The sequence below is a fragment of the Panthera onca genome, chromosome E2, assembly GCF_046562875.1.
Source record: "Panthera onca isolate mPanOnc1 chromosome E2, mPanOnc1 haplotype 2, whole genome shotgun sequence".
Classification (NCBI taxonomy): domain Eukaryota; kingdom Metazoa; phylum Chordata; class Mammalia; order Carnivora; family Felidae; genus Panthera; species Panthera onca.
Genome location: NC_138353.1, coordinates 1,451,533 through 1,565,386, shown reverse-complemented (window position 1 = coordinate 1,565,386; position 113,854 = coordinate 1,451,533). Strand labels below are relative to the sequence as shown.

The 113,854-nt window shown below is 46.6% G+C and overlaps 4 protein-coding genes and 1 long non-coding RNA gene across 7 annotated transcripts; all 5 read left to right on the top strand.

Moving 5' to 3' along the window:
- The first annotated feature begins 7,470 nt into the window (after positions 1-7,470).
- LOC132691116 (uncharacterized) lies at positions 7,471-25,244 on the top strand. Its single transcript, XM_081791437.1, has 6 exons — positions 7,471-7,849; positions 7,998-8,114; positions 9,085-9,492; positions 10,333-10,459; positions 17,456-17,551; positions 23,279-25,244. Exons 3-6 carry the CDS (start codon positions 9,304-9,306, stop codon positions 25,123-25,125), a joined length of 2,259 nt encoding a protein of 752 aa, XP_081647563.1. The 5' UTR covers positions 7,471-7,849; positions 7,998-8,114; positions 9,085-9,303; the 3' UTR covers positions 25,126-25,244.
- Positions 25,245-41,315: 16,071 nt separating this feature from the next.
- LOC132677410 (uncharacterized) lies at positions 41,316-46,030 on the top strand. Its single transcript, XR_013552442.2, has 4 exons — positions 41,316-41,778; positions 42,521-42,647; positions 43,681-43,802; positions 44,466-46,030. It is a non-coding gene; the product is annotated as an uncharacterized LOC132677410 (long non-coding RNA).
- Positions 46,031-59,887: 13,857 nt separating this feature from the next.
- On the top strand, positions 59,888-67,611 carry ZNF304 (zinc finger protein 304). The gene is made up of 3 exons (XM_078438650.2): positions 59,888-60,326; positions 61,980-62,106; positions 64,160-67,611. The coding sequence occupies exons 1-3, from the start codon at positions 60,294-60,296 to the stop codon at positions 65,977-65,979; spliced, it is 1,980 nt and encodes a 659-aa protein (XP_078294776.2). The 5' UTR covers positions 59,888-60,293; the 3' UTR covers positions 65,980-67,611.
- Positions 67,612-78,518: 10,907 nt separating this feature from the next.
- On the top strand, positions 78,519-85,560 carry LOC132691123 (uncharacterized). 2 transcript variants are annotated; one of them, XM_060652488.3, is made up of 4 exons: positions 78,519-78,784; positions 80,505-80,753; positions 82,593-82,719; positions 83,866-85,560. In XM_060652488.3, exons 2-4 carry the CDS (start codon positions 80,721-80,723, stop codon positions 85,311-85,313), a joined length of 1,608 nt encoding a protein of 535 aa, XP_060508471.3. In that variant the 5' UTR covers positions 78,519-78,784; positions 80,505-80,720; the 3' UTR covers positions 85,314-85,560. The 2 variants fall into 2 exon arrangements, with proteins under 2 accessions (XP_060508471.3, XP_060508472.3); XM_060652489.3 differs by lacking the exons at positions 78,519-78,784; positions 80,505-80,753 and adding an exon at positions 83,141-83,270 and having other exon boundaries at positions 82,574-82,719.
- Positions 85,561-102,362: 16,802 nt separating this feature from the next.
- LOC132676276 (uncharacterized) lies at positions 102,363-112,313 on the top strand. Of its 2 annotated transcripts, XM_078438659.2 has the most exons (5): positions 102,363-102,471; positions 103,489-103,624; positions 104,415-104,456; positions 107,243-107,369; positions 109,176-112,313. In XM_078438659.2, exons 3-5 carry the CDS (start codon positions 104,421-104,423, stop codon positions 110,699-110,701), a joined length of 1,689 nt encoding a protein of 562 aa, XP_078294785.1. In that variant the 5' UTR covers positions 102,363-102,471; positions 103,489-103,624; positions 104,415-104,420; the 3' UTR covers positions 110,702-112,313. The 2 variants fall into 2 exon arrangements, with proteins under 2 accessions (XP_078294785.1, XP_078294786.1); XM_078438660.2 differs by lacking the exon at positions 103,489-103,624 and having other exon boundaries at positions 102,364-102,471.
- Positions 112,314-113,854: the final 1,541 nt, after the last annotated feature.

The following is a 113,854-nucleotide window of genomic DNA, read 5'->3' as shown; positions in this document are numbered from 1 at the left end:
GTTCAGGTGTCCCGTCCCAGCACAGTCACACAAGGCTTAATTCTTTCGGCAAAGGTGTGACAGTATGTTCAGGCATCGCCAATGAGGGAAGCTCACCGAAGCTTTAATGTCGGGGTTTCTTACTGAGGCACGCCGCGCCTTCGCGACTGACCGTGGGTACTCCGGGGGTCCGCAGAAGGCAGAGATACAGTGTGTCCCAGAGCCTCAGGCCTACAAAAGCCACCACTCCCTGTGAGTCACACCGTCCGCATCAATCATCTGGTCAAACAGATGCAGCGAGCGGGGCCTGCAGATTCAGGCGTAACATCACTTCCCAGGCCAGATGTTAAGCACTTAGATTGTCTTCCCAGAGCTGGTCTGGGGCCGGTCCTTTGGGATGTGTAGCACTTGAGCAGCCAAAGCCTGTTCAGTTGGCGCATTTCTGCTCAGTCCGCCCTGCTGGCCCCTGGCCTAGGCTCTGTGACAGCAAAACGGTGCTATCAGCCTGAGCATCTCTATGTAGTGAAGTATTTCTGTAACAGGAAAACGGTAGTGTCATCAGAAATGTGCTAATAACCATTTGAAGGAGGCAGTGTAGGGTATGGATGGATTAAATAACAATCCATACTGTGAAACCATTATGTTCATGTTCATATTGAAAAAAAAAATTTTTAATTTACATCCAAATTAGCATATAGTGCAACAGTTATTTCAGGAGTAGATTCCTTAATGCTCCTTACCTATTTAGCCCATTCCCCCTCCCACAACCCCTCCAGTAACCCTCTGTTTGTTCTCCATATTTAAGAGTCTTTTATGTTTTGTTCCCCTCCCTGTTTTTATATTATTTTTTCTTCCCTTGTGTTCATCTGTTCTGTGTCTTAAAGTCCTCATATGAGTGAAGTCATATATTTGTCTTTTTCTGACTAATTTCGCTTAGCATAATACCCTTCAGTTCCATCCATGTAGTAGCAAATGGCAAGATTTCATTCCTTTGATTGCCGAGTAATACTCCATTGTATATATATACCACATCTTCTTTATCCATTCATCCATCGATGGACATTTGGGCTCTTTCCATACTTTGGCTATTGTTGATAGTGCTGCTATAAACATTGGGGTGCATGTGTCTCTTTGAAACAGCATACATGTGTCCTTTGAGTAAATACCTAGTAGTGCAATTGCTGGGTCATAGGGTGGTTCCATTTTTAATTTTTTGAGGAACTCCATACCGTTTTCCATAGTGGCTGCACCAGTTTGCATTCCCACCAGCAGTACAAAAGAGATCTGCTCTGTCCACATCTTTGCCAACATCTGTTGTTTCCTGGATTGTTAATGTTAGCCATTCTGACAGGCGTGAGGTGGTATCTCGTTGTGGTTTTGATTTGTATTTCCCCGATGAGTGATGTTGAGCATTTTTTCTTGTGTCAGTTGGCCATCTGGATGTCTTCGTTGGAGAAGTGTCTATTCATGTCTTTTGCCCATTTCTTCCCTGGATTTTTTGTTTTTTGGGTGTTTGATACATTCCTTATAGATTTTGGATACTAACCCTTTATCTGATATGTCATTTGCAAATATCTTTTCCCATTCTGTTGGTTGCCTTTTAGTTTTGTTGATTGTTTCCTTCGCTGTGCAGAAGCTTTTTATTTTGATGAGATCCCAATAGTTCATTTTTGCTTTTGTTTCCCTTGCCTCCGGAGATGTGTTGAGTAAGAAGTTGCTGTGGCCAGTACCAAAGAGGTTTTTGCCTGTTTTCTCCTCGAGGATTTTGATGGCTTCCTTTAGGTCTTTCATCCATTTTGAGTTTATTTTTTCTGTATGGTGTAAGAAAGTGGTTCAGTTTCATTCTTCTGCATGTTGCTGTCCAGTTTTCCCAGCACCACTTGCTGAAGAGACTGTCTTTATCCCATTGGATATTCTTTCCTGCTTTGTCAAAGATGAGTTGCCCATATGTTTGTGAGTCCATTTTTGGATTCTCTATTCAGTTCCATTAATCTGAGTGTCTGTTTTTGTGCCAGTACCATACTATCTTGATGATTACAGCTTTGTAATACATCTTGAAGTCCAGGATTGTGATGACTCCTGCTTTGGTTTTCTTTCTCAAGATTGCTTTGGCTATTCGGGGTCTTTTCTGGTTCCATACAAATTTTAGGATTGTTTGTTCTAGCTCTGTGAAGAATGCTGGTGTTATTTTGATAGGTATTGCATTGAATATGTAGATTGTTTTGGGTAGTTTTGTCATGTCCATATTTTTGTACTAATTTGGTTACTTTTCCTTTCTGATCAAGTGTGTGTGATAAACAACCCCCGCTGTCACTACCTTACATCGTCATCCTTACCCACGGGGAATGCAGTGAGAACTTTCCAACAGATCTTCCCCCTCTCCTCCCCTTTCCATAGCCTAACTCCCATGCAGCACCCAGAGTAATCTTTTTGCAACATGAATCAGATGACATCAATACTTTACTTAAAACCCTGCCATAACTACCCATTTCACAGCGGGGATTTGCTTGTCTATTCTTGATGCTCTAAATTTGGGGCCTTGCTCATGGCAGGCAGGCGGCCTCCTCCCAGGATAACCAGTCCTCAGAGGTAGCAAACTACCGGTGTGGACTTGCCTTTCATATGCAAATTAGACAATACAAAGACACTAAGGGGAACCACCTCCTCCTTCTGGCTCTTTCACTTCAGGAAACAGTATTCTGTGCGGATCATCCCAGATCCTGGGACCAGACAAATCAGGACAGCCCTCCTGCTCTAAAGCCTGCTAATAGTATTCAAACTAGCCAATCCTAAGCTGTCTCCCCTGCCCTGCCTTGCCTTTCCTTTGTGCAAAATACAAAAGCTTGGAACCACATTTTGTCCTCCACTTCTGCCTCCTGACCCATCCTGGTCTCCAGGAGACCCTGAGTCATGTGCCCTGCATCCTGAGCCTATGGATCTGTAGGAATAAACTTCCTTCATGATAATCATTTTCAGGTCTGTGTATGCTACTGCACGAGATCAACCAGTCCCTGGGTACATTCTAGAGCACGCAGGAAGTGTATTCCAACCTCCTGTGTGGTCCAAGGCACCGCAGTGTCTCCATTTCTCTCTCTGGCTCCTCTCCTCTCACTCGAACCCCTGCAGGTGCAGCTCTGGCCACATTCTTGCCCCTCTTCAGGCTCCCAGGGCTCTCCCCCTTCAGTTTCCTTGTCGTAGGTGTTCTCTGTGTGACACCCTGTTTCTTCAGATAAGGACTCCTTCCGTCCTCAGAGTCTGTGCTTAGACAATAAATGTCTCATTAGACTTGTCCCAACCATGTTACTTAGTGCTGCAAAACTGCTTTCATTCTAATCTCCCACGATTTCTCATCCGCTCTACACTTTCCTGTTTCCACAGCACTCCCCCCGTCCAACCTATATTGTTTAGGTTTTTCATTGTTCTTGTTTTTAAACTATTGGTTGTTACAATGAAAGATCCTCTAGAACAGGAATGCATTATTTTTTGGTATATATGTGTCCCCATTGTGTAGGGCAGTGCCTGTCCAAAAAATGGGCACTCAATAAATATTGATCAAATATATGTCTATATATATATATATATATATATATATATATATATATATATATTTCCAAATCGTTATGAGGGACAAGAGAGAGAGAAGAGTGATGTTGGGGTGGAGAACTAATTTAAAATTGAGAGATATGGAGAAACCTCTGTGAGGAGGTAATGGTTGACATGAACTGAGTCTCATCACCCTGGACCATCTGTCTACAATCCAGGTGTGAGTGACTCAACACTATATCCTTCACAGCATTTTGCAAAGTGCCTTCTCTCAGCTTCTCTTGGAAGTATCTGTAGAGCAAATGTTGAGTGGATTTTACCATTAGGCTACCAAATGCTCCTGGTCCCTTGGCACCATTGTTAGGACTATTGGTTGTTGATCTACTCGTTCCCTTTCTATGCTCCCAGGAACTAGCCTGTGACTCACAGGGAACTGTAGTCCCTGGGTAAGAGTCACTGTTTGAGAGTAAGATATGTTTGTGCTCCTGGGGCACCTAGCTGGCTCAGTCAGTTAAGCGTCCAACTTCAGCTCAGGTCATGATCTCGCAGTTTGTGAGTTCAAGCCCCACATTGGGCTCCGCCGACAGCTCAGAGCCTGGAGCCTGCTTTGGATTCTGTGTCCCTCTCTCTCTCTGTCCCTCTCTCAAAAATAAATAAACATTGGGGAAAAAAAGATACGTTTGTGCTCCTGGTTTCAAGAGAACAGGAGAGATTCTACAAGGAATGGAAGGAAGAGCCGACTGGAGTGGACACCTGTTAGAGGACTATTCCCCCTAAAATGACAGGGGACGAACACGAAGCAGATTACAGAATTCCAGGGTCATGGCACATAACACATTCCTGGCCAGGAAAAAGCTGGGAGTTGGTGAGTTTTTTCACTGACAGAGAGCTACAGAGACCATTCACGGGGTTCAAGGACAGAGTTCCAGAACTGCTTTCAGCAAAGTTCTGGGGGAAATTGCTCTACAGCCTGAACCAAAAGTATTCAAGCTTCTTGGGTTCCTATGTTGTTGGATATTTGTTCTTCCCCAGGCTGGCTACTCCCAAATTTCTCTTCCCAGGTTCTCTGCTTCCCCAGAGCAAAATGACTGAGTGAGCACTCTTGAACTGGGAGTGGGGACAATGTCCCACTTCTGTCTGACACCCCCATTTGAGGTGGGGTGAGTGGGAAGTAGCCTCAAGTCTTTTCAGCTGCCGTCTCAGAGTGTGGAAATCCTTCCATTCGGCTGGCACAAAAATGAGAGTGGACCAGTATTCTCAGAAGCATGGTGCCCAAGGCGGAACCTCCAGCCCAGAAGCGGCGTCCTGCTAAAAGAGACCTCTGGGGACCATACTGGCCAGGAACTTCACCTTAACAACAAGTAGCTGGGGGCAGGATGAGAGATGCTGACCTCCTGGCCCTCCTGGAAGATAACTCTCCGAGTGGGAGCTGGGAGTGAGGGATCCCTGCGCTCTCATCTGCACCACCGTAGTGGATTTTCTATCTCCCTGAACTGGGAAGGTTGAAGGAGATTAAATGTCTCAGTTCAAAAACCGCAGACTCGCACTCTTTTTACAGAATTACAGATCATCTTGAACAAATGTTCTTCATTCGTTGTATAACCTTGTTGTTGTACATCCATTTCCAGAGATATTAAATCTTGTATGTTTTGGTTTTTGTTCGCTTAAATTTTTTCCACCAGTTTCACTAGGGAATGAGTCCACATAACTACTCCTGTTGTCAAGCTAGAAGTCCCTCCTTGCTCTTTTTTATTTTTAAATTTTTAAATTTTTATTTTTAAATAATTTTAGATTTAGGGGCGCCTGGGTGGCGCAGTCGGTTGAGCGTCCGACTTCAGCCAGGTCACGATCTCGCGGTCCGTGAGTTCGAGCCCCGCGTCGGGCCCTGGGCTGATGGCTCGGAGCCTGGAGCCTGTTTCCGATTCTGTGTCTCCCTCTCTCACTGCCCCTCCCCCGTTCATGCTCTGTCTCTCTCTGTCCCAAAAATAAATAAAAAACGTTGAAAAAAAAATTAAAAAAAAAAAATAATAATTTTAGATTTACTGTAAAGTGGCAAGTATGTATTTCCCATTCTATGTAACTTCCACCCCAGCTTCACCTCATGTATTATGCAGATATATGGTACATTTGTCAAAGCTAAGAAATTGACATTGATAGAACATTGTTTACAAATTATTTGGATTTTACCATTTTTTTCCCTCCACTAATGTCCTTGTGTTGCAAGATCCCATTCCAGGACACCAGGTTGCACTTAATCAAGTTACTTTGTTACACTTGTTTTTCATGATCCCAACACTTTTGATGAGTTTTCATTGGACATTTTATACAATGTTCCTCAATTCGCACTTATCTGATTTTTTTATGAGTAAAGTGGTGAGTCTGGGGGAAGGACATCACAGTAGTGAACAGTTTTGTTGCATCATACTATGTGGTACATGGTGTCAGCAGGACATCACTAATGCTGCTAACCTTGCTCACTCGGTAAGGGTGGTGTGTACCCATTTCCTTTGCTGTCAACTTACCCTTTTCTTCTTTTCATCCTTAGTCACTAAGTCCAGCCAATTCAAGGGAATGAAACTCCACCATCTGAAATAAGGCTATCTATATGTTACTCGGAATTCTGTAGGAAGGTTTCTCTTATCTCCCTGTACCCATTTATGTAAGAGCACTACTAATTCTTGTTTCTTCAAAAAACAAATAAACATAAGTACTTACAAGAAATATGTGTGTTGGGGTGCCGGGGTAGCTCAGTCGGTTAAGTCTCTGGCTGGATTTCGGCTCAGGTCACGATCTCTTGGTTCGTGAGATCAAGCCCCGCACTGGGCTAACAGCACAGAGGGTGCTTGGGATTCTCTCTCTCTCTTTCTGCCCCTCCCTTGCTTGCTCTGTCTCTCTCTCAAAAGTAAACAAACATTTAAAAAGAAAGAAATCTGTGTGTTGTGATTCGCTTTTTTACACATGGGGGAAAAATAATGTGGAGGTCTACTCCTTGGTGATGTGTTTAGTAATTGTGACAGAACAGCAGGGTCAAATACACACCCTGTTTCCATTTTTATAACTGTGTATATTCATTGGAAGCTGCGTTTTATTTTCTCACCTTGTCACAAGAAAACACACACACACACACAAATAAGTAACCAACGATGACTTTTAAGTTTTTTGTAATATATTCTCGAAGGATTGTTAGGATTCCTAACATGACTGTTGGTTTCTTGTCTGCACCTATTTAATGCTGGGTTGGTTCTGGGTTCGCCCCTGCCCATTCCTTTCTCTATTCTCAGGCTTTTCTTGAGACTGGAGATAACCCTGTTCGCTAACAACTCCCGAATTTGCAGATCCATGCACGACCCCTGGGCCAGCGATGAGACACAGGTCAAAGTGCCGGTGCTCGACCCCTGCGTCCACCTCCGGCCTCGCTCACCAGCTGGCGTCAAGGCCCCACAGCACGTGCAGCTGGTGCTAGACAGAGCCCGCGAGGGGCCAGGGGATGCGCATGCGCCGCCTGGGAGGGAGGGCTTCTGGCGTCTGCGTCCTGGCGCTCGCTACTCTTAAGGCTTGTGTGCCCGGCTCCCTCCAGGAGGATCGCGAGGAGGTGAGGAGCACGCGGAAGTCCCGAGCTGAGCCGAAGACCTCGGTCCCCGACGTGTCACGTGCCCCGACCCCGGGCGGACGTCCCGGCCCCCGGAGCCTCGATTTCCCCGGGCACGTGAAGGACCGCTTCGCGCCCGTCCCTCGGCCCCACTGTGAAGATGCAGGTCTGAGGCGGTACTCGGCCTCGCGCACTCTTCCACTGGAGGAGACAGGCTCGGGAAGCTCCCCACCGCCGCTGCTTTCAGGGACAAAACCACAATTCCCAGAAGGCTGTACACCGCGTGTCCGCGCGCGCTGGGCCAATGACAGCTCAGGACAGGGGCGTTTCCTGCGGCCCGCCCCGGCGGGGGCGGGACTTCCTGCTCCGTGGAGGCGAACGTCATCCGCCGGTGCCGGGTGGGTAGTACCGGTCTGTGCGGCTTCGAGCAGTGGTGGGCAGGGCGCCTTTATGAGGCGCGAGCGGAGAAGGCGGTGTGGAGCGTGGGTCTTACCTCCGCGTCCTTGTACGAGCCTGATACCCGCCCCTCATTCTCTATAACGGGGTGTCACGTGAGCGCCTGCTGTCCCTGCAGCCCTGGGCCTCGAGCGCGCTTCACAGCGGGGAAACTGAGGCTGGGAGTGAGACCGTCAGCCGAGCTCGCCCCGCTCTGGGGCCCCTCGGCCGCCACCCCCTCCCCGGGCCCCGCTCTGTGCACAGGGTCCCACGATGGCGGCGGCGTGGATGGCCCCTGCGCGGGTGAGTGGACGACGCTGTGGGTATTGCAGCCTGTCTGCTGCGGAGAGGGCTCCTGGGCAGCCGGAGGCTAGGAAGCCGTTCGCTTGCCTTTTCTCCCTGTCGTTTGTGTACAGCGCGCGTCGCTAGCTTGTCGTTTTATTGTCCGTAGTCCTGCGGCAGTGCCGGAGTTCCGACAAGTGTTTGGTCAGTGCCGGGAAGGTGAAAGTGATGCTTCCTTCCGCGGGCGTCCGTCACTCACAGATCCAGCCCGCCCCGGGACCTGCAGGTGCCCACCCGGCCCTCCCGCCGACCTCCTCGACTTTGCCTTCTTACCCGGGGGCGCGGTTCTCCGGACACAGCAGCCTGACCATGCTGAGTTCATCCCCCAGCCCTTGTCCTTGCCCTGCCCTGTGCCCGCGATTCTGCCCCTTTGACTCTGGCGGGAGGGAGGGGGGGTCTTCCTCTCACATCCTTCTGGCCTCTGCTCAGATGTCACGCATTTGGACAGAACTCTCCCAGCAGTTCAGGCCGAAGTGGCCCCTTCCCTGCTTGACCATCATCTGGCATTTTTGTGTAGGAAACCTGGCAAAATTAAATAAGGGTTCCTGGTTGAATATGTCTGGGATGTTGTGGGAGCAAAGAGAAAACAGTGGCAGAGGAACCATAATCGCTGGCGTTGGTTAATTTTTGCTGTGGGTTGAAGGGCAGACCTAACATTTCACCTCTTTTAATCCTCACCTCCTCTGAGTTAAGTTCTGTTAGTATTGCTGTTTTGAGTGAAAACAACTTGAGGCTTAGAGAGTTCAGTTATTTGCCCAAATTCACTGCAGCTCTTTTTTCTTTTTAATGTTTTGCTTATGTTTGAGAGAGAGAGAGAGAGTGCGAGCCAGGGAGGGGCAGAGAGGGGGACAGAGGATCCGAAGTGGGCTCCGTGCTGACAGCAGCAAGCCAGATGTGGGGCTCAAACTCACAAACCTTGAGATCATGACCTGAGTTGAAGTCAGACACTCAACCGGCAGACACCCAGGCGCCCCTCCCTGCTGCTCTTAAGTAGCAGAAACAATCAGTGTGTCAGCCACCACAGCCTGTATTTGTACCCCCTTCTGTACAAAACGCATATAGGGATACCTGGCAGTGACACGGAAACATTGCAAGCCAAGCAGGCTTCCTTGGAGTAGGCAGTTTGGGCAGAAGGTGGGAATATGGCATTTCAGCAGGTGGAAGCGTGTGGACAAAAAAAGGTATATTTGTTTCAGGAGTCCCCAGAAGACCTGTGTGATTTCCGTGGCCCCCCGTCCCCATCTGTCGAGACCTACCTGGGAGGGCCAGCCTCTGTGATCATTTGCTGACTGTTCCGTCGTACACTCTGCCAGGACAGACAGATGTAAATCGGAGGCTGTTCTCATGGCCGCAGCCTGCTTGCATCGTCCTCAGCAGCTTCCGTTCTCTGGGCCTGAAGTAGTCTTTCCTCAGGGATGGGTGCCGCGAGGACCCAGGCAGGCGGGTTTGAGTTCCGGCAGAGTCGCCAAAGGAAAGGAAAGAAGACTCCAGTAGGAAAAAGAAACAATGGCTCATTGTGGATTCTCCTTGGCAGTCTGAGGAGCAGAAGGCGTTGGCACCTGATCCGGGCCCTGCCCCTTCCCAAGCAGGTGCCACCACCTCAGGTGACTGTCCTGTAAGGTGGCTGATGATGAGCTCGCTCCTCTGCCCTTGTCCACAGAAATTATGTTCAATGTTTGCCGAAATGACTGTGACTGGGGATTTATGTGAAATGCTTCACATCTGCATTAACTCCTTTGCTAATGGAGGAGTGTCAAGATTGTGCAGTTAGACCATAGACCAGAGGGACCTCAGTTCAAATCCTGCCTCTGCTCATACCACATGTAAACTTAGGGCCCTGACTGGCATGAGGGTGATAATGATACGACCTCAGGCTGTGGTCAGTCGTCCAGTGCTGCTTTTACGAATATCTTTTTTTCATTAATTTTCAAAACTGCTACCACCGAGTGATAATTACTGTATTGACCCAGGAATTGAGGCTCCCAAGTTCACATGCCAGGCAAGTGTTGATTTTAAGAGGATTCACACCTCAGGAGTATGACTTTTGTTCCCTTTAAGGAGACAGGCAGAGCGTCTGCGCGAGGCAGGCACACTGTGGAGACCAGTGAGTCTCGGGGATTATTCTGTAACTATCATTGCTGCTGTTTTCAGTGCTCTCTCCCATTCATCTGGCGTCTCGGAGCCCTTGCCATGCTGTGTCTCGCAGTCCACACAGGAAGGTCCTGACCTTGCGTCATTCTCCCTGGGCTCCCACGTGGGAGGCTCCTGGCTCCCGCGCTGCTGTAATCAAGGCAAAGCAGCATCTCGGAGTCCTTGAGGCCAGCACAGAGCTCAACCCTCAGCGGCCGTTTGGTCTCTCTGCTCCCTTGCCACCAAGAGAGATGGGCTCTGGTTCCCGTCAGTAGCCCTAGGACAAACACAGCTGCCTCTATTTGACTTTTCAGATGCTGCTGACCTTCGATGATGTGGCCGTGACTTTTACCCAGGAGGAGTGGGGGCAGCTGGACCCGGCCCAGAGGACCCTGTACCAGGAGGTGATGCTGGAAACCTGCAGGCTCCTGGTCTCTCTGGGTGAGGCCTCCCTCCTCCTGCCGTGTGGGAGACCCATCACCTCCTTCCCTCCACTCTCTGGCTCCAGGCCTGGCTGGTCGAGAAGGCCTCTGTAGCCTGCCTCCCTCCTCCCCACAGCTTCGGTGATTTTCTAGACTCCCCTCTTCCTGCCTGCTCTTCTGTGTGGGAGGGAGGGTGAGGCGAGAACATAGTTGGCTTTTGGTCACAGCCAAAGAAGGGTGTGTTGGGAGGAAATGGGGGTGTCTCACGGAACCCACAGGAAGGAATGCCCGCTGTGCCCCTTGAGGGACTGATCCAGCAACTTCGAGAAGCACGATTATGCCCTGGCTTCCGGGGCTTTCGTCCTGACCTCTCCGTGGGTCTGCCTGTGTCTCTGTTTTTTCACAGTGTTTTTTTCTGCCACAGCTGTTTGGCAGCAGGAAGCGGTCACCCAGTCCTTGCGGTGTGAGGCCCCATGTTCCGTGTCTCTACTCTTCTTGTATGCGGATACTGTTCCTCTTCATTCGTTTAATTCTCCCGACATGCCATCTTCGGCAAGTGAGGAAAATAGGGCCACTGCAACGAGTCCCTCTAAAGCTTAATCTGTTCAATTTAAAAGACCCCTCTTCGTTGCGAAAGGTTCTTTCTTTTGTGAAATGTTGAGGAGGATAGATGCCGTTTATGTCTGTGCAAGCGTCCCTATTTGACCACACGACTGAGTGGGAGTCCCAATTTTTTGTTTTTAGTGGTTCCTGAAGCACTGTCTAGCGTCATCAAGTCTGTCTCTCTCTCTGGCCCGTGTTTCCTGAGGATTGAGGCCTCCTGCTCACATCCCCCTGTCACTGTTTCAGCCTCCTTGGGCTGAGGTTGCTGGCCCCACACGGCTGCTTCCTTCTTCGTATAGTGCTTAGGAGACCAGGGTCTGGTGCCAGACCCTTACTGTTCAGTCCCCGCTCTGTGGCTTATGAGCTCTGTGTTTCTGGACCGGGTACTGAACCGCTCTGTGCCTCGTGATCTCAGCTAAAATGAAGTAATATAGCACCTCTGTTTCACAGGGCTGTCGTGAAGGTCAAATGGCTCAGAACAGTGTCTGGTGATATCTTGCGATGTGCGGCTTTAGCGATTGTGACCCTCGCTGCCACCAGTACTGTTCTCATGTCATCATCGTTCTCATTGTCTGGTCTTCACCCTCATACTTGCACTCAGCATCTTCTGGAACAGTGTTGTATAGCTTTGTAGTCAAAGAGGCCAGATGCCAGACACGACTACACAGACCCTGATCCATCTTGGCTCAGCCTTTTACCAGTTCCACGGTTTCAGCAAATCTGCCTGATCTCGGTTTCTTCGTCTATAAATGGTGCCAGTCACAGTGTTTACTTCGTGTGGAGGCTGTAAGGAAATCCTAAATTAGAATTTTTTATGTTCGCTGGAAGAACAACAGAATCCTTTGCTTAGGACCTAAAAAAGACTTCGCTCAATGAAGACACTTTTGAGTGAAAAGCCTCAATATTTTATTTTATCTTTTTGTGAAGTTTATTCATTTATTTTGAGAAAGAGAGAGAACACAGGAGGGGCAGAGAGGGAGGGAGAGAGAGAGAATCCTAAGCAGGTTCCACCCCGTCAGCATGGAGCCCGACGTGGAGCTCAAACTCATGAATGGTGAGATCATGACCTGAGCCGAAATCAAGAGTCAGACATCCAACTGACTGAGCCACCCAGGGACCCAAGGCTCAATATTTTAAATGTCATTTATTTTCTAAGTTAGTACATAAATTTAATTCTATGTTTTAAGAACATACTGCATTTAAATTGCTTGGCACAGTCCCTTGGGATATGGTTACATCCTATAAATATTAGTGTTTTGTTTTGTTTTTAAGTTTATTTATTTTTTTTTTTTTTTTAATTTTTTTTTTCAACGTTTTTTATTTATTTTTGGGAGAGAGACAGAGCATGAACGGGGGAGGGGCAGAGAGAGAGAGGGAGACACAGAATCGGAAGCAGGCTCCAGGCTCCGAGCCATCAGCCCAGAGCCTGACGCGGGGCTCGAACTCACGGACCGTGAGATCGTGACCTGGCTGAAGTCGGACGCTTAACCGACTGCGCCACCCAGGCGCCCCTTAAGTTTATTTTTGAGAGAGTTGGGGAGGGGCAGAGAGAGGGAGGGAGAGAGAATCCCAAGCAGGCTTCACACTGTCAGCATGGAGCACGATTTGGGGCTCAAACTTGAAAACCGTGAGATCATGACCTGAGCCAAAATCCAGAGTCAGACACTTAACTGACTGAGCCACCCAGGTGCCCCTAGTTTTTTTTTTTTTTTTTTTTTTTTTTTGAAGACTTTTTAGGGGTGCCTGGGTGGCTCAGTCAGTTAAGCGTCCGACTTCAGCCAGGTCACGATCTCGCGGTCCGTGAGTTCGAGCCCCGCGTCGGGCTCTGGGCTGACGGCTCGGAGCCTGGAGCCTGCTTCCGATTCTGTGTCTCCCTCTCTCTCTGCCCCTCCCCCGTTTATGCTCTGTCTCTCTCTGTCTCAAAAATAAATAAACGTTAAAAAAAAAAGACTTTTTAAAGAGCAATTTCAGGTTCATAGCAAAATTGAGAGATTCCCCATAAACCCCCTTCCTCCACACCTGCACAGCCTCCCACATTATCAACATTTCTCCCAGAGTGGTGCTTTTGTTACAGTCAGTGAACCTACACTGACCTCATAGTCCCCGAAAGTCCATAGTTTACATTAGGGGTCACTCCTTGTGTTGTGCATTCTGTGGGTTTGGACAAATGTGTAATGACACGTTTCCATCATTATAGTATCATGCAGAGTATTTTCACTGTGCTCAAAATCCTCTTTGCTCTGCCTATTCGTCCCTTCTCCTGCTCCGCTTCATTAACCCCTGATCTTTTTACTATCCCCATTTGTGTTTTCCAGAATGTCTTGTAGTTGGAATCATACAGTATGTAGCCTTTTCAGATTGACTTCTTTCATTTAGTAATGTGCATTTAAGGTTTCTCAGTGTCTTTCTATGGCTTGATAGCTCATTTATTTTTAGTGCTGCATACTCCATTTTCTAGATGTACCACAGTGTATCCATTTACCTGCTGGAGAAAGTCTCAGTTGCTTCCAAATTTTGGCAATTAACTATTAAGCTGTTGTAAATATCCATGTATAAGCTTTTATGTGGACTTTTGGGTAAATAAGGATCTTATGGTAAAGTTATGTGTACCTTTTTTTTTTGTCTTATTACATTTTCTTGTCACATTACCTAATACTTCCAGTATTTTTGTAGATGTTTATCAAGTTGAGGAAATTTACCTCCATTCCGCTTTTGCTTAGAGTTCTTTTTTTTTCTTATGTATTTTTTTAAATTTATTTTTTCATTTCGAGAGAAAGAGAGAGAGAGCACGAGTGGGGGAGAGAGACAGAGAATCCCAAGCAGCCTCTGTGTTGTCAGCACAGAGCCAGATGCAGGGCTCGATCCCACTAACTGAGATCATGATCTGAACCAAAGTCAGGAGTCAGACATTTAACCAGCTGAGTCACACAGGCTCCCCAGAGGTTTTTTGTTTTTTTTTTAACTCTGAAACATGAATGGATGTTGGATTTTATCAAATGCTTTTCTGCATTATCAATATGATAGTTTGATTTTTCTTCTTTAGCCTGTTGCTGTGATGGATTATGTTAATTAATTTTTAAATTTTGAGTCAGGTTTGTATATCTGGGATAAATCCCACTTGGTTGTGATATATCATCTCTTTATACACTGTTGGGTTTGATTTGTTAATATTTTGTGGAGGATTTTTTTTTTTTCATCTATGTTCATGAGACATATTGTGTATACTTTTCTGTGATGTCTTTATTTGATACTAGGTAATGCTGGCCTTACATACTGAATTAGGAAATATTCCCTCTGCTTCTGTCTCTGGGAGAGATTGTAGGGAATTGGTATAATTTCTTCTTTCAGGTTTTGGTAGAAGTCACCAGTGAACCCAACTGGGCCTCGTGCTTTGTTTTTTGGAAGGTTATTAACTTTTGATTCAATTTCCTTAATAGATATACACCTACTCGGATTGTCTGTTTCTTCTTGTGTGAGTTTTAGCACATTGTGTCAAGTGATTAGTGCATTCATCTCAGTTATTGAATTTGTGAGCATAGAGTGGTTGATGGTATTCTTTTAAAGTCCTTTAAAAAATTTTTTTTTCATGTTTGTTTATTTTTGAGAGACAGAGACAGAGCATAAGCAGGGGAGGGACAGGGAGAGAGGGAGACACAGAATCTGAAGCAGGCTCCAGGCTCCAAGCTGTTAGCAGAGCCCAACGTGGGGCTCGAACTCACAAAGCACAAGATCATGATCTGAACTAAAGTCAGATGCTTAACTAACTGAGCCACCCAGGCACCCCTTTTAATATCCTATTAATGTCCATAGGATCTGTAATTTGTGTTCTCTCTCTTTTTTTTTTTTTTTTCTTCAGTTAGCCTGGCTAGAGGCTTATCCATTTTAATGATCTTTTTAAAGAACCAGATTTTTGTTTTGTTGATTTTTCTCTGTTTTCTGTTTTCTTTTTTTCAAAAAAATTTTTTTTAACGTTTATTTATTTTTGAGACAGAGAGAGACAGAGCATGAACGGGGGAGGGGCAGAGAGAGAGGGAGACAAAGAATCTGAAACAGGCTTCAGGCTCTGAGCCATCAGCACAGAGCCCGACACGGGGCTGGAACTCACGGACCGTGAGATCGTGACCTGAGCTGAAGTCTGACGCTTAACTGACTGAGCCACCCAGGCGCCCCTCTGTTTTCTGTTTTCAGTTTCATTAATTTCCGCTCTAATTCTTATTTCTTTTGTAGTGTTTACTTAGCACTTTATTTGTTCTTCTAGTCTCCTAAGGTGGAAATTTATATAATTAACTTTAGATCTTTCTTTAAAAAAAATATTTTTATGTTATAAATTTACTGCTAAGCACTGCATTGCTGCGTTCCACAATTTTGCTAAGTTGTATTTTTTATTTTTTTATGTTTATTTGGTTTGAAGTTTTTTGTTGTTTTTTTTCTTCAGTAATCTCTACACTCAACATGGGGCTCAAATTCATGACCCCAAGATCAAGAGTCACATGCTCTTCCAACTGAGCCACAGAGGCATCCTCTATTTTGGTTTTCATTTAGTTCAAAATATTTTTTACTTTCTTGAGATTGCTTCTTAGACCCACATGTTATTTAAAAATGTGCTGTTTAATCTTTACCTATTTGGGGATTTTCCGGTTATCTTTCTATTATTAATTTCTAGTTAATTACTTTGTGGTCTGAGAGCAGACATTATATGATTTCTGTTCTTTTTAAGTTTTGGTTAAGGTGTGTTTTATGGCCCACAATATAATCTGTTATGGTGAATGTCCCGTGTGAGAGAAGAATGTGTATTCTGTTTTGGGATGCAGTAGTCTACAGATGTCAGTTATATCCAGGTAATTGATGGGATTGTTCAGTTCAACTATGGCATTATTAATTGTCTGCCTGTTGGATCTGTCCATTACTTTTTTTTTTTTTTTAAGTTTATGTATTATTTACTTTGGGAGAGAGACAGCGGGGCAGAGAGAGAGGGAGAGAGAGAGAATCTCAAGCAGGCTTCACACTGGCAACGCAGAGCCTGACACGGGGCTCAAAATCATGAAACTGCGAGATCATGACCTGAGCAGAAACCAAGAGTCGGATGCTCAACCAACTAAGTCACCCAGGCGCCCCGGATCTGTCCATTTCTGGTAGAGGAGTAGTGTAGTCTCCAACTTTGATAGGGGATTCATCTATTTCTCCTTGTCATTCTGTCAGTTTTTGCCTCATATAGTTTGATGGCAGACACATACAGATTAAGGAATTTTATGTCTTCTTTTTATTTTTAAAAAAAATTTTTTTTTTCAACGTTTATTTTATTTTTGGGACAGAGAGAGACAGAGCATGAACGGGGGAGGGACAGAGAGAGAGGGAGACACAGAATCGGAAACAGGCTCCAGGCTCCGAGCCATCAGCCCAGAGCCCGACGCGGGGCTCGAACTCACGGACTGTGAGATCGTGACCTGGCTGAAGTCGGACGCTTAACCGACTGCGCCACCCAGGTGCCCCGAGTCTTCTTAGCAAACTAACCCGTTTATCATTACATAATGCTTTCTTCATCCCTGGTAATTTTCCTTGCTTTGAGGTCTTCCCTGTCTGAAATTAATACAGGTCTGCCTGCTTTCTTTTGACTAGTGTTAGCGTATTCTGATAACGTATTAGTATATTTTCCTCCATCCATTTACTTTCAACATGTATCTTTTTATTTACAGTGGGTTTTTTATAGACGATCTGTAGTTGGGTCTTATTTTTTTATCCATTCTGACCATCTCTGTCTTATAATTGGAGCATTTAGAAAAAAAAACAGACGTTCCAAGTGATATTGATACAGAGGGGTTAATATTTACGATATTTGTCACTGTATTCTATTTGTTGTCCTTGTTCCTGTATTTGCATTCTAGTCTTTCTGCCTGGAATAACCTGTCTCTCTGCTCAGAGTACCCAGCCACTCCGCCTACCTGACTGTCTATGATCAGAGATGCCACTGGGGAAATGAACCTACTAGGTGGGGTGCCATCATCCTGGGAAGTGTTTAAAATCTCTTGATGCCAAGGCCTCACCCCAGATATTTTGTGTAAATTAGGCAGTGGTAGCAGCGAAGCTCACCAGGTATTGGCTGACGCACAGGGAGGTCGAGGCCCCTGACTGGATTAATTAGAAAGCACCTTCAGGAGATAGGTCTAAACAGCATTGCGATTCTACAGGATGGGGATCAAAGGGAATTGGTGCATTCTTTGGAGCCGATGCTAATGTCTACAGTCTTTGGGGCCCAATGACAGTGTTTTATGCAGCTCGTTTCCAGGTCACATCATTTTATTTGCATGGATGGGAGCAGCTTCACTCTGAGGCCTTCTCCAAATTCTGATGTCCCAGTCTAGATTTATTTCTTCTCACCAGAATCTCCACGTCCTCTTTCTTTCTCCGTAAACAGGCTGTCCTCTACCCAAACCAGAGCAGATCTACCCACTGGAGCGGAGCCCAGAGTTATGGACACTGCAGAGAGGCCTCTCCTCTAGCAACTTCCCAGGTGGGTGCCAACAGCTGGCCAGGTGGGGGTCCTGGCAGCTTGTAGACGGCAGAGTAGACTGTCCCTGGAGTTTGTGGAAGTTTTACTGTTGTGGCCTCTCTCAAGGCTTACGATGCACGGAGCCTTGTAACCTGAGGTCTTTCCACCCGTTCCCGGCACCCTATCACAATGTCCAGCACTCCTGGGGAGGTGTGGGGCCTATTAGGTAAGAAGTTCGGGCTCTTGGCTCTGGTTGCTTGGGCTTAAAAACTAGCTGTGACATGCCACAACCCTGTGGCCGCAAGAAAGGTGCGTCATCTCACAGTGCCTTCATGTCAGTTCAGCCACTGTAACCCAGCTGCTCTAACAGGTGTATTCCAGAATCTTGGGGGCTCAGCATATGAAAAGTACTTTTCTCACCGAAGGACTGTGTGGGTCCACCTGCAGCTGTGTGCCACACAGTTACTCAGGGACCCAGCTACCTCCTGTCATCAACATGAGACTTTCAGGTTGACCTGCCACCTTCCGGCTAGCAGAAGGGAAATCAGAGAAGAAAGGGAGGTGTCATACCCACTATTTCTCCTCACATTCGATCTGGCTGCACTTTGGTGCCTGGCTCTGGGAAATGAGGCTGAACTGTGTGTCCGTGGAGAGGAGCCAATGGTTTGGTGAGTGTAGTCTGCTCCTGAAAACTGCTAGCAATAATAGCTTCTATATCACTGGATTGTTTGAGGACGTACCAGATTGCATGTGACGCTGGTTCACACTGGCCCTGACCTACAGGGCACGAATGGCTCAGCAAAGGTAAGCTGTTAGTGCTACTTACGTCACAGTATGAGTCCTCGTGAATAATGATAGTAGTTCAAGTTGCCTTCTGAAGTGCAAGGAGACTAGCTGTCCTCTGCGTCTCACCCTTTCCCACCTTCTCCACCATTCTCCAAGGGTCCGTTAGACACTCAGAAGCACTCCCGGGCTCCATATCTTAGCACCCCTCCTGTTCGCTTAAGCTTCAAGGTAACACTTCACCAACACCTCACCTTCTCTTCCCCAAATGTGGGCCGGTGAGGCCCTCGGGACATCAGGTGTGCTGACTGGTGCCACCGCAGAGCCAGGCTCTCCCCTCTCGTGGTCCCTTGGTCTATTCAGCCCTTCAGAGTCTGTTCCACACCTTTGCCCTTGTCCCCGGTCTCACGTCTGCGAATGTGCAAAAGACACTTCAGCTCACCATGCCTGAGAGGGAGCTCGTGATTTTTCCCTCTCCTCCCACCTCCCGTGCAGGTCACAAGGCTGGGTGCCACTTTAAGTCACTCCTCAACCCTTCCGTCTCCACCAGCCCCCACATCCAGACATCCTGTCCATTTCACGCACGTGTCTCCACTGCCTCCCCTGCTACCCCTGACCTGTCCCCACACACCTAAGTCCAGCCGGTCTCCCTGCGTCTGCTGCATGCCTCTGATCTGTGCTGCCTCCCACACTGGCCCCCCCAGCCGCTTGGACCTTGTTCTAGACCTTCGCCGGCCCCCCCACCCACCAGTGATGTCTCAGCACATTTTCATGGTGAAAGTCGTCTGTGTTCTTCTGTTGCTTGATCTCCAACCCTTATACATGGATAGAAATCTCTGTGTGAACCTCCCCATCCTGCCCCCTCGTGGAGCTCGACCTTAGTTCCTGCACTAAGTCCAGATCACACCTTTTTAGGGCACTTGCTTCTTCACGTATTTTCTGCCTCTTCAACTTTATCTAATCTCTGCTCAACATAAAAATATGCTCGGTTGCCTCACGCTTAGGGAAAGTAAATTACAAAGGCTTATGCCTCTCCCGTGTCTGCACACTGACATCAACTCCACTTTCCCTGTATAACCAATCTTGGAAAAGTTGTCTCATTCTTTTTTTTTTTTAATGTTCATTCATTTTTTTGAGAGAGAGAGAGAGAAACAGAGCACGAGCGGGGGAACGGGCAGAGAGAGAGGGAGACACAGAGTCTGAAGCAGACTCCAGGCTTTGAGCTGTCAGCACAGAGCCTGACATGGGGCTCGAACCCATGAACAGTGAGATCGTGACCTGAGCCAAAGTCGGATGCTTAACCAACTGAGCCACCCAGGTGCCCCAAAGTTGTCTCATTCTTCCGAGAGATGTCTACATTTTTGTTCCATACCTCCCATTAATGATTATTTTCTTGAACTTTTTGAATGAGATATAACTCATATGCTGTGTTGCTTAAAAGCCTTAAGAGGTCAGCTTGACGAATCTTTGTATACGTATAAACCCACATCACCACCGTTACGCTAATATATACCACAGTGCCCCTGATCTGTGGTTTCGCTTTCTGCGGTTTCAGTTACCCGTGGGCAACCACGGTCCAAAAGCAGGTGATGGTCCTTCTGATATATCAGCAGAAGGTCAATAGTAGCCTAATGCTGTGTCACACGCCTGCGTCATTCACCTCCCTTCGTCTCCTCATGTGGGCGTTTTATCATCTCACAGCACCACAAGAAGGGTGAGTGGCGTACAATAAGATATTTTCGGATAGAGACCACATTTCTGTAACTTTTATTCCAGCGTTTGTTAAAATTGTTCTATTTTATTATTAGTTTTTTTTGTTAATCTCTTATGTGCCAAATGTATAAATTAAACTTTAGGTATGTATGTACAGGGACAAAACATAGTATATACAGGATTGATACTACCCATCATTTCAGGGACCCACGGCGGGTCTTGGTACAAATCCCCCGCAGATAAGGGGGGCCACTGTAGAATATCTCCAGCACCTTTGCAGGGTCTCATGCCCTCGACAGCCCCTTCCGTGAGGTAGCCCCTGTTTAGACCATCAGCATAGATTTATTTTGAGTGTTGAACCCACTGTGTGCTGTCGGTATATCTGTCTCTTGATCATCATTATGTCTGTGAGATTCTTTTCATGTGGTTGCATATAGTTGGAGTTTTTCACAGTCGATACAGCGTGATGTCTCATTGTGTGAAAAACTGCCGTTTATTTATCCCTTCCCCTCTTGACAGGCATTGCTGTTGTTTTCAACTTCCTGCTGCCGAGGATATTCTTGTCATGTGTTTCGGTGCCGAGAGGCACTGATTTCTGTGAGGAACGGACTCTGGTATGTTTCTGGGTCAGTTTGGCTCAATTGGAAACTGCCAGGCAGTTCGGCAGAATGGTGTCCCCTTTCACGTTCCCGCCATTCGCGTATGAAAGTGCCGACATTGTCCTCTTCGCTCTTTGAGGCCCCGTGGGGGGTTCCTCTGAACCACAGCACGGGAAAATGTTCCTTAGGAAAATATTCCTTACACGGTCACTGCTTTGCTCCCAGTTTCCAAATACGGCAGCGACCATCAGGATAATGGGTAACGGCCCGCAGTTTACTGAACGCCCCACAGGGGCCGGCATTGTGCCTGGCGTTTTATAGGTCTTGTCTCAATTCAGCTTTCAGGGCGGCCTTTGAGGCAGAAGCTGAGCCTGTCAGTGCTTTAGACGAGATTGAGATGGGAGCAGCTAAGTAACTTGTGCCATATCTGCTCACTTGGTGCAGGCAGGACGTGAGCCAGGATGTGGGCCAGGCGTTCCGGTTCCAGAGCAGACACTTAAACTCCGTACCGTGTGAGCACGTCGTATGGCACGCTTTTCTTTTTTAAAAAAAATTTTTTTTTTTTTTAATGTTTATTTTTGAGAGAGAGAGAGACAGAGCATGAATGGGGGAGGGTCAGAGAGAGGGAGACACAGAATCTGAAATGGGCTCCAGGCTCTGAGCTGTCAGCACAGAGCCCGACGCGGGGCTCGAACTCACAGACCGCGAGATCATGACCTGAGCCGAAGTCAGACGCTTAACCGACTGAGCCACCCAGGCGCCCCAATGGCACGCTTTTCTGATTGTGTCGTGGGCATCCGGCCTTCTTGGGGTCTCTGCCCCTGATCTCCCGGGACCTATCTTGTCTCCTTACTCTGGTGGCCTCTTTAATGTTGGCTCATCACACCTCTCATGGACCGTGCTCCCCCCCACCCCCAAGTGGGGAAGGGACAGAGAGAGAGGGGGACAGAGATCTAAAGCAGGCTCTGTGCTGATAGCAGAGGGCCCAGTGCAGGGCTCGAACTCACAAACAAGACATGACCTGGGCCCAAGTCAGACACTTAACTGACTGAGCCACCCGGGTGACCCATGGACCGTTCTTTTTATTCTTCAATACCCTCCAGGGTTAATATGTATGTACATTCTTACACTGTCAGTTTACATACGTCCTAATTAGGTCCCAGATGTATGTTAGGGGACTAACTCATGATAAACAATTAGAGCTAACGGGGGTTACATTTTGCTCAGTGTCTGGCACCAGACTGAACATGGTCCACATAGCAAACGTGGCAAATGCAGGATTTCACTCCATCGTCATGGAGTCCTACAGTCCAGGCTCTTTTTTTAGCTTTATTCTTGAGAAGACAAAATGAGGGCTGAAGGAATTTGAGTGCCTTGGGAGGTACCACGGAGCTAATACTGAGTTCCTGTGGGGCTTGGGCCTAGGGTTTCTGTGGTCCAAGACCATGATCTTTTTTTTTTTTTTTTTAATGTTTGTTTATTTTTGAGAGAGAGACAGAGCATGAGCAGTGGGGGGGGGGGGGGGGGGCAGAGAGAGAGGGAGACACAGAATCCTAAGTAGGCTCCAGGCTCTGAGCTGTCAGCACACAGCCCAATGCAGGGCTGGAACCCACGAACTGAGATCATGACCTGAGCCGAACAAAGTCAGATGCCCAACTGACTGAGCCACCCAGGCGCCCCCACAAGACCATGATCTTAACCGTAATACTGCTGTGATCTCTAACTTTTGTTAAAGTGGACCTCAGGTACAAATTGCAATTAATCCTAAACCTTGGCTTATGACACACTGTCCTCACTGATTCATGAATGACCTTGATTAATTGATGTATTACCCAAGGTATTTGCTCATTCATTTCTTTTTGAAAATAACGTACTTAACATCACTGAACTGAAGAACGAGAACATTGCTCACACCTGCTGTCTAGGCGGTCTGCACTGCTGTAACGAGAATGCCACAGACTGGCAGCTCTAACAACAAACGTTTGTTATCCACGGTTCTGGAGGCCGGAAGTCTAAGATCCGGGTGCTGGCAGATCTGATGTGTGGTGAGGGCCCTCTTCCTGGTTTGCAGATGGCGGTCTCTCTGTCCTCACACGGCAGACGCTCTTGTGTCTCCCCTTGCAAGGACACAAATCCCGTGTCGGGGGCTGTACTCTCACAGGCCCCTCTCTGGCGTGCTGCACTCCTTGAGTCTCAGAACACTCTGCCTTTGTTCATTCTGTTAACTGAGGCCGAAATGGTGTTCCCACTCTCTCTGTCCAGCAGCTTCTAGCTCTCCCTGTGCGGGAAGCTTCCCTGACCTCTTCCTGGCTGCTGCATGGGCTGCCTCAGGTGCTCCTATCCTGGCCTCTTATAGCACCTGCAGACGTTCTTGCTTGGAGCAAACCCAGCACACACGCGACATTCCTGTCTGCCCGTCCCTAGTCTCCAGACACTCTGTCCCCCATCGGTTCTCTCCCTCTGGATTTCCTCTCAAAGGTTTCAAGAGTTCAGAATCCAAAAAGAAAGAAATTGTAAACGGGGTTTCCGAGATTGGAAAACATGGGAGGTGCTGAGCCACTGTTTCCATTTTCTTATTCCCACTGAAATGGCAATTTTGCTTTTCTGTGTTCCCATCTCTAATAGGCCCTTCTGTGTATTGTATTCCCTTCAGGTGACAATATAAAACCTGAGACCACCGAGCCTTCCCCTTCTCACCTTGCCTTGTCTGAGGAAACCTCACCACGGGAGCAAATGACTTCACGAGCCCCAGGGTACTCCCAGCTTGGGCAAGGCAAGAGTCAGGATAGGCCATCAGAAATGCTGGAAGGCCAGTTGGAACCAGGAACAGACCCACTGATGGAAAAGCTCCCTGGAAACATGAAGCCCGAACATGATGGTTTAGGGACAGATGATCGTCTACACTCAAGGATCGTACAGGAGCTGATCCCTGCGGGACATGGCCTCCATGAACGTGACTCACGGGGACCACTGAAAGATCCCTTGATTCGTGAAGGGAGACGTCCCTATAAGTGTGCGGAATGCGGGAAAGCGTTTACCAAGAACTGCTTTCTTGTTCGACACGAGCAGGTTCACACTGGAGTGAAGCCCTATGAATGCACCGAGTGCGGGAAAACTTTTAGCAAGAGCACACACCTCCTCCAGCACCACATGATCCACACGGGGGAGAGGCCCTACGAGTGCATGGAGTGCGGGAAGGCCTTCAACCGCAGGTCGCACCTCACGAGGCACCAGCGGATTCACACTGGGGAGAAGCCTTATAAGTGCAGCGAGTGTGGAAAGGCCTTCACCCACCGCTCCAATTTAGTCTTGCATAACAGGAGCCACACTGGAGAGAAACCCTTTGTGTGCAAAGAATGTGGAAAAGCCTTCCGAGATAAGACAGGTTTCCTTCGACACTACATCATCCACACAGGAGAGAAGCCCTTCGAGTGCCTGGAGTGCGGGAAGGCCTTCAACCGCCGCTCACACCTCACGTGGCACCAGCAGATTCACAGTGGAGTGAGACCCTTTGAATGCAACGAATGTGGGAAAGCCTTTTGCGACAGCACAGACCTCATTCAGCACTATGTCATCCACACGGGGGAGAAGCCCTACAAGTGCCTGGAGTGTGGGAAGGCCTTCTACCGCCGGTCACACCTCAAGCAGCACCAGCGGAGTCACACCGGCGAGAAGCCCTACGTGTGCGGTGAGTGCGGAAAGGCCTTCACCCACTGCTCCACTTTCATCTTGCACAAAAGGGCCCACACCGGAGAAAAACCCTACGAGTGCAAAGAATGTGGGAAAGCCTTTAGCAATCGGTCAGACCTCATCCGACACTTCAGCATCCACACTGAGGAGAAGCCCTACGAGTGCATGGAGTGCGGGAAGGCCTTCAACCGCCGCTCATACCTCACGAGGCACCAGCGGATTCACAGTGGAGAGAAGCCCTATGAGTGCGTGCAGTGTGGCAAAGCCTTTTGCCAGAGGGCAAACCTCATTCGACACGCCATCATCCACACCGGGGAGAAGCCCTATGAGTGCAGTGAGTGTGGAAAGGCCTTCACCTACTGCTACACTTTCATCTTGCACAAAAGGGCCCACATTGGAGAAAAACCTTTTGAGTGCAAAGAATGTGGGAAAGCCTTTAGCACTAGGAAGGACCTCATCCGACACATCAGCATCCACGCCGGGGAGAAGCCCTTCGAGTGCTCTGAGTGCGGGAAGGCCTTCAACCGCCGCTCGGGGCTCACGAGGCACCAGCGGATTCACAGTGGAGAGAAGCCCTATGAATGTGTCGAGTGTGGGAAATCCTTCTGCTGGAGCACAAGCCTCATCCGACACTCCGTCATCCACACCGGGGAGAAGCCCTATGAATGCAGCGAGTGTGGAAAGGCCTTCAGTCGCAGCTCCTCCCTCACTCAGCATCAGAGGATTCATACTGGGAGACACCCCGTCAGGGGCAGCGCAGCAGAAGTGGGGAGACCCTTCGCGAGCGGGCAGTCCTCGGTCACCCTCTAAGCGCTCCACAGGGGAAAGACTTTTGAATGTAGCCACTGAGGAAACCTCTTACTCAGAATCCGATCGTTCATACCAAAGAGAAACCCTTCTGTTGGAGGATATCGGTTGTCATCTGAGGAGTCATACTGGAAGTTCACCCAGCCTAGAGCCTTATTCTACATCTGAGAACTCCTCCAAGAGCATGATCCAGTCATTCTCGTGCACTTAGCATGACCATTGGCCCCATCTTCTCAGTTTACGCTGCAAAATTACCTCAGGGATATTTAAACAAAGGAGGAGGAGATACAAGAGAAACACAAGCACAGTTTCTTTCATATTTCTGTGACAAGCCTATGGCAGTTTCTTGTTCCTTATCTTATTTGGGGGGGGGGGCGGTGTTTCAGAGATCAGAGAGCCTTGTCCCCTTTGCCTTGTATATACCTTCACTGCTGTCCATTGTCAGGACAGTTGGGACAGTTGAGGGTGTGTGGAAAACCTTTATTTTTTTTATGTTTATGTTTATGATTTTTCACACTCACAGATGGCTTTATTCAGCCGTCGCCCATAGGACAAGGTGCCTCCCAGACCCCACAGTCCCTTGAAAACCTTTATTGAAGGCCTTTGTCCTACAGCATCATCCCTACCTTTGAGTAGCATAAGTCTTAACAAGAAATATGAAAACTTGAGTTATGAAAGACTCACATTTCAGGAGATAAAAATGTACATATGAATGGGCCCACTGTAGCACATTCTTAAGACTTTGATTTTTTAAAAAGCAAAAAATTTTTTTCAGGTGTACTTAACCATCCGTTTATACGTGCTCTTGATCTACTTGTCTGTTGTTTTTTTGTATTTTTCTGTACGACAAGGATGGCAGTGTAGCTGCGTTACCTTCTCAGATGAATCCTCTGATTGTGGTTCCTGAGCTTCTCCAATCCTATTTAGAGAGGCTTCTCCCGAGTCCACCTCACTTGTTTTCTATGGGTCGAATTAGAGCCAAAACAAAAGAAAACACATAGCTAAATTAAGCTAAAAAAATAAAGAGCAACTCCGAAAAGCAGAGAGAAAGAATCCCATTTTTAATCCTACGAAAGGTGGGTGAGGATTCACTGTTGAGGAAATTGACTAGAATATTAGCAGATGAAATGGGCATGTGCACATGCAGGGGTGTGTGAGTTTCACTGTTGTTTCCATGGCCTTGGTTTCCAGTGTAGTAAGTAACAGTACCTTTTTTTTTTTTTTTTTAAATTTTTTTTTTTTTTTTTTTTTTTTTTTAACATTTATTTTTGAGACAGAGAGAGACAGAGCATGAACCGGGGAGGGGCAGAGAGAGAGGGAGACACAGAATCGGAAGCAGGCTCCAGGCTCTGAGCCATCAGCCCAGAGCCCGATGCGGGGCTCGAACTCACGGACCGCGAGATCGTGACCTGAGCTGAAGTCGGACGCTTAACCGACTGAGCCACCCAGGCGCCCCAACAGTACCTTTATCAGCGTCTTTTGGAATTCCTTCTTTGTTTTTTTGTGGGTTTTTTTGTTTTGTTTTGTTTTGCTTTGCTTTGCTTTGACCTACCTGTGATAGTATTACCTCACATTAAGAAATATGCTGTACAGAAAGATGTAAAAATAATCACGCATTCACTTTGAACCCTCCTCAGGGCCTCCTAAATCACCACAGGTGTACTTTTGTATTGCCGTCATAGACCAAGCCATTTTTGTTACATTGATTCATGGCATTATTGTGAAGGCACCTCTTAATCCTTTTCGGGTCATGTCTAAGAAGTCTTAAGGAAGCTCTCTGTCCTGAATACTTTCTCCTGTGTTTTCTCCTAAAAGTTTTGTCGTTTTTGCATATAAATCTCTGATCCATGTCAAGTTCATTTTTGTATTACCATGTGAGGTTTAGGTTGAGTTTCTTTCTTGTATTTTTGATTAAGGATGTTCAGTTGACTGGCACCGTTGGTTGAAAACTACACTACAGTACTATGCCTCCACTGAATTATGTTTATTCCTTGATCAAAAACCTGTTGGGCATATTTATGTTGGTCTATTTCTGAGTCTCTGTGTTATCCCACTGATTTGTACATCTAAACCTCTGCCAGTACCAAACTATCTTGATTACTGCAGCTTTTAGTAAATCTTAAAATTGGGTGAAGTGATTTCTCCTTTATTCTTTTTTAAAATTGATTTAGCTTTCCATATCAAATGTTTTCCCTTGGCTTTCTGTAAACACTTTATCATGTGCTTGTCTGTATGTAGGAAACATCTTGCTGGGAATTTGATAGACACTACATTAGTCTATGGATCGTTTCTGTGAGATTTGGCATCTTTATTATTTTGACTCTCACACCATGAACATGGTATGTCTCTTCATTTATTTAGATCTTTTTTGGTTTATTTCACTAGCGTTTTGTAATTTTCCACTTGTAAATCCTGAACATATTTTGTTAGATTTTTACTTTGGCACTTTTTTTGGAGTCACTGTATGTTATATGGAGGTTTTAATTCCAGTTTGTACATGAACATTACTGTTACAGAGAAATATGATTAATTTTGATATGTTGACCTTGCCTCCTGCGACCTTGCTGAATACTTATTCTAGCAGAATTTTGTGTAGATTCCTCAGGATTTTCTTCATAAACAATAATGTTATCAGCAAATTGCAAATATCTTTTGTTTTCTTCCCAATCTGTATCCCTTTCATTTCCTTTTCTGTCTTTATTGTACTAGCTAGAACTTGCAGTACAATGTCAAATAAAAGGGTGAAAGAGGACATACTTGCCTAGTTTGTAATGTTAAGAAGAAAGCATTCAGTGTTGATTATTAAATATGATGGCTGTGGGTTTTTTGTTGTTTTACTTTTTAAAAAATTTTAATTCCAGTGCAGTTAACAAACACCATTATATTGGGGCGCCTGGGTGGCTCAGTCAGTTGAGCGTCCAACTTCGCCTCAGGTCATGATCTCATGGCTTGTAAGTTCAAGCCCCATGTTGGGCTCTGTGTTGACACCTCAGAGCCTGGAGCCTGCTTCGGATTCTGCTTCAGATCCCTCTCTCTGCCCCTAACCCACTCACATTCTGTCTCTGTCTCTCTCGAAAATAAATAAACATTAAAAAAAAATTAAAAAAAAAAACAAACAGCATTATATTAGTTTCAGGTGTACAATATAGTGACTCAGCATTTCCGTATATTACTCATTCCTGGAGATAAGTGTACTCTTAATCCCCTTCACCTAATACATCCTTCCCAACCACCTTCCCTCTGTTAACTATCTGTTTGTTGTCAATAATTAAGAGTCTATTTTTTGGTTTGTCTCTTTTATATATATGTATATGCATATGTATATGTATACATATATATATATATAGGTGTTCTCTGTCTAGTTTGGAAAGACACCCTCTTAATTTACTAAGAGCTTTCATTGAAAGTGTATTGAATTTTGCCAAATGTTTTTTCTCCTTTGGCTGATGTGACCATGTAATTTTTCTTCTGTAGCCTGTTGATATGACAGATTGCTTTGACTGGTTTTGAATGTTGAACTGGCCTTGCCTCCTTGCTTCCTTGCAGTAAACTGCACCAGGTCATGGAATATAAATATAGTGTAGCAGCATTCTGTTTGCTAATCTTCTATTGGGGAATTTTGTGTCTAAAATCATAAGCATATTGGTGTATAATTTTTTTGTACTACTATCGGTGTCTGCAGATTACGTGCCTCCCAAAATGAACTAGGAAGTGTTCCTCCTCTTCTTTTCTTTTTCTTTTCTTTCTTTTCTTTCCTGGATGAGATTTCATAAAATTGGTGTTATTTCTTACTTAAATATCTGGTAGAATTGTCCAGTGAAATCATTTGGGCCTGGAGATTTCTCTTTGGGATACTTTTTTTTTTTAAAGAATTTTTTTTTAATGTTTATTTATTTTTGAGAGAGAGAGAGAGAGACAGAGACAGAGCACGAGCAGGGGAGGGGCAAAGAGAGAGGGAGACACAGAATCCGAAGCAGGGCTCCAGGCTCCGAGCTGTCAGCACAGAGCCCGACACGGGGCTCGAACCCACAAGCTGTGAGAGTATGACCCGAGTCGATGTGGGATGCTCAACCGACTGAGCCACCCAGGTGCCCCATCTTTGGGATACTTTTAATAACACATTCATTCAACTTAATTGGTAGAGGACTATTGAGAGTTGTTATTTTATATCAGGTGGGTTTTGATAGAACTCTGGAGGAGTTGTTCCACTTCATCTAAGTCTTCTAACTAAATTGTGGAATTGTTTGAAGTATTCCTTTATTAATATTTTCATGATAGGAAGACCTATGATTATATCTCCTGTTTTATTCCTGATATTAGAAATGGATATTTGTTCTTTCTACTTCTTAGATTTTATCAATTTTATTGACTATTTCAAAAAACTAGCTTTTTATATCACTGATTTTTTTCTATTTCTATTCTCAGTTTCTTCTCTGGTGTTTATTATTCTACTTTTTCTGGTTTTATTTAGCTCTATGTAGTTTTTTGAGATGGTAGGGTTTGTTTTTTCTTTTTTAATGTAAGAAGCCTTTGGTTCTGTGAATTTCCCGCATCACTGTTGGAGTTCCAGCCCAGAAATTTTCATATGTTTTGAATTCACTTTCATTCAGTTTAAATAATTCTTGATTCTATTGGAGACTTCCTCTGTGACCCATGGATTATTTAGAAGGGTGCTCGTTAATACCCAAGTGTTTGGAATATTTTATTATTTTTCTGTTATTTCTAGTTTCATATGTGGTCTGAGTGATTTCAGAACATTTACATCTGTTGACGTGTACTTTATGACCCACAAACAGATGAGCCATAAACAACATTCTTGTTAAATGTTCCATGGGTGCTTGAAAAAGATAGATCTATATCTATAGATAGCTATAGATATAGATACAGATATAGATATATTCTGCTGTTGTTGGGTGGAGTGTTCTATAAATGTGAGATTCTGCTGGTTATTGGTGTTACTCAGATTTTCCATATCCTTGCTGATTTTGTGCCTAGTGTTTCTATCAGTCACTGAACAAGGAGCATTGAAATCCTCAACTATAATTGTGGAATTGTCTCTTTCTTTCTGTTCTGTTACCTTTTGCTTTGTGTGTTGGAATGTTTTCTTGTTTGGTGCATATACATTTATGATGGCTCTATCTTTTTTGGTATGTTGACCCTTGTATCATTATGTAACTAATATCCCTCTTTGTCCCTGTTAATTTTCATGGCTGTGAAGTATACTTTATCTGGTATTAACATAGCCACTGCTGGACTTTTATTACTATTTATATGGTTTATATTTGTGCATCTCTTTTATTTTAACGTACCTATATTGTTACATTTGAGGTAAATTTTTTGTGGGTAGCATACGAGGGATCCTGCATTTTTTCCCCTACCACTTTGACAGTGTGTCTTTTAATTGGCATGTTAGACCATTTATACTTGAAGTCGTTACTGACATGTTGGGACTAAATGTCATTTTTCTTCTTCGATTTTTAATTTTTCCCGTTTCTTGTTCCTGTTTTGCTGTTTTGGTTTTTGTGGGGGTGGGCAAAGTGTTCCTTGCCTTCTTCTAGGTCCCTGGACATATTTTAGAATTCAACTTTGATTCACATATAGTGGTTTAGGGGTATATTTCTTTTTTCCTTTTTATTTTTAAGTTGTTGCTCTAGGTATTAAAATGTACATGTGCAATTTATCACAGTCTCCTCTCAACAACATTTACCAGTTAAGTGCAATGTAGAAACCTTAGTTCTATTAGGTCCCTTTACGCTCACTATTCTTTTAGTTGTCTTGGGTGTTTACTCTTCCCGTGTTGAGGACCATATTGAATGATGTTACAATTTTTGTTTCAGTTGTCAAACATTTTTATTTTTTTAATATTTTAATTTTAGTTTTTCAGTTAATTCATTTATTATTTCTGTGAGAGAGAGAACGCATACGCGCACACAAGTGGAGGCGGGGGGGAGAGAGACAGACAGACAGAATCTGAAGCAGGCTCCAGGCTCTGAGCTGTCAGCACAAAGCCTCACACGGGGCTTGAACTCCAAAACCACGAGATCATGACCTGAACCCAAGTCCAGTGCTCAACTGACAGCCACCCAGGGGCACCTGTCAAACATTTTTAAAAGCTCATGAGAAGGGCTTTTAAACAGTTTACCTGTTTCTTACCCTTTCGTTAAAGTTTCATTTCCTTTCTGTTTGGAGAATTTCCTGTAGCCATTCTTTCAGGGTAGGTCTCCTGGTGACACACGTTCTTTGTTTTCTTTCATCTGAGAATGGCTTTATTTCCTCATCCTTGACGGAAATTTTGATGTCATGTAGGGTTCATGGTTGGCAATTCTTAGTACTTGAAAAATGTTACTTCACTACCTTCAGACCTCCTGTGGTTTCAGGTGAGAAATCTGCCATTCTGTTCCCCTACAGATAATATGTCATTTCCCTCTAGCTGCTTTTAAAATGTTGTTCTGTCTTTAGTTTTGAGAAATTTAATTATTTTGTGCCCTGGTGTAGAAATTTTTTGTTCATCCTGTTTGGGGCTTCTTTAGGTTTTTGAAATTGCCTTTTGCCGATTTGGGGGGATTTTCAACCTTTATTTATTCCAGTATTATGTTTAGCTCCACCCTCTTTCTGCTTCCTTTCTGGGACGTCAGCAATATGAATGTTACTTTTTTTCATTATCCCCACAGGTCCCTGAGGCTCTGTTGTTTTTAAATTTGTTTTATCCAGTCGTTTTATGTCTGTTGGGCTTGAGTAATTTGTCGACCCGTCTTTGGGGAGGGGGCAGGGAATGAAGTGCCAGCCACTCTCATTGCTTCAGGATGCAGTTGGAAGATTAGCTCCTCCCCTGGGTTTGCATGACACTATCCTGGATGTGGAAGCAGAACCCCACCTCGGATCACCTCCTTGGGCTTTGGTACTAGGTGAGGGTGCACATTTAGCTCTCCCCCCTGCACAAAGGGAAGGAGCCTATGGGCTTTTTTATCAGGTTCCCCAAATTGGGGGGGGGGCGGGGGTGCAGAAGGGGACAGTGGGGATCAAAAGTGGGCAACAACCAAACATCAAAAGTGGAACTAGACTCTTGCCCCTTTGGTTGGCTAGTTGATTAGGAAAAACCCAGGCCTTGGTTACAGATGGATCTCCTTCCTCTTTGGGGGCGAGTGGGAGGTCGGCTGCAAAGGAACTGGTGATACATCACATCTCACTTAGAGTGGCCCCGAAGGCTACTGGTGTGGAGAAGTCCTCTCTGTGGCCAGATCTCGGACCAGGACAATTGGGTATCACTTTTGCATTAGGACAGGTGGCCTGAAGTAAGGCAATGTGTGTACTTTTGTGGCAGATGGCTTGTCTGGTTGTTGAGCAGCACTGAAGAATCAAGAGTAGCAGACAAGTGATACGTTTGTACGGAACAGGAGCACGCAGTTACTAGAGGGGGTGCAGTGAAGGGATACGTGTGTTCCCCATCAGCGCCTGCAGGCACCCATTGCAGAGTAGTCGAGGTTAGCCAGGCTCAGCCCTCAGCCTTCCCAGTCTTTGCACCTTGGGGTGGCGGAAATGGAGCTTTTAGGTGAGCCCTGCAGCATGGCGTCCGCCTCCCCACAACTGAAATAGCCACTTCACTAACTGAACCTCTGACGTGCCAGTTACAAAGACCGACGCTAAGATCATGATACGATACGTTCTCTAGGAGACCAAACTGCCACTTGGTGGCAGATTGCTTACATCAGGTCTGTTTCTTACTGTGGGGAAGTGATTCGTCCTTCCTGGGATTGATAGTTATTTCTGGGTATGGTATTAACTTCTCTGCCAAAAGGGCCTCTGCAGATACCGTTATAAAGGTGTATTGATTACTTGCTCTGCCAACGCCAGCTGGCCATCACACTGAAGATGCGATCCCAGTGTAGACACAGATGGACTGAGGTCTTGCAAGGGAGTTTCTGTAGCCAACACTGTTGGTTCCTCCGTTCCCTGTATAACCCACTTTCCCACAAGTCTTACCAGAGGGTCCCCAGCAGGAAGGAGCCACACTTGCCCGTGACGTCGGCCCCCTCACTAATGGAAATCGTAGGGCCTTCCCCCTTGTCCGGCTCCCTGCCTGCCCTCACTCCTGTGCATTCCAAGCTCATGTCTCAGGTATACCCCCAGGCCCCAGTAATCCTCTCCCGGTTTTCTGCCATAAAACATCTAAAGGAACAAGTTCTGTTTCCACATTTGCTGTCCCCCCCCCCCCCCGGTTTTCGTTTTCCCACTCTCACGTGTAGATACTACTCCACACTCCCCCAAAAGCCCCCTGCTTGCCCCATTCTGTGGCAGCAGCCATGCCAGACCCTAGACCCAGGGTCACTGTAAGCCCCACGTTTTGAGCTGCTTCCGGTTGTGGGGGAATTCTGGAAAAGCCTGGATCCCCATGTCCCCCACCCCACAAACCTCTGCCTACTCCTCACTTCCAAGTGTGTTCATGTTTTTCAGCATCATTTTAGCCTTCTCTCGGGGTTCCGATTTTTATACTTACTGCTTGAACATACTTGCTTTCTCCACCAAATACCTGCCCTTATCATCATCTTTTCTGACCCATTTTCTTCAAGCAGCTCTTCTCTACACGGGTGAAATCCTAGATGTTCGTAAAGTAAGCTAAAATATCTGAAGAATTCAGCTATTCAGATGAACACTATTTTCTGGCTTTGTTATCACCATTTCCGGACCTCCACTCCACTGCTTCTCACTGATGAAAGGAACCTCAGGTGAAATTTTGTGTTATTCTTCCTACATCACGGCAACCCCAGTGTGCATTTCCCCATGGGTTCTGTGCTACCTGCCCCACACCATGGCTCTCTGCAGCTTTCCCCTTGTGATGTTAATATGTTCAGCCTATAAAATGATATGCCAGGGGCGCCTGGGTGGCTCAGTCGGTTAAGCGTCCGACTTCAGCTCAGGTCACGATCTCGCGGTCCGTGAGTTCGAGCCCCGCGTCGGGCTCTGGGCTGATGGCTCGGAGCCTGGAGCCTGCTTCCGATTCTGTGTCTCCCTCTCTCTCTGCCCCTCCCCCGTTCATGCTCTGTCTCTCTCTGTCTCAAAAATAAACATTAAAATAAAATAAAATAAAATAAAATGATATGCCATTTTCTTTTTTTCTTTTTTTTTTGCCATTCTCTTTTCTAAGTCTTTCTCCCAAAATTTTCACCTACCATAGAACAAAATTTTTACTGCTTTCTTGCATACTTTCTTTACATTCCTTCCTTGTTCTTTTGGACAAGTCTAGGGAAGTATCTGAACTGAATCACGTTATCTTAAACTTTAAATATCCCTTATTAATTTAAAAAATGTATTGAAGTATAATTTGCATTTAATCATCTCACTTTTAAGAATATATCTTGGGGCGCCTGGATGGCTCAGTTGGTTAAGCATCCGTCTCTTGGTTTTGGCTCAGGTCATGATCTCACAGTTTGTGAGTTGGAGCCCCACACCAGGCTCTGTGCTGACAGCTCAGAGCCTGGAGCCTGCTTCGGATTCTGTGTCTTCCTCTTTATCTCTCTGCCCCTCCTCCACTTGCTCTCTGTGTGTCTCTCTCAAAAAATCAATAAACATTAAAAATTTTTTTAAAGAATATATCTTGATTAATTTTGAAAAATATATATAGTTTTGTGATCATCATCACCATCAAGATGTGAAATACTTGCATTACTCCCAAGTGTTCCTTCATGTAGTCCAATCTCTCTCCAAAACCCCAGCCTTAGGAGCCACTGATCTGGTTTTTTTTAGAATACCAAATGAATGGAATCACTTAATATGTGGTCTTTTTTTTTTTTTTTCAGGTATTTTAAGATTCAGCCATGTTGTTTCTATTTCTTTTACATAAAACCGAGTAGTCTCTTCTTTTCTGTATGTGCTATAATTTCTTCATCCATTTCCAGTTTATGGAAAACATTTCCATGTTTTGGACTATTGTGAACAAAACTTCCCTGAATATTTCAATAGATGTTTGGAAGGAGACATTTTCACTTGCATAACTGGAGGAGTGCAGTGTCCTGTAGCACATGTACAGCTGCCTGTGTAGGGAACTGCCAGTCGTTCTGAAATGGCCGTCCCAGTTGGCGTTCTCGCCAACAGTGTATGGGAATGCTAGCTGTTCTGCATCCTCAGCAGCACTTGGTATTGTTGGTCTTTTTAATTTTAGCAATTCTAGCAGGTGCTTCATTACTGTAGTATAGTTTTAGGTGGCATTGCCAGAATGACTCATGATACTGAGCACCTGTTCAATGGTCATTCATAGATCTTTGGTTGCTTGATCAAATCCTTTCTTTGCCCATTAGAAAATTTTTTCCAGGGGCGCCTGGGTGGCTCAGTCGGTTAATCATCCGACTTTGGCTCAGGTCATGGTCTCACGGTTCATGGGTTCAAGCCCCACATCAGGCTCTGTGCTGACAGCTCGGAGTGTGAAGCCTGCTTCTGATTCTATGTCTCCCTCTCTCTCTGTCCCTCCCCTGCTCAGGCACTCTCTCTCTCTCTCTCTCTCTCTCTCTCTCTCTCAAAAATAAATAAATGTAAAAAAAAAAATTTTTTTTTTAAATAAAATTTTTTCCAGGGCACCTGGATGGCTCAGTCAGTTACATGTCCGACTTCGGCTCAGGTCACGATCTCACGGTTCATGGGTTCAAGCCCCACGTTGGGCTCTGTGCTGACAGCTCAGAGCCTGGAGGCTGCTTCAGATTTTGTGTCTCTCTCTCTGTCTCTGCCCCTCCCCTACTTGTGCTCTGTCGCTCTCTGTCTCTCAAAAGTAAGTAAACATTAAAATTTTTTTTTAACTTTTTTCTAACATGGTTTGTCAGAATTTAATATTCTGGATGCTACTCTTTTATCAGATGTGTGTTTTGCAACTAGTTTCTCTCAATTGTTGGCTTATCTCTTTGTTTTAGTGGTGTCTTTTGATGAACAGATGTTTTTAACCTTAATGTAATCAATAATTCATTGTTTTTTGTTTGTTTGATGTGTCCTTTTTGTTTTAAACTCTCTAATTTTAGGAGCTTGTCCAATGCAAGGTTGCAAAACTTTGAGTTATGTTTTCTTCTAGACATTTTATGGTTTTCATAATTACGTTATGGTCTAGGCCCATTTTGAGTTAATACTTATATATGGTCTGAGGTAAAGATTTTACAATACTTTTAAACATTTTATAACCAAGCTAATCACTTTGGGGCATACCCATTAGGAACAAGTGCTTTTTACACCAAAATGCCTATACACAAAAGTTTGTAACAATTTCATAATCACGAACTGGAAATAATTCGGATGACAGTTATCTCTAAGGAGCTTAATTTCTTCCATTCATTCATTGGAGGGAAGCACAGAGATTAAGACTGCTGCATCCACGCAACAATGCTCGGAGGGGAGATGTACATTGGACACAAGGTAGTAATCCTGCAGAATTCTGTAGATGGGTTCATGACCAGGAAAACCTAATCCGTGGTGATAACATACTAGCGGTCATGTTTGTGCAGTCTTAGGTGAGGCCAATACGTGCTGAGAAGTTACGGGACATGCTCTCTCTGCACACCAGGGGCTGCACATGAAACACAAATAAGGAGACTTCAAACTACACTTCTAAGGTTTGCCCATTTAATCTCATTGAATTACACATGTATGAAAAAGAGGAAAAAATATCAATGCAATAAATTAATACTAATGCATCCCCTCCCCCCAGTGAAAAATGGAACATGGCAATCTTAGCATGCCAGGTATGAACCCACGAGATTGCAAATCCTGTCCTTCATTTCAGAGAACACCATCCGGAATTTTGCTTTACTCATTCTCTTTTCTTTGTAGTTTGACAACTTAAATGTGTATTGCAAATGGTGTTTATTTTTGTCTGATTTTGAAATGTATATGAATGGAATAATGCTTTACAGATGCTTTTTTGTATTACCTGGATATATTATTATTTTATTTTTAAAGATTTGGGGGATGAATGTATATCTGTCTCATCATCCTTTAATTATACACATTAAATGGTGTTCCTTTTAATGGAATTCATTAATTGCACCTCACGAGAACATGTAGGAATGTCATCATTTTTGGTATACTGTAAAGTAAAGCTTCAAGTTGAATATTCTATAATAATTTTATATTTTTTAATATTTATTTTTGAGAGAGTGCAAGTGGGGGAGGGGCAGAGAGACAGTGAGAATCCCAAACAGGTTCTTGTGCTGTCAGTGCAGAGCCCAATGTGGGGCTTGATCTCATAAACCTGAGCCAAAACCAAGAGTTGGATGGTTAACTGACTGGGCCATCCAGGTGCCCTCTGTTCTCTAATAATTTTAAAACAAAAGTATGCTTTGAATAATAGACATTGAGCATTTTAAAGAACCATAGAGACCCCTTCCATGTGATAAGAAAACTTAAGTGCAGAGAAGTCCACTGACTAACGCAAACCCATACTCAAGGGTAGACCCCATCTATTTCTCCTAACTTGTCTGAATACTGTTCATCAGACTACTTACAAAAGTTCTGTCAAGATGGCACTGGGGATGTCCTTGTTTTCAAAAAATATAGTTCTATTTGTATTATCTTTCCACTCTAGGCATGGGTTATTTAGTATTTTGGAACTTAATTTTCCAAGCACGTTTAAATTTTTTCAGATATTTTCTACCCTGATTGCATTCTTTATTTCATTCCATGCAAGTTGAAGAGATTTTTTTTTTAAATTATGCTATATAGTCAGTTGGTTTTTCTCTTAATTTGCAATAGAGAGTGTGTGCACAAGTGGGGAAGGGGCAGAGGGAGAATCTCCCAGTGTAGGGCCCCACGTGGGGCTCGATCTCACAACTGTGAGATCATGACCTGAGCCTAAATCAAGAGTTGGATGCTTAACCAACTGAGCTACCCAGGGGCCCCTGTATCGTCAGTTTTATACACCCTTACTTTGTGCTAAAAAGCAAACATCCTGTCGTCTGTGTCTGCAGTTCTTTATGTATCCATCAGGCCAGATTTGTCCACCTTGGTGTGTGAATCTAAGGCAACCTTACAATGTTACGCCTGCCTTTTAAAAATCAGTTACTGAGATAACATAGGAGAATATCCAAGATTTAACTCTATTCTTACAGTACGATTGTTGTTTCAAACTATGTAGTTTGAAATGATGTTAAGAATTGTATACATGGGCGCCTGGGTGGCTCAGTCAGTTAAGCGTCCAACTTCAGCTCAGGTCATGATCTCATGGTTCATGAGTTTGAGCCCCACATCAGGCTCTATGTTGACAGTGCAGAGCCTGCTTGGGATTCTCTCTCTCTCCCTCACTGTCTGCGCCTCCCCTCCTCACTTGCGCTCTCAAAAATAAACTTAATAAGAAAAATTTTAAATAATTTAAGATATGTCTCCCAGTTGATGTTTTTTTCTTTGTATCTATTTTTCAGATACAAACACATTTTTTGTGTGTTTTTAACTTAATAATTGTAAGGTATATATTTCCAAACTTTTATTTCACCTATCTCTATAATATCTTATCTTACAAGTATGGCTTATAAACTGAATGTTGCCAGATATTTTTCAACCCACCAAAAATTACTAATTCAAACATTTATTCCATACTCATTTCATGTGATAGCTGGTATGTTTGGGTTCAAATTCATCTTCCTATTTTGTGCTTATCTTTGCTTCAGTTCTGTTACTTATACTTTCTTTTAAAAATTTGTACAATTTGCATTCCAAACTTTCCTTTAAAATTTTTTTTAATGTTTATTTATTTTTGAAGGAGAGAGAGTAAATGGGGGAAGGGCAGAGAGAGAGGGAGATACAGAATCCAAAGCAGGCTCCAGGCTCTGAGCTGTCAGCATAGAGCCTGACGCAGGGCTCGAACTCACAGACTGTGAGATCATGACCTGAGCCGAAGGTGGACACTCAACCGACTGAGCCACCCAGGTGCCCCTAAACTTTGCTTTCAGTTGGGAATGTATCTGGTCCTACTTTATTCGTCTTTAAGCTAAAAATTATAAAACATGTCTGTAACAACAGAATATAGCATTAATACATTTCCCCTTCTCTTGCACAATATAAAGGATATTATTGAGGATTGCATTGTCATTCTATCATTTTACTCAAAAAGGAGATGTTTATACATCTGTGTGTGTACAGATGTGTATACATCTGATGTGTATACAGTTAGTGAGTAATTGTATTAATTCACAGATCATCTTTCTCCTGGATCTTCATTCCTTTTGTCAGTGCACACCTTTCACCTGACATCACTTTCCTTTGATCAAACTTTAATGTTTCTTTTTTTTTTTAAGAGTTTATTTTGAGACAGAACAAGAAAGCAGGGAGAGGGCAGAGAGAGAAGGGGGCTCTGAAGCAGATTTCGCACTGTCAGAGCCAGATGCAGGGCTCGAACTCAAGAACTGTGAGATCATTCTTGGTTGGGATTCTCTTTCTCCTTACCTCCGTTCCTCTCTCTCTCTGCCCCTCCCCACTTTGTGTGCCATCTCTCTCTCTCTCTCTCTCTCTCAAAATAATAAACTTTAACGGAAAAAAAAAACAAAAAACCTGTGAGATCATGACCTGAGCCAAAACCATGAGTTGGATGCTTAACTGATTGAGCCACTCAGGTGCCCCCTTTGATCAAATTTTAAATGTAAACTTCAAGATTCATTTTGTGTGGGTTAGTTTTCTGTTAAATTTTTCATTTTAGGCCTCATACAGTCTTATTTCAGGCTCTTTCTTGAAAAACACTATTGGGAGTATAAAAATCTATGTGGATGATTGTTTTTGGCACCTTCACTGTGTCTTTCCATGTGTTCCTGACCCACCATACACTGGATGTGAGTGGAAGTAATTTACTTTGTGTTGATAGTTTCCTGGTGTTAAGGAATAGTGTTTGAAACTGATGCAAAGAACAACACACAGCAGAGAGTGTATCAGTGAGATGGTTTCAGTATTTAGATGGGGTTTGAGTTGTTGGAATAATAAAAGAGTGACAGTACAGAATGCATAGGAGCAATATAAAAATATGTATCTGGTGACCAAACTGATGGATTGTGACAGAAGGCGGCTGGATGCTTACTAATCCCATTTTCTCTGCCTGGACACCTGGGATGTATCTCAGCTTTCCTTACACTTATGTGGGGACCATGTGAATGAGCTGTGACCAACGGAATATACACAGAAGCGACTGTGAAATCGTCCTCACATTTGTGCACAATTCTGGGGATATCCTCAGGGGTCTTATATTTCACACCTCCCCAGGATTTAGTGCTCCTTTGGGAACTGCAAGTTCAGGTGATGGGCTGCTGGTGAGGATGTTTTGATAAGGACCTGAAGCCTCTGAGCTTCATAATCATATCTGTACCTGGGCCTACCTGCCCTGAGTGTCGGAAGGGCACAACGGGGGAGAGACAGAGGTCCCGGGTACTGTGAACTAGATGAAAGTCACGCCACAAACGTGAGACCATGTCAACTCCGCCCTCCACTTAGGCCTGACAGCAGTGGGTCATGATGTTCCCTAGATCTGAATCATGAGACCTGTAATAATGCGCGTCTTGGGTAACGTGCCTCCCCGTAGTTTACGAAACCCTCCTGCCGCGTTCTTTACAAAAAAACGAAATAAGCCAAATAGTTCAAATCTGTGCTTTTATGTAAAATTTGTCATCAAGACCTGTGAGGCTGCTTTGCGAATCAAGAAGTCCTTGTATTTTCTGTTTCCATGAGCAATGCCAAGGATCCTACGAAGAGGCGACCCCGACCGCGCCTCCCTCTGCAGCGTGTTAATGGTAACGACAATGACAATACTAGGTACTTACTGAGCACTAACCGCGTGACAGGCACTTCAAGTTCCGAGAGACTTAGTGCCCAGTCTCGTCACGGTAGAGCTGTGGTTCTCAAACCTGGGCACCGCGGCAGGATCCTTAAGCCAGCGCTGATCCCCGTTCGCAGTTTCTGACACATCGGGTCGCGGCGGGCCACAGAGAGGTCCCCTGGTCCCGCGACGCCAGTTCCTGGGGACGAGGCTTCGCCCCTCGCCCACAGGAATTGGGGCGCTTTTCTTTACTGGGAAACCTGGGGCTCTATTCCCGGCGCGTTCCCGCAGGCCCTTGTCGTTGCCGTGGGGACAGGAAGTGGCGCGCGCGCGGAAACTACGTTACCCAGAAATGGGTGCTGCGCGCTTCCGCCCTGGGGAAGGGGCCGCAGACGCCCGGGAGGGGCGTTTCCTGCGGGGTCGGGGCGGGACTTCCGGTCGCGCCGCAGGAGCGCATCCCTCAGTGAGCGGCGGCTGGTCGGCCCACGACCACGTGGACTGGGGCGCACGCCGAGCCACTCGGGGCCGCGCCGGGCGGTAGAGTGACGTTGCGGGGACCGCCCCCGCGCCCTGTGCGAGTCGTGACGCCCAGGCGTCGGCTCCATCTCCCCTAGACTGTGCCCGGCTGTGGGACGGGCGCCGCAGGGACTGCGCCTTCTCCGGCCCCCCGCCCCCGCGCTCCGTCGCCGAGGTCCCCGAAGGCGGCGGCCCGAGCCTTGCGAGCACTTACACCGTCGTCTAGCGAGGCTCGGAGCGCGACAAGCAGCTGCAGGCGACCCCGCCCAGGCTAAGCCTTCGGGACCCGCACTGGTCACCCGCCTCTCAGGGTCCCGCTTGGCCCACCCGGTCCCCCGGTGGTGGCAGGGGCGGCAGCACGGATGAATCCGGCGCAGGTGAGTGAAGGGTCACCCTCACGGTCACCGCTCCTCCTTGTGGCCGATGGTGGCGGTGAGGCTCTGCCTTACCTCCCCCGGTTCTCGGTCGTGGAGTCCCTGGAGGAGGGCCCTCTGGCCCAGGATCCTGATCTAGGGCGCGTGTGTTCGGGTTACGGACGGCCCGGGGAACAACACTGGAAGGGCGACCCAGTCACGGGAGCAGGCGCAAGGGAACGGGGAACTTGGACGTGGGGTTGAGCTGGGAGTGAACAGAGCCTCCGTTGTGTCTTTTGGGAGCAGAGAGCAGTGGAATGGCAGGCCGGGAGGCTGCGCCTCTCTGCTGCAAGTTTGGAGCTGAGGAGAGGGGGGCTGACGCAGACGTCACTCGACGGTGGAGACTGGAAGTGAGAGAAGAAATGGAACTGAGAGCCCTGAGGCCCTAGTAGTGGGGGCTTCTGGGAGAAGGCTGAGCCCAAGTTTGGTTGTCTGGGAGGCATGGTCTGGAGGACACCAGGAGAACTGGCCAGCACCAGTGTTTGGCGTCCAGAGCTTACCCAGTACCCACCTGTCCACCTGCCTGGCTCTCTGCTCTGCACACAGTGCTCAGAGGGACGTGAGAAGAGAGCAGGCACTAGTGGCGCCAAGACCTGGTGTCGCCTCTGAGTCGGGAGCTGGGAGGAGAGGGACCGGGGTGGTCGTGTGAGTGGATTGACTGGGGAGTCCTCTTGCCTGTGGCTCAACTGTCCCCCCATCACGACAGGGCTGTGTGACCTTTGAGGATGTGTTCGTGTACTTCTCCCGGGAGGAGTGGGAGCTCCTTGAGGAGGCTCAGAGACTCCTGTACCGTGATGTGATGCTGGAGAACTTTGCACTTGTGTCCTCACTGGGTAAGGCCCTGCTGTGGTTATCTGTTGCTATGTGGCAAATTATCCCAGAGGTTAGTGGGATGACAACAAACGTGTATTATCTCACAGTTTCTGTGAGTCAGAAATCAGGCATATCTCACGTGGGTATCTTTAGCTCAAGGTCTTTCATAACCTTGTTGTCAGACTCTCCAGGGCTGCTGTCTCATCTGAAGGCTCAACTGGAGATGAACCTCCTGTCAAGGTCACGCACACGAGCAGGAGGCTGTTGGACTAAGTAGTCATTTTCTTGTGGGCTTTTGTCCCGAACCCTCCCTCAGTCTCTTGCTATGATGTCTTCTCCATAAGTAGATCACCACACAGCAGCTGATTCCCATGAGCAAGAGACAGCATCCAATATAGAGGCTGGTATCTTTATAACTTATTCTCAGAAGTGACATCCTATCATTTTTGCCATAATCTGTTCATTAAAAAGGAATTTTTAGGTTCAGCCCATGCTCGGCTGGAAAGACTTAACAGGGACATGGATACCTGGGGGTAGGTATGATTCCCAATTTCCTGGGCTGAGTTTTGCTCTTTCCTTTTTCCCCAGAGGGCAGCTTTCTGTCTGACAGTACCATCATGGCATGATCCCTTTCCTTAGCTCCCTGGACTAGGTGGTATGGGTACCAGAGCTGGGCAATGAACACTGTTTCCTCTTCTCTTAGAGCAGCCCCAGCCTCTTCTGTCCCAAAGCTTTGAAATGAAGGATTTGGGGGTGAGGAGTCTTGTATTCTGCCCAACAAATATGGCCTGGCCACACCTTGGCCGGGTGATTACCCAAATCCCTGATCTCTCAGAGTCTGCCCAGAGTCTCCCTGCTTCCTCTAATTGACATATCCTGGGGCCTGACTCTTCAAGAATCGCAGGCACCGTGCGGTCACTCCTTGTGAAGAACAGTGAGCTGTTCCTGCAAGACTGTGTCGAAGATTGTTTTTTAAATACTTAATTTTCTTCCTTCTGGAGAGGGTCACTGTGGGTACTGCTAGCCACTCAACCAGCTCTTCTTTCCCCGTAGGACTTGCAGTTTCCAGGACCCATGTTGTTTCCCAAATGCAGCCGGAGGGGAACGCAGGGTGCCTGAGAAGGTAGATGCAGTGGCAGCTACAGCAGAGAAGACCTGAAGGAGGCCCGGCCCCGGTGAGTGGAAGCCACGGGAATGGTCGCATCAGGGCTGGCTTCGCCTCCTACCAGCAACCTGTGCTGTATCTCCTAGCGTTCTGATGCCACAACCAGCGGCTGACCTCATCCCACGTTTTCTTCCCCGTTTGTGACACTTTGCCCACTTACCACTTTTACTCTGTCCTCAGTCACCTGTTGGTCCCCCGCCCTTCCCATCTCCACACCTTTTCCCCTCGTGGTGCTCCATGCAGTGCTTTGCGGCATTGGCTCTTTTTAACAGGTCGTGAGTTGTGCTCATATCCTTCAATTTTCCTTGAAAACAAAGTATTCCATTCCAACCAGAATTTTCTGGCCCAGGACAGACCCTTTTGCACAGCACTCACCGTCACAAGGAACAAGGCCTTGCCGGACGACCACTGGCAGGGGAGTGGTTTGGAGCCCCTGCCTCTCCTTATCCTATACTCCATCCATCCTTGTCCCCTCTCCCTGTGTGGTCTCCTTCATTCTCTGACCTTTAGAGACCCGCGGCACACAGCTGCCCTTCCTCATCCTGATTCTGGCTCCCCTGTCGTGCCAGCGGCCCCATGGACTACTTCCTGGTTGCATCAGACACACATTTGTTATGGGGTGCCACAGGCCACCAATTAAACCTGCACTTCACCGGCATTTATCTTCCGTCAGGCTGTCGGCATGCAGTGAAGGATGAGGCTACACCTTCTGATGCTCCCCATCAGTGGGTGTCACAGATGAGAACTCCCCAGGCAGGTCCTTCCCCCCGAAAGGCTCACCCCTGTGACACATGTGGCCCATTCTTGACAGACATCTTTGCACCTGGCTGAGCCACAGGGAACACCATCTGGGCAACATGGCAACACCAGCGCAAGAGTCCCTGTAGGAGAGACTTCTGGGTAGTATAAATCTTGACCAGATGCAGAAGCAGTGGAGTGGAGAAAATTTTTTTAGAAAGTAAGGAGCCTGGCCTGATTTGTGAAGGTCAGCAGATGCCATGGGGCGAAGAAGGCCCTTACCTGCAGGGAGGGTGGGAGGAACTCTGTGGTCAGCTGTGGACTTGTCCAGCACCGGGCCCTTCACGGTGGGGAGAAACCACACTGGGCCCTGAGCGTGGGGGGCCTTTTGTGTATCCGATTTCCTTTAGGCAAGAAAGCACAACCTGAGACCATAAAGCCTTCCGCTTGTGGGAGGCAGCCTCACTCCAGGCTTGGTTGACTCAGAGCTTCTCATGGGGCTCATGGTTGGGGTGAACCGGGAACAATGAGGGCCAGCGGAGGGCTACTTGAGCCACACGGAGAGGCTCCCGGGGAAGGTGAGCTCCAAGCACAGCTAATCTGCCTTCGAGGCTTTCACGGGAGCAAGTCTCAGTGGGGCGCCTTCCGTGAACCACTCACACAGTCCACGTAAAGCATCGGTGGTCTATGGGAAGAATCTACGAGAGGAAGGTTCAACAGATGGTGGCGTGTTTGGCAACAGCAGTTGTGCTGAAGGGAAGCCCGGAACTGCACTGAACGTGAGAAAGCCTTTCTCGAGAAGGCGGGCCTCAGTGAGCACGTGAGGGTTTACCTCAAGTGAAGCCATGGGAGAGTTTCCCAGTGCAGTAGGGCTTTCGGCTGCGGGCCAGACCTCCCGTGGCACAGGCAGATTCACGCTGGGAGAAGCCTTATGAATGCCAGGAACGGAGGAGAATCGGGGACAGCTCTGCTTTGTCCAGAATAGTTTGGCCCACCCAAGAGAAAGTGTCTTCAAGTACAAAGTGAGCGGGTAAGCCTCTTGTGACCGCTGTTCTCTTGCTGATCGCGTGTTTTCCCAGGAGAGAAGCCCTGAATGCAGTGCTGTGGAAAGGCCTCCAGTCACCGCTTTTATTTTTGGCATGATAGAGTCCACACTGCAGGAGAACCCTTGGAGTGTGAAGAAGATCAGAGAGCCTTCTGTGATCTCTTTTCCCGAAGTCAGCACAAGGAGTTACAGTGGGGAAAACCTTGTGAACACAGTGAATGTGGATACACGCTCAGCCTTCATTCATCGCTCCCCCCGCCCCCTAAGTATTCGTATTGGGGAGAAACCCTGTGAGCGTCAGACATGTGGGAAAGCCTTTTGCAAATGGACTTCCCTCAGTCAGCACCAGAGAACTCATACTGAGGAGAAGCCTTTTGAATGTAAGTCCCGAGGAAACTCTTTGCCAGAGGAAACCTCCTGCCAAGCATCTGAAAAATTATACCAAAGAGAAACCCCGTAAGTGTCATCGTTGTGAGAAGATCTTCTGAAGCGGTTCATCACTTACTGTTGTATGATCTACCCGGCTAGGACCATACTCTATGAATAAGAACTTACAAAGGAGAGAAAACCAGCAGTTGCTGTGTAATTACAAAGCCTTCAGCCCTAGCTTGGTTTCAGTATGCCCTGAAGAGTGATTCCAGAGTATTTTAAAAAAGAGAGCAAAGGCATAAGGGAAGAGGAAGAAAAGAGGTAGATGTGACAGAAAAAGGAGTACGTGTGGTTTCTTTCAGGTTTCCCTGCCAGACCCATGACAATTTGTTAGCAGTTTTAGGGGGGGCAGGTGGGAGCAGTATGGGCGAGGTGAAGGGGCCTCCCCCCGCCACCTGACTTAATACACTCCCGGCCATTCCGTGTCAGGAGAGCTGGACACTTGGTGCAGCTCTGCAAATACTTACTGAAATCCTTTTTTGTTAAAAAAAAAAAACCCTACTTAATCATTAAGTGTCATAAGTCTTTGTGATAAATGTGAAGTCTTGATTTATGAAGCACTTAACAACTTAAAAGAAATTAGAATACTAAAAATATTGTTACCTAAAATTATCTCATATCTAAGGAGCAAAGAACAAATATATGAATGGGTACATTTTGCTGCACCATTTAAGACCATTTAAGGTTATTTTTTCATTTATTCTGTATTGAGATATAATTGACAGATCACATAATTGGCATATAACATGTAAGTTTAAGGTGTTCAACATTGATCTTGTTGAATTTATATTGCGACGTGATTGTCATTGTAGCATTAACCTCTGTATCCTGGCGGTATCCTGTATCCTGTGTTCCTAGTGGTGGGAGCAGTTCACATCTAGTCTCTTGCCAAGTTTAATGTTTGTAATACAGTTTTGTTCCTTGTAACCCCTGTACCGTGTGTTAAATCTCCAGGAGTTACTTAGTAGCTGCAATTATGTGCCCTTAAACAACATCTCCCTGTCCCCTGCCAAGCCTTTGGTAACCCATCATTCCACTCTCTTATTTGAGTTCAGAGTTTTTTGTTTTTCTTTTAAGAATCTTCGTATAAAAAATACAGTATTTGTCTTCCTGTGTTTGACTTATCTCACCTAGCGTAATGTCCCCAAGGCCCATCTGTATTGTCAGAAATGGCAGCATTTCCTTTTTTCTAATGGCTGAATAACATTCCACTGTGAATATATACCACATCTTCATCCTTTGATGGACACTTAGGCTGTCACTACATCTTGTCTCTCGTGTACAATGTTAATAAACATGGGAGTACAGATATCTCTGAGATCTTGTTTTCATTTCCCTTGGTTATGTATATACCCAGAAGTGGGACTGTTGGACCCTCTGGTGGTTCTATTTTTAAATTTTTGAAGAAGCTTCATACTGTTCTCCAAAGTGACCAGACCAGTTTACAGTCCCACCAACAGTGCACAAATGTTCCCTTCTCTCCACATCTTTGCTGACATTTAATCTCTTGTCCTCATGATACTAGCCATTCTGACAGGTGTGAGGTGATACCACATTCTGGTTTTGATTTGCGTTTCCCTGATGATTAGTGATAATGGGCACCTTTTCCTGTACCTGTTAGCCATTTGGATGTCTTTGCAAAAATGTCTGTGTGGTTCCTCTGCCCATGGTTTAATCAGATTTTTTTTTTTTGTTACTGAGTTGTAGGAGTTCTTTTTTTTAATGTGTTTATTTTTGAGAGAGAGACAGATACAGAGCACAAGCAGGAGAGGGCCAGAGAGAGTCACACAAAGAATCTGAAGCAGACTCCAGGCTCTGAGCTATCAGTACAGAGCCCGACATGAGGCTCAAACCCACTGTGAGATCATGACCTGAGCCTAAGTCAGACGCTTAACCAACTGAGCCATCCAGGTGCCCCAAGTGATATGAATTCTTTATAAAATTTTGGATATTAACCCCTTGTCTGTACATGGTTTGCAAATATTCTCTCCCATTCCATAGGTTGTCTTTCTTTTATTTTTTTAGTTACTTCTTTTGCAATGTAGAAGCTTTTACACTTGATGTAGTCCCACTTGTTGCTTTTTTCTTTTCTTTGTGCTTTTGGTGTCATAGCCAAAAAAATCACTGCCAGAACCACTGTTTTGGAGCTTCCTTTTTCTTCTCAGAATCTTGTAGCATCAGGTCTTATGTTTAGGTCTTTGATCCATTTCAAGTTAATTTTTGTGAGTGGGGTAAGGAGTCCACTTTCATTTTTCTGCATGGAGTTATCCAGTTTTCCAATACCATTTGTTGGAAAGACTCTCTTTTCCCTATTGGATGTTCTTGGCTCTCATCAAATATTAGTTGACCACATCTGTGGGATTTTGAATCTCTTCTGTTCCATTGGGGTGGGTCTGTTTTTAATGCCAATTCCATACTGTTTTGGTTACTATAGCTTTGTAGTATAGTTTGAAATCAGGAAATGTGATGCTACCTGCTCTTTCTCATGATTGCCTTGGTTATTAGGAACTTTTGTGGTTCCATACAAATTTTAAGGTTGTTTCTTCTGTTCCTGGGAAAAGTGCCATTGGAATTTTGATAGGGATTGACTTGAATCTATAGATAGCTTTTGGGTAACATGGACATTTTAGCAGTATTCTTCCAGTCTCTGAACACTGTGTCTTTCCATTGGGTCTTACTTCTTCCAATAGAATCTCATAGTTTTCATTGATGGATCATAGTTTCATTCATGGATCTTTCATTTCCATGGTTAAACTTACTCCTAGGTATTGTTTTTGATGCCATTTAGAATGAGACAGCTTTTTATTTCCCCAGATGTTTCACTGTTATCGTATAAAAAATGCAACTGATGTGTATATGTTGATCACATCCTGCAACTTTACACTGATTAGATCCAACAGTTTTTAGTTGAGTCTCTGGGATTTTCAGTGTATAAGAATCTATCATCTGGGGGCGTGAGTCGGTTAAGTGTTGGTCTTGATCCCATCATATATATATATGTGTGTGTGTGTGTGTGTGTATATATATATATATATGTATATATATATATATATATATATATATATATATATATATGTATATGATGACAGTTTTTTTTCTTTTCATTTGGATACCTGTTAATTTCTTTGTGTTGCCTAATTGCTCTAACTAGGACGTTCAGTACTATGTTAAGAGTGGTGAGAGAAGATTCAGTTTAAAGAAAAAAAACCCTTTTCTTCATGTCATTTTATTTTTTTAATTTTTTTTAGTGATTTATTTTTGACAGAGAGAGAGAGAGAGAGAGAGAGAGAGAGAGAGAATCAGTGGGGGAGGGGCAGAGAGAGAGGGAGACACAGAATCCGAAGCAGGTTCCAGGCACCGAGCTGTCAGCACAGAGCCCAATGTGGGGCTCGACCTCACAGACTGCAAGATCATGACCTGAGCCGAAGTCATACGCTCAATCGACTGAGCCACCCAGGCGCCCCTTCTTCATGTCATTTTAGACATCTATTCTGCTCACTTTCCCTTGATCCTGATCTGTTTTACTTTATTTTCTCTGAGGCACGATGGGGATCATACAGCTGTGCAGTCTTCCCAGGTGAGTCTTAATCGTTTCCTCTGACTGGGTTTTTCACTTTTTTAAATCTCTTTGAGGGCCTTCTCCAGGTCCACCTCAGCAGTTTTCTAAGGGTTGACTTAGGTCTAAAACAAACAGTAAAGCCACACATTCAAGTTAAGCTCATGACAAACTGAAAAAACAAACATGGTTAAGGAATCTTACTGTTTAATGCTAGGAGAATGTGCCCAGCGTTGTTATAAAGAAAAGTGGGTGGAATTTACCAAAGGGATGAAGATGTATTCATGCAGGCACGTGTAATTTCACATCCTGCCCGTGGACTGACTTCCACTGTGCTCTCATCAGGTGGGGCACTTTGGACAATCTCCTTCCTTCGGGATTGTCCTTGAGGACAAATGTTGAACTATAGGAGATGATCATTGCTACCTCATAAAAAATTGTGCAGTTTTTAATACAAATACAACCGTATTCTCCCTTTGAGCCCTCCTCAAAACCTCTGCAATGACCACAGGTCTAAGTTTGCATCTCCACTGAGGGCTGAAACCATTATGCCATGCTTTACCGCGTTTCATCAGTCGTGCACTTTGCAATGAGTCAGCAGTCACAATGCTTACAATTTTTTTAAATGCTTATTTTTGAGAAGGAGAGACCATGAGCGGGAAAAGAGAAGAGAGAAAGGGGGATAGAGGATCCAAAGCAGGCTCGGCTGACAGCAGTGAGCCTGATGTGGGGCTCGAGCTCATGGACTGTGACATCATGACCCAAGCTGAAGCTAGATCCCCAACTGACTGAGCCACTGAGGTGCCTCAATAGTTATAATTTTTTTTTTTTTAATGTTTATTTTTGAGAGAGAGAGAGTGAGTGGGGAAGGGAAGAGAGAGAAAGAGACACAGAATCTGAACCAGGCTCTGAGCTGTCAGCACAGAGCCCAACACAGGGCTGGAACTCACAAAGCATGAGATCATGACCTGAGCTGAAGTCAGATGCTTAACCGACTGAGTCACCCAGGTTCTCTAGTTATAATTTTGTAATGACAGCATGTATAGTTTTCTATGACTTGGGAAAGAGAGTTGCCTCCCAAGGGCCCCTTCCTCCTCTGGCCTCTCTTAGGGGAGCTTATCTGCACAGTGGCTGTGGCTATGTCTATAGCTGAGCCCCTGGGTCTGTAAGGGTCGACGAAATACTCTACAGAGAATTTGTTTCCCCCCCTGGGAGCTCTGGTACCATGCAGTACGTTCAGACACTGGGCCCACGTTCGTCCCAAAGCTGTTGTGACTTGCTGTCTCAGTGATGAAGGACTGAGGTTTATCCCCTCATCTCCCATTCCTTCCCATCTGGCCTTCACTTCCACGCTCCATCAGCCCAGCTGCTACCTTGCTACCATGTGGACAAGAATGACGGGACCGCATGCTTCAGTCGTGGCACGTCCTGTGGAGTTAGGACACGTGGGTGACTGAGACATGGGCCCTTCCCTTGAGCTCAGGTGAAAAGTATATTAAACAGGTGGAGTAAAGTAACTCTGGCTGTGACACCAAAGTGTCTGGGAGCCCCGGAAGCATGAGAGAGGGATTGAAACGTGGGGGTGAGAGGACAGGTGTGGAGGGGCAGGGTGGCACACAGGCTCAGAGCTTAGAGTTGTGATGGTTGGGATTCCAGCCTGTCTGCACCGTGACCATCGCCAGCCACATGACCTTGGTCCCGTTCCTTGTCCCTGGAGTTCCTGGTCTTTGTGCATAAAATGCGAAGGTGGACATCGAACTAAAGTGCGCAGAGCCGAGCAGGCCCTGGAACGATGCAGGACCCTCAGGCGGGGTTGGAGTTGGAGGGCGTCTACAGAGGTGACAGCGTGTGTCAAGGCGCAAGACTGAGAGGTGTGGTCTAGAGGAGGGCTGCTGTGGCTGCGGTGGGAAGGGTGGTGGTCAGTGAGGTGGAGTGGGCGGGGCGACATGAGGCACTGGCTTTGTGCCCACTCATTTTGAACTGTCCATCAGACATCTAAGCGGGGACATCGGTATCTCACTGGATGTGCGCACCTGGAGCTCAGGGGAGCATTTGGTCTACGGATACGTGGTGCCGGTGCCTGCCCGCACCGGAAGTGCCCACAGTGAGGCCTACTGGTGCGCTGCCACATGGGCTGTTGCGTGCTGGGAAATGTGCGACGCTCAGGAAGTGGGTTGGGGGGATGTCTTCTGCGCTCTGGGCGTGTGCTCAGTGATTTGTAGGAGGTTTAAGAAAGTGGGAGTTTGATCTGAATTGGATGTTATCAGGAAACGGGGTCGGTCCTATGATTGGATATCCTGAAATTTAAAAAAAATTTTAAAATATTTATTTAAATATTTTTGAGAGAGAGAGACAGAGAGTGCAAGCAGGGGAGGGGCAAAGACAGAGGGAGACACAGAATCCGAAGCAGGCTCCAGTCTTGGAGCTGTCAGCACAGACCCCCAGGCAGGGCTCGAACCCATGAACTGCGAGATCATGACCTAAGCAAACGGAGGACGCTTAACCAACTGAGCCATCCAGGCACCGCCCCACTACAATTTTTTTAATGCTTATTTATTTTGAGAGAATGTGAGCAAGTGAGGAGCAGAGAGAGAGGGAGAGAAAGTCCCAAGTAGGCTCCAAGCTGTCAGCACAGAGCCGGGCGCGGGGCTGGAACTCATGAACCATGAGATCATGACCTGAGCCAAAATCAAGAGTTTGGATGCTTAACTGAGTGAGCCAGCCAGGCGCCCCTGAAATATTTTATCTTCAAGGCGGGGGACGGGAGTGGCACTACAGCAGCTGGTGGACAGTGTAGCTGTCACTCAGGTCACACAGGAGAGGGTGGGCACCTGGTCATTTCCATTGTTTGCACAGGGTTCTTGTTTTTGTCCATGCTCTGGCATGGTGACGGCGTGGTTTTTGACCTTACTTCAGTCTGTCATGGTCACTGAGGTCAGTGTTCGGTGAACTTGCTCATGTCCAACAGGAGAATCCCAGAGTTTAGAGCGGAATGCCAGACCATAGCCTGGCCCCCAGGCCTATCCCTTTCCAATCATGACCCCTCCCGCGGCCAATTTCAACCTGTAATACAGATAGAAATTAGCCCCACACAGAGAGATCTAGGCAGAGGGAACATTACACACAAAGCTGTGAGCGTGTGAGGATCCTGGGCACTGGAGAGAGTGGAAGTTCAGGGTGGGAGATCTGAGGCCAGGGCCTGGGGACTGGCCCCCCTGAGGGGCTGGTCAGAGACGCCTCGCACAGGAGGGAAGTTCTGAATGGGAACAGGCTGAGGGCACAGGTATCCCGGTGGGGACATTGTTCTCAAGAGCCCAGCTGCTGGTGGGGCCTTAGTGGCGCTCAGAGGGCCCCTTAGACGTGACTGGGCTAGAGCGGAGCACGGGACCTGGGGCCGGTGTGGGCGGATGGTCAGGGGCACCCAGAGGCAGATGCAGGCAGGGCGCTCACACCACGGAACCTACACAGTTTGAGCAGACTCCACAGCATCATCACACACACTACCCAAAAGTGTATTGACAGATGTGCACACCCAGGGACACACACGCAGGACACAACATCCTGTGCAGGTGCACACACAGATACCCACCAGGACACAGACACAGGCGTATACCCAAAGGTAGACTTATTTATACAGCCACATTGATAGACACACGTGTCCAAATGGTCACTCATGTACAGATGTAGCCATCCAGACGGGCACGCACACACGATCTCACTCACTCACACAGACACACAGTCGCGCAGACCTTCCCTAATGATAATCAGATCCACATCCATAGGGACGTGGTCATAAATGTGTAACATCTGCTTCTGCGAGAAAAGGGCATTTGGACTACGTAAGTTCATTACAGACTTTACTGATATAAAGGATGTGCGATTTACAGATGATAATAATATATACAGTGGTCTCTATTGTAAGCCTCACATAGCCAATGGATTCTCAAAGAATGCTTCTGTTAATTTTTGCTTTAACTCCTTGATGTGTCAAGATCTGTACAAAGCTTCAACATATTTATGTATTGTAACCAAGCAAATCCAATTCTGCGTGTATACCCAATAGAAATGAGGGCATTTTTCCTCCAAAATATACACAGTTGACCATTGAACGCCACAGATTTGAACTACATGGGTCCATTTATACACGGGGTTGTTGTTTGTATGAAACAGTACCGTACTATGAATGTATTTTCTCTTCTTTATGATTTTCTTAATATCATTTTCATTTCTCTAGCCATATAAAATATGTGCTAACCAACTGTTTATGTTCTCAGTAAGGCTTCCTGTCCGTAGCAGACTATTATTTTAGTTAAGTTTTTGGAGAGTCCAAAGTTATATGCGGATTTTCAACGGACCAAGTGTCAGCACACCCAGCCCCCGTGTCGTTCAAGGGTCAGCTGTAGGATTATAGGCTTATAAGCAACTTGATTGATCATAAGCAAGAACCCAAAACAACCCACAGAGCTATCAATGGGGACATGCCTAAATAAATTATACGGTCACAGAATGGAAGAAAACACAGCAATGAAAACTACTGCTTCATGCCACGTGGATGAATCTCTTAGAAAAAGAAGTGGGTGACACTGATACAAGTCAGAGACAAATCAGTATGGGCTGTAACCTCAGCTAGAAAGGTTAAAAAAACAACAACAGTGAATCTAATATATTGTGAAAAAGGACAGTAATGGTCACGTTTGTGCAGGGCTCTGTTCTAGGACATGTACGGGTGAGGTTTAGTGGATGTTGACAGGCAAATACTCATGAAGCCATGCTCTTAACATTTGTCCACTTCATCTTATTGAAATTACACATATAGAAAAAAAGAGAAATAAAATAAGTACCAGTGCACACCCCACAGAATAAAAAAGCACAGCAAAATTAGAATTCCTATATGAACCTCACAGATTGCAAATCCCATTTTACACCTCAGAGGAATCCTTTATCCAGAAATTTTGCTTTACTAATTCTCTTTCTTTTTAATTCATGGTTTGACACCTTACAAATGTCACTAATCACAGATACATTTTATGCTTGTTGTGAAATCCATATGAATGAAATCATTAGTGTGCTTTTCTCTACTGTGGATTTTTTTTTCTTTTAGTATTTGCAAGATGAATGTATCACTTGTGAATCATCCGAATGTATCACTTGTTAATTATCCTTTATTTATAATATATGTATTTTATTTTATTTTATTTTTTTTTAAATTTTTTTTTTTTTTTTAATTTATTTTTGGGACAGAGAGAGACATAGCATGAACGGGGGAGGGGCAGAGAGAGAGGGAGACACAGAATCGGAAACAGGCTCCAGGCTCCGAGCCATCAGCCCAGAGCCTGACGCGGGGCTCGAACTCACGGAGCGCGAGATCGTGACCTGGCTGAAGTCGGACGCTTAACCGACTGCGCCACCCAGGCGCCCCTATAATATATGTATTTTAAACTATTCATGTACCTATAGAATTTTATTAAACACATCGCTCAAGAATATGTGGGGATGTCATTTAGTCAAAATATTTACACTTTTTATTATCTTTATGTTACATGGTTATTTAGTATTTTATAACTTAATTTCCAAACATGCCTTTTAATATTTTCCATTTACCTCTGTTGTTGATTGATGTCTTGATTGTTTCCTTGTCTTATTTCACTCCATACAAATCAAAGATACTTTTCATGGTTGTCTATACTGTAAACATTCAGTTTGTACTAAATATAAACATCCTTTACTTGTATGTAAATGTATGTGTCAGGCCAGATTTGTCACTCTTGATGTGTGGATCCATGAGAACCTTAACAATTTTATATTTGCTGTTTCTACTAATTTCTGAGATGGCTGATATAAAAATGCCTGATACATTTGTGGACTGGTATCTTTATCCTTGTTATTCTCAAACTGGCTTTATGTAATTTAAGTCAGTATCATAAGTTACATACATATTCTGTTATATCTTCTTGGTGATGCTTTCTCACTTAAAATTATTTCTTTCTGATATAAATACATGTTAAGCATGTGTTTGTGTCTTATTTTGTAATAATTATAACAGGTATATTTTTCAAAACCTGTTTCATATATTTATATTTTAGATGTGTCCCTTGTATCCATGTTATTGTTGAATATTTTTAATATATCAAAAATTACTGGCTGATGATCTGAGCATTTACTCCATACTCATTTCATGAGATGGCTCATATATATTTAGGTTTAAATACATTCTCCGTGGATATGTGTGTGCTTTTCTTTGCCTCACTTGTTCTGTACATTTCCTTTTAAAAACTTTCTGTTGAGGGGCACCTGGGTGGCTCAGTCAGCTAAGCCTCCAACTTTGGCTCAGGTCATGATCTCACAGTTTGTGAGTTCAAGCCCTACATCAAGCCCTCCCTGCTTGGGAGTCTCTCTCTCTGCCCTGCCCCACTTGCACGCATGCATGTGCATGCACTCTCTCTTTCTCTCTCAAAATAAATAAATTAATTAAAAAATAAAAACTTGCTATTGGTTATTTCTGTACATTTCAATTTTTCCTTCTTCATATTTGTGGGGTGGATACACTGATTCTGTTTATTAGTGTTTAAGCTGAAAATGACAATGCACTTATTTAACACAATAAAATAGAGATAAAATCTTTGCTCTCCTGAAAAATATAAGATTTAAATATTAATTTGCTTATCTCAGTTTATGTGCTATTGAGTCTATACATGGTAATCCATCACTATGTCTTCAAAAAGGAAATATTAATGTCTTATACAGAGAATGTTTGTATTAATCTACAAACACACCCCTCTCATAGATCCTCATTCCTTCTACCGTCACAGACCATTCATCTGGGATCACTTTCCTTCAACCTTAAATAGAATCTTTAAAGTGTTCTTTATGTCAGTTTTTTTTTTTTTTCATTAAATTTCTCATGTTTGGTCTCAAATAGTCTTATACTGTTTCTTTGAAGATGCATTTGTTGTATATAGAAACTTGGTGGTGGTTATCTCTCCCACAGTTTCAGTATGTCCTTCTATTGTGTTCTGGACACTAATATTATACTGGGTGTAAGTGGAGACATTGTGTGTATAAGCCATATATAAACATATATAGCTCTGAGAGACAGTATTTGGACCTGAGTTGCATAAGACTTCACCCAACAATCCTAACATTGAGATGCAATCAGTGAATGGATAGGTTTTAATTTTGGTTGTCACATTAACAAGGGCGTAAGAGGGTAAAATGTAGATGATGGATAATAAAATGGGCATCAGTGATCAAATTGATGGATTGTGCTAGAAATGGTCTAGGTGTTCACCAATACTATTCTTTTGGACTCCTGAGAGGAAAAGTATGTCCTCGCTTCCCTTACACTTAACTTAGGACCATGTTAGTGCTAGGTATGCCATTCAACTTGTTTTGAAGTCAATGAGGAAGCACCTTCACCTTTGGCTATTTGAGCTTAACAGGCCAGCTGCTCTGTTTATTATTAAGCTTCCTGGACATTCCGGACTCAACTCCCTGGAGGTCAAAGTAATCCACCTCACTGATATTTCTGCCAAATGGTTCTCTCAAGGAGACCCAAGAGCCAAACCTCTGTCATCGTCGAAAAGAATGTTCTCGCACATGATAATTTGGAAGAATTGACCAGAGACACCCAACAATTGGCCCCCCAAAAGTAAAAACAACATTGGAAATTTAATAATTGTTGATCTGATAAAAAGAGAGAATTCTTATTTGGACTAAATGACAATATGGCCCTACCAGAAATTCTAAAATTCCCACCATTTACCAATGTACGACTATTGGTCTACTGACAAAATGATAGTGTTTATGAACCAATATTGGTGAGGAAATATTAATGAGGCCACAAAAGTGCCTACTTCACTTGTCCTGTTTGTCCAGTGGTACAAGGAAAGATGTTCATACTGCTCCCAGACACTTTGAACTGCCCAATGGAACATTTGAGGTTTGGCAAATGAATTTCATACAGCTTTCCCTGTCTCGTGGATATAAATGTGTTTTAGTCATGGTTTATACGTTGTCTCACTGGACCAAAGCTTTCCCTTGTAGACAGGCCACTGCTTCTTCTGTGGCTAAAACTCTGTTAGAAAAGATTATCACTACCTGAGAAACACCTCTCAAACATCATGGTGGTTGGGTAACCCATTTTACCCATGACGTGCTTCAACAGTTCTGTTTGGCTGGTTTTATACTTTGATTGTGTGTGTCATCCTCAGTCCTCAGGGTTAGTTGAACACACTAATGGCACTGGTAAGACTCAATAGGCAAAATGTGTAGAGATCTTCTATATACATTGTTCAAAAATATTGCCATCAGTCCTAATTCTCAGATCTCGCACTGTTCATAGATTCTCACCCTTTGGGATAGTCACGGGACTTCTAGTGTACTTGACCCTGCCTCCTCCGACCCACAGTTGATAAAGTAGATATCCTTCAAAATCGTAAAGGCCTAATTGCTCACTAAGGCACCGAGGGACAAAAGGCCACTGAATTAAGAAAAAACTGACTCTTGATCAGCAATGCTTTCCGAGAAGGATCCTGATCAAAAGGGAGGAATGGGAAAATGAATAAAGGACAACCTCACTAAAATGGAGTTGGGATGGCCAAAAGGAGGAACTCTCACCCAGTACTACTGGAAATCAAGAATTTCCAATTACCAAGACCAACAGAAGAATCAACAGGGAAGAATCATTAACTACAGACCCTAACAGGAAAAGATGTGCACCGCATTTCCTACAAGAAATTGACCACCCCAGCAACTCAAACAAAGAGAAACCACAGTCACCCTGAACTCTTGCTTTTCTCCAGTGGACTTGCGTTCAAAACAATCCTTCCCAACTTCCTCTTTCTTCTCCATAAATAAGTTCCTTACTTTTGTTTGCTGAACTATTCTATGGTTTTTGCAATAGATTACCTGTCCTGAATTGCAATTCTCTGCTCTTTCAGAAGAAACCCATTTTTGCTAGCAAAATAACTGATTTGTTTTTAAGGTCTGCCATATGAAACCATGTTAAGTCCACACCTACTTAAGCCTAAGAGCAATTAGTCTTGATAGTCCTAACTTTTGAATCATATGGCCTGTAGGAATGTGTCCCTTGCACAACAGACCTACCTGTGCTTTGTGAAACCTTCCTATATAAGTTTTTTTTTTTTTTTTTTTTTTAATAAAATGCACCTCAGGGCACCTGGATTGCTCAGTCGGTTAAGCGTTGGACTTCGGCTCAGGTCATGATCTCCTGGTTCATGAGTTCAAGCCCCATGTTGGGCTCTGTACTGACAGCTTGGAGCCTGGAGCCTGCCTCTGATCTGTGTCTCCCTCTCTCTCTGCCCCTCCCCTACTCGTACTCTGTCTCTCTCAAGAATAAATAAGCATTAAAAAAAATTAAAAATTTTAAAAATTAAATGCACCTAATGGTATACACATGTGCTTTATGCAAAAATTGTCACCGTTATTTATGATGCTGCTTGCTGACTCAGAGTGGTTGTATTTTGTGTTTGAAAACAAATCACCAGTGATTCTGCAAAGAGGGGTCCCTGACACCCTCCTACATCAGTATATGTACCAACCTTGTGATGATAACAATAGTAACAGTAAGAGCCTGTATTTAGCGCTAGGCCCTGTGTTAAGCACTTATCATCTCATTTTCCATGAAGTAGGTTGTAGTACTTTCCCATTTTAGTTATTAAATCTTGGGGGAAGGAGGGAGGTCATAAAAAGAGTTCCACTTCTCCAGGTTACGCTAGGGTCCCTCCCCCAGGTATTATACATCAGAAGGTGTCTTTTGGGTCCGATAACTTTGATTTTCAGTAAATTCACAGGTGATGATGTCAGTAAGTTCACAGGTGATGATGTTACCGCCGTCTCAGGGATTTAAATTTGGGAATTAACGAATTGGAGTAACATTTAATGGTACTACACAAAGTCCCCACCAGCGGGACATATCCACTGTTCAGTTTAAATCTCAGTCCCCAAAGCTGAGAGGTGAAACAGCTCCCCCAGTATTAAAGACTGGATCACGCGCTGGAGACCTCTGAGGACATGACTTTGCCCCAGGTGACCACAGAAATATGGGTGCGTCGCCTTTAAAAGGAGCTTTGGCACTCCAGGACCCTCTTTCCCCCGCATCTTTCTCCTCCTCGAGGCCTCCGCCTCCGGCGGCCAGGCGGTTGCCAGGAAGACCGGGAAAGATGCCCACTGCCTGGTTGGATGCAGGGCTCCAACTACATTACCCAGAAGTCTGTGTCGCCGCATCGGCGTTGTGCTCAAGGCAGCCCGGAAGATGGGCGTTTCCCGCCGCCCGGAGCGGCTGAGGCGGGACTTCCGGCGTCGCCAGCGTGACGTCTTTTGCCTGTGCCGGGACTCTCCACACGGGCCGTTGAGGCCCCGAGTCTGGGGCGGAGCCGGCTTCCCGCGCGGGTCTTCGGAACCGAGCCCGGAAGGACGGTACCGTACGCGCCTTTGTTACTCTCCATGAGCCCCGTCGTGGGACCGGCGGCCTTGCGCGGAGGTGTCGGCTGGAGCTGGGCCCTTCCCGGGGCCTTCGCACACGCGCGCTGCCCTCGGACGCCCCGGCCGCGGTACCCTGAGCTGTGCGCGTTTGTACCCGGGGGAGACGGGCTGGGAGCGCGACAGTCGGCCCGCGGGCACCGTGCCTAGTGGAGCTTTGGGGTTCCGGCTGAGCCCGCAGGGCCTGCCCGCTTTGCCCGCTTCTCGCCACCCGGTTCTGCTCACGGGATCCCATGGAGGCTGCGGCGCGGACAGACGGGGCTCAGGTGAGCGGAGGGGCGGCTTGTTCTAGGACCTTCCTCAGTTGGCCTTCATCGCTCCCTCTGAGTGCAAAGGCGGCGGAGGGCACTCACTCCCCGCGGGTATGTGCCGAGGTTCCGGGTATCAGTATCGGTGGGATGAGGTGTGCAAGGGTTTCCAAGGCGCTGGCACAAATACTTGGAGGTGGAAGTGAGTTAGGAGTGTCCCGGGAACCGTAGGTCCCTCTTAATCGGGTCAGAGCGGACGGCAGGTGGTCAGGGGTCGGGCCTGGAGTGGCCGCCTGAGGAGCTGGGCCTCTGTTCCAAGGGTGGTGAAAGACGTGGCAGATTTGGAGCAGGAGAGGTGACCCGACCCAGATCTTAACGGGCTCCCTTTGGCTGCTCTCTGGCTGAGAACAGAGCATGGGCATGAGTGGGGAGCCTACCAGTAGTCTGTGAGTGTTGACGGCAGCTGGCCCAGAGAGGCGGCTGTGGAAGTGAGAGATGGTGGTGGATTTTGTATCTGGGCGTTTTGTTTTAGGTAATTATGTATTTTTGAGAGAGAGATTGAATGCACAAGCAGGGGAGGGACAGAGAGAGAGAATCCCAAGGAGGAGCAGGCTCCTCGGTCTCTGGTCTCAGCACAGAGCCCGATCTCACAAACCGTGAGATAGTGACCTGAGCCGAAATCGGGAGTCTGTCACTTAACTGCCTGAGCCACCCAGGCACCCGTTATATCTGTTTTTTTAACCAGAGTGACCAGATTTTCTTGTGTGAAGGGTGAATAAGAGAAAGGAACGAATTGTGGATTACTCTAAGGTTTTTGGTTTTGTTTTGTGCTTTCTTTACTTGGTAGAATGACGGAGATGCCATCAACTGAGATAGGGAAGCTGATAGCAGGAGTAATTTTCGGTGGTAATATTGGGAGTTAGGCTGTTGTCATGTTTCGCTTAAGAAGTCCCAGAAACTCCTTAGTTGAGACATCGAGCTGGATGTGGGTTTTAGTTCTGGGGAAGGGTACTGGTTGAAGAAGTTCAAAAGGTGGCGGCCGATATGTTGAATGCGGTGGAGCTACGGGTTAAGTTTAGGAGGGAGTATCTTCAGGTCATGGTGGCAATGCGGTTAATAACAAGAAAAGTTGAAACTTGGGACTGAGGACTGGGTCTCTCGCTTAGGCACTGGGTGACAGTGTACCTGTCACAAAGATACATGAGCACTTCCTGGACACCACGCGCAGAGCAGCATGGGGTGGGAGGCGGTTTGCCCTGTGGGTGCATATGGTGTGATCCAGAAAGTTGGTAGTGGAAGTGGCAGTCCCAGATGGGGAGAAGGGGTGGTTCAAAGAGTGACGTACATGTGAGGAGAAGAGTGAAGTGATGGCATGAAGGTTGTGTCTGGGACGCATGGTCTGAAGGACACCGGGAGAACTGGCCAGCACGAATGTTTGGCGCCCTTCGTGCCGGACCCAGAGCTTACCCAGTACCCACCTGCCCGCCTGCCTGGCTCTGCTCTGCACCCAGTGCTCAGAGGGACGTGAGAAGAGAGCAGGCGCTAGTGGCGCCAAGACCTGGTGTCTCCTCTGAGTCGGGAGCTGGGAGGAGAGGGACCGGGGTGGTCGTGTGAGTGGATTGACTGGGGAGTCCTCTTGCCTGTGGCTCAACTGTCCCCCCATCACGACAGGGCTGTGTGACCTTTGAGGATGTGTTCGTGTACTTCTCCCGGGAGGAGTGGGAGCTCCTTGAGGAGGCTCAGAGACTCCTGTACCGTGATGTGATGCTGGAGAACTTTGCACTTGTGGCCTCATTGGGTAAGTCCCTGTTTTATCTGTGAGTATATAGCAAATTACCCCAAAACTTAGTGTCTTAAAACAGTAAAAATTCACTATTTCAGTTTCAGTGCATCAGGAATCTGGTCACAGCTTTCCTGGATGCTTTTTGCTTAGGCTCTCTTACGAGGTATCAGTGAAGGAGTCAGCCAGGGCTGCGTTCTCATCCGAAAGCCAGTCTCTGGAAGAATCCACTTACAGGCTCACTCATGTGATTGTTCCCAAGAATTAGTTTCTTGTGGCTTATTGAACTTGGGAATTAGTTCCTCTCTGGCTGTTGACCTACAGACCTCAGTTCTCTGTCCTGGTGGCCTTTCTGTGCTGTGCCTCGTAACATGGAAGCTGCCTCCTCTCTGAGCAAGTGAGCAGAGAGTACCCAAGATGGAATCCAGCCTTTTTCCAACCTGACCTTGAAAGTGACATCCCCTTATTCTGTTCCTTAGAAAATGGGTCGGTCAGTCTAACCTACAGTCCAAGGAAGAGGCTCACACAGGAGGCAGCCATTCTTAGGGCCGTCTTAGAGGCTGCCTTCCACAGGCCCTCACATTCACTCCGGTGTCCCTGGGGTTTGGTTCCCCTGTTTCCTAGAGGCATCTCTTTCTGTCCAGCCACCTCAGTGACTCCCTCCCCTGTTTGGGTCCCAGAATAGGTGCTGTGGGTGCCGGGGCTGGGCCACGTGCAGTGTCCCCTCCCCTGCTGAACACTTCCAACACTTTTTGCTCAAAGTCTTGCAGGAACAGGTTAGAGGTTCAGGGCCTTTTTAGTCTGCTCAACAGATTCAACATGGCTCTGTGCTTCCTGGCCAGGTATCTGTCCAGATCGACGGTACCTTGGTGTCCCAGGTTCTGCCCTCGCCATCCAGCTGACATTTCCTGGGGCCTGAGTATGCCAGGAATTACAGGCACTGACATGGTCACCGCTCATGAACGTCTCAGGGCTGCTCTGGCAAATCTTTCTTCAAGGATTTCCATTTTTAACATTCCATTTTCTTTCTTTTTTTTTTCGAGTTTATTTTTATTTTTTGAGAGAGAGATAGAGAACAGGCAGGGGAGGGGCAGAGAGAAAGAGAGGGAGACAGAATCCCAAGCAGGGTCTACACTGTCAGCACAGAGCCCAGTGCAGGGCTTGAACTCATGAACCACGAGATCGTGACCCTAGCTGAAATCGAGAGTCAAAGGCTCAACTGACTGAGCCACCCAGGCACCCCTAACGTTTCATTTTCTTCTCTGTGAGGTGGGTCCACCTGGGCCACTCATGTGCCCTGGGTTTTCTTTACAACTTCGTCTTCCAGATCCCATGTAGTTGCCCATAGGGAGAGGGGGAGAAAGCCCTGGTGTCTGACGGGGCTGACCTGACTCTAGCCACAGTGAGCGAGACCCAGAGAGGGCCTGGCCCTGCAGACTGAGGACCGGAGGAGAGCCATGTCAGTGCTGGGTTCGGGTCAGACTTGCAGCCTACTTCGTGTTCACCAGTGTTTTCTTGCCAGGGCCTATAGCGCTACCTCCTTTCTGCCTTGCCTTCCCCACTCCTGGCACTTTGTGCACTTGTCTCTTCTCTTCTGTCTTCCAGCCCTGACTGTTTCCTCCTTTCTCTGGTGTCCGTGTCTCATTCTTCTCTGTTCCCTCTGCCACACTCTGCAACACTGGCTGCTTTAATGTGCAGTGAGTTGTGCACATCTCCTTAAACAGTCCTGAAGAAGCAGCTACTCACCGCAGTCAGATTTTCCTGGGTCTGGACCCAGCCTTCTGCGCAGAGCCCTCCTGGCACCAGCCGCCAAGGCCCTGCTCCGTGGAGGAGTGAGCTGGAGACCTCTCTTCTGCTCCCTTTACCATGCACCACCGTCATGCCTGCTACCCATTCTTTCTCCTTACTGTGACTGCTAGAGGCCCAGGACCGACACTGGGCCTGCTGGCTCCCTTGTGCCAGCGGCAAGTCGGGGCACTCGTTCTTTGGTGCGTCACACACATGGATGTGATGCGGCCGCTGCTGTCCACCAAAGCCCACGTGTACCTCACCGGCCTCTTTTCGCTTTCAGATTGTTGGCGTGAAGCAGACAACGAGGAGACGCCTGAGCAGAACGTTTTTGTCGGCGTGTCGCAGCTCAGGACTCCCGAGTCAGGTCCGTTCATCCAGAAAGCCCACCCGTGTGAGGTGTGTGATCCACTCTTAAGAGACATTTTGAACTTGGTGGAATGCCAGGGATCACCCCCCTTGCAGAAGCCGTACACGCGTGGCCCGTGTGGGAGAGGATTCTTACTCAGTGCGGACTTTTACCGGCACCAGAAGCGATGCAGTGGAGAGGATCTCTTTGGAGGGGACACTGATGGGGCCTCATACGTGAAGAGCTATGCAGTCCACGTGCCAGGGAAACCCTGTACTTGCAGGGAGGAGGGGATGGACTTTCTGGGCGGCTCTGGCCTCTTCCAGTGCCCTACCACCAGCAATGGGATGATTCCATACAAAAGGACTGAGTGCATGGAATCTTTCCCAGCTGGCTCCAGTGTCGGCCGGCAGCAGACAGACCATGATGGGCTGGTGCTCTTCCGTTGCACCGACAGCGGGAAAGCCTTCCTGGACACCTTTACTCTCCTCGGCAGCCAGGTAAGTCAGACTGAAGTAAGACCCTTTCGATGCCCGCCATGTGGAAATATGTCCAAGGAGAAATCAGCTCTTATCAATCACAGAAAAATTCACAGCGGAGAAGCATCGCATGTGTGTGAAGAGTGTGGAAAGGCCTTCGTTCACCTGTCTCACCTAAAAATGCACCAGAAATTTCACACTGGAAAAAGACATTACGCATGCAGCGAGTGCGGGAAGGCCTTCAGCCGCAAAGACACACTTGTTCAGCACCAGAGAGTCCACACTGGAGAAAGGTCTTACGACTGCAGTGAGTGTGGAAAAGCCTATAGCAGAAGCTCCCACCTTGTTCAGCACCAGAGAATTCACACCGGAGAAAGACCTTACAAGTGCAGTGAGTGTGGAAAAGCCTTCAGCCGGAAAGACACACTTGTGCAACACCAGAGGTTTCACACTGGAGAGAGGCCTTACGAGTGCAGTGAGTGTGGGAAGTTCTTTAGCCAAAGCTCCCACCTTATCGAGCACTGGAGAATTCACACTGGGGCAAGGCCTTATGAATGCATCGAATGTGGGAAGTTTTTCAGCCATAACTCAAGCCTCATCAAACATCGGAGAGTCCACACGGGAGCAAGGTCTTACGTGTGCAGCAAATGTGGGAAAGCTTTCAGCTGCAAAGACACACTTGTTCAGCACCAGATAATTCACACTGGAGCCAGGCCTTATGAGTGCAGCGAGTGTGGGAAAGCCTTTAGCCGTAAAGACACACTTGTGCAGCACCAGAAAATCCACACCGGAGAAAGGCCTTATGAGTGCGGTGAATGTGGGAAATTTTTTAGCCATAGCTCCAACCTTATTGTACACCAGAGAATCCACACTGGAGCGAAGCCTTATGAGTGCACGGAATGTGGAAAGTGCTTCAGCCACAATTCCAGCCTCATTCTACACCAGAGAGTTCACACCGGCGCAAGGCCTTACGTGTGCAGCGAATGTGGAAAAGCCTACATCAGCAGCTCCCACCTTGTTCAGCACAAGAAAGTTCACACTGGAGCCAGACCTTACGAGTGCAGCGAATGTGGGAAATTCTTCAGCCGAAACTCTAGCCTCATTCTCCACCAGAGGGTTCACACTGGAGAAAAGCCTTACGTGTGCAGCGAATGCGGGAAAGCCTACAGCAGAAGTTCCCATCTTGTCCGGCACCAGAGGGTTCACACTGGAGAAAAGCCTCACGAATGCAACAGTTTCGGTGCTCCTTCAGCTACACCTCTTAAACTTGTTTAGCGTGAGAAAGTTCACACTGGAGAAAGGCCTTATGAATGCAGAAAATGTGCGGTCTCCTTGTTCGACCTAATAGGACTCACACCAGAGAAAATCTCTGTGAGTACCCTTTGGGAGGGAACCATCAGCCATCATTCGTACATGTATCATGAAGACGTTCCCGATAAGAAGCGTGTAGGTGGGAAGCTTTCATGAGGTACACTGCACTTTGTAGACTACCCAGGGCTCTTGACAGAGTTCTGTCACTGCCGGTGCCTGTGGCGGAAGCCATCTCTTTGCTGCCAGCTGTCAAGGTCCCACAGTGAGTGTCAGTCACTCTGATATGCTCAGGGAACCCAGACCCCTGGGCTCTCTCTCCTGTTCCCTGGAGGGAATCATGAGTGTTCTGAGCCCTGTGAGGTGCTCACTTCCTCCCCCCTGGCTGGATTCTGAGTGGACGTGATCCAGCTCTGGCGAAAAGGATTTGAACTGGAGTCTGCGGGGGATTTCCAGACAGGATTTCTCTTCATGAGCAATGTTGACTGTAAACAAAATAACCAGGACTCCTTCGTCTTGCTTCCACATCACCTGACTTTAGAACTGCTTGCCTCACGCTGCTCTCATCTGCAGTGATCCTCGTGTGCGTGTGTGTTGGGGGAGGGGGGTCTCTTTACTGTGTGCAATGGATTGAGAAAAAGTTGGGTTCTTCCAACAGGAAGGGAGGAACACCTTTTGTCGGCACCAACTTTATGTGCCTCAGGAGGGTCAACAGGATGGCAGAGAAAAATCTCAGTCTCGGCCTGATTTCCATCGTTGCCCAAGGCTTTGCTAGAAAAGAGTGAAGAGCTTTGGGTGCCTCATCTTGTGGCCTGGAAGGCAAGTTTCCTGTGAGCCCAGAGTTCATTTTGAGGAGGGCATAGTTGGTGTGATAATCCCCAGGGCTTCTGGAAACCATACGAAGTGGGTCTCTTGTTTCTAGGGAATTTCGCATATTCCCCAGGACTTTTCAGGGATTTCTGTCTCCTGGATCAGCCAGTCCCTGATGTCCCTGGTGTCCAGAATCCCACAGGCAAAGTGTTCTTGCCTGGAAGGCCCACAGGGCAAGGCGGGGATCAAAACAGGTACAGAAACACTGAGATCATGGAGTGGAGGTGAATGTGGCGAATGAGAGGATATGTATCTCTTCTCCAGGAGGCATCTACAGATGCCCATATGATTGCTGAGGGATGAGAGTGTATAGAACTTCTTAGGGTCTTCAGACATCTGTATCTCCTGTGGCCGAGGCTACTGTCAGTGTCTAAAGGTTTGTGGGTTCCTGTACCTCCCTGGGCTGTTGAGGTTGTGGCCATCACTACACAGGCAGGAACCTCAGCACTGACAAAGGAGAGCTCCAAGGATAGGGCTTCTGTGACTCAGCTGGCACTCCTAGTGCCTGAAGTGGGACGTGGATTTCACCGCTCTCCGGTTTTTGCTGACATTGAGGCAGGGCTCAGCCTCCTAAACCGGGGAGAGGGATGTGGTAGAACCAAAATAGTTGTCAGGTGTGACTTTCCGAGAGGGACAGTCAATATGAACTTTATGGGGAACGCTTAATTCTCAAAAACTTTGTTGAGGTATGATTGACATGAAATAAACTGCACATATTAAAGTATGAAATGTGTTTCAGCATGTGTATGTACCTACGAAGCCATCACCGCAGTCAAGATAATGAACATACTCAACACAACCCCAACATCCCTTGTATCCCTTTATAATCCTTTTATCGCAGTCTTTTTAATACCCTTTTCCACAATTCGTAGGGAACAGCAAGCATTTGCTAGAATTTTATCCTATCCTATGGTATATACTTCCTGGGAGTGGGGACTCTAGCCCTTGTCACTATCCATAACTATTTTGGGATTAATCCATCTCATTGTGTGTATCAATAGTTCGTTCATTTGTATTCAGTATTATTCCACTGTATGCATATACCACAGTTGGTTTTTATCCGTTCAGCTAGTAATGGGTGTTTGGGTTGTTTCCAGTTTGGGGCCGTTACAAATAAAGCTGCTCTAAGATGTGTACAAGTTATCGGTTAATAACATTTCATTAGATAGATATAGCACAGTTTACTCTCCTACCGAAGGACTTCCTGGTTGCTTCCAAGTTTGACAATTATGAGAAGCCTGCAATATGTATTTGTGTGTAGGTTTTGTGTGGATGTAAGTTTCCAGTTCTTGGGTTCAAGCCAAGGAGTGTGATTTCCTGGATCATACAATGAGAGTACGTTTAGATTTGTAAGAAACAGTCTTCCAAAGTGGCTGCCCCATTTTGCACCCCCACCAGCAATGAATGAGCGTTTCTGTTGCTCCGCGTCCTCATCAGCATCTGGTGGTGTCAGTGTTTTGGAATTCATCCATTCTGGCAGGTGTGTAATGGTGTGGCGTTGTTGCTTTCATGTGGAATTCCTTAATGACGTGTAAGTATCGTTTTCATATTCCTTTAACGCTGTTTTTTGCTGAGCAGAATTTTAATCAAGTCCAAATCACCCAGTTTTTCTTTCAAGGATTGTCTTTTTAGTGTTGTATAAAAAGGCATCGCCAAATCCAAGATTCAGTGTCCAGTGTTATCATCATATAGGTGTTCTGTGGCTTTGTGTTTTGCATTTAGGTCTGTTATCCATTTTGAGAAAATATTTGTGCAAGTATAAATTCTATATCTCGATCATTTTCTTAAACATCAGGATGTCTAGGGGCTCCTGGGTGGCTCGGTCGATTAAGCATCCCACTTTGGCTCGGGTCATGATTTCGCGGTTCATGGGTTCAGGCCCTGCGTCGGGCTCTGTGCTGACAGCTCAGAGCCTGGAGCCTGCTTCCTATTCTGTGTCTCTGTCTCTTTCTCTGCCCCTCTCCCGCTTGTGTGCGTGCTCTCTTTCTCTCTCTCTCAAAAATAAACAAACATTAAAAAAATGAAGATATCTAGTAGTTCCAGCACCATTTGGTGAAAAGACGACCCTTTTTCTACTGAATTGCCTTTGTTCCTCTTTCAACAATCAGTTGACTGTGTTTCTGCTGATCTGTTTCTAGACTCTCTTCCAATTTTTTTCCATCCATTAAGAGAATCGTGGGCATGGGGTGGGTTCTTTGGGGGAAGGGTCTTGTTCATATGGTATAATCCATTCATTGATATTCAGATGTCAAACTAACCTTGCATTTCCTGGGACAAATCCCACCTGGTCATGATGTACATTCCTTTGTATTCGTTACCACATCAGTTTTCTGATACTTTGTTAATGTATTTTGCATCTATATTGATGAGAGATAAAGTTTGGAGATTTCTTGTCATAGCTCTGTGTGACTTTGCTATCAGAGGAATCCTGATCTCGTAGAAAAATATGGGAATGTTGTCTCCTTTATTTCCTGGAAGAATGGAAGAGTTTTTGAAAGATTAGGGATATTTCTTTATTTGCTAGAATTCCTTAGTGAAGGCACTTGAGCCTGCAGTTTTCTTTTGGGAAGACTTTCAGTCGATTTCAGTCAAAATTTACTTAGTATAGTCCTATATAGATTTTCTACTTGTGTCAGTTTGGGATAATTGGTGTCCTTTTAGGAATTCTTCCATTTCAACTAAATTGTCATAATTTGGGAGGATAATGGTTTTTATAATATTCCCTTAGGATACTTTTAGTGTCTGTAGGGTCAGTAGTGTCTTCAGTCCCACTGTAGTTAATTTTTTTCTTTGCCTATCTAAAGTTTTGTCAATTTCATTGATCTTTTGAACCAATTTTTTGTTTCATTTTTTAAAAATTAAAAAAAAATTTTTTTTAACGTTTTATTTATTTTTGAGACAGGGAGAGACAGAGCATGAACAGGGGAGGGTCAGAGAGAGGGAGACACAGAATCTGAAACAGGCTCCAGGCTCTGAGCTGTCAGCACAGAGCCCGACGCAGGGCTTGAACTCACGGACCGTGAGATCATGACCTGAGCCGAAGTCAGCCGCTTAACCGACTGAGCCACCCAGGAGCCCTAAAAAAAATTTTTTTAAATGTTTGTTTATTTTTGAGAGACAGACAGTGTGAGCTGGAGAGGGGCGGAGAGAGAGGGAGACACAGAATTTGCAGCAGGTTCCAGGCTCTGAGCTGTCAGCACAGAGCCCGACTCGGGCTCACAAACCGTGAGATCATGACCTGAGCTAAACTCAGATGCTTAACTGACTGAGCCACCCAGGTGCCCCAAGTTTGGTATCTTATTGATATTTGCTTTTGTTGTCCTTGCTTGAGGAGACATTGAAAAACATACCGCTAAGACCAGTGTCAGCAAGCTCACTGCCTATGTTTTCTTCAAAGAGTTTTATAGTTTCAGGTCTTATATTTAAGTCTTTAGCCCATTTTGAGTTTAGTTTTGTATACAGTATAATAAGGTGGTCCAATTTCATTCTTTTTCATGTAGCTGTCCAGTTTTCCCAACACCATTTATTAAATAAGCTGTCTTGTCTTCATTCTCTGTTCTTGTCTTCTTTGTCATAGATTAATTGACTATATAAGTGTGGGTTTATTTCTGTGGTCTCTATTCTGTTTCATTGACCTATCTGTCTGTTGTTGTGTCAGTACCATATTATTTTGACCACTTTAGCTTTGTACTATAGTTTGAAGTTTGGGAACATCGTATCTCCAGCTTGGGTCTTTTTCAAGATTGCTTGGCTATTTGGGGTCTTTTATGGTTCCATGCAAGTTTGAGGATTATTCTGTGAAAAATACCATTGGTATTTTGATACGGATTGCATTGAATCTGTAGATTGCTTTGAGTAGTATGGACATTTTAACAATGTTAATTCTTCTAATCCATGAGCATGGATTATCTTTCCATTTATTTGTATTGTCTTTAACTTCCTTTAACTTCTTTTATCGGTGTCTTGATAGTTTTTAGAGTATAGGCTTTTCATCTCCTTGGTTAACTTTATTATTTTATTCTTTTTGATGCAATTGTAAAGGAGATTATTTTCTTTCTGATAGTTTTTATTAGTGTATACAAATGCAACATATTTCCATATATTCATTATGTATCTTGCAAGTTTACCGATTTCATTTATTAGTTTACTAGTTTTCGGGTGGAGGTTTTGCGGTTTTCTGTATGCAGTTTGCCATCTGACATACTGACAGATTTACTTTCTTTCCAATTTGCATGCCTCTTATTTCTTTTTCTTGTGCAATTGCTGTGGCTAGGACTTCCAATACTACTTGACTAAAAGTGGCAACAGTGGACATCCTTGTCTAGTGCCTGATCTTAGAGAAAAAGCTTTCAACTTTTTACTGTTCAGTATGATGTTAGCTGTGGGTTTGTCATCTATAGCCTTTAATATGTTGAGGTACATTTCCTCTACATTTACTTAGTTGAGAGTTTTTGTCATAAATAGATGCTGAACTTTGTCAAAAGCTTTTTCTGCACCTATGAGATGATCATAGGATTTCTGTCCCTTATTTTGTTAATGTGGTGTATCATGTTGATTGATTTGCTGATACTAAACCCTCCTTGCATCCCACTTGATCATGGTGCAAGATCCTTTTAAGTTATTGTTGAATTTGGTTTGTTAATATTTTGTTGAGGACTTTTGCATGTATGATCATCAGGGATATTGGCCTATAATTGTCTTTTTTGTAGTGTTTTTGTCTGTTTTAGTTATCAGGGTTTTGTGTGTCTGTGTTTCTATTTTCTAATTTCAGTGAATTTTGTTCTAATCTTTATTATTTTCTTTTTTACCCTTGGTTTGGGGTTAGTTTGGTCTTATTTTCTTATTTTTTTTTTAAACATAGAAGCTTAGGTTATTGACATCTTCTTTTGTAATAAGCTGCTTAAAGTTACACATTTACCTCTAATCATTTACTTTAGCTGTGTCACATTGATTTTTATATGTAGCATTTTTACCTTTATCTAGCTCAGGATATTTATGTCTTTTAAAAATCCCTTGTGGGGTGCCTGGGTGGCTCAGTCGGTTGAGCGGCCGACTTCGGCTCAGGTCATGATCTCGCGGTCCGTGAGTTCGAGCCCCGCGTCGGGCTCTGTGCTGACAGCTCAGAGCCTGGAGCCTGTTTCGGATTCTGTGTCTCCCTCTCTCTGACCCTCCCCCGTTCATGCTCTGTCTCTCTCTGTCTCAAAAATAAATAAACATTAAAAAAAAAATTAAAAAAAAATAAAAAATAAAAAAAAAATAAAAAAAAATAAAAATCCCTTGTAATTTCTCCATTTACTGATAGGATATTTGATAATATATGGTTTAAGAAGTTCCTATTAAATTTGCAGGGCTGCTATCTCAGAGCAGGAAGAATGCTTTTAATTTTTCAGTCAAGGGCCCAAGTGTTATAATTAAGGTTTGAAATGGGGGAAATCTATTGGCTATTTTAGATATCTTACATTCTGAGGAAGAGACCAAGCAAAGCTGTCAGTGTTTAATGTAGAAGGAGTAACCCCCGTTATCAATCAGGAATTGGTGAGAATGACCATTGGTATAAGTGCTTAAGGCAGGCTCTCAGGCACTTTTTCCTTCCTCAGAGCACCCTCATTGACAGTGCTGACTTGAGGGTATTTTCTTTGTCTTGGGTTTTGTTTCATAAGATAGGACAACCTTTTTTTCCAGTGTTCATTCTATTTACGGTATCTACAAGTGACTTTGTCAGTAGATGGTTGATTGGGAAGTGGGCCATCAGCTGTTTGGCCCACAGAGACACGATTTACATCAGGTCCGGTCTTGTTTTTATTCTAAAGCCCTTTCAAAATGGACTGTTGTAGTTCAGCTAAAGGGACTCTTTATTATTCTAATTTCTGTTTTCAGATTAGGTCTCTAACTTTAAGTTTAATGCCATTAATAAAATGACATCATTTTACATTAGCTGTTACGTCAGCACCACCGTAACTCCCAAATGTTGTAAGAAGGTATTTTTCTCGTCTGTATTGAAAATCTATAGCTTCATCTTTTTCAAATAATTTTGGCTCGATGATTAAATTACTGTATCATCGACTTTTGTTATAAATACTTCAGGTATGGGTTTTAGGAGACTTGGACCTCCTTTTCTGGCCATTTCATGACCCTTTGAAACAGGACTCCTGTTGGTCCTTTGTCAGGTCAGCACAATCAACTTCTGCCATTCATGATTTGGCACCTGAGGTTCCAACCAACGTGCATACAAAATTGTATAAGTTAGGTGACCTTGGTTTTTTTTTTTTAAGTTTATTTATTTTTGAGACAGAGACAGAGCATGAATGGGGGAGGGTCAGAGAGAGGGAGACACAGAATCTGAAACAGGTTCCAGGCTCTGAGCTGTCAGCACAGAGCCCGACGCGGGGCTCGAACTCACGGACCGCGAGATCATGACCTGAGCTGAAGTCGGCCGCTTAACCGACTGAGCCACCCAGGCACCCCGTGACCTTGGTTTCTAAGCACTGTAAAGAATTCTAAGTTCTAAAAAAAAAAAAAAAAAAAAAAAAAAAAAAAAAAAAAACAAAAACTAAATTCTTTTATGAATAGTTGGTGGCCTTATTTGGGTCGGAGGGAATCTTTAGTTTTACCTCTTAATTCCGCTCAAGTCCAAGGCTTAAATTTTATAGTTTCCTGCACGCCTGACTCATGGGAAGGGTGGATGTTTAGCAGTAGCTGGCATTTGGGGTTTTCAGGGAGTTGTTGGGAAAATGTGTGGGCCCTGGACAAAGGGGACAGGAGGGGGAAGAGGTGCCAAAGGAGAGAAATCAGAAGGATAAGGGGGAAGGCAGAGCTGGATATGGGGAAGCAACTGGAGGACAAGGAGGGAGGATTTACGCAGGGAATGAGTCTCCTTTGCTACTGCTGAAGTTCGTCAAATTGCTCATTAGTTTTGCCCAGAATCTTTTAGTGATGCAACTTTTGAGTCAGATTTTATTTGGAGGCATCTGCATACTCGTAAAAACAACACAGTCCGTTGGGCCTGAGAAGTCTTCTTAACACATCAAATGTCCCCCCACAGTGACCACTGAAGGCCCAAATTCCCCATGGTGCAGTTACAGTATTTAGAAAGAGTTAGGATTGGAACAGGAATGCATATAAAATGCAGGGTTTTTTCATGGGAGAGGAGAGGATTTAGACCTAGAGCACCCTATGAGAGCAGACAATGGCTGGTAGGAATAGAATACTTGTGGACCTCTAACCCTCACCCTAATGATTGGCTGCTTTAAGCCACAGGCTCACAATCTGTGCCCCTGGCATGTGGATAACCAGAGAGAATTCTTTCTCTAGATTATAGTCCAGCTCTCAGTACCAAAAAAAAAAAAAAAAAAAAAAAAAAAAGGTGTAAGGAGACCGCACTTGCTTTATTGGTTACCCGCAGCAAAGTTTGTCTAGATAGTTGCCAGTACAGTGGGATCTGCAAACACACTGCACACTGGTCTGTGAGGCTGGCTTGAACCACAGGCTTGCCAACAATATGGCAATGCCTGTGTTCTACCCTATGATTCAACTTATTAGGACAACAAACTTTTAGCACAGAATTTAAGAAATCGCTCGAAAGACAGCAAAAAGGTATGAAGAGGAATGGCCTGATCCACCAAGGATCCCAAACCACTGGGAAGTAACAACAAAACCCAGGTATCAAACAGAATGAAAAGCCCAGAAACCCAACACGAAGAGAGCAGATTTCCCAAATCTTCAAGGATTTGACTTGCCCTTAACAAGGTGCAAGGGACAAATATGTGGTATGGCACTGGGTAGGAGGCTGGGGTCTGCGAGGACCAGCAACGCAGAGCAGATCTCAGCAGGACTTTCATGATAAACATCCTAGATGAAACAGCTTCTGCAGTGAGCACATCCAGTTTACCCTGTTCCTCCGTCCATCAGATATTGACTAGTGAGACACGTGTTCCACAGAAGTGTGAGCTGGGGGACTGATCACGATATACGATGTGGAAGCTCTTACAACCTCTCCTGTAGTTGTTTTCTTAATCTGAATTTCTCTGAAAATCTTTTCACTCACTTTGATATTAGTTGAACTCATACACCCCTCATGCTTAACTGTGAATAATGTTGATTTACATCTATCCACTTTCCATATTAAATGAACAATTGCATATCACACAAAGACCTTGAAGAGGCTTCTCACCACATGTAATACATATCCGCTCTTCAGGAAATTCATCACAAAATTTATGCTTGCATTTGGGCATTTTTGTATTCAGTATACACCCAAAAGTGGGTAATAGCAACTTGGGCAAGAATAGAAAACCTTGCCTTCTCAATCTCAAAGTCCGTGCCAATTTGTTTGTCATTCGTAAGTCCAAACTCATAACTAAGTGTATGTTACAAACAGGCTGAACCCTTGAAAGGTTTGCAAACCTGTGAATTAAGAATGGATTTCACTCGGTATGCAATGCAAAAAAAAAAAAAAAAAAAAAAAGAAAGAAAAAGAATTTTCTATGTGCCTGCAAGGGAGAGCTTCTAGTCACCTCAAAGAAAACCAGAGCTGCTCTCATCTAGTTTTTGGTAAGTCTGGCATTCAGGAATTGGTAGACTTTCAGAAACAGGCGTGTTTAAGAACTGATGGGCTCTTCAGTTGTGACCGTGGTACCTACTGTTGACCAACTTTCAGAAGCAGGGTCACTGAAGTGAGGCCCTTGCTGATGGACTGCTGCCCATGCCGGGGGCTGTCACTGATTGGCTGTCTTTCAGGACTGGGGCTTGAACGGATTGACTGAATTTTGGAAGCTCAGAATGATCAATGATCTACTAATTCTCAGAAGCTGAGTTGCTGGGGTGAGGCTGTTGTTGACTGGCTGGCATTCAGAGGTCATCTGAAGTTATTTCTAATAAACTTTGGTTTCTTGTTCACGACTTTGGAATTTGGCCAAAGAACACTCTTTTCCTTCCCTGAATATGAAAAATAAGCACTCCAAATCTTAAGTCCCCTCTTTGGTTCTTCCTCAGCTAAACCAGCAGGAGAGACCATAAGGCATTTTCCAGAAGGTCACTTACGGGGCTTTGATTTTGAGCTAAGGTTGCCACTAAGTAATTTAACTGCTAATTACAGTGCGAAAAATAGCTATAACTGCTGACTTTTTGTAACATATTGTAAAAAAGCTAAGTACAGAATATGTATGGCATCCTGACAGCATTGACACAGGACAAAGGACGTGTGCTGTATACACAGGCAATTCTATCCCTTTTGTGTGCCACACACTATTGTACCTGCAACCCTTTATGTGCTCATTGAACATTTGCAGATCAGTAAATACACAACAGCACAACTTCCCCCTTCCTTTTTACCTTTGTGGCAACCCTTTTTCAATACTGTGTTTTCCTCTCTGTACAGGCTGTAAATGCACAATATTTTCAAATATTAAAAATCGGGTCACCTGGGAAGCTCATTTGGTTAAGTATCCGACCTGGGCTCAGGTCATGATTGTGGGGAATACGCTTAGGAACCCCCTGAGCCTGCACTGATGGGTTAACAAGGCATAAAGAATTACAAAGCCAAAGGATGCTCACACCCAAGTTTGGGTAAACAAGATTAAGTAAATAGGTATAGAGGGGGCAAGGCAAAGGCTCCAGTATAGAACAAAGGTATAGGAGGTAAACAAGATCAGGTATTCAGGGTGAAAACAGCCCCACTATTTAGTACTACAGCAGAAAGCTGCTTTCACAGGAAGGAAGTAGCAAATTAGGTGAACAGGTAAATAGGGCTATAGACCACTGCAGGGCAAAGTTGTCCAGAGCGGAGCTAATTAATAAAAGAAAGGTACCTTGTTAACCCAGAGGTTACACATTCTATCTGTCTTATCCCTTAGGCTACCTAAGATAAACAGACACAGCGTCTCGTGTCTGCGGTTAACAACCATCTGCCCGTTGCGAGGATTTTGTTTTATATTGACCCAAACCCCTAACACCGTATATCTTCAAACCCCCCTTTCCCTCATGCCCATATGTTAATGTTCAGAGATTTACTGTCTCTTTGCGCACGTCCATCACCATATTTGTAAGCCTTCTGATCCTAATAAAAATGAAGCAAGGACCCTTAATCAGGGCTCTTGTCTTCTCCTGGACATTAGCCATCTCTCACATTTTAATCCTGCATCCTGCTTTCTTGCTGGCCAAGAAAGAACTCTAGACCCAGAGTCTAAGACACATGATCTCACGGTTCATAAGTTCAAGCCATATGTCAGGCTGGGTGCTGACAGTCTGGAGCCTGCTTGGGATTCTCCATCCATCCTTTATCTCTGCCCCTCCCCCACTCGTGCTTTCTCTCTCACAATAAATAAACTTTTAAAAATCACATTTTGGGACCAAACCATGAATGTAGCCAAGGTTTCAGCAAGCTACAGTCTCAGTTTCATTCTCTGACCTCTCAACTCAGTGTCTCCTGCTCAAACTTCACTGAGATCTTGACTTTCTCCCCCACTTGTCACAGATATATTTCTCTAGAATGATTTTTGCCACTCTCCTTGAAAAATTACAAAACCATTTTTAATAGCATTCAGTAATATCCATTTCACAAGTGTTTTCCCAGAGAGAATATCAACCCCCTGTGCATTCACTACTGCTGCAATTACAGATGAAATGATACTCACTTCCCAGCAAATAGATGAGATTGTGGATACTCAAATCTTCATCTCAGGGACAAGATGCCCCTCTGCACACACGATCACATTGTCAAGAAGGCACACACTGTTCAGGCAGAAGTTGGCACTTGCTAAGTCTTTCTCTTTTCAGATAGGTTTCAGATCTTAAAAGAAATGTAACGTATCTCAGAAATACAATAATAAATATCTGAATAAAAGTACTGGAACACCATCACTGACTCTACAGGCAGGACAAATGCCTTCTGTGGGAATTAGAGGCACATCGTCCTCCTTTCTTTAATTTTTTTTTTTAATGCTTATTTATTTTTGACAGAGAGAGACAGAGCATGAGTGGGGGGAGGGGCAGAGAGAGAGAGGGAGACAGAATCTGAAGCAGGCTCCAGGTTCTGAGCTGTCAGCACAGAACCCCACGTGGGGCTCAAACCCACAAACAGTGAGATCATGACCTGAGCCGAGGTCGGACGCTTAACCGACTGAGCCACCCAGGCGCCCCCATCGTCACTCTAACTACCTCAGTGCCTCCTGACACCCCTCCTCCAACTTCCCCATCACAGTCCTGTCTGAAAGCTTTCTTATTGAAACTATTAAAGGCTATAAAAGGAACTCCAAAGAGTCAGTGTACACGTCCCTTGCAAGCAACAAGATAACTGAGAGTTACGAGGGGACGCCGAGGAACTTTACGGCATGCTGTGTCCCTTCCTATGTGCAGCCTTTTGGGAATGTGCTGTGATTCACGGAGTCTGAAACAACAGGCCCCTGGACATTTCTGAGTCTCCCTACGCTGCACTCCGAAGACAGCTGGGTATCGCCCTTTAAGCAGCAGCAAGCCCCACCCCCTGAAGAACACGGCACTCCAGTTCCCAGAGCTCCTCATACTCTTTCAGGGCCTTTAATCTGTCAGGAACGACCTACGTCCTGAATCCGCGCAATAACGGCGTTGAAACTACATTACCCGGAAGCCCGTGCGGCGTAGCCAAGGGCCGTTTTCGAGAGTGCGCGCCTCGTGGGGGCGGGACTTCCGGCGGCGCCTTCGTGGTGTCTGAGTTCTCTGTCGTTCCAGGGACTGTTCCGTGGCTTAGTGCGTCCGGAATCCTCAGTCCCGACCGACGTGAATGGAAAGCGCGAAAAGAGGGCCTGTTCCCGCCGCAGTGGCGGCTGCGAGGCGCCCTCGCCCCCGCCCCCGCCCGGTCGCCCGCCGCGTCCCGCCCCGCTCTTCCCACTGGTCGGAGGCGGAGGCCGCGCCGGTGAAGCCGGCGCAGGTGGGTGCTGCGACCCCCGGGCCCTCGGCCGCCCGCCCCGCCCCTCCTCTCCCCGCCCGCTCGGCTCCCCGCGGTCAGGCCCCCGGGGCGGGAGCAGAGGGCGTCCTGGTTCGGGGTCCCGGTCCCGCCCCTGCGGTGGGGCGTAGGAGGGCCCGCAGGGGCTCCTGAGTCGGGGCCGGGGGCCCAGGGGTCGGGGCGGAGTGTCGCCTGCAGGGGCGGCGTGCGCGGCTGGGATCTTCCGGGGTCGGGGGTCCAGGGCGGGGGTGGGAGGTGCGCGCCCAGAGATAGGTTAGGCTAGGGGAGAGCAGGACGGGGAGGCTGCTGAGGAACCACCCCGGGCAGTCATGGTGGAGGTTGGGCCAGGGCGGTGGCCGTGGAGGGAGATGCGAGGAGATTCTGCAGAGTCGGGCAACAGAGCCGACGGGGTTTCCTGCTGCGTCGCCTGTAGCTGTGAGCACAAGTGGGGAGTGAAGGACCAGGTCAGGGCTTCCTTGCCTGAACATCTGAGAGAACGGAGGTGGGGAAGCGAGCCCAGCGGGCAGGTTTCGGGGAGATCATGAGTTCGGTTTGGACATGTTGATGCTGAGATATCTGAGGGTGGAGACGTGACGTGGGTCCGTAGAAGTGAGGGTCTGGAGGACGGGGAAGGGAGCTGGGCTGGAGCTGTCCAAGGTGTGGAGGGTGTGCACTGCTCCAGAGCCTGGCCTGAGGACCCGACCAAGGAGGGGGTCTTAAGGTCGTTATTACTGGTGGGCTCTGCAGTGAGCGTCAGGAGGACTGAGGCGTGGAGTGCCCCGGGGGATTCAGCATCCCTGATGCTCCCTCCCTAAAGGAGCGTACCTGATGTAGAAGGTATTCTGACCTGGGTCTAGAAAAGAATGCCTGGATGTGGTAAGTTTGTTGGCCTGGGTGGAGACGGAGGTAGAGACTCTCAGTCCTGCAGGTCAGGTGATCCTGGGAGACAGTCCCTGTGGGACAAAGAAATAGCCAGATTTGTGGAGCAGTTGGGTCCCAGATGAGGACACTGCTCTCTCACCACCTCCACCCTTGGGGGCAAGAGGAAGACAGGAGTGCTCCAGTCAAGGGGTCCTGCCAGTGCCCTGCAGGGGGCCACGCAGCAGGTAGGCTTGTTTGCTGAAAGGAAGAGTAGCTGAGCTGCCCGCCCAGACTCTCCCTACAACTCATTAAATTCGGAACGTATGAAACATTTATTGAGACATCAGCTAACCAACATTTATGTAAATATGTACACATGGAAACTAGAAATGAATGCATTCGATAAATGAAGAGCAACACTTTATGAAAATTGCAAAGTTAATTTATCTGTGGTATTTGCTAACAACAGAACGTTGTATAACATATCTTTTGAAAATCGTAAGCAGAAATAACACTAATCCAAATTTTATGAACCCTGTGCTTTATTTGCAATGGAAACATACAGGCTTGTTAACTCTGTGGGTAGTTAGTGTGCATCAGTTCTGTTTAATACTGTTATCAGCTCTGTGAGGTGGGGGCCAGGAATTGAGGCTCGGGACGTTCATTCCTCCTACAGAACCACATCGCTGGTAAGAGCAGCACTGATGTCAGAGGGGCTGAGAGCTTAGGTTATCAGGCTGGGAGCACTTTGCTCCAGGGCAGGGCAGGGGTAGCGGGGGTCCAGTTCAGTCTGTTGGTTGCCTACCATGGTTGCCCCTTTCTCATGGCCTCCCTCTTCCCACAGGTTCCCGTGGCATTTGCAGAAATGCTTATGGATCCTGTACAGGTGCATGGAGGATGTGACAGTTGGAGGACACCCCAGTTGTCCCCCTGATGGTTTTGCCACTCCCGTATAAAGAATGATGGTGTCCTGAGATTGCTCACCTGTTCTCCCTCCCTTGGGTCTAAAGTCCCTGTGGTCTCATCAAAGGCCAGGGTCTTGAACTCATCCCTGGATTCTATGGAGCATTGCCCATTTGTGACAACCAATGGGGTAAGATGTGGAAGGGTGTCCTGGGCACAGGATCCAGAATGTTCAAGTGATGGGGGTGAGAGTGAGTTGGAATGATCAGGGAACTGCGAGGCTCTTACCTACAGTGGGAATATGGGGCAGCAGGGGGCACACAGTTACCAGGTCCACAGTTACAGCCTGAAGTGGTGAGCCTTTAATCTGAAGGAAGTAGGAGAAGGTTCTGAGCTGAGGAGCCAGGTGACCTGATCTTCACAGGCTGTGTGCAGCTGCAGTGTGCGGGAGAGCCTCGACGAAGGTGGGGATAGTGGGGGGCCTCCTGGGACTGCGCAGGTGACCTCTGCTGATGGCTGCACAGGGCTGGTGGCTGTGGAGGTGGAGGACCAGCTCCCTTCTGGATGTGTTCCAGACGGAGTAGCCCACGTTCAGTGATGTGGCAAGCAAGGGTGTGGGGGGATGAGACGGAAGGGGGCGTCAGGGGCAGCCCCAAGGATTTTGGCTTTCTCTGAAAGAATGGTTGTCCTGTCGGTTGAGACGGGGAAGTCAGTAGTCGGTTGGAATAGGAAGTCAGGTTTTGCCACTGATGTCACATGGTCCAGAGACTCCCGACTAGAGGCACCCACTTAGCAGTCGGACGCACAGGTCTGGAGTTCAGGGGAGGCTTCCAGGTTGCAGGCAGCCAGAGACAGTGGCCGGCATGTGCACTGCGGTATAGCCGGGCATTAGTTTCCAGAGGGGCCATCGTTAGGTTGTGGAGGCAGGAAGGGGAAGAAGGAGATTCGAATCTCTTCTGGGAGCCTGGTTGGTGGTGGTGGACGTCACAAAGGCAGATGAAAAAGCAGAGTAGCTGTGGAGGGCGTGCCCGTGTGGGATACAGGTGAGGAGTCTGAAGGCTTCCGAGGGGCCGGGGGTGTGCAGTAGGTGTTGAAGCATCTCCATGAAGGAGGTCAGGTGTTAGTAAGCTCAGGCCAGGGCACATGATCTTTCCATGGAGTCCTCAGTGTTTGGTGGTGACTTTGGGTCAGGCCTGTGTTGCTTCGTTGAGGCTGATAGACCTGGTAGGTTAGCTGAGGTTAAAACAAAGCAGCCAGGAGCATTGCTGGGCCTTGGGTGCGGAGTTCAGTGTCGCTGGACTTCACGTGCGGGTCAGGTAAAGGCAGGCTGTGACTGCTTGTAGGACAGCAGGATAGTGATGATGCAGCAGAGGGCTGGGAGTCTGTGAGGTGCTCACGTTAGGTTTGGGAGGGGGAGTATGACACGGGTGGCACGTGGGGAGAACCACAAAAGGACCCTGGCACCGGGGAACTTGGGTTTCTGGGGCAAGACAGGGCAAAATAGGATGCTGATTCCACTTGCACGCTCCTGCCTGGCTTCTATGTGCAACAGCGGTGTGTTGGGAAGGCACAGCAATTACCCGCAGAGTGGGCTGCGGTCTCGGTAACCAAGTTGCAGAAGTGGAGGGACCAGATATGGAGAGAGGTTCAGACCAAGAATGATGGGCAGGTGAGGAGGAGGAGGGGCGCTTATGTGGGAGAGGTAAGTTCAAGTTGTGTTGGCCGGGACGTAGGATCTGGGGGACCTCAGCATAATTTACTGCTGAAAGAGACAGAGAGGCCCCCACTGCGGGCCCAGAGCCTGGGCGGGGCTTTCCTGCACCCTCCTCGCTTGTGTTACCCAGTTCTGGACACAGCAATCAGTGGCAGTGAGGAGAAGGGAGGCGCCAGTGCCACCAGACCCTGTATCTCCTCCACACTGGGAAGTCGGGGTGGAGGGCAAGGGCAAGGAGGGGATGGAAGGAGGTGGCGGTATGAACACTATGGAAAGAGAAGCTGCACATCGATTGAAGCCTCCCTGTTTTGGCAGGGGTTTGTGGTTTTTACAGACGTGGCCGTGCGCTTCTCCCAGGAGGAGTGGGGGCTCCTCGATGAGGCTCAGAGACGCCTGTACCACAGTGTGATGCTGGAGACCTTTGCACTTTTGTCATCACTAGGTAAGGCCCTCGCACCCACTCCAGCGTCCAGGGCTTAGCTCTGGCTTTCGCCTTCCCTGGGGGTCAGGAGCTCTGGCTTTCCCACAACCACAGGTTTAAGGGGGCCAGGTCCGGGCTGCGCGCACCTCTGCTCCAAGCTTGTCTGAGAAATCCCAGTGGCCTTGCTTGTCCCTGGTCAGGTTATTCTGTTCAGAAGCGCGGAGCCTCTGTGCTCAAGGCCTTCCCCTCCTTGCCAGCGTTTCTTAGGGGCACCCCTGTGTTGGAACTTCCAGCCACCAGCGTGCTCTCTACTCATAGAGACCACTGGTTCTATGAGACCCTCCTCTGAGGTTCTTTTGGTTTTAGAATGTGGGATGTCATGTGTTGGATCACCGACTCTGGGGGCCGTGCAGTCTACTCTGTCTTCCTGTGTTTCATCTAGGGTGGCCCGTTCCAGGTCCCATGTAAGTGCTCATCTTGAAGAGGTGGAGGGGCCTGGGTGCCTGACAGCATGGACCTTACTCCATCACCAGCTACAGGAAATGGCCCTGGGGCTGCAGAGTTGGGAATGGGTGTGTTGTCACAGCTGGCTTTACCACCGTGTGATGCCAGGGAGCGTGGTCATACCTTAGTTCTACCTGTTCTTTCCTGTCATCATTTCTAACCTTGCACTTCCCAGCTCCCCCACTTTTGTGGCTTCCTTCCATTATCCTTTCACTTCTCCCTTTGCAGTACACTTGACATATGACCTACCCTTGAGGTATTGTGATGGCTGCACCTATCTTTAAATAGTCTCTAAACACCAGCTGCTGTGTTGCAAGCACAAATTTCTAGGTGTGAACTCAGTCTTCTACCCAGTGCTCACCAGTCACCGGCAGCCGTGGCCTTGTTGAAAGTCATTTGCAGAGGAGAGAGTTGGGGAACCCCCCTGTCCTCCCTGAACTCACCCCGCCCTGTTATCCTTCCCCAGAGGCAGGGCTGTCCCGTCATGGGCGCCGGCCAGGGTGAGCTGTGCACAGAAGGCCTTCCTTTCACCGTCTCGAGTCCCCCTGGCCCGTGAGCAATCCCCTGGCCTCATCCGTGGGCATGTGCGACACACATTCCCGAGGAGGCTGCCTCGTCCCAACAAGGTCAGCATGCGCTTGACCAGCATTTCTCTGTTTACAGGTTGCTGGCATGGAGCTCAGGACGAGGAGGCCCCTTCAGGGCATAGTGTTTCTGTAGGAGCATCACAGGTCAGGACTCCAAAGCCAGGCCCGTCCGTCCAGGAGGCCCAGCCCTGTGAGACGTGTAGCTCACTCTTGAAAGACCTTTTGCGCTTGGCTGAACAGGACGGTATACACCCCGAGCAAGTCCTGTACGCCTGTGGGGGAGAGTGTTGCCAGCACCAAAAGCATCAGATTAGAGCGGAACTTTCCAGGAGTGATGAGGGGAGGTCTTCATTTGTGAAGAACTGCAGAGGTCACATGGCAGAGACGACCTTTACGTGCAGTGAAGATGGGAAGGACTTCCCAGCCAGCTCAGGCCTTCTCCAACAGCAGGTTCCTCAGCTTGTAGGACGGCCACACTGGGGCACAGCTGGTGGAGAGGACTTTCAAAATGAACAGAATTATTATAAATGTACTCAGTGTGGGAAAATCTTCAGTCATAAACATATACTTGTTGACCATGAGAAAATCCACACTGGAGAAAAGCGTCATGAGTACAGAGAGTGTGGGAAGGCCTTCCTTAGAAAGTCCCACCTCCATCAGCACCAGAAAGGCCACGATGAAGTTCAGTTTTATGAGAACCCAAAATGTGGAGGATGTCTTACACGGACACCTGGCCTTGGTGACCACCAGGGTATTCACGCCAGGCCGAGGCCTTTTGAGTGCAGCCAGTGTGGGAAGGCTTTCCTTAGACTGTCCCAACTTGTTGGTCACCAGAAAATCCACACAGGAGAGAGGCCTTATGGTTGCAGTGAATGTGGAAAATTTTTTAGGAATCGCTCTACGCTCATTAGACATCAGAGAGTTCACACTGGAGAGAGGCCATATGAGTGCCTTGAATGTGGGAAAGCCTTTACCCGCAAACATAAACTTGTTGAGCATCAGAAAATCCACAGCGGTGAAAAGCCTTATGAATGCAGAGAATGTGGGAAAGCCTTCAGCCGCAAAGACAAAGTTGTTGAACACCAGAAAATCCACACCGGAGAGCGGCCTTATAAGTGCAGTGAATGTGGGAAAGCTTTCAGCCGCAAACATAAACTTGTTGAGCACCAGAAAATCCACACTGGAATAAGGGCTTATGAGTGCAGAGAATGTGGCAAATTCTTTATGGACAGCTCCTCGCTCATTATTCATCAGAGAGTCCACACTGGAGAGAGGCCTTATGAGTGTGGCAAATGTGGGAAGTTCTTTAGGTACCGCTTCACACTCATTAGACACCAGAGAACTCACACTAGAGAAAGGCCTGATGAGTGCAGCAACGTAGGAAATCCTTTAGTTGCAACTCCAAACTCATTAGACGTCGGACAAGTCACAGCAGAGAAAGGCCTTATTAGTGCAGCTAACGTGGGAAATTTTTGTGTTACAACTTCAGTCTCATTACACAACAGAGAGTTCACACCGGTGTGAGTCCTTATGAGAACTGCGAATGTGGGGACATCTCTACCTACATCTCTGGCCTTGTTAAACATTGGCAGATTTCCAACGATGGAGAAATGCCTTATGAGTGCAATGAATGCGGGAGAATCTGTTAATTTGATTTATGTCACTATATACTAATTTGCATTTCTTTAATTTTTATGTTCTTGGAATCCTGCAGTATACTGTTATGTGACTGCTTTTCCTTACATTTTTACATAAAAGGAATCCCAAAGTATATCCTTGTGTGGCTGTTTAGAGATTTATCCCTATTGCATTCATTCCTCTTTATTGCTGAGTCATATTCCATTGGGCGTATGTGCCACAGTGTGTTTATCTATTAATGGACATGTAGGTTGCTTCCAGTGTTTCCAATTACCAAAAGAACTGTGAACATTCATATATAAGTAAATACCTGAGAGTGGAGTGTTGATCATTGATGAATGTTTAACTTTTTAAGAATTGGCCAAACTGATTTCCAATATGAGAGAGATTGCAAGCGGGGGAGGGGCAGAGAGAGAGAGGGAGAGAGAATCCCAAGCAGGCTCCAGACTGTCAGTGCAGAGCCAGACATGGGACCCAATCTCACAAAACGTGAGATCGTGACCTGAGTCAAACGAAATCAAGAATTGGACACTTAACAGACTAAGCCACCCAGGTGCCCCTATAGTTATTTCGAGTTGAAATCCTCATTAACTTCTATGACTCTACTGTTGTCCTTTTTATTTTTGAATAAAATTTATATGCATACCTTATAACTTTTAATCAATTCTAAAAAATACTTTTAAGTGGTTTATATAGTAAATTTTATAATGGATTTACTTTTTTGGTTCCTAAAATCCTTCCTCTGAGGCTATGATCCACTGGGGGAATATCTGTCCAGTCATATGCTGAGGATAAGATTGAGTTCAGGCCTTAATTTTTGCCCCTTGAGTACGGTTGAAGCTGGCAAGAATAAATCCCTCACAAACCAACACTTTTGGTAACAACACTCTCTTCTACTTCCAGGCAGAACTTTCTCTGTTCAATTAAATTTTTTTTAATGTTTATTTTTGAGAGACAGAGTATGACCAGCAGAGGGTCAGAGAGAGAAGGAAACACAGAATCTGAAGCAGGCTCCAGGCTCTGAACTGTCAGCACAAAGCCCAATGCGGGGTTCAAACTCAAGAACCATGAGATCATAACCTGAGTCGAAGTTGGACGCTTAACTGACTGAGCCGCCCAGGTGCCCCTCTCTGTTCAATTAAAACATTTTTTTAAAATTCCAGTGTAGTTAACATACAGTGTTAGTTTCAGGGGTACAATATAGCAATTCAACAACTCAGGCAGAGGTTTCTCTTAACTTTAAATATTTGGAGACTAATGAATATAAATGCAGAACTCCTCAACAAAATTCTAGCAAACCAAATTCAGCAGCACCTTAAAAGAATTATACATTATGATTAAATTGGATTTATCCCTGGGGTACAAGGATGCCTCAACTTATATAAAGCAGTAAATGTAATACTCCACATTAACAAAGGATAAAAATCATAGGCTCATCTCAATCAATGCAGAAAGAGCTTTTGACAAACTTCATCCTTTCATGATAAAAATTTGTGACAAATTAAGTAGATAAGAAATTTACCTTAATATAAAAAAAAGACATATACTAAAAACACATAGGTAACATCATACTCCATGTTGAAAAGCCAAAAGCTTTTCCTTTAAGATTACAAACAAGACACTCTCTACTTTTATTTAGCATTGTACTGCAAGTCCTAACCAGAGCAATTAGGCAAGAAAAATAATTGAAAGTCATCCAAAATGGAAAGGAAGGAATAATGTCTCTGTTTGCAGATGAACTGATCTTAAATGTAGAAAACTTGAAAGGCTGTACCAAAACAAACTGTAAAAACTAATAAATGAATTCAGTAAAGTTTAGGAATACAAAATCAACATACAAATCTGCATTTTTAACTCTAACAATAAATTATCTAGAAAAGATATTAAAACAATCCCCTTCACAATAGCAACACAAAGAATGAAATATTTCAGAATAAATTTAACAAAAGAGGTGAAAGATCTGAACGCTGAAAACTATAAAATATTGATGAAAGAAGCCACAGGCACAAATATATGGAAAGATATCCCATGTTTGTTGATTGGAAGAATCAATTTGTTAAAATGTCCATTCTACCCAGAGTAATCTACAGATTGAATGCAATCCCTATCAAAATTCCAATGACACTCTTCACAGAAATTTTTTTAAAAATCCTAAAATTTTTATGGAACCACGAAGACACTTACCTCAATTTGAGAAAGGAGAACAAAGCTACAGGCTATAAACTTCCTGCCTTCTACTACACTACAAAGTTATACTAATCAAACCAATAAAGCACTGGCATAAAAACAGACGCATAGACCAGTGAAACAGAGGAGAGAGTCCAGAAGTAAACCCACACAAATGAAGTCAACTAATTTTTGACAGGCACCAAGGATATCCAGTGGGGGAAAGGATAGTCTCTTTATTAAATGATGTTGGAAAAATTGGATATCCACATGAAAAAATTAAATTGGACCCATGTCTTACACCATATCCAGAATCAATTCAAAATGAATTAAAGACTTAAACAGAAGATCTGAAACAGTAAAGCTATAAGAAAACATAAAGAGAAAGCTCCATGACATTGGTATTAGAAATTATATATTTTATATATATATATATATATATATATCAGGAAACAAAAACATCAAAACAACATCAAAAACACAGGAAACAAAAGCAAAAATAAGTGGGACTACATTAAACTAAAAAGTATCTGCACAACAAAGGAAACAAAATGGCAACCTATGGACTGAGAGAAAATATTTGCCATACACACACACACACACACACACACACACACGCACACACGAGTTAATATCCAAAATATATAAAGAACCATAAGACTGGTGTCCTTTATTTGTGGGGGGTTGATTTTCAACAAGTGCTGTCATTTTGTGTTTTCATTGCTAAGTAGAGTAGGAGAGACACAGCTCTAAATGCCACTTCTTGTATTAAAAAAAAAAACAAACCCAAATATAGGATTTATGATCTCTTTACAAGATAAATACAGGACCCAGAACAAAGTCATTTAATACAGGACATGCACAGTATACACAGAGCAACCCTATTCCCCACATCCTATGTATCTGCTCTTGTGTCTAAAACCCAAATGGTGATTATTGAATATTTGTTAAAGCAGCACATGACAATACAGCTTCCCTATTCATTTTTATATTTCCAGAAACCGTAATTATTTCTACTACCAAGCTGTTCATGTTTTCAAATTTCAGAAAGAGCCGCATTTTGGAGATCAAACCCTGAGTGTGGTCCAGGTTTCACCACAGCTGTGGGCTCAGCTTCATTCTCTGACTTCTCCAACTTCACTGCCTCTGGCTCAATCTTCACTGAGATCCTAACATTTTTTCACCTGTCACAGATCATTGTCTCTATAACTATTTATACTAGATTTCTCTGAAAAGTAATCATCATTAACAGCTTTCAGTAACTACTATATCACAGGTGTTTTGCAGAGATCATCTCAACTCCCATTGCTGATACTGGGGCAGCAATTACATCGGAAATGATAAATCTCTTACCAACAGGGATAAAGGATCATGGATTCCTAAACCTTTACAACGGTAATAAGTTGCTCCCTTTGCCATATGGTTGGACTATTAGAATAGAACACCCTGTCCTGGTAAGAAATGTAGTATGAGTCGCTTTTCTCTCAGATAAGTTTTAGACTTTATTATTATTTTTTAATGTTTATTCTTGGGACAGAGACAGAGCATGAGCAGGGGAAGGGCAGAGAGAGAGAGAGAGAGAGAGAGAGAGAGAGAGAGAGAGAGAGAGAGAGAATCTGAAGCAGGCTCCAGGGTCGGAGCCTGCCGCGGGGCTGGAACTCAAAGAATGCGAGATCATGACCTGAACCGAAGTCAGACACAACCGGACTGAGCCACCCAGGCGCCCCTAGCTTTAGACTTTAAAAGGAGAGAAACATATTCCACATACGGAGTAATAAGTATTATACGAATAATAATGTTTCTTAGTATCTTGGAACACTATCACTGATATACAGGTAGGAAAGATGTTTTCAGTGGAAAGGAGGTACAGCGTCACCCTTTCTAACCAGTGCCTCTCCTGATATCTCTCTTCTGGCTTTCCTGTCATGACCATGTCCGGGGTCTTTTCTTATTGTCCCTGACCAAACCTACTGAAGGCCATAAACATGACTCCAAAGTTTCAGTCTACGTGTATTGACAAGAGAACTGACCAGGATGAGCGGACGCCAAGTGACACGATGGTATACGGTGTCCACTGTATGTATACCCTTTGGAAATTCGCTCCGATTCACACAATTGGAAAGAATGGGTTTGTAAACATATCTGTGACGTCCTAGACTGCATCCCAAGGACATCCGGTAGGGCTCCTTACAGCCCCATTGCCGCCGTTCCCAGTTTACAGCCCCGGAGCTCCATTTCCCGGCGCCGCTCACGTTCTGGCTCTTCATCCCCAAAGTCTGGGAGGACCTTCATTCTGAGGCAGCGCGCTCCACGGGCTCCCAAACTACACTACCCAGAAGGCGCCGCGCGGTGGCGACCAAGTGAGCCAATGAATGCGGGCGCGCTTGTGCGCGTGCGCACTGCCTGGGGCGGGACTTCCGGCGGCGTCCTCGTGGTGTTGGGTATCCGGGTGAGGAGGGTGAGTGTTAGGGTTCCGAAGGGCTCTGGGGAGGGAGGGGCTGACACTGGATGAGACGAAGGGGTTGGGCCTCCATGCGTTCTTCACGAGGGAGCGGATTTGCCCTAGGAGGAATTCTGGACTGTGTCTGTAGTAGGTGGGGTGGTTCGGAAGTTGTGTGTGTAGACACAAAAGTGTGAGCTTGTGTAGACTCTTTGCCCTGCAGGTCCCCATACCCTCCGGGTCACTTCCTGTGGAATGAAAGCTAGGTTAGCGGAGCTGGGGCCTGGGGCGGGCCCTGCCCCTTCCGGGCCGCCCTCGCCTGTCCAGGGAAGAGGAATGGTCCACTGCTACAGTCTGGGACCCCCCGTCAAGTTCATCCCTGAGAGGATTAGGGAGCAGGCAGGTGGCTTACGTGCCTGCTTAGCTCCTCCAGACAACTCATTCAGGTAAGAAGGTATGAAATAGCTATTGATTTATACACCAGGTAACCAGTGTCCCTCTGTAAGATGTCCATAGAGGGCCACTTAGAAAAGTATTTATATCCATATTTGGATGTGCAAACCGTTTATGGTTGGCTGAAATGTTCGTTTATGTGTATTTGCTTACAGTGGAAAACTATATGTAGCGTCCTCCTGAAACCTTTAAAAGTAGGAGCATTTACAGTTTCAAACCCGGGGCACCTGGGTGGCTCAATCCATTAAGCGTCTGACTCTTGATATCTACTCAGGTCAGGAGCTCCTGGTTCATGAGTTTGAGCCCTGTGTCAGGCTCTGCGCTAACAGTGAGGAGCCTGCTTGGGATTCTCTCATATTCTCTCTCTCTCTCTCTCCCTCTCTCTCCCTCTCTCTCCCTCCCTCTCCCTCTCCCTCCCTCTCCCTCCCTCCCTCCCTCCCTCTCTCTCCCTCTCTCTCCCTCTCTCTCCCTCCCTCTCCCTCCCTCTCCCTCCCTCTCCCTCCCTCCCTCCCTCCCTCCCTCTCTCCCTCTCTCTCCCTCTCTCTCCCTCTCCCTCCCTCCCTCTCTCTCTCTCTCTCTCTCTCTCTCTCAAAAAATAAATGAACATTTAAAATACATTTAAAGTTAAAAAAATTTTTTTTTAATGTTTATTTTTGAGAGAGAGAGAGAGTGTGAGCAGGGGAGGGGTAGAGAGAGAGGGAGACACAGAATCTGAAGCAGGCTCCAGGCTCTGATCTGTCAGCATGGAGCCCGACATGGGACTGGAACCCACAAACCGTGAGATCATGACCTGAGCTGAAGTCCAGTGCTTAACCGACTGAGCCACCCAGGTGTCCCTAAAAAATATTTTTAAAAACGTTTCAAACCCTGCTTCCTCATTTGTATTGGACACGCGTCCGAAACTTTATCATGTGGCCCATACAGTTCATACGTAGCATGTATTACTTATATTTGATACCAACATCAGCCCTTTTCTTATCCACGTCTTACAGATAAAGTGTTGAGATTTAAGGAGGTTCAGTTCTTCCACAGATTCACAGAGCAGGTAAGAGACAGCTTTTAGCTACCAGGAGCTGCGCTTAGACCCTCTGGCTCAGGTCAGCTTGCTCCAGGGCAGAGGCTGCAGCGTAACCCAGGCTGTAGAATCCCGTCCTGTTTACCTCTTACTCTTGGCCTCCCTCTCCTAGGGCCCCGTGGCATCGGCAGGAATGCTTCTGGCACCTGCAGAGGTATGTGAGGGGTGGCCCAGCCTTCATGGTCCCTAGTCGGCACCATGGTGTATGATTGGTGTGTCCTTTAGAAATTTGCGGTGATTCACACATTTTGAAAGAATGGGTTTGTAAACATTTCTTTAATTTTTTTTAATGTTTATTTATTTTGAAGAGAGACACACACACACACAGAGCATGAGCAGGGGTGGGGCAAAGAGAGAGGGAGACACAGAATCTGAAGCAGGCCCCAGGCTCTGAGCTGTCGGCACAGGGGCTCGAACTCACCACAAGATCATGACCTGAGCTGAAGTCGGACACTTAACGGAGTCCCCCAGGCGCCCCTGTGAACATTTCTGTGACATCCTGGACTGCTCCTCAAGGAAGTCTGGTAGGGCTCCTTTTGGACCATCACAGCCCCTCCCAGTTTGGAGCCCGGGAACCCCACTTCCCAGCGCCACTCCGTTCTCCTGAGACTCTGTCTGCCCCTACTGTTCTGCTTCCCTGGGTCTGGAAAGCCTGTGGTTTCACCAGACTCAGGGTCTAGACTTGGTGATGGAGTATATGAATCACTTCCTGTCTGAGAACAGACGGGGTAGGACTCAGAGGGGTGTCCTGGCACGGAATCCGGAATGTTCAAACGATCGGGGTGAAGGTCTCCGCGCAGCTGGGAATAGCTCCGCGTATTCTCTCTGAGCGGAGAGAATGGACAGCGTCTGCGGCGCAGAAGGATGGGAGGCCGAGGGTCTGTGAGGTCCTCATGTAGACCTTGGAGGGTGAGGGTGAAGCAAGGCGCAGGGCCAGGTGCTTTCTGGTCCTAGGAGACTGGTGATGTGGGGAAGAGAACTGCCGAGTGCGTTTGTCATGCACTGTCTGGATGTCACGTGCCGAGCGGCCTCTTAACCATAGCGCGGAAATGCATGGAGCGCGAGCCAGAGCGGGTGGGAATAGGTACATCAGCGGAGGGACGGGAGACGTGCGGGAGGTACAGTCCGTACGGTGACGAGCAGCCTAGGAGGAGTGTGAGTGGTTGGCTCTAGGTCCCGTGCTGGTCATTTATGGCAGACAGGTGACTCGGGCTTTGGCTGTCTGCGAGGCCAGATCTGCGAGACCCCCAAGGGGTGGGGGTCCCCCGTGCTTGGCCCAGAGCTTAGCAGTTGCTTTCCTGTTCCCTTTCCACCTGTTTACTTTGTGCCGGACACAGCGGGAGGGAGGGAGGGAGCGGGCCCAGTGCCGGCCGGCCTGGCACCTCTTCCGCTTCGGGACGGTGGGGGGAGGGTGCGGAGCGGGGAGGACCGAAGACCCTAGACGCAGAGGTTGCATGGACTGAACTGGTGCGGTTGCCGCCGAGGGCTGTGTGGTCTCTGCCGGATGTTTCTCCCAGGGGGAGCGGGGCCTCCTCGATGAGACTCTGATGCCTGTACTGCCGTGTGATGCTGGAGAGCTCTGCACTTCGCGCGCGACTAGGTAAGGCCCTCAGATGTGCTCCTGAGCTGGGCGTTGCTCTGTCCCCCTCTCCCTCCAGGGCTCGTCGCGGCTTATCTTGTCAAGGCTGTGGGTACTGTTTCCTTTCCTGGCACGTTTGTTGTGGGTGCAGGGCTGGGCTGTGAGCCCTGTACCACCTTTCCCCACGTGCCCCGTTCTCCGCTGCCCTGAAGCCTCAAAAAGTATGGCTTAGGAGTCAGAAATCATAAAGTCTGTCAGGGACACTGCCGTGGCCTCTCCTGTCCCTTGTCTCGTTACTCTCTCGAGATGAGTGCAACTTCTGTGCCCGAGGTCATCCCCTCTCTTTATGATGCTGGGGGCCTCCACGTGCCAGGAATCTCAGCCACACATACGGTCATTACTTGTGCAGACCCCTGGCTTGATTCTGCAGGACCCTCTTCTGAAGCTCTTGTAATTCTGGAACGTAGGAAGGCACGGGTTGGGTTGTTGTGGGCATGCACCGTCTTTCCCCGAGCTCTGATCTCTGCCGGATCGCACGTAGCTGGTCACCTTCAGTAAGAGGGATGGCCCTGTGTGCCTGAGGGCTGGATGGGACACGCTCAGCCGGACGTGGGCCTAGTGCATCAGAGCTGTGAGGGTATATGTTGAAGCTGGATTCAAATCACATTGGGAAACTGTCTGGTGTCCCCCACTTTTGATCCAGGGTCAGTGTCCACACCTCATGTACACCCTTTCTTCCGCATTGTTATTTCTACTCTGACTTCCAGCTCTTGGTGTCCCCCATGTGCTCCTTTCTGTGTCCTCCACCTGTGACGCATTCCCTTCTGTTGCCTCCTTGGAGGGCTCTCCAACACTTCAACTATGCTTAAGATGGCCTGCAAGTCTGCACATACCCTTAAATGGTCCTTGAACGTTTCTGGGTGTGGACACAGTCTTCTACCCGGGGCTCACCAGTCACCGGCAGCCATGGCCTTGTTGAAAGTCATTTGCAGAGGAAGAGTTAGGGAGTCCACCTCTCCTCCCTGCACTCACCTCTCCCTGGTGTCCTTGCCCAGAGTCAGGGCTGTCCCGCCATGGGCGCTGGCCAGGGTGAGCTCTGCACAGAAGGCCTCACCGTCTCGAGTCCCCCTGGCCCGTGAGCAGTCCCCTGGCCTCATCCGTGGGTGTGTCCGACACACATTCCCGAGGAGGCTGCCTCGTCCCAACACAACAAGGTCAGCGTGCGCTTGACCAGCATTTCTCTGTTTACAGGTTGCTGGCATGGAGCTCAGGACGAGGAGGCCCCTTCAGGGCACAGTGTTTCTGTAGGAGCATCACAGGTCAGGACTCCAAAGCCAGGCCCGTCCGTCCGGGAGGCCCAGCCCTGTGAGACGTGTAGCTCACTCTTGAAAGACCTTTTGCGCTTGGCTGAACAGGACGGTATACACCCCGAGCAAGGCCTGTACACCTGTGGGGGAGAGTGTTGCCAGCACCAAAAGCATCAGATTAGAGCGGAACTTTCCAGGAGTGATGAGGGGAGGCCTTCATTTGTGAAGAACTGTAGAGGTTACATGACAGAATCTGTATCTGCATTGAAAATGTGAAGGGATTTATAGGCAGCCCAGGTGGGCTCCAAGAGCAGGCCCTTCATAGTGAGTGGGAACAACACAGGGACTCGGTGGGTGCAGAGAACTTTAGAAGTGAATAAAACTGGGGCACCGGGCTGGCTCAGTAAGGCATGCGACTCTGTTTTTTTTTTAAGTTTATTTTGAGAGAGAGCGTGTGCTCACGAGCATGTGTGCGATTGAGCCTGGGAAGGGCAGAGAGAGGGAGGGAGGGAGGGAGGGAGGGAGAATCCCAAGGAGGCTCCACACTGTTAGCACAGGGCCTGACACGGGGCTTGATCCCATGAACCATGAGGGAAATCAATAGTCAAATACCGACTGAGCCACCCAGGCGCCCCAGAGCATGTAACTCTTTTTTTTTTTTTTTTTTTTTTAAGTTTATGTATTTATTTTGAGAGAGAGAGAGAGAGAGCATGGGAGGGGCGGAGAGAGAGGGAGAGAGAGAAAACCCAAAGCAGGCTCTGAACTGTCAGTGCAGAGCCTGAAGTGGGGCTTGAACCCACGAACCATGAGATCATGAGCTGAAATCAAGACTTGGACAGTTAAGTGACTGAGCCACCCAGGTGCCCTGAGCACACAAGTATAAAAAAAAAAAAATTTTTTTTTAATGTTTATTTATTCTTTTTTTTTTTTTTTAATTTTTTTAACGTTTATTTTTGAGACAGAGAGAGACAGAGCATGAACGGGGGAGGGTCAGAGAGAGGGAGACACAGAGTCTGAAACAGGCTCCAGGCTCTGACCATGAGCACAGAGCCCGACGCGGGGCTCGAACTCACGGACCGCGAGATCGTGACCTGAGCCGAAGTTGGATGCCTAACCGACTGAGCCACCCAGGCGCCCCAATGTTTATTTATTCTTGAGAGAGAGAGAGGGAGACGCAGAATCCGAAGCAGGCTCCAGGCTCCGAGCTGTCAGCACAGAGCCCAACGCTGGGCTTGAACCCATGAACCATGAGATCGTGACCTGAGCTGAAATCAGACACTTAACTGATTGAACCACCCAGGCGCCCCCCCAAGCGTGCAGCTCTTGATCTCAGGGTTGGGACTTCAATCCCCACCTTAGGCATGGAGCTTATTTAAAAAAAAAAAAAAAAAAAAAAAAAGTGGACAAAATTCTTAGAAATGTGAATGTGGGAAAAGCTTCAGCTACAAATGTATATTTGTTGATTGTGAGAAAACCCACACTGGGGAATGGCTGTATGAGTGCAGTGACTATAGGAACGCCTTCTTCCTCAAACATAAACTTGTTTGAGGAAATCAAACTGGATAAAGGCCTTAGGTGGAAAATTCCATGGGTGCATGCCAATCTCATTAAATAGGAGAGTTTCCCTGGAAAAAGGCCTTCTGAGTGCCCCAAATGTGGGAATGCTTTTAAGTATAGCTCTAACCTCAGTGTGCGTGAGTTCACACCAGGGAATGGCCTTAGGCGTGTTGGAGATTCCTTGGGTGTTCACATTCACTAGACCCTGGGGAATTCACACTGAACAAAGAAAGTCCTTTGGAGTTTAGCCATCCTGGGAAGTTCTTGAGATGCAGCTCCACGCTCCTGGGCATTGAAGAGTCCACACTGGAAAAGGACTTACCGCAGTGATTGACTGTTACGTATACTATTATGAGCGTGAGTGTACCAAGGTCCCTTTGAGAACGTTTGAGACCCTTCCGTTCTTTATAGGTAAATACTCAGAAGTGAAAGTGCTGGTTCGGTGTAAATATTTTGCAGAACTGTTTACATATTTCTGTACCCATTTCATATGCCCACCAAGAGTGCGCAGGATTCCAGTTTCTCCGAGTCCTCGGATTTATTACTTTTATTATTGTTATTAGTAGTATTATTATGACTTTGATATCCACTATGGTAACTCTGTTTTTAGTTTTTCTGAGGAACATCCATCATGTGCTCCATAGCTGGACCACTTTGCGGTCCCACCGACAGTGTACAAGGGTTCCGCTTTCCCACGTCATTGGCAAGACTGTGTTTTGCTGTGTTACTAATAGTTGTCCTGTCACATGTGAGGCGATAGCTCATTGCGGTTTTGATTTGCATTTACTCGATGATCAGTGGTGATGAGCATTTTCTCATATACCTGTTGACCATTTGTATGTCTTTGGAGAAATGTGTGTTCAAGTCCTTTGCCCACTGAAAAAATCCAGTTATTAGGGGCGCCTGGGTGGCTCAGTCAGTTAAGCCTCTGACTTAGGCTCAGGTCATGATCTTCTTCATGGGTTCGAGCCCTGCGTGGAGCTCTGTGCTGACAGTTCAGAGCCTGGATCCTGCTTCAGATTCTGTGTCTCCTTCTCTCTCTGCCCCTCCCCTGCTTGCACTCTGTCTGTCTCTCTCAAAAATAAATGAATATTTAAAAAAATTTTTTTTTAATCCAGTTGTTAGCTTTTTATCATTGAGTTGTAGGAGTTTTACAGATTTTGGAGACTAACCCTGCAGCAGATGGATATATAGGTTGCAAATATTTGTTCCCATCCTGGGTTGTCTGTTCCCTCTGTAACCACTGATCTTTTTTATTATCCACAGTTTTGCCTTTTCTGGAATGTCCTACAGTTGGAATCATCTGCTCCACGTAGCCTTTCCAGTTGGCTTCTTTCATTTAGTATTATGCATTTAAGTTTCCTCTGTGTATTTTCAAATGGATAGCATATTTTCTTTAATCACTGAATAATCTTGCTTGTATGAATGTACCAAAATTTGTTTATTCATTTTCCTTTGTAAAGACATCTTGATTACAGGTTTGGGCATTTATGCATAAACATGCTGTACATCCAAGTGGCGGTATTGTGTGAACGTAACTTCTCAGCTCGTTTGTGTATATGCCAAGAAGCATGATTCTCGCATTCCATGGTCACAGTATATTAGGTTTATGAGAAACTGCCAAGCTGCACTCCGGAAGTGCTGTGCTATTACTATTTTCCACAAGCAAGAATAAGAGTTTTTGTTTCCAGGCATTGACGATGTCATTATTTTCGATTTTAGCCATTGAAGTAGATACATAATGGAACGTAACTTTTAAAATTTTGTTGTTTTTTATCTCATTTTTCTTTTTTTTTAATGTTTTTATTTTATTTTAAGATAGAGAGAGACAGAGCATAAGTGGGGATGAGGCAGAGAGAGAGGGATACACAGACTCAGAAGCAGGTGCCAGGCTCTGAACTGTCAGCACAGAGCCCGATGCGGGGCTCATACTCATGAACTGTGAGATCACGACCCGAGCCGAAGTCGGACGCTTAACTGACTGAGCCACCCAGGCGCCCCATCTCATTTTTCTAATGACAAATGTGGAGCATTTTTTCATATTCCCCTAACTTTGTCTTTTATGGAGAAGACTTTTTTTTTTTTTGAGAGGGAGGGAGAGAGAGGGAGCGCACTAGCAGGGTAGGGTAGAGGGAGAGAGAATCTTAAACCGGCTCCACACACAGTATGGAGCCTGAAGCCAGGCTCCATTGAGGTCCATCTGATGACCCTGGGATCTCCACCTCAGCCGAAATCAAGAGTTGGATGTTCAACCAGCTGAGCCACCCAGGCGCCCCATGAAGACATTTTTTTTAATCAACTGCAGCTTATCGCATTTTTCTTAATAAATTGTGATTTTGGTGTCGTATCTCAAAATTTACCACCAAGCATAAGGTCACGTGTTTTCTCCTATGGTATCTTCTAGGGGTCATAAAGTTTTGTATTTTAAACTTAGATCTATAACCCATTTTGAGTGAAATTTTGTGAAAAGTGAAAGTTCTATATATGGATTCATTGTTTTTACTTGTGGCTTTTCACTTCTAGCACCACACTTTGAAAAGATTATCCTTTCTCCATGGAGTTGTCCTTGCTTCTTTGTCAGAGATAGGTGGATGGTATTTGTGTTGACCTATTTCTGGGCTCTGAGTTTCAATTTTTGCATCTGTTGAGATGATCATGTATGTGGTGGTTTTTTTTTTTTTTTTGGTTTTTTTTTTGTCTCTTATTCTCTTCATATGGTGTATTCCATTGATTAATTTTAATTTTCAGATGTTAAATCAACCCATCTTGCATTCCCCAGACAAATCCCACTTGCTCATGATGTATTATTCTCAAGATATGCAGCAAAATCAGATTTTCTGATAATTTTCATACATTTTTTAATGTTTATTTATTTTGAGAGAGAAAGAGAATGTATGAGCAGGGAAGGATTAGAGAGAGAGGGAGAGAATCCCAAGCAGTCTCCAAGCCCAGCATGGAGCCTAGTGCAGGGCCTAATCTCATGACTGTGAGAGCATGACCTGAGCCGAAATCAAGAGTCAGATGCTTAACCTACTGAGCCACCCAGATGCCCTTTTCTGATAATTTTCATGTATCTGATATCTTTATAGATAAGGGTTAATTGGTCTGTGGTTTTCTTGTGTTGTCTCTATCTCACTTTGAGATCAAAAGAATCTTAACCTCATAGAATGTGTTGGGAAATGTTTCTTCTTTATTTTCTGGAAGAATTTGTGAAGACTAGTGGCATTTCTTGTTTTAAATGGTAGAATTCCCTACTGAAGGCATCTGGGCTTGGGATTTCCTTGTGGGAAGATTTTCAGTTACTATTACTTTGTGTAGTTCTCTTTAGGTTTTCCTCTTATGTCATATTTAATCATCTTTTAAGGAATTTGTACATTTCCTGTAAATTGTTTAAATTTGATGGGTAAAGTTGCCCATGATAGTTCCTTATGATGCTCTTAATTTCTGCAGGGTCAGTAATCATATTTCCCCTTCATACCTGGTTTTCTTAGTTGCTCTTATGTTCTTGACCTACCTAAAGTTATCAATTTCAATAATTTTTTGAAAGAACCAGCTTTTTATTTTCATCAATTTTTATAGTGTTTTTTTCTTTTTTTTTAAGTGTTTATTTTTGAGAGAGAGAGAGACAGAGTGGGAGTAGGAGACGGGTAGAGAGAGAGGGAGACACAGAATCTGAAGCAGGCTCCAGGCTCTGAGCCGTCAGCACAGAGCCCAACCCGGGGCTCCAACTCACAAACCGTGAGATCATGACCTGAGCCGAAGTCGGACGCTTAACTGACTGAGCCACCCAGGTGCCCCTCTAGTGTTTTTCTTTTTTCTATCCCAATGAGTTTTGTTCTAATCTTTATAAATAGTATCTGTGTGTTTACCATCTCCTGCTTTTGGGAGAAAGAGGCACACAGAAGAGGGGGAATGCTCTGTAATGGAAAAAAGGTAAGGTTTCAGGAGTGCCCTGGTTGTAGGATGCTGGTGTGAGGGTGCAGTGGCAGGGTGGGGGTGGGGTAAGTAGAAGTGGGGATCCTGTGTGATTTATTAAGTATACATATTTGACTTTCTCCGGTTGCTCTTAAGTGGGAAGTTTGAGCAAAAATTACAGAAGGTGCTAGTAACTAATCAAGTTCCTAACTACTGACTTTTTTAGTAACGTATTGTAAAAACCTGAATACAGGATATTTAGGGTGTCCTGACAAAATCAGTATAGGAATCAAGACCAAATCATTAAACACAGGACATGTCTTTGAATCGCGCCAGGGTCTTTATAAAGGTGACTGAGTGCAACATGGAGAGGTCGATGCCATTGGAAGGCAAGTTGTGCTACTCAACAGTCTCCTGTGTTGTGACTGGTAGATTAACATTTATTAAGTACCGCACAGGGTGCTGAATGGTGGGGTCATTACAAGGGCCTTTGGGAAGTCCTGTCAGGAACTTACATTTGCTTGTGACTCTTCAGGCTGTAATCTAGGACATGTACTTCCATGAGGAAGTGGATGTCAGTGTAAAGTCCCCTGCAGGCCGCTTGGCCAAACAAAATGGATGCTGAGACAGTGACACCAGGAAGTAGCTTAGCTACACTCTACATACCCAGAAATAAGAGGCCTGGCACACCTCGGAGGTGCGCACAAAACCATGTCACCTGCAGGAAGGACAGGGCGGGAGGGGGCACTGAGATTATGCCTTTATGACCGATGTGTCAGGGAGTCCCCAGGTGGGGACATGCTTTGTGGGGCAGGAAGCAGAAACACACATTAGGGCTGGTTCTTGAGCTGTTTGCAGTAAGAGCTCTGCAAGCCTGTAAAACTGACTAGGAAGACAGGAGTACACACCTTTGTTAGTTTGGCCTTCAGATGAACGCTAAAGAGACAAATGGAGAAAACACAGAACAGTCGGGATACAGAGAGCGGCTGGCAGCTCTCTCCCCGATGTGTACTGTGCATCTCAGATACGTAAATACACCCCCCACAGCACAGTTTCCCTGTTCATTTTCACCATCTAGGCAAGCCTTTCAAAATAGTGTCTCTCTTTCTCCAAGCAGTTAATAGCCTCGTTTTCAAGTATAAAAAAGACAAAAACCTGAGTGTGGCCAGATTCAAGCAGAGCCATAAGCGTAGCTTCATTCTCTGGCTTTTCAGATTTCACGTTCTGGCAAACTTCCTTAAGATCTCAACTTTCCTTTTTTTTTTTTTTTTTTTTTTTTTTTTTTTTTTTTAATGTGAACAAGTTATGTCTTCCCAGCTGTATTTCTGCTACTCTCTTTGAATAACTGATCATTATTAATACCTTTCAGTAATTTCCGTTTCACAAGTGTTTTTCACAGATGATTTCGACGTCCTGTAAGGACACCAGTGGTAAAATTTCAGGTGAAATGAGAATCACTTCCCAGCAAGGACAGGAGAGTGGATCCGTCACCTTTGTCTGTAGGACAGGCTGCTCCTTTCTTACAGGTGCCTCGACTTACGGAAGGGGCCACACCGTCCTGGCAGGAGATGGCGTGTATTAAGTTACTATTCTTTCCAGATTTCAGATTCTTAATCTGAAATTGAAAAATGTCTCAGAAGCAGTAGTATTTGAAGAACTGTGTTACTCACTGGGTTCAAACACAACCAGTGACTGACTGCACAGGTAGGAAAGAGGTTTTTCCAGGAAACCGAGGCAGAGCTTGGCCCTTTCTCCCCACCTGGGTGATGCCCCATCATGCTTCCCCCACCTTCCCTTCCATGGCTCTGTCCGAAGCCTTTTCTTTCTTGTCCTGGGACAAATACAAGGCTCATTAAAACAGACTCCAGAGATTCAGCCTGTATTTGAAAAGCGACGAGGTAGTTGGCAGCGCTGAGTGGACCCGTTGTCCTGATGTGGTGTGTCCCTTTGCATTGTAGCTTTTGGGAACCTCCCTTGCATCGTAGCATATGAAGTAACAGGTCCCTAACCTTTCTGTGACTGCCGGACTGTGCGCCGAGAAATCTGGGTCCGTCCCCTTTAAAAGCAGGCGAAGACACCTCCCCCCCCTCCCCCGCCCCTCCTTCGGAGCAGCGGAACTCCAATTCCCAGCGCCCCCCACTAGCCTCCGGCACTTCGTCCGCTAGCTGGGAGGAGGGCGTTAATCTGCGCGGCGGGTTGGTGGTGGCGGCGGATAACCACATTACCCATAAGTCTGCGGTGCGCGTCGGCGGCGGCTGAGCCAATGAAGACACGAGAGGGTGACGTTGGCATGCGTGCGCACTGGGTGGGGGGCGAGACTTCCGGCGTCCACTCTCGGTGTCGTTTTAGTTGCTCTCGGTTTCACGGGTTCAGGGCTTCTCAGGTGCTTGGTTGGCGCAGAGGTGACGGAGTGGGAGGGCGCGGAGAGAGTCGCTGTCCTCATCGCTGAGGCGGCTGCGAGGCGTCCTCGCCCCCGTCCGGTCGCCCGCCGCGTCCCGCCCCGCTCTTCCCACTGGTCGGAGGCCGAAGCCGCGCCGGTGAAGCCGGCGCAGGTGGGTGCTGCGACCCCCGGGCCCTCGGCCGCCCGCCCCGCCCCTCCTCTCCCCGCCCGCTCGGCTCCCCGCAGTCAGGCCCCCGGGGCGGGAGCGGAGGGCGTCCTGGTTCGGGGTCCCGGTCCCGCAGGGGCTCCTGAGTCGGGGCCCAGGGGTCGGGGCGGAGTGTCGCCTGCAGGGGCGGCGTGCGCGGCTGGGATCTTCCGGGGTCAGGGGTCCAGGGCGGGGGTGGGAGGTGCGCGCCCAGAGATCGGTTAGGCTAGGGGAGAGCAGGACGGGGAGGCTGCTGAGGAACCACCCCGGGCAGTCATGGTGGAGGTTGGGCCAGGGCGGTGGCCGTGGAGGGAGATGCGAGGAGATTCTGCAGAGTCGGGCAACAGAGCCGACGGGGTTTCCTGCTGCGTCGCCTGTAGCTGTGAGCACAAGTGGGGAGTGAAGGACCAGGTCAGGGCTTCCTTGCCTGAACATCTGAGAGAACGGAGGTGGGGAAGCGAGCCCAGCGGGCAGGTTTCGGGGAGATCTTGAGTTCGGTTTGGACATGTTGATGCTGAGATATCTGAGGGTGGAGACGTGACGTGGGTCCGTAGAAGTGAGGGTCTGGAGGACGGGGAAGGGAGCTGGGCTGGAGCTGTCCAAGGTGTGGAGGGTGTGCACTGCTCCAGAGCCTGGCCTGAGGACCTGACCAAGGAGGGAGTCTTAAGATGATTTCAGATGATGAGGAAGTTGAGGGCTGAGAGTTGGCGGGTAGGGCATGGGAAGCAGGCGTTGGCATCCCTGATGCTTCCTCCGGAAAAGAGATTTGCTGTAGGAGAGATCCTTCTGCATCTCTAGGAAGGGAGGCCTTGGTGGGGTGAGGAACTGCCCTTCGGTGGAGCAGTGTGTGTACCGGTGTAGAGTCTACACCTGTGGGTTCAGCCGACCCTCAGGACTACTCTCTGTGGAGCAAGGGAAATGTCCTCCAGGCTGATGGAGTGGCGGGGTCCCACACAGGGCATGCTTGTCAGCCCTACCCCTCAGGGCCAGTGGGATGAGCCGCTGTCCGGTCCAGGGCCTCCAACAAGCCCCCTTCTGAGGATTAAGTAGCAGCAGTTCTTGTCGCTGTGTGGACCAGCGGCTTGTCTGCGTACCCAACCTTTTCCTACAACTGGCCAACGTAAGAATGTATAAAAAATTTGTTGACTTAAGCACTAATTAATATTCTAAATATGTATGGGGCACTTGGGTGGCTCAGTCGGTTAAGCATCCAACTTCGGCTCACGTCATGATCTCGCGGTTTGTAAGTTCTAGCCCGTGTCCGGCTCTGTACTGACAGCTCGGACCCTGCAGCCTGCTTTGGATTGTGTCTCGCTCTCTCTCCTCCCCTCCCCTGCTCACTCTCTCTCTCTCTGTCTCTAAACAAAACATGAAAAAAATTCTTCTAAATATGTATACATGGGTAGATAATTAGAAATGAACCTATTCAACAAGTTAAACTTATGCAAACACTTCGTAATTTATTTGAGATTAATTTTAATCTGTTTACAGTATAAAGTTTGATGTACATTTCCTGAAATCATAAAAAGCAGTAAACATAAAGACCTTAAATTTCAAAATCCTAGCACTTCATTTGCCCTGAAAATCCACAAAACTGGATTCTATGGACAGTAAGATCTGTTACATAGTATGTACTCCTGACGTTTCGGTACCAATATGAACCCAATGAGGTCGAAAGCATTCTTATCCCCATAAGCTCTTTTCCCCCTTAGGCTCAGGGATGCTCAGGGTTTCCCATGGATGCTCAGTTACCCCATCCATAAGAGGCAACCTGTTTTGAGGAGCTGAACTTAGACCATGAGGCTGAGATCACTTTGCTCCAGGGCAGGGCACAGCTGGTGGTCCAGCTCAGTTTATAAGATCCTTCCATGGTTACCCATTTTTCATGGTCTCCTGTCTCCTTCCCATAGGGTCCCATGGCGGTGGCAGAAATGCTTATGGACCCCGTGCAGGTGAGTGGAGGGTGTTGCACCTTTCAGCCATCCCGATTGTCACCCAGGTAGTTTTGGCATGCTGTGTATATGCCCCCAGGGAGTGGCAGTGTCCTGTCACAGGAGCCTTCTCCTGTCCTCACTCTCTTGAGCCTGAGGACCATGTGCTTCCCTCAGGCCCGGGATCCTACATTTGGTATTAGATTGTATGTGGAGGAGTTCCCGTTTCTAACAAGTGATGTGGTAAGACGTGGCAGGGAATCCTGGCTGCAGGATTCAGAATGTTCACATGCCTGTAGGTGCGACTTAGCTGGGATGTTGGAGAAACTACAGGTCTCTCATACCTGGTAAGAATGGGAAGCCAGGTTGGGGGTAGGTAGGGGTGCACGGGTACCAGACCTTCAGTGACAGCTGGGGTTTGGGGTCTCCAATCTGAGGTTGGTGGGAAGCAGGGAAGGTTTGAAACAGAAGAGGAAGGTGGTGTGACCCCAATTTTAGCAGGCTCCCTTTGCGGAGTGGAAAACACAGGGGGGAGGGGGTGTGGGTGCAGGTAGGGAGGCCCGGGCGACAGTGCGGGTGAGTGTTATGGCTACATGGGACTGGTGGCTGTGGAAATAGAGGAGTCGCTGGTTTCTGGGTGTATTTTGAATCAGGGCTGCTCATATTTTGTGACGGAGAGACTCGGGGAGATGAGGAGGTGGGATAGAGGGAAGGGTTGGGGTGCCCCGGGTTTTTGGCCTTGTTTGCAAGGATGGGTGCTTCAACTAAAATGGAGGAAGTCAGCTGTATGAGGACTTTCCAGGTAGAATGTGAAGACTCCATTTTTCTCTAGTCTCAGATATTCCAGGGGCCCCAAGGGGAGGGGTCACGTGGGCACTTTGACACGGAGGTCTGGAGCTCCGGGGGTAGATTCAGGTTGGAGGCAGCCGCAGTGTGGGGGCTGGGCGTGGGCTCGGAGGAGCTGTGGACCAGCTCCGGGAGGTAGCATCGCTAGGTCGTGGAGGCGATGCCATTAGGGGAGCAGGGATGGGACAAAGGGTGTGGCCTGAGTATGGGGTTCCTTGATTGGGCACCTGGGAGGGGTTCCAGGCCCCCTAAAGCTGAGGAATCCGAGTGTCTGTGTGTGAGTGTGTGTGAGAGACAGAGACAGAACAGAGAGGGAGAGATGGTGGGGTGGGAGCGAGAAAGTCTTCTGAGACCGGCGTGCACGTGAGCTAGATGTTAAGGGGGCGGTGGATCAGCTTGAAGAGCTGCCAGACCTAACGTGGGTGGGTGTGTGGGTGCGACATGAGTGTCCCTGGCCTTCAAAGGAGACGGGGAGGTTCTGACTGCTTACGGGACAGTTGGTTACGGGGCGGTGGGTGGAATAGAGAAGGTGCAGGGGCTGAAGGTATGTGAGGTCCTCACGTGGGCAGGGTGGCTGAGGATGAAGCAAGAAGCAGGGCCTGGCAGGGGGACCTTTAAAGCAAGGCTGGAGGCTGGCCTGGCGCTGGGGGACCTGGGGACTCCCTGTGTTCAGGGGCAGAACTGGGCCTGAATTGGATCCTGGATGCATCTCCATGCACTGCCTGGGTTCCATGTGCAGAATGGCCTCTGGGGAAGTGAAGGAAATGCCAGCGTGGGCCCGGGGTGTCTGGGGGGTGTCTGTGGAGGGGTCAGCGTCGGGAGGGAGAGGAGTCCCAGGAGCGATATGCAGGTGAAGAGGAGTGTGGATAGCTCCAGGTGCTTAAGGGAAAGGGACGAGTCCGAGTTCACTGGGGAGTCGGACCCGGGGAACCCCAGGGAAACTGGCCAGCGGGAGATGGGGAGAGGCCCACATCGCTGAGCCCACAGGCTACGTGGGGTCTTCCTCCCTTCATGCCGTGCTCTGAACACAGCGATCAGTGGTGACGAGAGCAGGCGCCAGTGCCGCCAGCAGTTGGTGAGTCTTCGACGTTGGGAAGTCGGGGAGGAGGGTGAGCGGGGATGGCTGTGTGGGGGGAGGACCGAAGGTCCAGGGGAGAGAAGTGTATCAGGAATGGCACTCACAGGATTTCAGTTCACGGAAGCGGGCGAGCGATGACGTGGAGACCGATGACGCTGAAAGGTTTTTTATTCTATTTGTCGAGGAGGCTGTAACACAGGGCCACACGGGAGCATCAGATTTGGTTAGGAGGCGTAACCACCAGCAAAGGGAATCATTTTAGCAGAGTTTATTTGACTTTGTGGGAGAAATGCAGGAAGGGTAGGGCGAACAGCTTAGGGATGGCTATTCTTTTTTTAAAATTTTCTTTTTTTTTTTTCAACGTTTTTTTTTTGTTTGTTTTTTTTTTGTTTGTTTTTTTATTTTTGGGACAGAGAGAGACAGAGCATGAACGGGGGAGGGGCAGAGAGAGAGGGAGACAGAATCGGAAACAGGCTCCAGGCTCCGAGCCATCAGCCCAGAGCCCGACGCGGGGCTCGAACTCACGGACCGCGAGATCGTGACCTGGCTGAAGTCGGACGCTTAACCGACTGCGCCACCCAGGCGCCCCAGGGATGGCTATTCTGTATAATTTTAGTGTATCTGGGGTAGAAGAGATGGCCCTGGTTGTCTGGTACCTGGCCCTGGTTGATTTAGGGCGGGGGGCGGGGGTGGTGTTGACTTGTGTGAGTCAGTGAAGGAGGGGGCTCAGAGTGTGGGCTCTGGGTATCAGAGGAGATGCAAACAGATTTGACCGTCAGTTTAGCCCTGTAGTTAGTGGATGGCCAATAGATAAATGCAGAATTCTCAGGACACAGTCAACATAAGAAGCTGTTCATGAGCCAAACCGATCCACTTCTGGCAGAGCCGCGTGGTCTTTGAGGACGTGGCCATACACTTCTCCCAGGAAGAGTGGGGCCTCCTTGATGGAGCTCAGAGACTCCTGTACCGTGCTGTGATGATGGAGAACTTGGCGCTTCTGTCCTCCCTAGGTAAGGCCCTCACACTGAGCCCCGCGTCTTGGGCTGGGCTCTGTTCTGCCCCTTTTCCCCAGGGGTAGCTCTGTCCTTCCCACAAGACCAAGGGTCCTTCTTCCTCTCCCGGTCTCCTGGCAGGACTGGGCTGTGTGCCCTGCACCCGCTCCTCCCCAGCAGGTCCCAGGGCTCAGAAGTCAGAGATGTTCACGTTTGTCTGAGAGATCCCTCAGACCTGGCTTGTCCCTGATGTGGTCACTTAGTCTAGATGCTTGGAACCGTGGTGCCCCAGGCTTTCCCCCTTCCTCCTGCTGACATTTCTTGGGTCCTCCTGCCTGTGCCAGGAATGGCAGGCACCAACCTAGTTACTAATTTGAGGGCACACTGGGTTGTTTCTACAGTGTGTCCTGTGAAGTTCTTGGAATTTTAAGATGTCAGATGTCCTGTGTTGAGTTGCTCTGGTCGTGTGCTGGCCATTCCTTTTCCTTTCTTTCACTGAGGACTGGCCTGTATCAGGTGCCACATCAGTGCTCACCTTGAGCCATGGGGAGGACCCTGGGTACCTAATAGGCCGGCATTACTACATCAGTGGCAAGAGGCACTCAAAAGCACGTGGCCCTGGTGCCATGGGGCTGGGGAAAGATGTGTGTCAGAGCTGGCAATCTGTCCTTTGTCCACCATCGTTTGGTGTCAGGACAGGCCGGACTTCATTTCTTTTCTTTTCTTTTTTTTTTAACATTTATTTATTTTTGAGAGAGAGAGAAACAGAGTGCGAGCAGGGCAGGGAGAGGGGGAGACACAGAATCCGAAGCAGGGTCCAGGCTCTGAGCTGTCAGCACAGAGCCCGACACTGGCTCAAACCCATGAAGTGCAAAATCATGAACTGAACTGAAGTTGAACACTTAGCCAACTGAGCCAACCAGGCGCCCCACCAGACCTCATTTCTACCTTTTCTTTCCCATTTTCACTTCTACTCTGAATTCTGATCCCCTTTCTGCCACAATCCAACACCTGTTAGCCTTCACCTCTAATTCTGTCTCATCACTGCCTTCACAGGCTCTCCAACATCCGACTGTATGTAGGATATTGTGAGGTCTGTGTGTATCCTTAAATAGTTTTGAATTACAGTGTCTCTGTTGTGGTTAGGTAGGTATTTCTAGTCTGTCTACCGTTTCCTACACAGTGCTCACCAGTCACCAGCAGACATAGCCCTTTGCCCAGGAGTGACCTGAATCCCTGCCTCCCCTCCCTACACACCACCTGCTGTGTTTTAAGTGTTTGTGCTCTCACCCCCCACCACTGATTCCTGTGTTGCAAATCTCGTGCCCAGCGTGGTGGTGTTAGGAGATGGCGCCCCCGGTCGTGAGGGCAGAGCTCTCATGGGTGGAGTTAGTGCCCTTGTAGAAGAGACCCCACCGTCCCCTCAGCCCCTTGAGCTATGTGAGGACACAGTGAGAAGTTGGCAGCCCGGAAGAGGACCCTCACCCCACCATGCCGGCACCCTGATCCAGCCTCCAGAACTGTGAGAGATAAATTGCTATTGTTTATAATAAGCCACCCAGTCTGTGGTGTTTTGTCATAGTAGCCCACATGGACTGAGACAGCCCCCCTCCCTTGTGTCCTTCCCCAGAGTCAGGGCTGTCCCATCGTGGGCGCTGGCCAGGCTGAGCTCTGCACAGCGGGCCTTCCTCTCACCGTCTCGAGGCCCCTTGGCCCATGAGCAGTCCCATGGCTTCATTCGTGGTTGTGTCCGACACGAATTCCCGATGAGGCTGTCTTATCCCAAAGTCGGCCTGCGATTGACCAGCATTTCTCTGCTTACAGGTTGTTGGCATGGAGCACAGGACGAGGAGGCATCACCGGTCAGGACTCCAAAGCCAGACTCTTCCGTCCAGGAGGCCCAGTGTGAGAAAGACATGTTGCCCTCGGCTGAGCAGGATGGAATGTACTCTGATCAGGAACTATATATTTGTGGGGCAAACGAAAAGGAATGGATTGAAGACCAGTTTTCTAGAAGGGAGGAGGGGAGGCCTTCCTCTGCAACGAACGACAGTGTTCACGTGGCAGAGAGTAGCTGCACGTGCTGCAAAGACGGAAAGGACTTTCCGGCCGGCATAGGCCTGCCCCAGCACCTGACCCCTCGCAGTGCATTGAAACCACACAGGGACCCCGAGTGCGGGGAGGCCTTTGAAAGCGGACAGAGTGATTACAAGCGCATTCAGTGTGGGAAGGCCTTCAGGCAAAAACAGGTACTTGGTGAGCACCAGAAAATCCACACTGGAGTAAGACCTTACGAGTGCAGCAAATGTGGGATGGCCTTCACTAGAAAGTTCCACCTTGTTCAGCACCAGAAAATCCACACTGGAGAAAGGCCTTTTAAGTGCAGTGAATGTGGGAAATTCTTTCGGTACAACTCCACACTCGTTAGTCACCAGAGAGTTCACACTGGATTAAGCCCTTATGAATGTAGCAAATGTGGGGAATTCTTTAAGTACAATGCCAACTTCATGAAACATCAGAAACTTCACAATGGAGAAAGGCCTTATGAATGTAGAGAATGTGGGAAATTCTTTAGGTACAACTATAGACTCATACGACACGAGAGGGTTCATACTGGAGAAAGGCCTTATGAATGCAGCGAATGTGGGAAATTTTTCAGGTACAGCTCCACGTTCATTAGGCATCAGAGAGTTCACACTGCAGAAAAGCCTTATGAGTGCAATGAATGTGGCAAGTTCTTTAGGTACAATTCCACACTCATCAAACATCAGAGGGTTCACACTGGAGAAAGGCCTTATGAGTGCAGGGAATGTGGGAAATTCTTTAGGTACACCTCTACGCTCATTAGACATCAAAGAGTTCACACTGGAGAAAGGCCTTATGAGTGCAGCTTGTGTGGGGAATTCTTTAGGTACAAGTCCAAACTCATGAAACATTGGCAAAATCACACTGGAGAAAGGCCTTATGAGTGCAGCGAGTGTGGGAAATCCTTTAGGTACCACTGCAGACTCATTAGACATAAGAGGGTTCACACTGGAGAAAGGCCTTATGAGTGCAGCGTGTGTGGGAAGTTCTTTCGGTACAACTCCAACCTTATTAAACACTGGAGAAATCACACTGGAGAGAGGCCTTATGAGTGCAGCGAATGCGGGAAAGCCTTTAGCCACAAGCATATACTTGTTGAGCATCAGAAGATCCACACTGGAGAAAGGCCGTATGAGTGTGGCAAATGTCAGAAGGCCTTCATTAGAAAGTCCCATCTCGTTCATCACCAGAAAATCCACAATGAAGACAGATCTATGAGCACCATAAATGTGGAGAAGGCTTTAGATACAACTCCAACCCATTAGCGGAGAATTACACTCGTAAAGCAACTTGTAAATGTAAATGCAGAGAATATGGTGAATCTTTTAGGTACCACTTTAAACTCGTTACCCTGGAGAAGCACCTTAGAAGTACAGTAAAACCTTGGTTTGAGAGTATAATTCCTTCCAGAAACATGCTTACAACCCGGAGCACCCATCTATCAAAGCGAATTTCAAGAACCACTGGCCCAGTTGTGATCATGGGATGTTCGGCGTCACTTACTACTTGTATTGCGAGACACAGCTCATTTATCAAGTTAACATTCATGAGAAATATTTGCTCGTCTTGAGCAATAGTTGCAGAACAAGTTACTCACAATCCAAGGTTTTGCTGGGTAGTGAACGTGGGAACTTGTTTTGGTGCAGTTCGCCATTCATTAGACATCAAGAGGTCACTGGGGAAGACCTTGGAGTGTAGTCAGTGTGGTCTTCAGGTGCAACTCCAGCCCCATTCCACTTCAGAGAATTCACAATGGAGGAAGACCTTATCTGTGCAACAAATATGGGCGTTTGTTCATCTAAAAGTCCAACCTCTTGGCCCCAAAAAGTTCACACCAGAGAACATTGCAAAGGGGGAAAGACTTCAGCCAAATACCGGCTCTCATTTATCCCTGGGAACCACTGTAATATAGTTCTTTATTTTACATGTGTGTTGTGCACACCTAGCACAGCTTACCCTGTCTCTGTGCACTTAGTAGTGTTAAAAATTTCACACATTTGTGCAACCTATTTCCAGAATTCCTTTCATCTGGCAAAATTGAAACTAGACCCACGAGACAAGCTTCTACCCGCCACCCACCACACCTGGCAGCTATGTTTTTATACTGTGTCTCTATGGATTTGACTGCTCTGGAGACCTCATGTAAGTGGAATCATACGGTATTTGTCTTTTCGTGACTGGCTTATTTTGCTTAGCATAGTTTCCTCATTTGTCAGCATTTCCTTCTGTTTTGAGAAAGAATCAGAGTTAATAAGATACTGGGAAGGGTGTCAATGGAGTCAGTACAGCTTTGCCAGTTGTGATATTTCGGGAGGAAGAGGAGATCCAGATTTTATATGGTATCTTTATTTCTTAACAGCTTTATGGAGGCATTGACATACGTTAAACTGCATTTATTGAAGGTGTACGATATATTTTCATATAAGTATGCACAATGGGAGCATTGTCAGAGCCATGATAATGAATAATCCATAACCCCTATATATAGTTTTCCATTGGCCCCTTGTACTCTCTCTCTCCCAGTCCTACGCAACTTGCCGTCCCCAGGTGGGCACTGTCATTTGCATTTTCTAGAATTTTATTTAAATAGAATCCTACGCTTACTCTTGTATAGCTGTGTTTACTAAGCGCATATATGTATTTTTAGTATTGTCCATGTTGTGTGTGCAAGCATGGCACTGGATAACCGGCAAGGCTCTGTGTTATGTATTAGAGCTGCACTGTTCATAAACAACAAAGGTGCTAATAATCACTGAGCATAAGAGTTGTTTAGAATGGAAAATGAAGTTTAGATAAAATAAATTTAAATTCAGTTTCATATGAATTCATTATCAATAAAAAATCTTGAACCATCTGAAACACCTTTCTTGGAAAATTCTTGTTTGGCTTCTTTTTTTCTAGTAGTGTCTTTAAGCTATATCTTTGTATCATAAAAGTTTCTAAAGCATTTTAAAAATTTTTTGTGTAAAGTACACATAAAATTTACTATCTTGTCATTTTTAAGTGTTCAGTTCTGTGGTGTATTGGGCTCTCCAGAGAAGCATCAGGGTGTGTGTGTAGAGAGAGGTGTGGGGGGCTGGGAGTGTATATGTGTTTTAAAGAATTAGCTAAAGCATTTGTGATGGCCCGGCAAGTGGAAAATCTACCGAGCAGGCCAACAGGCTGGGGACCACGGAAGAGTTGCAGTTCAGGTCCAAAGGCAGTCTGCTGGTAGGATTTCTTGCTTGAGGTCATCTTTTCATCATGTAATCTTCAAACCAGGTGGCTCATTGAGAAACTTGAACTTTAGAAAGGGTAACAAGCATTATAGAATAGGAAACGGAAAGAAAACAGTTTGGGAGTGATACGTGGGAGGGAGATGATTCAAGACTCCACTCTGTATCTTTCAAACCTCACCATGTACAAAAGAATGCCAAAATTAAGGTAATTATATATAAATTTATGTTTACATTGAAAACTTTGTTTCATAAAGCTCACGACTATGGAACAACTGAAAAAGTGTGACAGGTACATAATGATGATGCCAGAAGGAAAGAAAGACCAAAAGGAATGGAAGTAATGATTGAAACAATAGCGACTGATAATTTCCCCCAAATTTACCCAAATTTAGACATCCAGGTACAGATCCAGGAAGCTAAGAGAACACCAAGCAGGAAAGATGCTAAAAGAAAAAACTACACCCAGAAATAGTATTTTCAAACAACAGATAATAGAGAGAGAGAGAGAGAGAAAAAACAACAACTCTGAAACAAGTCAGAGAAAGGAAACACTTTATTTCTAGAGGAGCAAAGATAACGACATCCAATTTCTCAGAAACCATGTAAGAGTGGAGTGCAGTATTTAAAGTGTTGAGAGAGGAAAAAAAACACAAATCTAGAACTTTGTACCCCGTGAAGTTATCCTTCAAAAGTGGAGAAATAAAGAATTTCTCAAGCGAAAATGGAGAGTTTGTTGCTAGTAGACCTGCCTTGAAAGAAATGTTAAAAGTTCTTTAGAGAGAAAGAAAATGGTATATAGCTCAGAATCTGAGATCTACAACGAAAGGAAGAGCATCAGAAAAGGAAGAAGTGAAGGTAAAATAAGAATTGTCTTGGGGCACCTGGGTGGCTCAGTTGGTTGGACGTCACTTCAACTCGGGTCATGATCTCACAGTCCGTGAGTTCGAGCCCCGCATCGGGCTCTGTGCTGACAGCCCATAGCCTGGAGCCTGCTTCAGATTCTGTGTGTGTGTCTCTCTCTCTGCCCCTCCCCTGCTCATGCTGTTTCTGTCTCAAAAATAAATAACATTTTAAAAAATTAAAAAAAAGAATTGTCTTATTATTAATTATCTAACAGATTACAATTTGTCAAAAAACAGCAACAATGTATTAGAGTATATATGTGTGTGAATATATTAAAATGAATAACAGGAACGATGC

Coding starts and splice junctions, on each gene's coding strand:
- LOC132691123 (XM_060652488.3), top strand. CDS start 80,721: ATGGAGCATTGCCCATTTGTGACAACCAATGGG. Junction 80,754..82,592: donor CATTTGTGACAACCAATGGG/GTAAGATGTGGA, acceptor CTGTTTTGGCAG/GGGTTTGTGGTTTTTACAGA. Junction 82,720..83,865: donor TGCACTTTTGTCATCACTAG/GTAAGGCCCTCG, acceptor CTCTGTTTACAG/GTTGCTGGCATGGAGCTCAG.
- LOC132691116 (XM_081791437.1), top strand. CDS start 9,304: ATGGGTGCCGCGAGGACCCAGGCAGGCGGGTTTGAGTTCCGGCAGAGT. Junction 10,460..17,455: donor CAGGCTCCTGGTCTCTCTGG/GTGAGGCCTCCC, acceptor CTCCGTAAACAG/GCTGTCCTCTACCCAAACCA. Junction 17,552..23,278: donor CTCCTCTAGCAACTTCCCAG/GTGGGTGCCAAC, acceptor TATTCCCTTCAG/GTGACAATATAAAACCTGAG.
- LOC132676276 (XM_078438659.2), top strand. CDS start 104,421: ATGGCGGTGGCAGAAATGCTTATGGACCCCGTGCAG. Junction 104,457..107,242: donor TGCTTATGGACCCCGTGCAG/GTGAGTGGAGGG, acceptor CACTTCTGGCAG/AGCCGCGTGGTCTTTGAGGA. Junction 107,370..109,175: donor GGCGCTTCTGTCCTCCCTAG/GTAAGGCCCTCA, acceptor CTCTGCTTACAG/GTTGTTGGCATGGAGCACAG.
- ZNF304 (XM_078438650.2), top strand. CDS start 60,294: ATGGAGGCTGCGGCGCGGACAGACGGGGCTCAG. Junction 60,327..61,979: donor CGCGGACAGACGGGGCTCAG/GTGAGCGGAGGG, acceptor CCATCACGACAG/GGCTGTGTGACCTTTGAGGA. Junction 62,107..64,159: donor TGCACTTGTGGCCTCATTGG/GTAAGTCCCTGT, acceptor TTTCGCTTTCAG/ATTGTTGGCGTGAAGCAGAC.